The sequence below is a fragment of the Chenopodium quinoa genome, unplaced genomic scaffold (genome assembly GCF_001683475.1).
Source record: "Chenopodium quinoa cultivar QQ74 unplaced genomic scaffold, ASM168347v1, whole genome shotgun sequence".
Classification (NCBI taxonomy): Eukaryota; Viridiplantae; Streptophyta; class Magnoliopsida; order Caryophyllales; family Amaranthaceae; genus Chenopodium; species Chenopodium quinoa.
Genome location: NW_018743574.1, coordinates 4,649,726 through 4,789,475, shown reverse-complemented (window position 1 = coordinate 4,789,475; position 139,750 = coordinate 4,649,726). Strand labels below are relative to the sequence as shown.

General features: G+C 37.7%; 17 protein-coding genes and 1 non-coding gene across 20 annotated transcripts in view; 7 read left to right on the top strand and 11 right to left on the bottom strand.

The window, feature by feature from the left end:
- The window catches only part of LOC110682218 (ubiquitin carboxyl-terminal hydrolase 4-like), a 13,084-nt gene extending 6,014 nt beyond the window's left edge, over window positions 1-7,070 (top strand). The window contains exons 5-6 of the mRNA XM_021858489.1: window positions 4,605-4,786; window positions 6,372-7,070. Coding sequence (XP_021714181.1) covers window positions 4,605-4,786; window positions 6,372-6,777 — 588 coding nt within the window. The 3' untranslated portion in view covers window positions 6,778-7,070. The remainder of the gene's footprint in view (window positions 1-4,604; window positions 4,787-6,371) is intronic.
- Window positions 7,071-21,811: 14,741 nt separating this feature from the next.
- On the bottom strand, window positions 21,812-34,339 carry LOC110682217 (calmodulin-binding transcription activator 3-like). 2 transcript variants are annotated; one of them, XM_021858486.1, is made up of 12 exons: window positions 34,069-34,339; window positions 30,136-30,255; window positions 29,422-29,537; window positions 29,041-29,129; window positions 28,114-28,156; window positions 26,821-27,016; window positions 26,093-26,373; window positions 24,549-24,938; window positions 23,758-24,431; window positions 22,589-23,174; window positions 22,167-22,490; window positions 21,812-22,046 (listed from the first exon to the last, which is right to left on the bottom strand). In XM_021858486.1, the coding sequence occupies exons 1-12, from the start codon at window positions 34,106-34,108 to the stop codon at window positions 21,945-21,947; spliced, it is 2,961 nt and encodes a 986-aa protein (XP_021714178.1). In that variant the 5' UTR covers window positions 34,109-34,339; the 3' UTR covers window positions 21,812-21,944. The 2 variants fall into 2 exon arrangements, with proteins under 2 accessions (XP_021714178.1, XP_021714179.1); XM_021858487.1 differs by lacking the exon at window positions 34,069-34,339 and having other exon boundaries at window positions 29,393-29,537; window positions 30,136-30,152.
- A 1,699-nt stretch (window positions 34,340-36,038) lies between these two features.
- On the top strand, window positions 36,039-42,218 carry LOC110682214 (cyclin-dependent kinase C-1-like). Its single transcript, XM_021858484.1, has 12 exons — window positions 36,039-36,435; window positions 38,740-38,821; window positions 39,007-39,097; window positions 39,208-39,246; window positions 39,335-39,444; window positions 39,541-39,613; window positions 39,691-39,808; window positions 39,943-40,060; window positions 40,575-40,714; window positions 40,823-40,880; window positions 41,098-41,168; window positions 41,324-42,218. Exons 1-12 carry the CDS (start codon window positions 36,320-36,322, stop codon window positions 41,826-41,828), a joined length of 1,521 nt encoding a protein of 506 aa, XP_021714176.1. The 5' UTR covers window positions 36,039-36,319; the 3' UTR covers window positions 41,829-42,218.
- A 220-nt stretch (window positions 42,219-42,438) lies between these two features.
- Window positions 42,439-47,698, bottom strand: LOC110682216 (probable mitochondrial adenine nucleotide transporter BTL3). The gene is made up of 4 exons (XM_021858485.1): window positions 47,111-47,698; window positions 44,926-45,229; window positions 43,319-43,786; window positions 42,439-43,167 (listed from the first exon to the last, which is right to left on the bottom strand). Exons 1-4 carry the CDS (start codon window positions 47,542-47,544, stop codon window positions 43,096-43,098), a joined length of 1,278 nt encoding a protein of 425 aa, XP_021714177.1. The 5' UTR covers window positions 47,545-47,698; the 3' UTR covers window positions 42,439-43,095.
- A 5,648-nt stretch (window positions 47,699-53,346) lies between these two features.
- LOC110682213 lies at window positions 53,347-55,863 on the top strand. Its single transcript, XM_021858483.1, has 5 exons — window positions 53,347-53,558; window positions 54,254-54,502; window positions 54,610-54,706; window positions 55,047-55,155; window positions 55,604-55,863. Exons 1-5 carry the CDS (start codon window positions 53,535-53,537, stop codon window positions 55,680-55,682), a joined length of 558 nt encoding a protein of 185 aa, XP_021714175.1. The 5' UTR covers window positions 53,347-53,534; the 3' UTR covers window positions 55,683-55,863.
- Window positions 55,864-56,008: 145 nt separating this feature from the next.
- Window positions 56,009-59,957, bottom strand: LOC110682212 (ras-related protein RABH1e-like). Its single transcript, XM_021858482.1, has 6 exons — window positions 59,595-59,957; window positions 58,137-58,207; window positions 57,635-57,723; window positions 57,214-57,325; window positions 56,857-56,947; window positions 56,009-56,545 (listed from the first exon to the last, which is right to left on the bottom strand). Exons 1-6 carry the CDS (start codon window positions 59,709-59,711, stop codon window positions 56,402-56,404), a joined length of 624 nt encoding a protein of 207 aa, XP_021714174.1. The 5' UTR covers window positions 59,712-59,957; the 3' UTR covers window positions 56,009-56,401.
- A 1,569-nt stretch (window positions 59,958-61,526) lies between these two features.
- Window positions 61,527-67,010, top strand: LOC110682210 (BTB/POZ domain-containing protein DOT3-like). Its single transcript, XM_021858480.1, has 6 exons — window positions 61,527-62,858; window positions 63,051-63,120; window positions 63,646-64,535; window positions 64,943-65,213; window positions 65,294-65,422; window positions 65,808-67,010. The coding sequence occupies exons 1-6, from the start codon at window positions 62,731-62,733 to the stop codon at window positions 66,174-66,176; spliced, it is 1,857 nt and encodes a 618-aa protein (XP_021714172.1). The 5' UTR covers window positions 61,527-62,730; the 3' UTR covers window positions 66,177-67,010.
- Window positions 67,011-67,069: 59 nt separating this feature from the next.
- LOC110682211 lies at window positions 67,070-68,105 on the bottom strand. The gene is made up of 2 exons (XM_021858481.1): window positions 67,834-68,105; window positions 67,070-67,742 (listed from the first exon to the last, which is right to left on the bottom strand). The coding sequence occupies exons 1-2, from the start codon at window positions 67,954-67,956 to the stop codon at window positions 67,314-67,316; spliced, it is 552 nt and encodes a 183-aa protein (XP_021714173.1). The 5' UTR covers window positions 67,957-68,105; the 3' UTR covers window positions 67,070-67,313.
- Window positions 68,106-68,999: 894 nt separating this feature from the next.
- Window positions 69,000-73,917, bottom strand: LOC110682209 (CMP-sialic acid transporter 5-like). The gene is made up of 7 exons (XM_021858479.1): window positions 73,675-73,917; window positions 71,976-72,024; window positions 71,670-71,896; window positions 70,911-71,109; window positions 70,690-70,833; window positions 70,023-70,097; window positions 69,000-69,531 (listed from the first exon to the last, which is right to left on the bottom strand). The coding sequence occupies exons 1-7, from the start codon at window positions 73,815-73,817 to the stop codon at window positions 69,370-69,372; spliced, it is 999 nt and encodes a 332-aa protein (XP_021714171.1). The 5' UTR covers window positions 73,818-73,917; the 3' UTR covers window positions 69,000-69,369.
- Window positions 73,918-75,954: 2,037 nt separating this feature from the next.
- LOC110682208 (asparagine synthetase [glutamine-hydrolyzing] 2) lies at window positions 75,955-82,419 on the top strand. The gene is made up of 14 exons (XM_021858478.1): window positions 75,955-76,034; window positions 77,294-77,432; window positions 77,789-77,890; window positions 78,039-78,180; window positions 78,528-78,623; window positions 78,727-78,821; window positions 79,123-79,284; window positions 79,749-79,829; window positions 79,929-80,150; window positions 80,229-80,363; window positions 80,859-80,939; window positions 81,113-81,199; window positions 81,314-81,421; window positions 81,622-82,419. Exons 1-14 carry the CDS (start codon window positions 75,955-75,957, stop codon window positions 81,760-81,762), a joined length of 1,671 nt encoding a protein of 556 aa, XP_021714170.1. The 3' UTR covers window positions 81,763-82,419.
- Window positions 82,420-82,723: 304 nt separating this feature from the next.
- Window positions 82,724-86,089, bottom strand: LOC110682207. Of its 2 annotated transcripts, XM_021858476.1 has the most exons (9): window positions 85,810-86,089; window positions 85,060-85,482; window positions 84,902-84,972; window positions 84,718-84,790; window positions 84,099-84,179; window positions 83,947-84,010; window positions 83,573-83,660; window positions 83,233-83,317; window positions 82,724-83,101 (listed from the first exon to the last, which is right to left on the bottom strand). In XM_021858476.1, the coding sequence occupies exons 1-9, from the start codon at window positions 85,921-85,923 to the stop codon at window positions 83,018-83,020; spliced, it is 1,083 nt and encodes a 360-aa protein (XP_021714168.1). In that variant the 5' UTR covers window positions 85,924-86,089; the 3' UTR covers window positions 82,724-83,017. The 2 variants fall into 2 exon arrangements, with proteins under 2 accessions (XP_021714168.1, XP_021714167.1); XM_021858475.1 differs by having other exon boundaries at window positions 84,902-85,482; window positions 85,810-86,088.
- A 151-nt stretch (window positions 86,090-86,240) lies between these two features.
- Window positions 86,241-86,313, top strand: TRNAR-ACG. The gene has a single exon. It is a non-coding gene; the product is annotated as a tRNA-Arg (tRNA).
- Window positions 86,314-87,123: 810 nt separating this feature from the next.
- Window positions 87,124-89,395, top strand: LOC110682205 (annexin D2-like). The gene is made up of 5 exons (XM_021858473.1): window positions 87,124-87,413; window positions 87,603-87,748; window positions 88,114-88,332; window positions 88,648-88,860; window positions 88,944-89,395. Exons 1-5 carry the CDS (start codon window positions 87,338-87,340, stop codon window positions 89,238-89,240), a joined length of 951 nt encoding a protein of 316 aa, XP_021714165.1. The 5' UTR covers window positions 87,124-87,337; the 3' UTR covers window positions 89,241-89,395.
- Window positions 89,396-89,679: 284 nt separating this feature from the next.
- LOC110682206 lies at window positions 89,680-93,254 on the bottom strand. The gene is made up of 5 exons (XM_021858474.1): window positions 92,885-93,254; window positions 92,653-92,726; window positions 91,149-91,281; window positions 90,740-91,051; window positions 89,680-90,342 (listed from the first exon to the last, which is right to left on the bottom strand). Exons 1-5 carry the CDS (start codon window positions 93,002-93,004, stop codon window positions 90,067-90,069), a joined length of 915 nt encoding a protein of 304 aa, XP_021714166.1. The 5' UTR covers window positions 93,005-93,254; the 3' UTR covers window positions 89,680-90,066.
- A 766-nt stretch (window positions 93,255-94,020) lies between these two features.
- Window positions 94,021-94,659, bottom strand: LOC110682567. Its single transcript, XM_021858922.1, has one exon. It carries the CDS (start codon window positions 94,657-94,659, stop codon window positions 94,021-94,023), a length of 639 nt encoding a protein of 212 aa, XP_021714614.1.
- Window positions 94,660-112,833: 18,174 nt separating this feature from the next.
- LOC110682203 lies at window positions 112,834-114,706 on the bottom strand. Its single transcript, XM_021858472.1, has one exon. It carries the CDS (start codon window positions 114,439-114,441, stop codon window positions 113,161-113,163), a length of 1,281 nt encoding a protein of 426 aa, XP_021714164.1. The 5' UTR covers window positions 114,442-114,706; the 3' UTR covers window positions 112,834-113,160.
- A 1,283-nt stretch (window positions 114,707-115,989) lies between these two features.
- On the bottom strand, window positions 115,990-118,522 carry LOC110682202. The gene is made up of 4 exons (XM_021858471.1): window positions 118,020-118,522; window positions 116,921-117,669; window positions 116,398-116,833; window positions 115,990-116,273 (listed from the first exon to the last, which is right to left on the bottom strand). The coding sequence occupies exons 1-4, from the start codon at window positions 118,305-118,307 to the stop codon at window positions 116,256-116,258; spliced, it is 1,491 nt and encodes a 496-aa protein (XP_021714163.1). The 5' UTR covers window positions 118,308-118,522; the 3' UTR covers window positions 115,990-116,255.
- Window positions 118,523-119,337: 815 nt separating this feature from the next.
- Window positions 119,338-122,212, bottom strand: LOC110682201 (tetracycline resistance protein, class B-like). Its single transcript, XM_021858470.1, has 3 exons — window positions 121,246-122,212; window positions 120,032-120,783; window positions 119,338-119,921 (listed from the first exon to the last, which is right to left on the bottom strand). The coding sequence occupies exons 1-3, from the start codon at window positions 121,531-121,533 to the stop codon at window positions 119,450-119,452; spliced, it is 1,512 nt and encodes a 503-aa protein (XP_021714162.1). The 5' UTR covers window positions 121,534-122,212; the 3' UTR covers window positions 119,338-119,449.
- Window positions 122,213-139,750: the final 17,538 nt, after the last annotated feature.

Sequence of the window (139,750 nt, the reverse complement as noted above, 5' to 3'; positions counted from 1 at the left end):
AAATCGGAGCTGAGATTCCTCAACCGCCTAACCTTGAAAGAGCCATGGAAATGGCAGGAAGAATAGAAGAGAAGAATCGGGTTCGGAAAGAAGCCATTAAGTAATTGGAGAGGTGGGTCAACGGCTCTGGCCCAATACAAGGCAACCCAACCTTCAGTAAAGGAGGCCTCATAGCTTCCTACGGGCTGCCCAGCAGCAGTGGGCCGCCCAAACCCTGGCCCAAGGCTCCTGAGTCCCAAGGGTCCGTGAATTTGGGCCGGGCCACGTCGGGCCCAAGTCAAAGTGTTTCCGGGGTTACGAGGAGGTTGACCGAGAGTGAGTTAGCGGAAAGGAGGGCAAAAGGGTTGTGCTTTAAGTGTGATGAAAGGTGGGGTGTAGGGCATCGTTGTAAGAGAAAGGAGCTTAGTGTGTTGTTAGTCGCGGAGGGTGAAGTCGAGTTGGAGGATGAAGGGCCGGAGTTGGGAAGTGACACCCCGTCGGAAGAGGTTGGAGGCATGTCGTTGTGCTCGGTGATCGGGATACACAACCCAAAAACGATGAAGTTGAGGGGAGTAGTAAAAGGGCAAGAAGTAGTGGTGATGATTGATCCCGGGGCTACTCATAATTTTTTAGCTATTTCGGTAGTAGAGCAAGCGGCCATACCCATCTCACAAGGTGGGGAATTTGCGTTATCCTTAGGAAACGGGGATACAATTCGTGGTAGAGGAGTGTGTAAGGGAGTCAAGGTGGAATTGAGGGGAGGTATCACCGTTATTGAGGATTTTTTTCCTCTCACTTTAGGGAGTGCCGAGGTAATTTTAGGAGTTCAATGGCTCGAGAAGTTAGGTCCGGTGGTGACTAATTGGCGTACTCACATCATGAAGTTCAACATCGGAGGTGTGTCGGTGACCCTTACCGGAGATCCTACTCTCGAAAAGACCCAAGTTTCGTTAAAGGCCATGGTGAGGGTGCTTAAAAAAGAGAAGTTAGGCCTTTGGGTCGAATTCAATCAAGCTGAAACACAAGAGATGGGCCCAACTGAAGTTAGCCCACCTTCTTACTTGATGAATGTCTTTGGCCAATTTAAAGGGGTCTTCAATATGCCTAATGGGCTGCCACCAGAAAGGGGCCATGAGCATTCCATTGTTCTTAAAGATGGGGCCGACCCAATTAGTGTGAGGCCATATAGGTACCCACAAATTCAAAAGGATGAAGTTGAAAGGCTTATCCGGGAAATGCTCGAATCCGGGATTATCAAACCGTCTTCTAGCCCCTTCTCAAGTCCGGTTTTACTCGTGAAAAAAAAGGATGGCTCGTGGAGGTTTTGTGTAGATTACCGGGCCCTCAACAAGGAAACCGTTCCGGATAAATATCCAATCACGGTTATTGATGAGCTATTAGACGAGTTACATGGAGCAACGGTTTTCTCCAAGCTCGATTTGAAATCCGGTTATCATCAAATCCGGGTTCGACCGAGCGATACTCACAAGACGGCTTTTCGGACACACGAGGGGCATTATGAGTTCCTCGTGATGCCTTTCGGCCTCACAAATGCGCCGACGACGTTTCAATCACTTATGAACAACGTTTTTCGGCCATATTTAAGGAAGTTCGTTTTGGTCTTTTTCGATGATATTTTAATATACAGTAAGGCAGTGGAAGAGCACGTCCATCATTTGCAGTTGGTCCTTCAAAAGTTGGAAGAAAATCAATTATATGCAAATTATAAGAAATGCGAATTTGGGAAGGGTGAAATCGCATATCTTGGTCATGTCATATCAAAGCAGGGAGTTTCCATGGATGGAGATAAAATTCGATCCATTGTAGAGTGGAAAACCCCGAGGAATCTCCGTGAGCTTAGGGGATTTTTGGGATTAACGGGTTATTATCGCAAGTTTGTCAAACACTATGCTCAGATTGCCGGCCCCCTCACGGCTCAATTGAAGAAAGAAAATTACGGATGGACGGGGGAAGCCACGGCAGCGTTCCAGAACCTGAAGACCGCCATGACCACAACCCCGGTCCTGGCTGTTCCTGATTTCCGCGAAGGTTTCGTGGTGAAAACCGACGCCTCCGGATACGGATTGGGGGCAGTAATGATGCAGCGAGATCGCCCAATTGCTTTCTTTAGTAAACTACTGGGGGTGCGAGCTCGGGCCAAATCGATTTATGAGAAGGAGTTAATGGCTATCTCATTGGTGGTGGCAAAGTGGCGCCATTATCTATTGGGTCGATCATTCGTTGTGCGCACGGATCAGCAGAGCCTCAAGTACTTAATTGAGCAGCGAGAAGTGAGTAGTGAATATCAGAGGTGGCTTCGGAAACTCGTGGGGTTCGATTTCACCATTCAGTATAAACCGGGCACCGCCAACAGGGTGGCTAATGCGTTGTCACGCAAGGATGAAGCTCTGGTTATCAAACCAGTGAAGGGGACGAAGAAAGAAGATGAAGTGGTTGAGTTTGGGTCTTTAGTTCACTCTTGTTATGTGGACTGGCTGATCTTGAGAAGGAGTTGGAGAATGATAAAGGATTGGGCCAGATTATGTTGGGCTTGAAACAAGGAAAAGAAGGGCCTAAAGGGTTTCACATCGAAGGGGATAGACTCTTTTATAAAGATCGTATTGTATTGCCTAACCATTCAAAATATATCGCTTCACTTTTGCAGGAGTATCACAGTACCCCCATTGGTGGCCATGACGGTGAGCTCAAGACCTATCTTCGGCTCACCGCCGATTGGTTTTGGGCCGGGATGAGAAAAGATGTGGCTAAATTTGTTCGGGAATGCGATGTTTGTCAATGAAGCAAGACTATCACTAAGAGCCCGTTAAGATTGCTCCAACCGCTCCCTATTCCCGAGGCCGTTTGGGAGGAAATTTCATTGGACTTCGTGGAGGGTCTTCCCTTATCCCGAGGAAGCGACGCGGTGTTAGTAGTGGTGGATCGCTTGTCGAAGTACGCCCATTTCATTGGTCTCAAACACCCCTTTAACGCCCTCAAAGTAGCAGATTTCTTTGTCAAAGAAGTTGTCCGACTTCATGGATTTCCGGCATCCATTGTGTCGGATCGAGATCGAGTCTTCATGAGTATATTCTGGAAGGAGTTGTTTCGATTGCAAGGAACGCATCTCCGAAGAAGCACGTCCTACCATCCTCAAACCGATGGTCAAACGGAGATCGTGAACAAGAGCCTGGAGATGTATTCGCGATGTTTCATTGCGGAAAAACCAAAAGAGTTGGGCTCGATGGCTCCCGTGGGCGGAGTATTCTTATAACACCTCACCCCACACCTCTACTAAGATGACACCTTTTCGAGTGGTTTGCGGGAGAGATCCACCCAAGCTGTGGCGTTTAGGGGCTGGTCAAACCATGGTTAGCAGTCTTGAAGAAATGTTAATGGAGAGGGATGCGATATTGGACGAGCTGCGATTGAATTTGAACCGAGCACAGCAAGTAATGAAGGGTTACGCGGACAAACAGAGGAGAGATGAGGAATTTTCGATTGGGGAAAGAGTGTTCCTTAAATTGCAACCTTATCGACAGAAATCACTTGCTAAGAGACCATTTGAGAAGTTGGCTGCCAGATTCTATGGGCCTTTTGAAATTTTGGAGCGCATTGGCAGAGTAGCTTATAAACTACAACTACCACCACATTGCAAGATCCATCCTGTCTTTCACATCTCACAACTCAAGCGAGCATTAGGGGACTCTACCTGCCAGCCCACGATTCCACCCCAACTCTCCCCCGACTTGGAATTGTTGGTGGAACCAGAAGAATTGCTTGAGGTGCGCACCATTAAGAAAGGTCCTGTTTTCGTGCTTGAAGTGCTGCTCACTTGGAAGGGTTTACCAGCGCATGATGCTACTTGGGAAGAGTTCGATGCAGTCAATGAGCGCTTTCCCTCCTTCCACCTTGAGGACAAGGTGAAGCTCAAAGGGGGGAGTGATGTTATGGAACGGGTCAATAAGGTCAACATCTCTGCTAGATTACTTGCAAATTACACCAACTACATTCAACTAAAGGCATTATATTATTTCTAAGTTATTTCATATGGCTTTCCAAACTCTGTTTTTTTCTGCTTTCTTTCCTTCTTTCGTTGCTATACTGTTATGGAACGGGTCAATAAGGTCAACAGAGCTATCGGACCAATTCAACCACCACTTTTGGTGTACTCCAGGCGCGCAAAACAGGGGCAGCAGCAAGGGTCAATTGTGAGAAGGAACAATGAACAACAGGACAAGGCCAATTAAGGGGAAGTTGAGGAAAGAAGGCAGCCTCCTTTAATCATAACCTTTGTGGGTTTCTATTTTAGTTAATTAATGTCACATGTTCTAGTTAAGTCTTGAGTATATGTATTGTAGTTAGGGAGCAGTAGAGACCATCCAGAAATTAGTGAAAACACATGAGAGACTTGTGGCCTAAAGCTACTGTGAGATTCATAACCTCAAGTTATGCCTATCCCTTGTAATTCAATCATCAGTGAATCAAATACTCAAGTTTAAGCCTTGGTTCTTGCAAATTGTCTTAAATTATAATTGCAGTAAGTTAGTCTATTACATATACATCCTCTTTTCCTACAGGTAGCTTTGATATATACCTGAAAAATCGTCTCTGACTTATTGAATCAGGGAATTCTTACGAATGAGACAAGATGCTTACGATGTGAGACTGTCACAGCAAGGGATGAAACCTTTTTTGACCTGAGCCTTGATATTGAGCAGAATAGTTCAATTACAAGCTGTCTAAAAAATTTTAGTTCGATCGAAACTTTGAATGCCGAGGACAAATTTTTTTGTGACAAATGTTGCAGGTAATTATTTGTCGTCTTGTTGGTGTTTTTTTTTTAATTTATTATTTTTTTTCCCGAGTGCCACTTTCAAATCTTAGTTGGATTTAATTTGAAATATGTTTGCCTTTGATTTTTTAATGAAGTGACTGAATTGACTTTCAGATCTTGTATTTGAAAAACTGTTAAAGGATATGATAACATGATTTCAGATATGCATCCGTTTTTGGAAAGGTCTATTCCATCCTTGTGCCTGTGGCTGAGACCCCTTTTGACTATGCGACTATAAACCACCCTAAGAGGCTAAAATCTTTTCTTCTCTTGAGCAATGTCTGAATTATTGCTCCAGTGATGGGAATATTCTCTGATTGCAATTGGACCTGGTTATTAGATAGGGTAGCCCAATGGGTATAAGATTTGGTGTGTGTATATATATATATATATATATATATATATATATATATAGGGAAATAGATAACTTAAAAAAAATATTACATGTAAAGTTTCATATTTACATATACTTTGTCTCTGTCCATTTTTGTCATTGCTCGTTTATTGGCCCACCCATTATCAACCACTGATCTACTTTGGCCCAATAAAACACGACCTTCTTTTGCCTAGACCTGTTCCAACTCGCCCAGTAACAGAGCTTCTAAAGATATTGAGACTTCTTTTTCTTCTTTCATTTTTTCCCTCTTTTCTCACTCACCAATTTGTCTGGCTCCAATGTGAGGCTTGGGCTTGCCTGGAAGCAATGGAATGGGCTCGAGCTAAAGGTAAGCAGCGGATCCTTATCCTCTCTGATTCTATTTCTCTCCTTAACAACCTACAAGACAGCATAGGAAAGGATGTTTCGATCAGTTGGATGATAAAGGAAATAAGGGAAGTGGGTGCTTTGTTCCAAAGATGCACAATTTTAAAGGTTCAGAGAGATCAAGTGCAAAGGGCAAACGACATAGCAAGGAGATGTCGGTTTACCCTCTCTAATTATGTGTAGTTTTAATGGTTTGCTAATTCGCTATTGTCATAAAAAAAAAAATAATAATAAAAAATAAAAATAAAAAAGAATGTCTGGCTCAAATTCTTATGATTTAGTTTGATTTTCCTTCAGTGTAGCTTTTGCCTTTTGGAATAGTTCCCCCTTCCATTTGCTTACCTTCTCAGTAGAATACAAAGGATTGAATGAAGACAATTACCAATTATGATTGCTAGAGGTTAAGTGCTGTTCTTTTGTTAAGGAGGGAGGGGTTTTTTTGTTGGTGCTGAATATCAAACTAGAATTTATGATGGAATTATTGAAGACATGGTTGCTAAAGGAAATTAGATTGAATCAATAAAAAAAAAAAAAAATAGTGGAGCTTCCGACATTAAGAATCTTAGGAAGCACCCTCAAAGTAGAAGTGTTAGAGGTAATCCGTGAAATAACTATCATTTAATCGTGAAATTTATATTTAAAAATAGGTTCACATTTTATTCCTCTTTGAAGTTTGATGTGCATTAAAATGGTGTTCTATGACCTGTGTAATGAAGAAATTTTGTGTATTAAATGGTGCCTTTGAGCTTCTTTTTAGTTTTATTAGAAGCTAATCCTTGGTAAATGATGGGGCAGTTTGCAAGAAGCGCAAAAGAGGATGAAGATTAAAAGGCCACCCCACATCCTAGTTATCCATTTGAAGAGGTTCAAGTTCATTGAACAGTTGAGTCGCTACAAGAAACTATCCTACCGTGTGGTATTTCCTCTTGAGCTTAAACTGAGTGATACTGTGGAAGATTCAGATAGAGAGTACTCCTTGTTTGCTGTTATTGTCCATGTGGGTAGTGGCCCTAATCATGGACACTATGTTAGCCTCGTCAAAAGTCATAATCACTGGTTATTCTTCGACGATGAGAATGTGGAAATGATTGATGAGTCTGCTGTCCAGACATTCTTTGGGTCAGCACAGGAGTACTCTAGTAACACAGACCATGGGTACATTTTGTTTTACGAGTCCCTTGGTCAAAGTAACACTAGCTAGGCACAATTACCCATCTAATAGAACATTTTTGTTTACAATTTTTTGATATTTTTTCAAATCCTTTCATTCCTTTGTTTCTACTACTTGTCTTCTACCATTGGGATTAGGGTGTCATTGGTTAGGTTGTGGAAATGTATACTGCTTAGGTGGTTGGCTTTTACTGGGCTTGTACAGGTTGACGTTGGAATATTGAAGACCCTCTGTCGAGTGAAAAGAAAATAGCAGTGTATATCGATGGTGGGAAATTCTTCCACAATTTTTGTTTGCCCTAATTATTTGGATGATAAGGTGTATTAGACCTTTTGCTGACGTTTCCATAGCAATCTATCTTTTGTTTGCTCAAGAATACGGAGTATAAGAATAGGTTTGTCAGATACTTTGCATATAATTCTGATACTGCTAGATATAGCTGAAGTTTGGGGGCGCCCCAGTTGCTCTTCTTGAGAAACAAGAAGAGTTTCTCTAGTGGCAATTGTGTAATAAAAATGCTTTGGTTATTGTAAACAATTGGTATTTTAATCTGAATAATTGCTGACTGTAAGTTCCACTGAAACTTGTGAAGTGGACCATTGTAGACGGCATTAGATTGTGAAGTGGGCTTAATTGATTATCTAAGTAAACTTATATCCAATACAACACCATTGGAACTTCATCCTCCACCGACAATTACACCATCACCTTCCTCTTTCATCTTTCACCTCCACCTCCACCGACAACAAACACCAACACCTTCCTCTTTCGGCACCGACAACAACCACCGACACCATCTTCTTCCTCTATCGTCTAAATCGTCTCCACCTACGACAACCACCACTATCAGTGGCGAACACAGGCGGCTTCGTCGCCAATTCAAAATCAAATTAAAAACCCTATAAGAAAGGGTAAAATTTATGGCATGGTCAACCCAAAGGGTAAAGGTGCAGTGACCGTCCTCCATTGAAGCTTCGCCGCCAAAGGTCAAATTCCTCCATTCAAACTCGAATGCCTCCATTGAATGGCGGCTTCGCCGCTGGAGTTTAAAGAAAACCCCTAAAGAAAATATTGAAATTAAGGGTATGGTTAACCCCTAATGGATAGGTGTTTGACGCTTGTGAACCTCTCTCCTCCATTGAAGCTGCTATATACACCACAACCGCTGCAAACAGTACTGCTCTGGGTTGTCTTTGTTTTGGGAAAAACAAAACTGGATCTCTATTCTCTATTCCAAGTTAAAACAGTTAACTTTCCGTCATAACAACAGTTGCCAGGGATAATATGCAGTCATAAGAAAAAGTCACTTATACCCTCATATTCCTGCGAAAACAGACCAATTTACCCCCTTGAGAAACACTCCTTGTTTCTCAAGAAGAGAAACTGGGAATTACCCCTAAAGTTTTCCGTCACTTGTTTGAATAATGGTAATTTTTCAAGCTTTTTACAAGTTTATCCAAAAAAAGAAACGTTGCGTTTCATAGTTTTCAAGACATCTGACTAAAAATCTCAATATATATGAGTAATGAGTTTATCAAATACTATTTACTGAATAATTATAGATTAGAGTTGGACATTAGTAACTATAGCCTTGGAAACAAAACAAAAAAAAAATCATTACCCTTCCCTTAATCACAGTGGTGTTCTTAAACTTTATAGGATAGTTAATATTCGTATAGTACTTCGTATGAAGTGTGTTGCTCAGAATATTCGTTCTCATCTTGATTATTTTAATGACATTGTTCCCAAGACCCATTCTCCTCTTTACCATAAAACCATCCAAGTAGCTTGGTCCCCTCCTGCCCCTGGTGTTTTCAAAATTAATTTTGATGGTTCTGTTTGTAATAACTTTGGGTCAGTCGGAGTTGTTATTAGAGATTATATAGGAAATAATGTTGTTAGTCGTGCTTATAATCTTGGTACCTCGACTCCTATTATTGCAGAAGCTACAACTCTCCGTAACAGTCTTCTCTTAGCTATAGAACATAATATACGAAAACTTTTTATTGAAGGTGATAACCTTTTAATTATAAATATTTTGCAGGATAAAGCACGTTGTCCTTGGAAAATTCATTTCCTAATGAATGACATCAAGAAGTTGTTGGCTCACTTTGAGGTTGTTTCTTCTTGCCATGTGTATCGAGAATCTAATCGTGCAGCAGATTATGTTGCAGCTATAGCCCATCAAATTTCAGGCTATGTAAACATTGACCCTAATGTAGATGCTAATTTTTCTTATTTTATTTCTTTAGATAAGTTAGGGTACAGTCTTGAGAGAAGACTTACCTAACTTTTGTATTTTTCTTATAAAAAAAAAATAAATAAAAAATGAAGTGTGTTGCTCATACTATACTTCGTGGTGGTGCAAGTCTTGCAATAAATAATTATGTAATAAACGCTCTCAATCCAAGTGAAATGGTGCCACTAGAGTTGTCAAAAGTTGATCCGATCCGAAATACTGACTCAAATCCGATTATTAACCGACCAATCTGAACCCGAAAAAATGGTGTACCAAACCCGACCTGACGCGACCTGAAACCAACTCTAGACCCGAGTTGACCCTAGTATGTGAGACCTGAAACCGAACATGAACTGATCTAGAGATGACCTGACTTGAATGTAACCCGTAAATTATTGACCTGAACCGAACCTGACTTGAACCGAAATTGACCCAAACCCGTTTTAACCCGTCAAAACTCGAATTTAACTGACTTGTTACAAACCTGACTTGAATTCAATCCGACCCGTTCCTAACCCGACCTGAATTTAACCCAACCTATTACAAACCCGACCTTCAATCAACCTGACTTGTTATTGACCTGACCCAAATTCAACCCGACTTGTTATTGACCCGACCCGAATTTTACCAGACCTATTACTAACCCGACCCAAAAATTCAACCCGATCTGTTACTAACCCGACTCGAAATCTATACGACTTGCTATTGACTCGACCTAAATTCAACCCAAATTGTTCCTGACTCGATTTCAAATCACATTAAATGTAATTTAGACCACCTTATTATCGTTGATCAAAGCATTTTGTCTAGGGAGATCAAGTCGGTCCAGGTCAGCAAAAGAAAGGAGCATCGTCCTCAAATTTAAGAGTTAAATATAGTATATATTTGTTATATGGTAAAAGGAGATAATAATCTTCCTAAATTATAAATTATAGTTCCCTAATAAAATGCCATATATATTATAGTCAAAGGAGATAATTAGCTTGATAAAAATGATAATTATCAATTTATAATTAGTTGAATCAGAATATGACTTGACTTGGAAATAACCTGACCTGATTGTAACCTGCAAATTATTGACTTGGACATAACCCGACTTGACTCCGAGAATGACCCGACTTGGAAATGACCCAACCTGATTATACCCCGCAAATTATTGACATGAACCGGACCCGACTAGAACCCGAGAATGGCCCGACTTGAAAAGACCCAACCTGATTATAACCCGCATATTATTGACTTGAACCAAACCCGAGAATGACCCGACCTGATTCTAACCCGCAAATTATTGACTTGAAATCCGATTCCAACCCGAGAATTACCCTAACGCGTGAATACCCGAATTTAACCCGACCTATTGTTCACCCGACCCAAATGTAAGCCGACCTGTTATTAACACGACCTAAATCCGATAAGAAGTATGACCTGACGTGACCCGACTTAAGAATGACCCACCCAAACCCGACCCGCATAGGTTATGGAATTAATCTGAATTGACTCCAACCGAGTTGACCCGACCCACACTTAACGACCCTAACCCGACCCGTTCACCTGAATTGACAGCTCTACCCGAAACCTCCAAAATTTCTCAGAAAACGTGGATACTAGTCTTCAATTTTGAATTTTTTGACTTTTTTACGCCCGAAAATAAAAATTGCGGAAATGTTTATCATGGTCCCTAATACCGTCCGGGAGTCCCATTGAGTTGGTGGAATCCAATTTGCCTTTAAACGACCAATTTACCGGTTTACAACTTGTATCGATTTCATTAACTCAATCCTACCACGAACATTGATGACTACAAATTATGATCATATCAGGTTTCAAATAGCAAAATATAACCCCGAGATAAATCTCTTAAAATTTCAAGACTTTTCAACACCAGGCCCCGAAACCTCCAAAATTTCTTAAAAAACGTGGATAATAGTCTTCAATTTTGGAGTTTTTTTTAACTTTTTCGCCCAGGAAAAAAAATTTGTCGAAATGTTTACCATGGTTCCTAATACCCTCAGATAGTCCAATTGGGTGGGTAGAACCATCCAATTTGTCTTTAAACGACAAATTTACCGATTTACAACTTACACCGATTTCATTAATTCAAACCTACCACGAACATTTATGACAACATATATAATCATATATGGTTCCAAACGGCATTATATGACACCAAGATGTATTCCATATAATTTCAAGACTTTTCGGAACCGAGTCCCGAAACTTTCAAAATTTCGCGAATTGCGTGGATATTAGTCTTCAATTTTGGAATTTTTTTTACTTTTTTCGCCCGAAAATAAAAATTGCCGAAATGTTTACCATGGTCCCTAATACCGTCCGAGAGTCCCATTGAGTGGGTGGAACCATCCAATTTGCCTTTAAACGACCAATTTACCGGTTTACAACTTGCACCAATTTCAATAACTCAAGCCTACCACGAACATTGATGACTACAAATAATGATCATGTAAAGTTCCAAACATCATTATATGACCCCGAGATGTATCCCCTAACATGTCAATACTTTTCGACACCGGGCCTCGATACCTCCAAAATTTCTCAAAAAACGTGGATATTAGTCTTCAATTTTGGAGTTTTTTTGACTTTTTTCGCCCGGAAAAAAAAAAATTGCTGAAATTTTTACCATGGTTCCTAATACGACCAATTTATCGATTTACAACTTGCACCGATTTCATTCATCCAAACCTACCACGAACATTTATGACAACATATAATAATCATATATGGTTCCAAACGGCATTATATGACACCAAGATGTATTCCATAGAATTTCAAGACTTTTCGACATCGCGTCCCGAAACCTTCAAATTATCACGAAAAGCGTGGATATTAGTCTTCAATTTTGGAATTTTTTTGACTTTTTTTAGCCTGAAAAAAAAATTGCCGAAATGTTTACTATGGTCCCTAATATCGTCCTAGAGTCCCATTAAGTGGGTGGAACCATCCAATTTTCCTTTAAACGACCAATTTATCGGTTTACAACTTGCACCGATTTCATTGACTCAAGCTTACCTCGAACATTGATGACTACAAATAATGATCATATAAGGTTCCAAAAATCAGCATTATATGACCCCTAGATGTATCCCCCAACATTTCAGGACTTTTTGACACCGGGCCAGGAAACCTCCAAATTTTCTCAAAAAGCGTGGATATTAGTCTCCAATTTTTGAATTTTTTAACTTTTTTTCGCCCAGATATATAAAAATTGCCAAATGTATACCATGGTTCCTTATACCCTCTGAAAGTCCAATTGGGTGGGTGGTACCATCCAATTTTGCCTTTAAACGACCAATTTATCGGTTTAAAACTTGCACCGATTTCATTAAATCAGGCCTACAACGAACATTGATGACTACAAATAATGATCATATTAGGTTCCAAACAGTATTATAAAACCCCGAGAAGTATCCCCTAACATTTCAAAACTTTTCGACACCGGGCCACGAAAACTCCAAAATTTATCAAAAAGTGTGGATATTAGTCTCCAATTTTGGAATTTATTGACTTTTTTTCGCCTAGATATAAAAATTTCCGAAATATATACCATGGTTCCTAATACCCTCCGATAGTCCAATTGGGTGGGTGGAACCATCCAATTTTCCTTTAAACGACAAATGTATCGATTTACATCTTGCGCCGATTTCATTAACTTAAACCTACCACGAACATTTATGAAAAAATAAAATAATCATATATGGTTCCAATTGGCATTATATGACACCAAGATGTATTCCCTACAATTTAAAGACTTTTCGACACCGAGTCCTGAAACCTTCAAAATTTTGCGAAATGTTGATATTAATCTTTAATTTTGAATTTTTTTGACTTTTTTTCGCCCGAAAATAAAAATTGCCAAAATGTTTACCATGGTCCCTAATACCATCCAAGTGTCCCATTGAGTGGGTTGAACCATCCAATTTGCCTTTAAACGACCAATTTACCGGTTTACTACTTGTATCGATTTCATTAACTCAAGCCTACCGTGAACATTGATGACTACAAATAATGATCATATAAGGTTCCAAACAGAAAAATATAACCCCGATATGAATCACCTAAAATTTCAAGACTTTTCGACACCAGGCCCCGAAACCTCCAAAATTTCTCAAAAAAGTGGATAATAGTCTTCAATTTTGGAGTTTTTTTTAACTTTTTTCGCCTCAGAAAAAAAATTTGCCGAAATATTTACCATGGTTCCTAATACTCTCCGATAGTCCAATTGGGTGGGAAGAAACATCCAATTTGTCATTAAACGACAAATTTACCGATTTACAACTTGCACTGATTTCATTAATTCAAACCTACCACGAACATTTATGACAACATATAATAATCATATATGGTTCCAAACGGCATTATATGACACCAAGATATATTCCCTAGAATTTCAAGACTTTTCGAAACCGAGTCCCGAAACCTTCAAAATTTCGCGAAATGCATGGATATTAGTCTTCAATTTTGGAATTTTTTTTGAATTTTTTCGCCCGAAAATAAAAATTGCCGAAATTTTTACCATGGTCCCTAATACCGTCCAGGAGTCCCATTGAGTGGGTGGAACCATCCAATTTGCCTTTAAACGACCAATTTACCGGTTTACAACTTGCACCAATTTCAATAACTCAAGCCTACCACGAACATTGATGACTACAAATAATGATCATGTAAGGTTCGAAACAGCATTATATGACTCCGAGATGTATCCCCTAACATTTCAATATTTTTCGACACCGGGCCTCGAAACCTCCAAAATTTCTCAAAAAGCATGGATATTAGTCTTCAATTTTGGAGTTTTTTGACTTTTTTCGCCCGGAAAAAAAAATTGCCGAAATGTTTACCATGGTTCCTCATACTCTCCGATAGTCCAATTGGGTGGGTAGAACCTTTCAATTTGCCATTAAACGACCAATTTATTGATTTACAACTTGCACCGATTTCATTAATCCAAACCTACCACGAACATTTATGACAACATATAATACTCATATATGGTTCCAAACGGCATTATATGACACCAAGATGTATTTCCTAGAATTTCAAGACTTTTCGAAACGAATCCTGAAACCTTCAAAATTTCGCGAAATGCATGGATATTAGTCTTCAATTTTGGATTTTTTTTTGACTTTTTTCGCCCGAAAAATAAAAATTGCCGAAATTTTTACCATGGTCCCTAATACCGTCTGGGAGTCCCATTGAGTGGGTGGAACCATCCAATTTGCCTTAAACGACCAATTTACCGGTTTATAACTTGCACCAATTTCAATAACTCAAGCCTACCACGAACATTGATGACTACAAATAATGATCATGTAAGGTTCGAAACAGCATTATATGACCCCGAGATGTATCCCCTAACATTTCAATATTTTTCGACACCGGGCCTCGAAACTTCCAAAATTTCTCAAAAAGCATGGATATTAGTCTTCAATTTTGGAGTTTTTTTGACTTTTTTCGCCCGGAAAAAAAAATTGCCGAAATGTTTACCATGGTTCCTAATACTCTCCGATAGTCCAATTGGGTGGGTAGAACCTTCCAATTTGCCATTAAACGACCAATTTATTGATTTACAACTTGCACCGATTTCATTAATTCAAACCTACCACGAACATTTATGACAACATATAATAATCATATATGGTTCCAAACGGCATTATATGACACCAAGATGTATTCCCTAGAATTTCAAGACTTTTCGAAACGAGTCCCGAAACCTTCAAAATTTCGCGAAATGCATGGATATTAGTCTTCAATTTTGGAATTTTATTGACTTTTTTCGCCCGAAAATAAAAACTGCTGAAATGTTTACCATGGTCCCTAATACCGTCCAGGAGTCCCATTGAGTGGGTGGAACCATCCAATTTGCCTTTAAACGACCAATTTATCGGTTTACAACTTGCACCAATTTCATTAACTCAAGGCTACCACAAAAATTTATAACAAAAAATAATTATCATATATGGTTTCAAATGGCATTATATGACCCTGAGATATATCCCCTAGAATTACAAGACTTTTCGACACCGGGTCCTAAAACCTCCAAAATTTCTAAAAGAGTGTGGATATTAGCCTTCAATTTCGGAATTTTTTTTACTATTTTTGCCCGGAAATAAAAATTGCCGAAAAGTTTACCATGGTCCCTCATACCCTCTGGGAGTCTAATTGGTTGGTTTGAAACATCAAATTTTGCCTTTAAACAACCAATTTAGCGGGTTACAACTTGCACCGATTTCATATTTCAAGTCTACCACGAACATTTATTACAACAAATAATAATCATATATGGTTCCAAACGACATTATATGACCCCGAGATGTATTCCCTTGAATCTCAAGGCTTTTCGATACCGGGTGATATGTCCATTTTATATAGTGTTTTACCCCCGTCCCTTGGTCGTTATTAGTAGTGTTTTTGGCTCTTTCGGGCCACTTTTATTACTAATTTGTGTTTTCTAGTGTTTTCGTAGTTTTAGTTGTATTTTACAGGAAATTGCACTCTTGGAGCATTTTCCCAGGCTTTATGGGCCAACTACGGAAGCTAAAAGGACACAACCACTTTAGGAGCACAGGATCGGTGAGAGCCGATGATTAAGGACTCGGTAATCGGGAATCCCGAGGCATTTGGACCGAGTGATCGAGACCCTAAGTGGACATCCGGATTAGGCCGAAGAAATAAGCCCAATCGAAGTTCCAAGCCTCGAGGTGAAGCAAGGGCCCGATCGGGCAAGTTTAGCTCGATCGGGCAAGGCGCGCAAGAATATGCAGGTGCGTGGCCAAAGGCGCGCTCGATCAGGTGAGCTGCTAGCTCGATCGGGCGCGGCTGTTGAGAAGAGCAGTGCGAGAAAAAGGCACGCCCGATTGGGCGCGTGTTTCTGGAAGAGCTCTTTTGTTGAGCGATTAGTTTCTAATTAGGAAGTTGTTTTAGTTTTGTTTAAGTACGCCGGAGGACGATTAATTCCACTTATCTTCTTCCTTAGACTTTCTCTCTCTACTTAGGATCTTTTCTCTCTCTCAACTCTTGTTCTTGATTATTTCCATTAATACAGATTAGTTTGGTAACGATTTCTCTTCTCTTAATCTTATTTCCCTTCATCATGACTTATTTGATTGTTTTGATTAGTTTAGTTTTTAATATGTACGAGTAGTTTTATTTCTAGGGTTTATGGGGATCCATAAATAATATGAAGGGGTAATTTATTGTTGGTAATTATCAATGCTAGATTAATTTCCTATTGATTGATTTAATGCTATGTGACTAGATTAAGCCTATCTTTTATGCATGAGTTTGACATCATTGATTCGAGATTCGAGAGATGAGAGTTGATGTTTAGGTCTAGTTTCAATAGGCAGGCTAATTTATAAAGGGTTAAGTCAAGATTTGAGAGATGAGATTTAATACCGGTAGATTAATTCTGTGATTGTAATACGTAGCGAAAGCCCTTTACAATCTGGTTAATTGATGCATTGATGATTGACTATTATTGATTATTGGTATTGCATGATAATTTCTTATTGAATTGTTTTAACGCTTTACAATTGCGGCTTATAAAAGTACAACAATATTGAATTAATGAATCGAGCAGATGTTAATTTGATATTAAAGGCTATTTTCAATAGGAACTTAGATCTAGTAAATTGCGAGAGCCTGTTAGATCTATTTTCGTTAATAAATTGCGAGAGCCTGTTAATCATGTTATTTATGCAATGTCAATGATTGATTATTATGTTTTACCCTGGAGTATTACTTATTGGTGAACCTATGCCCTAGATCCTTTTACATATTGTTTTCTCCCTATTCTCAATCTTAGTTTTTAGTTTCTTACTCAAATATAAATATTGGTTACTTCATAATCTAGATTATTTTAGTTAATTAGGAATAGAAAGATCCGTTTCTCTGTGGATTCGATCCTACTTCCCTATCTACATTAGTTAGAGAATTTCAAGACTTTTCGAAACTGAGTCCCGAAACCTTCAAAATTTCGCGAAATGCATGGATATTAGTCTTCAATTTTGGAATTTTTTTGAATTTTTTCGCTCGAAAATAAAAATTTTCGAAATGTTTACCATGGTCCCTATTGCCGTCCAGGAGTCCCATTGAGTGGGTGGAACCATCCAATTTGCCTTTAAACGACCAATTTACCGGTTTACAACTTGCACCAATTTCAATAACTCAATCCTACCACGAACATTGATGACTACAAATAATGATCATGTAAGGTTCCAAACAGCATTATATGACCCCGATATGTATCCCCTAACATTCTAATACTTTTCGTCACCGGGCCTCGAAACCTCAAAAATTTCTCAAAAAACGTGGATATTAGTCTTCAATTTTGGAGTTTTTTTACTTTTTTCGCCCAGAAAAAAAAATTTGCTGAAATATTTAACATGGTTCCTAATACCCTCCGATAGTTCAATTGGGTGGGTAGAACCTTCCAATTTGCAATCAAACGATCAATTTATCGATTTACAACTTGCACCGATTTCATTAATTCAAACCTACCACGAACATTTATGACAACATATAATAATCATATATGGTTCCAAACGGCATTATATGACACCAAGATGTATTCCATAGAATTTCAAGACTTTTCGACACCAAGTCCCGAAACCTTCAAAATATAGCGAAAAGCATGGATATTAGTCTTCAATTTTGGAATTTTTTTGACTTTTTTTAGCCCGAAAATAAAAATTGCCGAAATGTTTACTATAGTCCCTAATACCTTACGAGAGTCCCATTGAGTGGGTGGAACCATCCAATTTGCCTTTAAACGACCAATTTACCGATTTACAACTTGCACCGATTTCATTAACTCAAGCCTACCTCGAACATTGATGACTACAAATAACGATCATATAAGGTTCCAAAAAACAGCATTATATGACCCCAAGATGTATCCCTCAACATTTCAAGACTTTTCGACACCAGGCCAGGAAACCTCCAAATTTTCTCAAAAAGCGTGGATATTAGTCTCCAATTTTTGAATTTTTTAACTTTGTTTTCGCCCAGATATAAAAATTTCCAAATGTATACCATGGTTCCTAATACCTCCTAAAAGTCCAATTGGGTTGGTGGTACCATCCAATTTTGCCTTTAAACGACAAATTTACCGATTTACAACTTGCACCGATTTCATAAAATCAGGCCTACCACGAACATTAATGACTACAAATAATGATCATATAAGGTTCCAAACCGCAGTATATGACCCCGAGATGTATCCCCCAACATTTCAAGACTTTTCGACAGCGGGCAGGAAACCTCCAAATTTTCTCAAAAAGCGTGGATATTAGTCTCCAATTTTTGAATTTTTTGACTTTTTTCGCCCAGATATATAAATTGCCGAAATATATATCATGGTTCCTAATACCCTCCAAAAGTCCAATTGGAATGGTGGTACCATCCAATTTTGCCTTTAAACGACAAATTTACCGATTTACAACTTGCACCGATTTCCTTAACTTAAGCCTACCACGAACATTGATGACTTCAAATCATGATCATATTAGGTTCAAAACTTCATCATAAAACCCCGAGATGTATCCCCTAACATTTTAACACTTTTCGACACCGGGCCACGAAACCTCCAAAATTTCTCAAAAAGCGTGGATATTAGTCTCCAGTTTTGGAATTTTTGGACTTTTTTTTCGCCCGGATATAAAGATTGCCGAAAGGTTTACCATGGTCCCTAATGCCGTCCGGGAGTCCCATTGAGTGGGGGAACCATCCAATTTGCCTTTGAGCTACCAATTTATCGGTTTACAATTTGTACAGATTTCATTAACTCATGCCTACCACGAACATTGATGACTACAAATAATGATCATGTAATGTTCCAAACAACATAATATGATCCCGAGATGTATCCCCTAAAATTTCTAGACTTTTCGACACCGGGGCCCGAAACCTCCAAAATTTCTCAAAAGCGTGGATATTAGTCTTAAATTTCGGAATTTTTTGATTTTTTTCACCGGAAATAAAATTTTCGAAATATTTACCATGGTTCCTAATAATCTCCGATAGTCCAATTGGGTCGGTGGAACCTTCCAATTTGCCTTTAAACGACAAATTTACCGATTTACAATTTGCAAAGATTTCATTTACTCAAACCTACCACGAACATTTATGACAAAATATAATAATCATTTATGGTTCCCAACTGCATTATATGATACAAAGATGTATTCCCTAGAATTTCAAGACTTTTCGACACCGAGTCCAGTAACCTTCAAAATTTCGCGAAATGTGTGGATATTAGTCTTCAATTTTGAATTTTTTTTAACTTTTTTTCGCCAAAAAATAAAAATTGCCGAAATGTTTACCATGGTCCCTAATACCGCCCGGTAGTCCCATTGAGTGGGTGGAATTATCCAATTTGCCTTTAAAAGACCAATTTACTGGTTTACAACTTGCACCGATTTCATTAAATCAAGCCTACCACGAACATTGATGACAACAACTAATGATCATGTAAGGTTCCAAACAGCATTATATGACCCTAAGATGTATCCCCTAACATTTCAAGACTTTTCAACACCGGGACTCGAAACCTCAAAAATTTCTCAAAAAGCGTGTATATTAGTGTTCAAATTTGGAATTTTTTGACTTTTTTCGTCCGGAAAAAAAATTGCCGAAATATTTACCATAGTTCCTAATACCCTCCGATATTCTAATTGGTTGGGTGGAACCATCTAATTTGCCTTTAAACGCCAAATTTATCGATTTACAACTTGTACAGATTTCATTAACTCAAACCTACAACCAACATTTATGACAACATATAACAATCATATATGGTTCCAAACGGCTTTATATGAAACCAAGATGTATTCCCTGGAACTTCAAGACTTTTCGACACCGAGTCCTGAAACCTTTAAATTTCGCGAAATGCTTGGATATTAGTCTTCCATTTTGAATTTTTTGACTTTTTTTCGCCCGAAAATAAAAATTTCCGAAATGTTTACCATGGTCCCTAATACCGTCCGGGAGTCCCATTGAGTGGGTGGAACCATCCAATTTTCCTTTAAACAACCAATTTACCGGCTTACAACTTGCACTGATTTCATTAACTCAAGCCTAGCTCGAACATTAATGTCTACAAATAATGATCATATAAGGTTCCAAACAACATTATATGACCCCGCGATGTATCCCCCAAAATTTCAAGACTTTTTGACACCGGACCCCGAAATTCCAAAATTTCTCAAAAAACGTGGATATTAGTCTTCAATTTTGGAATTTTTTGACTTTTTTCGCCGGGAAATAAAAATTGTCGAATTGTTTACCATGATTCCTAATATCATTCGATAGTCCAATTGGGTGGGTGGAACCATCCAATTTGCCTTTAAACGACAAATTTACCGATTTACAACTTGCACCGATTTCATTAATTCAAACCTACCACGAACATTTATGACAACATATAATAATCATATATGGTTCCAGACGGCATTATATGACACCAAGATGTATTCCATAGAATTTCAAGACTTTTCGACACCGAGTCTCGAAACCTTCAATATTTCGCGAAATGCGTGGATATTAGTCTTCAATTTTTTAATTTTTAACTTTTTTTCGCTTGAAAAAAAAATTGAGGAAATATTTACCATGGTCCCCAATACCGTCCGGGAGTCCCATTATGTGGGTGGAACCATCCAATTGTCCTTTAAACGACCAATTTACCGGTTTACAACTTGCACCAATTTCAATAACTCAAGCCTACCACGAACATTGATGACTACAAATAATGATCATGTAAGGTTCGAAACAACATTATATGACCCCGAGATGTATCCCCTAACATTTCAATATTTTTCGACACCGGGCCTCGAAACCTCCAAAATTTCTCAAAAAGCATGGATATTAGTCTTCAATTTTGGAGTTTTTTTGACTTTTTTCGCCCGGAAAAAAAAATTATCGAAATGTTTACCATGGTACCTAATACCCTCCGACAGTCCAATTTGGTGGGCGGAACCATCCAATTGTCCTTTAAACGCCAAATTTACCGATTTACAACTTGCACCGATTTCATTAACTCAAACCTACCACGAACATTTATGACAACATATAATAATCATATATGGTTCCAAACGGCATTATATGACACCAATATGTATTCCCTGGAATTTCAAGACTTTTCGCCACTGAGTCCCGAAACCTGATTATAACCCGCAAATTATTGACTTGGACCGAACCCGACTTGAACCCGAGAATGACCCGACTTGAAAATGACCCAACCTGATTATAATTTGCAAATTATTGACTTGAACCAAACTTGACTCAAACCCGAGTATGACCCGACTTGATTATAATCTGCATATTATTGACTTGAATCGAACCCGACTCAAACCCGAGAATGACCCGACTTGATTATAATCTGCATATTATTGACTTGAATCGAACCCGACTCAAACCCGAGAATGACCCGACCTGATTCTAACCCGCAAATTATTGACTTGAACCGAACCTGTCTCGAACCCGAGAATTACTCTAACCCGTTTGAACTCGTGAACACCCGAATTATACCCGCCTTTTGTTCACCCGACCCGAATGTAACCCGACCTGTTATTAACCTGACCCAAAATATGACCCGACGTGACCCAACTCAAGCATGACCCAACCCAAACCCGACCCGCATAGGTTATGGAATTAATTTGAATTGACCCAACCCGAGTTAACCCGTCCACTCTTACACGACCCAAACCTGACCCGTTTACTCAAATTGACAGCTCTAGGTGCCACATGAACGTTCTGTTACTAAATAATTGTATCATTTCTCTATTGAATGTCAAAACTTAACAAAAAAAAAAATTAAAGTAAAAAATTGTTGGAAACATCTTAATATGTACTTAAACAATATACATAATCCTACTCTCATAGTGAACATATATACAATTATTGGTGCTACTTAGTCAGCTAAGTTAGATACATCTCTTGGTGTTTCCTAAGGTGTGGTGCCATCATTCAGCAATCTATCAAGATCAACCAGGTCATCACCCATTGAGGTTGCAGCATATGCCCCATCAATAGCATTACTACATCCATCCTACAAAAAAAAAAAAAAAAAAAAAAAAAAAAAAAAAAAAAAAAACTGTATTTTTTTAGCACAAAAACACGAGTGATGGCGGATTATACACTTGCATGCTCTAGTTAAGTGCCTACGTACCTTCATGTCCTTGATCTCTGAGACAGCGGTAAGCAGCCTGCGGTATTGGTCTCTTGCTTCTGGATAACGAACCATTGACTTTACCCTGGATAAAGCTTTCTGCAGTCTTTGTTCAGTTTGTTTCCTACCTTCCTTGAAAAAATCGTAGTCATCCTCGAAAGATTTGCCCTCAGACTGTGGCTTTGTCACAGGCAATGACTCGGATTTAAACCCACGTAACCCACTTTTTTTTCTTCTCCAACGAAGGATTACCTTTTCCACAATACCAACCGACCATACAAATGCTTTGTAGTGTTTTCTTACCTGGTGTCCTCTAACATGGGCCTGTTTCCATAGAAATATAATATTAATTCAGGACTGATTAATTATTAAGAATTTCAGGCAGAACTACAAAGCCAAGTATTAATAAAGACAACACTCACCTGGATTTTAACAATCTTTTTCCTGAGTGTAATGAACTCTCTTCTCCCTTTCCAACTGCGGAACTTATTCTGTATTCTGACAGCAGCAGCATGCACCGGCTCATCATGTTGACCCCGCTTGGGGGAGTTCAAGGTAACTGCTGAGAGAGCATATTCATCTGGGGTTTCCTTTTTATCATTACCAAACTCCCTCCTTCGATTCCTCTTGAAAGAATGTGATCTAAAGACTTGATGAATTCGCGCAGCAGCTTGGGAGGCATTGCAAACAGCTGCTAAAGAGTCCTTTAATGAAAGTCCATCAAGATTGACTCCCTTGCTGATCGGGGTAGCAGTCCGTTCCGTCGCAGTTAATACAGAGGTCATTCCAAGTACCTCTACTGTACTGTCCTGTTTGAATTTATCCTTCAATGTCAGACATTCGAGATGGGCACTCAAGGCTGATTCTGCCAGAAATCCAGAAATCCCTTTATGACCATTTTCTGAGGCCAAGTCAGCAGGTGTTCTGCCCATTGGATATGTTGGGGAAGGATCTGTTAATGCCCCGGCAGATGCACCCAGAGAGATGAGATAAACAACTGTACGCTCCCTTGACCCAAAATTCAAATAAAAATGAACAGTGAGAGATAAAAATTATTCTTAACTAGCAAAGATAAAAATTATTCTTAACTAGCAAGCCAATACAGACTTACAGAGTGATCACATTATCTTTCAGAATTCAAAGGGGAGGAGGGGAAGGGGTGGAAAGAGGGCTGACAGCTGTAAGAGAATCACACAGTAGTATTAAAGTGCAATCTTCTATGTTTGTGGATTTTGATTGAGATTTTTTTTTTTTTTCCTATTCTTTGGTAGGGGGTAGGAATGGTGGTGAGATATTGTAAGCACGCAACCATGCAAAAAAAAAAAAAAAAAAAACTCTTCGCTACCACAGTTATTGAGGAGGACTACTAATCTCAATTTTAAAAATACAAGGACCCAATTTCCTTCTAAACCCTGCAAATTCAACTAGTTTGACTATCAAACCAGACAAATTGAAGAATTTTCTCAATCCCTAGTTAAAGCCAATCACTAAGGATATAGAACTATAATCTTAAAGAAGGTAACAAAAGAAAGAATAATACAATGCATACCACTGAGATTATAAAACATACAAAACTAGTAGTCGCTCTTACCTGCCATAATATGCTGCCCAATGCAGAGCAGTCCACCCACGCACATCACGGAAGTTGATACTTATACCAGCAGCTACAGTTAGGGAGATGGCCCAGTCATATCCAAGAGCAGCTGCAAAATGTAGCACACCCTGGCCATTCTCATCCAAAACACGGGGACCTTTTCCGCCTTCAGTTCTCTTACATAGAAGCCACTCACAAAACCTCTCTTTTATAATCTTTTCAGCAAGCCTATCCTTCAATTCACCCAGAGAAAACTCCTCCTTGGAAGAAAGTTCCAGTATGTGGAACCATTCATTGTCATTTCCCTTCTGCAATGACGTGATTTCATGATCCAAATCTGAGTTTCCATCCCCATTGCAAGGCACAATATTCTGACGATAGCTGGAACCCAATGAGAGTAATTTGCAAAATTTTATTTGAATCAAAGAGGTTGCATCAACAGCATGCATAAACTTATCCTGGTATTCAAACTCCCTCACTTCACTACATGCTAATCTATTAGAGCATGTTACATAAAACGGAACTCTACCCACACAATGTGGGGGTGCATGGCAACGTAGGGCACCATCAGCTATAACCTCAGCTGGTACTTCCACTTCACCAAACATACATGACCACTGACAATTTTCTGCACCTAGCCGAGTCTTCATAAATTTCCCAGTAATTAAAACCTATACAAAATGAAAATTATTATTGAACTATTCAGAAAGATATTAGCAATCATATGATACAAACCAAACTGTCCTACGAATATCATGGCATACATAAAAGGTTTCAAGCTATTATACCTTAGTTTCAGAGCCAGCATATCCCCAATTTGGTGCAAAATCAATAATCTTAAAATGCTGGTCCTGTGAAAGTGAGGGACCAATAGTGTAAGAGTCGAACTCGTCTTGAGGAGGAAGATTTGGACAATCACTTCTCTTGTCATCAGCATCCCAATATGCACCAGATGATGGTTTGACTGGTTCCACATCTTCAAGTTCTTTGCACATCCACTGGCTGAAGCTGTCAATCTTCGGTAGAGTTTCATCTTTAACAGGTCTATCTAATAAAGTTCTAGCAGAAGAAAAGTGGCTAGAATTTTTCACACCAGTCAGATTGCTCACTACATCTACTTGATCTTCTTTGCATGCTAAAGCAGAAGGCTCAGTTTGATAATCCATGGCATGCATAGCCTGTTCATCCATACACATAGTATCAATTACAAGGTAGTCATGTAGTATCGACATAATTGTGTTTCAGTGTATAAGCTGAGTACAGATGCATTGCACCTTGACAGCTACCCAAAATCATTGAAGACATATAAAATACCTTAATTATAACAACACTGCAGGAGAGAAAATGGGGGAACATCAATACGTCATGCCATAATAAAACTTTCTGCTTACTTTAAAATTGGACCTAAAGAGAATAATAAACTATCGAGACAGCACCACTAATGGTGGAAGCTTCTCCATCCTACTTGATGATTACAAGAAAAATAGCCAGTGAGATTTGGGGAGGGCTTAGATACACTACTCACTACTGTATAATACAGAGATGTAAACATAAAATTATCTATTTTTATTTTTTAAAAAAATTACCTTGATATAGGGAGATTCTTAAAAAAATAAAAAAAATAAAAAAAACACCCTTCATAAATAATTGTTTTAGAATTTACCACTTTCAGCAACCTAAAATGGTCATATCCTTAGATATATAAGTAAAAAAAAATTATTCTAACTTATACAAGGTGGTTTCTTAAAATGCAAATACTTAGAATGAGGTTTTTGTAGACATGGTAGCTATTTGATTATAAATAAAGGATTTATCTCACTTGAGGGGATGCTTGAGTTCCCCGAATTTTTTCAGTTATAATGCTTGCTGTTAATCATCTTATACTCATTTAGACATATCGCCCATATGCATGGCTGTCCACTTGGCCACCTAATTGTCATTTATTTGGCTACAAAGTTTAAAATAAAACCAAAAAACTCACCCCATTCCCAACACAGCATGATGAAACCCAAAGGAAAGGGATAAATAATAATAATGATTAAGTTTTTTTTTTTTTTTTTTGGACAAATAATAATGATAAAGCTATAGAAGAGGTATGGGAGTCGAATGGTCAGAACTCTCAGGAAGGTAACAATACAATACATTCAAAAAGTATAGGTAACAAAATCAAAGGTTGCAGAATCAGATTAGGTAGTAAAGTTGTTGTGCTAAATTCTGAAAGGCCATAAATTTTACAAAAAAAGGACCACTACAGACATTTGCTGCTAATTAATTAAAGGACAACCTATCTGAGGCAAGAAGAAACCATAACATAACCATATAGAAGTATCACCTGCCACTCTTCTGAGCCTTGAGCAAGATCCCTTGATGCCTGGGTTTCACAACAGGGATCTGTCAACAAAAGTTTTGTGATCACATTTTCTTGTTTAGAGTTGGTGTGCACAGAATCTGATTGTACATTTAAGATGGAGGATTCTAATGATGCAAATTGCACTCTGACATTATGATTTTCCAAAACATTCTCCCATCCCCATGGCTCATTCTGATGCTTTTGTACTGGTCTATCTACATCAATCTCCAGAGAAGAAACAGTGGTTGACTTTGCTTGATTCCCTGTTAATCAGTGCAAATTCCACAGCTCAGATGATGTATATCCTTAATGACTTGGCTATAATTTGAGAATTAAAACAAAAGAAAATGAGAAACTATTTGAGCAATAAGAAACAAAAAACAAGGCAGTTCCAGAAAGAAAATGAACAGGCAGGGTCTCATTTATCAAACTAAATGACAGCGACTCCAACAAAGAGAGATGTCTTGAACTTGCTAGTAAAGTAGTAAGTGTTGTGAAACATGTCAGTTTATATCAAATTTAGGTCAATGGACATTTTTTTTTTTATTACATACTCACCCCATAGAGGAATACCAAAAAAAAAAAAGAAAAAAAAGAAAAAAAGGTGTGCTTTAAGCTGTAAGTGAAAATATTACAGAAGTTGATTTTTCATAGAAGCTTTTTAGGCAGAGTGTAAGATTTACAGAACATGTAATGGACAGAAAGCATACCTGACTCAGCATCTTCATAATTTGATGCTTGAGGGCTTCTGCTATCATTGTTTTGAGAAAGCATTGGACAACAATTTTGCTGCAGGCCTGAATTTAAGGAACTTTCTGCCTCAGAATTGCATATAATTTGTTTATTTTGGGTATTTGCAATATCCTCTTCAGTCTCTTTAAAGCGGTTAAAGGCTGTCCTGTATCCCTAATAAATGACAGACAACACAGAAACGCTTATGGTTTACTATAGATGTTAGAAATGGATTGGGAAAGACTTAATTAATAATCTTCTCCTTCCCACAATAGAACCAGAAACAGGAGTTGTGAAGAGAGTTAAGAGCAGCTACTGCACAAGAGGCGAAAACACTATTTCTCGTATTATCCATCTACCACCCGAGCTAATGCAGTGGATCCGGGTCCAGCAGTCCTTTTACAAGATAACTTTGAAATTTGAGAAAAGCTTATAATTGGACAGGAAAACCCATATATGCTACTAATCAAAGCAAAAGTCATTGCTCTCTCATGTTAGCTTTTCCTTTGATTTTGCCTTCACATAGAGAACAGAGACCCAAATGCACATTCATATAGAGCTAATTACCTTCTTCAACAAATATATATGGTAACGCCAAAAACTTCCATATGTTAAAAGTTTACTACCAAGCTATGCTACTTGGACTCGGATGAACTGTCAAATTAGACACGGGTGTCCAAGCATCGGGCTCGCCCATTTTCTTGGAAAAAGTTGTGTTTTTAGTTAAAAATCAAGTGTCCAAGTGTCGGTGTCGGTGTCTGACTGTCATGTCGACACGGACACATGAGATAAATGAAAGAGTCATAGCTACCAAGTGATACAACTTTAAAGGAATAACACATTCATTGCAAAAGTCATTTATACTAGAAGCTCTTATTTACATGATGAAGATCAATTTATCATTTAAAAACTCTAAATTAAATAAATAGTTGTTGCAAGTATGAAACTATTACCTCTTTCTCAAATAGCCCTACCACGAAATTACACCTTTTTCACACATGATACCCCAGATTTAAGATTTACAAGGAGCATTAATACAAAAGTTAAGAGAAATAGGAAAATTCTCGGTGGTTGCACGCATTTATTAGCCCTTTTATTTTATTTTCATTTTTGTAAGAATTATGGTGTTTTTTGGTATCTTTGAATAGAGAGAGTATTTACAGAAGTGCAATCCATATCTATTCAACTTGTATTTAACATCTGACACGGTGGCATCATGCAAGCATTATTGTAGTAACTTGTGAATATAACAACAAAGTTTGGGGGCTAACCTTCACTTCCCTATAGTGAACAAGTACAATGTGCGAGAGCTCCCTGCAGAAAAAAGAAGGTTAAGAAAACTGAGACGCATCAAACACAGCACACAATAAAAGCAAAGAGACCACGAATCTCTGACATAATTTTAAGTTTACGAATGACTCAGCATGAGAATCTCGTTGCCTAGTCAACAAGCTGGAACTCAGGAGTCCTACTGTTTCGATTTCCATCAAATAATAATGTTGCAAATTGTAATCATCCACTCTCAAAAAGACTAACCTGGTAGCACTGCCACAAACCCACCACTACCACCACATCATGGCTGAACAACTATCACCATTCCCTTGTCTGAAAAACTTCCAACATTATGGCTGAATGACGTGGGTGCAAGGAGATAAACAATGAAAGGAAAGGAGAGAAGAGAGTGTGAAGACAGTGAGAAGAAGACGATGATGAGAAGAAAGGAGTAGAACCAAGAGATGAAAAGAGTTTTTAGGGTTAATAACTGCAATGGTTAGGAATCCATTCTATTCTTCTACCTAACTTAAAACCATTTAATTTCTTCTTTAAAATTTGAGCCAAACGAGCTCTTAGAGTGAGGAAAAAGCGAGTTTAAAGCATGACTACCATTTGTGATAGATGAAATGCATTCTGCACAAATTAGCAAATGTAAAAGCTGACAGGCAAAATAAATGCTTCATCAGGGCCAACATAACCCAATGGCATGTAAAGAGCCTGAAGAACATAGATGGATAGGAAGGAGGAAAAAAAAAACAAAAACTACTACTTTTCTCCTTTATGTATACTATTGAGTGTGTAAATGCGTTATGGACATTAAGGTAGTACAAAAATTAAAGCGAGGATGCCCAGATGGCCATATGTGCAAGCCAGAAATCAAATATGACTAGCAGTTCAATAATTCAAGAGCTTATTATACTCACTCTTTTAACATCCAATAGCTTCTTCTCTGAAAATTTTCATTGTCTTCTCCATGTGCATAGTAGCAGTGCAACACATCAATACTCCCTGCCTACACATTGACATTAATAATAACCACAAAGTAGGATTTAACATGAAAGAAAAAGGCATTTTAAGGAATTTCTGGCAGATAAGATGACAGCATATCAAGACGACAAGTTTTTCTTGCCAAATAAAAAAGTGCTCCTACAACCTAGCCCTCCCCTACCCCACCCCCACCCCCACCCCCCCACCCCCCCAAAAAAAACCTCCAAATTCATACTTAGAAAATAATATCAAAATGAAACATAATAAGTTAACACAGAGTCGAATGACCTAAAAGTAACTAGTCATCTGCCTCTTGCCTTCAGCCTCTCGTGAGCCTCTTTAACCGTCTTTCCGTCTTTTTTCTTTTTCCAACTATGACCATCTTTCCTAAAGTATCTTAGCACTTTTTTGTCAAACAAAAAGAGTGCACCACCTGTAATGAAATTGCGTATCAGCAATGAGTCAATGACATTCCTAAATAAAAATTCAAAATTGATGCACCAGTTGAAAAGCAATTCAACCTAAGAAAAGCATATTAGATAATAATACAATAATAACAAAATTATATGACTAGAATCAATAAGTAATGAGTGGATTAAGAATGCACAAAGAGAAGAAAAAAACTATAGCAGCAGAATCAGATATATACTGGAGACCTGGATAGAGAGATTCAAAGAAGAGTAGTAATGACAAATATGAAAATATACAGACACATGAAACACATTTATGTAGAATTGATTGCAAATTAAAGTGCTAGAATATTATCTGGTAAAGGGAGAAAAAAAAAATTGTAGTTTAATCATCACAAACAGAAGTTTTGCAATCAAACAGAAGAACATAATATATGGGGGCAGTTGGGCACATAACAGCACAAAATTCAAACCTCCAGATGTTTTAATTTTCTCTGATCATGGATATTGCAAGCTACAGAAACAATAGACTTTACCATGACATGTAAAAAATTCATTAGATACTAAACCACAAATAAAAATAAGACAAGGAGTCAAGGACAGGAGAGCAAACAGTCATACTTGGAGGCAAGTTGGGAGGTTCTGGTGCAATATTAAATCTCTTATAATTCTGAAGAATCTCGCAAATTTCAGGTGTCCGCAACCACCGATGTTGAGCTTCAAAGAGAATTTGTTCAATGTCTGCATTCCACACAAAGTACAAATTTAAGAAAACGGGTAAATTAGATGCTTAAAGGCGAATTGGATGGTTCCACCCACCCAATTGGACTAACAGAGGATACTGAAGTCTATAGGAAGCATCTCATCAATTTTTTTTCCCGAGTAAAAAATAGTCAAAATTTTCCAAAACTGAAGGCTATAATTCACGCTTTTGGGGCAATTTCGGAGGTTTCAGGGCCCGATGTCGAAAAGTCTCGAAATACTAGGGAATATATCCTGGGGTCATTTAATGTCATTTGAAACCATATATGATCATTATATGTTGTCATAAATGTCCGAGGTAGCCTTGAGTTTATGAAATCGGTGCAAGTTGTAAATAGGTAAATTGACAGTTCAAAGGCATATTGGATGGTTTTACCCATCCAAATGGACTCTCAGAGTATATTAGGGTCCGTGGGAAGTATATCGGGGAAAAAAATTCCGGGTCCAAAAAAGTGAAAAAATGTCCAAAATTGAAGGCTATAATTCACACTTTTGGGTCAATTTTTGACATTTTTTCAAAAAATGAAGTGAATGTTTGGGGTGAGTCCTGGGGTCATATAAGGTGGTTTGAAACCATAAGACACCTATAAAGATGTCTATAAAGTACCAAGAATAAATTTTGTTTCTATTTTGAAATTCATGAAATTTTAAAATATAATGATGTCATATAAGTATAATGATGTGATGTGTGTGATTTGACTATAATGATGTCATATAAATATAATGATGTCACATACAGACTAGGCACGATCAATGAGACCATGAGAATAAGGGGAACCGGAGAATCTACACACTTCAATACAATGTCAATGCCAAAATATTCAAAATGATAGATAAGATAAAAGCAAAGGAGTTGATTCGAACCATGGACATGTACACACACCCACAAATTCACTGCACACAAGAAACAATGGGCAGAAGGGATAGGCAACAGGCCAACAACAAATTAAACCGAAGAAATCACCTTTAGCAAGAGGAAAAACATGCAAGCACCCATATTTTAATCCCTTTTCTTCTTCAAAAAAAATAAAGACAAAAAACACTGCAATTATCTTTCTTTGTTTCTTACAAAAGGAACAACACTTTTTCTGTTGAAAAAAAAGAAAATCACCTATGCAAATTCTCGTTACAGAAAGCCCCATTTAAAGTCAAAAGCGGCTTTCCATTTGCTAAGCACTTTTTTCACCACGATATCACCTTCTCTTCAACAACTAAAAATTGAGCAATCTAGATAATAGCCCTTTTTTAAAAAATTACATTTTATTTTAGGATACAATTTCTGTAATATATGCTCATGAATTGTGCTACACCCACTGCTTTTGGTTCTTGAGATGATACTATTACTATAACCTCCTATGAGTAGATATTGTTTTGTTTTTATAATAGCTTGGATTATATCCTTTTAAAGCAATCTCTCTCCTATATACCTTAACGCTTTGTTTGGATAGCAAAGAAGGAAGGAAAAGAAGGGGAGGGAAAATAGAGGAAGGGAAGGGAAAAGAAAGGGAGGGGGAGGTGAGCTCCATTTTCCCTCCAAATCTCTCCAATTTTGGAGAGATTATGGTTATTATAGAGAAAGGGAAAATGGATCCCTCCCTCTCCTTCCCCTTCCTTCCCCCACTCTTTTACCCAAACAAGAGATTTTGTCCCCCTCCATTTCTCTTCTCTTCTTTTCCTTCCATTTCTTCCAATCCAAACAAAGTGTAAATGTCTTCCACTACAAAAGAAGTTGTAAGTATACGGAGTTGGTTCTATAATAACTAGTGACAGATTAGCCAAAAAAAAAAAACATTTTTCTTCATGTAACCTTCTTTGGTTTGTTATTATCATTATTGATCCTTAATTTTTGACTTCAATCAAGCTCTTGCTTGGTGCTAAATTATAGGAGTTAGACTTGGACTTGTCGTTCAATTTGTGTTTTGTTTCATAATTAGATGTCATATCTATGAACTTAAACATCATTACCCATTTTCCCATAGTTTTTGCACAAAGAATCTCAAAAAAATATCCTTGAGTTGTCAAGAATGTTTTCTGATATTCACTCAAAATCAAAGACACAACAACTCATGCCTCATCATCAATCTTAATTGTTTCTCTTGAATACAATACATCAAAGAATAAATTATTTATTAATGCAAAAAAAGGTAACCATTAAGCAAAATAACTAATAATAACAGGAATGATATAAACAATCTTATACTAAATAATAAGCTAAAAGTGGATATATTGACCGCTTAAATAAAAAATTGATCAATGCATGGTTTGTCATCAGTTCAAAAATTAATACTCGTTAGTCGTTACTGTGAGATACTGTAAACTCCTTGATTAGAATGATTTACATTGATCAATATTTATAGGGTTACAATGAGAAACCTAATCATATTAGGTAACTATAAGATATGTACAGCTATCAAAGATAATCTTATACAAAATATATCCTAAACCTAGGATGAGAATATTCTATGGATATTCTCTATCACACCCCCGCAGTCAGAGCGGGAGAAAATCGGATGATCAGACTGGATCTGAATCACGCATCGAACGGTAAGGATAATATAGTAACCCATGATCAAAAGAGAAGTAGTAGACGTGTGATGGTGATGACGATGAGAAGCAACAACCACGACCTACGTATAGTAGAGATATGCGCTTTTAGGCCGAAGGAGAAGAGTCACGCATATACTTGGGCCAAGTTTGCAGATCCAGAGAAGAATAAGTTAACGGATCAAACCATCATCGAGGAGAAGACACTACACTACTACGTGAAATCACAGTTGATGAAAAACAAAAAAAATTGCGCAAGAAAAGATTAAATCCCACCGCTTGAAATTAATCAATTCTCAAAAGAGAAACCAGGTACCAAGAATTAATACTCCACAAAGATTCCAAGTGCTGCAACAATAAAAGGAGCTAGCTTGATAGCAAAAGAGATGTGCAAAAGTTGACCTTATTGTGATATACCACCACCAAAACAAAATCTATGTGATTATGTGTAAAAAAAAAAACCAATGAGGCAATGTAAGAATCATTGTTGGTCATGGGGAGGTGGAAATAGAGTGTGGCACATGGAGTAGGTTGGCAGATGTGGTTACTACCAGTAGTGGGAGGCGGTAGTGTATGCGATTGCCAACAACGATGGAGGAGGCTTTTGCAATTGCTACTGTTGGTAGGAGGCGCAAGGTTATATAAAGATTCTAAAAAAAACTTTGAGAAAAGAAAAAAAATCTATATGTGTGTTTGGAGAAGCATAAAAAACTTTGTATATCCCGCCGGTGGGTTTAATTTTCTAACCCACCGGCAGGGTGAGAATTTTTGTATATGATCCCAAAATCTAACCTAAGGTGTGATACCATGTGAAGATACTGTAAACTCCTTGATTAGAGTGATTTCCATTGATCAATATTTATAGGGTTACAATGAGAAACCTAATCATATTAGGTAACTATAAGATATGTACAGATATCAAAGATAATCTTATACAAAATATATCCTAAACCTAGGATGAGAATATTCTATGGATATTCTCTATCAGTTACCAATTTACACATGCAACCCTTTCTAATAAAAATCAAATGAAATCAACAATATTGCATCTCTTTAGAAATTCATGCATCGCATATACAAGCAATCAATTAATTAAGAAATCACTCTTACAATTTTCCAGAAAAAAATGAATATAATACAATTCTACGTCATTATACAATGCAAAATTGCAATTAAATTAATTTACAATAACATTAATTGATTCGGGTGAAGAGCTGAAGAGAGAGAAAGAGATGAAAGATATCTCACCTAATTGATTGCCGAATTCCAAATGATTCGATTGAGCCATAAGAAACCCTAATAATAATCAGCGAAAATGAAGAAAGGGTTTTGAAATTTTAAGGCGTTTGATTTGGGGAAGAAATGAGAAGATGATGGAATTCAAACAAAATGATGCAGTGACCACCGCGGAAGAAACAAAGAAGATTTTTTGGAGGGGAAAAACAAACAAAAGACCGCGGAGCCGCGTTTTGAGTACAGAGTTAGCGACTACACCACACCGTATGATATTTTCTCGTTATTTAGACACCATGTGGAACAGCTTGATGTATCTAAAGATGGTCCTAGCCTCCTAGGCCGTATCGGGTTGTGCCTCATGTCAGGCCCGATTCACGAGTTTCGTGTCGTACCATGTTGAAGAATGGTCTCGAGATCAGGTTTATATTTATGGTCCCTCATTTAAAAATGAACATTTACTATAACAAAAATGAACATTTTTTCACTGAACGTTTTTTACAATAATTTTGTATTTTTCAATAATTAAATGTTTATCTTTATGCAGTATGATGTTTATTTTTAATATAAAATATATGTTCATTTCCATGTCGTATGATATTCATTCTAAAATTATTCTGTGAAGCCTTTATTGCTTGCCCAATTGAATAGCCATTGTCATTGCCTTACCTTTTGCAATTTCAATAGACCACCACGCCTTAACTCTTCTTGTATCATCAAACAAAACATTTCCCTCATAATCATGAGAAATGACTCACAATCCCACACAACCATCATTAGACAAAGTAGCATATGTGTTCAATTTGATGACCCCATCAGGCGGTGGAGTCCATCTTTTCGGACTTGACTGATGGGGTTTATGAGAGAGCCCATAAACGAGCTTGCTATAATTTCCATGCTCTTCAATGAGCCTATAAACTCGCTTGTCTATGATGCAATCTGGAGTATTCTTGTTCTGAAAAGGCGGGTTGCCCCCCCCCCACACCCTCCAAGCTAGAAAATGTTCATTTTTTAATAGTAAATGTTCAATTACTAAAATGTTCATTTTTTTTTAGTAAATGTTCAATTTTGTAGCACAGAACCAGCTAGCTATGGGCTATGGCTGATCTACAAGACCAGCTATAAATTTGTGTCGTGCTAGATCGAAGTTTTTAAAAGGTTGGCCTGTGCACGGCCTAGTCTCACGTGTCATCGTGCCAGGTTTGCGTATTTAAGCAAAATTGCATTGATTTTAGTATGATATGTCGTGTCAGGCCCGGGAGAGCCGTGCTTCTCCCAAATAAAGACAACCCTCAACCCACACACAGTACTGTGCTGTGTCGTGCCCGTGTCACGTTGTGCTTTTTCGTGTCGGGCTTTGAGCCGGCTTGGCCCAGTGTCATCTTTAGATGTACTTTTGATCTACTGATGACTTTGCATTAATTTACAATTATAATTTTATTATTATTCACCTTATTTGTTACATTATTGTTAAGGTGATGAACGACAAGACTCATGACTCGTAATGAGAAGTCTTGGTTATTAGGCGGGTTGGGGGAAAGCATCGGGTGGTGTGTGGAACAATGAACATATATAGTAGTGCCAAAACTACCAATAGCCTGTTAAATAATTAAACATAGTTAGAATTTAGAAAGGCCTAAATTGGATCAAGTTCACAAATAAGTGATTGAAAAGCAATTACTTCTCGACCATTAATACTTTTACTTTTATATTGTTAATAATTTTGAAAAGTTGATACATTTTAAGAAAATTCAAATATATCTAACTTGCAAATAGATAAATTTCTACAATTCTATAAATACATAGAATAAATACCATTTTTTTCCATAAAAAAGTTTCCTATCATCTTAGAACTTTTTATAAGCCAACTCAATCCGAATTTGCAGACAAGACGTCTTAAACACAAGGATAAAAAAAGAATCGCTTCAATTTCCATATAACCCAAGTATAATGTACTTATAATAGATGGATTAAGCTTAAAACGTATGTCTAAGATAAAACAAAATACTCGTACTCCGTAACTCCGTATGGGATTATCACGAGTTTGGATCGTATGATCGATCCATTCAACCGCAAAGTTAGTCAAGAAAATATTCGTGGGTTTCAAGGAGACCCTTTTCTTTTTACCTTTTTCTTTTCCCCCCTAATACAAAGCGTACACAGGCACACAGCCCCATTTTATAACAACAGGAGTTACGGGTTCTGAAAAAATTCTGAAAAACCTGAGAAATTAGAGCAAACAAGACAATTGAGACTTGAGAGAGAGATGACTGTTGCACAACTTGGGCAGTTAAATCTCGATGAACTTCCGCCATTGCGGGGATCTTCTCGCAATCTTGATTGCTTCCAAAAATTGGAGCAAATTGGTGAAGGAACTTATGGGTAACTTCAATTTCCTCTTCTTTGTTTTGTCTCCATTTTCATTGTTTATTTACTGGACATCCTCTTTGATTTATGTTTTTATATGAATTTTAGCGATTTGGGGTTCTGGGTATGTTCTTGAATCATTTTAGATCTTTTGTGGAATTGGGTTTTTGATGATTTGTTTTATAAAAATGGTTTAGTTTTTTTATCTGCAATTCTGCATCATTTAAGGTCTTGTTATAAGATTTTGGGTGTTTGAATGTCTTGGTGAATAAGTTGTTGAAAGAATTATAAGTGAAAACAAGAATTCATTTTTTAAAGATCAAAAAAGTTTCAGAATCAGTATAAAAATGAGGAAGAAAGTAAACAAACTCACTTCATTACCATTTTTTCACGTTTTGGTTGGTTGGTTGGCTGTTGGGTTTGTGTGTGGCAGGGGGGGGGGGGGAGAGTTGTCATTTTTTCAAGTTTTGATTTTGCTGTATTGATAAACAATTTAGCTAAAGATAATATGATAAAAAGGTGTGAATGGTAAACTTTCATGTTGTGCATTGTCAAGGTATACATATAAGATAATGTTGTAAAAGAGAGACTTTTTTTTTTTTGGCTAATTTGTTCTTGCGTAATCTAGTCTGATGCATCATGCATGTTTGTGTTGAAGTAAAAAAATAACCCTATAAAGTGATAAAATTGACCTTAAAAAGGAAGGGAGGAAATTTAAGGAAATAGAATTTAGGTTTATGATGGTATATGTATCAGATTGGGGTGTAATTAAGATTCAGAGATTCTGTGGTAAAAACATTGACTGAAGGATTACTCAAGTGACCCTGAAATGGTGCAGATCACTGCTAAAGTGTGGACAATTTAAGCACTGATTAGCTTGTATTCTGTTTAGAGGGCTATGGAACATTAATGTAAAGGTTGATTAAAAGTAGTCTTCTGTTTTATATCATAATGGAAAATGGAGACTGTAATGGTGATCGACTTGTAGGTTGAAGTGTAACAACAATAGCTATAACAGAAAGTACAGGAACAATGATGGCAAAAACTGATTAGACCTGTTCAAGGCTGGAAAAGTGTGTTATGGAAAAAGGGTTTGAAATAAACTTCAAGACTAATGCAGCATTTTTTAGTGGTTACCTGTAGTTACAGTTGGCCAGCATAAGGTAAATCAGAACTGGGTGCATATAAGGATAATGTTATTTTTAGCGTGTTCTGAAGGCCCTACTACTCCTACTAGCATGATCATCGTCTTCCAGCATGTCATTTAACGCTTAGATTCGTTATTTTAAGTGTCCAGTTTAGACAGGTTTCTTTAAAATAAAGTTTGCTATTGCATGCCAATGGATGAGAGGAGCACTTTATATTTATTTAGCTTTCAGTGGAAGGTGATTTGAAGTGCCACTAACAATGCAATCGGAGTGAAGAGACAAATAGGCGATGCATGTGAACACCCACAGCCCCCCTTTTATTGGCTTGCCTCTAGGCTATTGTTCTTTTTTTTTTTTCCTGTACAGACTTGTTACTTTTGTTAGGGTGTCTTTAATCTCTCTAGATATGACAATTTGAAAAGAATCAGCAGGGATTATGATATTGAAATCTGCATTCCTAAAATTATGGAAGTCTTTTAGCTCTTAGAATTCTGATGTCTTATCACTGACAAGGGGAGATGAGTATGAAGAAATCAGGTCAAGGGGTGAAAGAGTGATTATCTTTATAATCTCTATATATAATCCTATCTTTTTGAATCCTAACAGAGTAACAAGTATAGCTAAGATTTTGTGGTGATTTTTAGTCCAAAGATCGTCAATCTTATACTTATCAAGCTGTTGATATACCCATAAGCAATAATATTAAGATCCTCTCCTTTATTTTAACTTCCTTTATCAACAATAATAGCCACTTTCTTATCTGGGATTCTGGGATCAAGGAGATTACTTTCCCAGAACTTAAAGTTTACGAGTGATTGTTAGATTTTCTTAACCTTTTTAGTGTATTATTTGTTTCTCACCTCTGTCAGTTTAGATACAAAATATTTTAGTTTGAATTGGCCAAGAGTCTAGGTAGTGTTTGAGTGTCCATAACGTCTCTTGCATTTCATGAGCATTGCAAATCCGCTTCCAAGTGTCAGGAATAAGCTTTTCATATGTTGAAAATTTGCAACGTGCAAGTAATTGGCTTGTTTTCAACTGTAGAAGGCTATGATTGACCTTCAGTACTGTAATTATGCATTTTCAGCTAATCTGTCCATTGTTGGTGCTGTAAAGACAACAATGTGGAATAGAGAGGAGCTATCTTATTTGCATTTGGTTTGATTGGCAGACAGGTGTACATGGGCAAAGAAGTCATGACTGGGGAAATTGTTGCTTTGAAGAAAATAAGAACAGAAAATGAAAAGGAGGGGGTATATTCTTGTCTATTTATATCATTTCCTGTAATGAGCACTTTCACTAACAAAATGCTTTAAGTCTTTTTTACATTAAATGAAGAGAGGATGATCAATTTACTTACACTTGTTTTCAGAAAGACTAATTGTGGGCATGTATGAGTCATTTTACGTTTCTAATTCCGAGGTTATTTTTAATGCAGTTTCCTATTAGTGCAATTAGGGAGATCAAAGTTTTGACCAGGTTGCATCATAAAAACATTGTAAAATTAAAAGAGGTTGTGATTTCTCAAGGTATATAATCTTTGGCTTAACATATCTTAGTTAGTTGAACAGTATCTAATGATTTGATGTTTTTTGTTTATGGTAGCTTAACTCGTATATTTATTTCGAATTTTATTCAGATGGAAATAACCAACTAGCTGCAACTAAGGAGAGTTCAGGTAAAATATCTCTCTGGTTATTTTTTGAGCGATTGCATTAACATGTGTAATTTGACGTGCCTATGAATTTGATTTCCCTCTTAAACAGACAATAACAAGTACAATGGTGGCGTCTACTTGGTGTTCGAGTACATGGACCATGACTTGACAGGCCTCTCAGATCGTCCTGGCCTGAGATTTACTGTTCCTCAGATTAAGGTATGTGTACACTCATAGTATCTTAAATTTGTGACTTTTTGGATTGTTCTTGTGCCTACTAAAACTGTGTCCCCCCCCCTATGTTGTTTATCTCAGTGTTATATGAAGCAGTTGCTCACTGGGCTCCGTTATTGTCATGCCAATGAAGTGCTGCATCGGGATATTAAAGGTAAGTATCATATGAGTCTGATTATCCCCTTCTCTAAAACTTTTAATTTAGATTTTTAAAAAAAAAAATTCCTGCAGGGGCCAATGTTCTACTAAATAATAATGGAAGCTTGAAGCTTGCTGATTTTGGGCTTTCATGCTCTTCTTATCTCCGCAAAGAAAATTTTACTAATCGTGTAGTCACTTTACCTTATAGGTAATTCTTTACATCTAAATTCTAAAGGATAGAAGGTCTTGTTGTCGATGACACTCCTGTATTAATACTGTGCCATTCTCCCAAATGTACTCCATGTCTCATTTAGTTGATTCTAGTTGATATGGTTTGAACAGGCCTCCCGAGTTGCTGCTTGGAGCCACAAATTATGGTCCAGCTGTTGACATATGGTCTGCTGGTTGTATCTTTGCCGAGCTTTTGCAAGGAAAACCCATCATGTCAGGAAGAAATGAGGTCAGACTTGCTGCATACATTCTTTTCAGTATTATTTGTATAGAGCTTGACATTCGGAGATTGGTTAAAACTTAAAACTTTTTTGGTAATGTCCACACGTTTTCCTCTTTGTTGAATATTTGATGGAAAGATGCATGAGACTAGTAGTGATCTTCATTCTGTTGTCATGTATGAGACGATGAGTCTACAATTAAAGTAGGACTCACTTTGTTTCAGAAAAGTTGGATAATTGAGGTGAATAATTGTGATTGCACTTTTGAATGTTATTGTAGAAGCTATGTATTTTAGGAGCTGTTTGGACCAAAATTTATGCATCATAGATTCATAGGCTCTATTTCAATGAGACCTTGCTTTAAGAAAATGAACTTTAATGAAATTTTGGTCCTATGCAGAATGCATTAGGTGGAGCGCATCATATATCTTTGCATATAGTTCATGATGTTACTTTTTCCTATTTGGATGCACCTTTATCAATCTCATTTCTTACATGGATTTCCTGTGTTCCATTATATAGCCAGAGCAACTGCACAAAATTTTTGAACTTTGTGGAAGTCCTGATGAAGTAAATTGGCCTGGTGTTTCCAAGATTCGTTGGTATAATAACTTCAAGCCTGCAAGGCCCATGCGTCGACGTTTGAGAGAGGTTTTGAGACAGTACGTTAGTCTATATCTGATGCTATCTTTCCATTACCTACACTAACCCATTATGTATTTTGCTACAGTGTCCTAAACTTAATTACTTTTTTTTGCTGCCTTTAACAGTTTCGACTCACATGCACTTGATTTACTGGACAAAATGCTGATCCTTGATCCATCTAAGGTATATTACTATATTCAGATTTCAAAAACCTTTTTGTTGTGTGCTGTCTTGTCTTTAGGATGACAGTGAGGGTTAGACTCCTCCTGAATTTTTTTGTTTGAAACTTCTATATCTGCAGGCCCCTTGATAGTTTCTGGTTTTTTGAATGGCGATATAAACTATTTCCCACTTTCCTTTAAATGCTTTGTCATGAGGATTAAGTTTCTTTTGTATACAGAGGATATCTGCCAAAGATGCACTTGCTGCTGAATATTTCCAGATGGAGCCGTTACCTTGCGACCCAAAGAGGTGTCTTACTTTGTTTTTCTTATCTTTTATAACTGTATTTGTATACTGCAAATGAATGTCATAGTTTCTAAGTCATGTAGACATTATACTGGTTTCTAATTAGGTGATTGAACTATTGCTGTGATGAGTTTTGTGAATAGTTGTTGATGGTGCAGCTTACCCAAATATGAAGCATCGCATGAGTTCCAAATAAAGAGAAAGAGACAACAGCAGCAGTTGAATGAGGAAACTGCAAAAAGACAGAATTTGTGTTGCCCACCACCACATGCTCGTCTTCCTCCTATTCAACACAGTGGGCAGGTCCAACAAGAGCATCAGCCTGAGCGCAACCTTTCCATGAACCAGTTGCAACGACCCTTACCTACCTTACCTAGCAACCCGTATTGTGAACCTCTTGTTGATGCTGGATTATCAAATAGGTATCCCCCCAATATAAATCTGACTGCTGGATACAACCAGAACCATGGGGTCCAGGCTCAAGCTGGCGGTACTTCTATAGGGGCATATCCTCCTCACGGGCGGGTTGGTCCATATGCTGCAAGTAATATGATTAACCGATCGACCACTCCTTGTTATGCAGCTGGACCGCCAGGATTTTCACATAGAGGTCCAAACCCAATAACTAATATTCGAAATCAGCAATATGGATGGCAACAGTGAAAGGTGTATGTAGTTTTGCACCTTTGCTTGGTATAAGATACTATGATATATATCATAATGTGAAGCAATGAGGGTAGAAATTTCTTTATAACTTGACTTTGTGAGCTAGACCACAAAGTGTGGTTTCTCACTTGTATAGATGGGAGTCTCAAAGTACAATCATTTTTTTTCTGTTCTTTAATGAGTTGAGTATTACTCAAACTAGATCTTATCTGTAAGGCTTTCCCTGTAATTGTAGCTTCAGAAATTGGTGTGTTAGTTGATGTAGTGCACTGATAAATATATTACTTTAGAGGACATGGTGAGCAAGACTCCAAACTTCTTTAATAGTCAAGGTAACAAAAAATGCAAATTTGGCTTGGATGCATTTCTATGTAAATGTGTACATAATTGTTGACTCACTTTCCATTTTCGGGTATATAAATGTTCAATTCATAAATTTTACCTGATTTTCACATTTCTACTCCCATATCTAATATCTTTTACATGATTCTACTTTATTTTGACACACCTTTTACCCTATCTACATTCTTCTTAGACACACCTTTTTCAATATTTCTTGACACATAATTCTATAATCCAACTTGAAAATGATGTAATAGAGCGAACAAGTAACAACCAATGATACGATTCTATTCTTAAGTGATGATGACAAGTTACATTTCTTTGGTTCGATGATAGAGCTATATCAAATAATGTCAGCTATGACATTGCACAAGATTAGTACCAAGGCTCTACATCTAATGTCAGCGGAGGAGTTGACTGTAAACTTCAAATTAAGAACCCAATTGTAGAATGCTCACATATACTTCTTTCTGTGAGCAAAGTACACCATCAAAACTTCTGTTAAGCTCTGTATCAGTTGTCTTTGGAGACAACAATGCATCCAACACATCTAAAATTTGACACCAGTGAGCTGCATCCACATCTGATTTGTAAAATATATGTGGCCATGTGGTTCATGTCCAACAGCTACAATATAATCTTATAAGGACAACTACTTGAGAATCATTCCAAACTTCTGAACTCCTAAGCAATAAGGGAAGATAATCATGACACGATGTTATCCTCATTCTCCAGCAAATCATCAACGTTAGCTCTGACAAAGAACTGTCGGTGAGAAGATACTATAGACTAAGCATGGTGAAATTATACTGGCTTTCTTCATGTTTACACGTCCATATTCATCAGCTGAGCCGAAAGTAATAACTGCAACTTCCAAGCAACTAAGAAAGACTTGCTGCTCTATTGTTGCAAAATAGCAGAACTATGAATCCACTTTGAGAACTACCTTCATAAACTCGTAGACAAAGTAGCTAATGGCAGCAGATGGTAAAACCTGTAAAAGTTACAGCATATAGTCAGATAGCTTCATTGATTGCCACAAGTGATGTATGATACTTCACTTTTTATATTAATTTTTACAGTATATAAATAATAACACAATTCTTCTTTTTACATTCTACTTCCCAGCTCAAGTAATGAGTTACCTGTAATAAGCTTGGTATTAATCCAGCATACAGTGCTGGAACACCTCCTTGCTCTACTATCTTGACACAAGTTGCCACAGCATTCAACTTTCTTTCCCGCACCTGCAATTGAAGCTGTCTTCTAACAACCTCAAACGGATAAGTAGCAGCTTCAGAACAAGCCCCAGCAATTGCCCCATAAAGCAGTGTTTTAACAGGACCCAATTCCAGCTGATCCAGAGCATTAAGGTCTCCTACTTGCTGTTTCATGTTTTCTATTCTTTTCATCCCTTCAGGTGAATGCAAATAAGATGCTTTCAATATATCATAAACACCATAAAATACTGCACCAGAAGGAGCCATTGCTACAAGTGACGGGACTAAGCCCTTATACAGAGAAAAGAATCCTTCAGTTTGGATCATATGGCGGCAAGTACCAATGACACCACCCAGAGCTTCACCGCCTGGAGCTACCATAACAGTCCTGATCTGAAACAATGAGAAAGTTATACGTAGTAAAAAAAAAAAACAAAAACATGTGATTTATATTTTTACAAGTGATGAGAGATGTTATGAAGATTTATGTTTCAGGAAACAGTCCAGATCTGAAACACAGACTTATCCCCCATAGCAGAGGACTTTTCCCACAAACTTTGATCTGAACCGTAACAAGCATACAGATTATTTTAATTAACAAAATTGAAGTGCAGGGCTTAATCAGCCATCTGAGTAAAATCCAGAGCCAGCAAATAATATGTTTCAAGATTCATTGAAACTGAAAGCTACGCTAACGAAAATGCGTAGATTTGAAATTAAAGAAACAGAGGACGAAAAAAAAGTACTCCGTATATTTGACTCTCGATGCTTCAATTCTTTTAATTACAAACAATTCTTCTCCTTTATGGCCAGGTTGGTTTAATAGGGGGTTCTGGAATAGCCTACATTTGCAGAGAGTCAATTTAAGACAAAAGTGAAAATTTTTATAATGTGCACCTACAGTTAGGTACCCAAGGGTATTCTTCTGCTCTTTTCAAATTCTTAAAATGAGCAAAATTTATCATTGGGTCACCTAGGTGCACAAAAGAATTTCTGAAGACAATAGTAAAATCTTCCACTATCTGTGACACAGATAATCCCCATAAGTTTGGGCTTAATACATAACAATAGGATTCTGTCCTTGCCCATTTCATACTGGAAAGAATGACTTATATGCTATAATCATACAGGATATCTCTAATCCAGATACCAAACAATCCTAATTGATAATCAAAAGGATCATATGCAATGCTGCTTTACTGTACGAGATTTCCTTTTTCACATTACTTCTGTACGAGGTTTCCTTTTTCACGTTACTTAATTACTTCTAAAGGGATCCTCATTCACTGGTTGATGATGCAGTTTTGTCAGACACAGACATATTCAAGTTGTGAACCAGAATGATTCAACATTTAACAGTTAAAAGACATTTCTTTACTTTTGAGCAGAGTAAAATTTCAAGTAATGAGGAGAAGAAGTTAAGGAAGGTTTTGTCAAATAACAACATTTTGGCAAAACCAGAAACAAAATGCACAAAACTTTCAGACAATGAAGTAATTAAAGCAAGTGAAATTTCTGTTTTTACCACATACAGTGTCCATGGGTAGGCAGAGTAAGGTAGCAGTAATACCAGCAGCAGCACCAGCAACAAATCTCTCAAAATTTGCAGCCTCCTCATTTCCAGATAACTTGCAAAAGTAATTCCTATACGTATCATAAGCATAAAAATTAATCGCCTTAAAAGGAGCAGTTCGAAGGATATTGACAAAATTTCCTTTCCAAAAGCCTTTGATTCCTTGTGTAGTTGCTATTGTTTGGATGAGCTCAAACAAATTCTTCTGCTCATGGCGAACTATATACTCCAATTTTAATCGTTCGAGAGGGGCAACAAAGGTCCTGGAACAAAATAAGAGGTTATTCACAAGCTTAATCCATTCACAAAACAAGTGTCACTTAAGGATTACAACACTATGATTACTTAAATAGCTCCAATGACTTTTCCTTATATGTATTGTAAGTCATTCATTGTAGGTATAAGAGAACAAAAAAAAACTTTCATCATATAAATACATTTTTGTAATTAAACTTCCCATTTTCCCCTTTTGGAATTCTTCTCCTTGGTGGCCAGTTTATAATGAGAAATTGCTTTGGGACAAAAGGGACCAACCTTATTCAACCTTCAGATGGTAGATGAAGAACTAGGTTGCACGGAAACGGAAAATGGAAACGGAAACGAGGAAACAGGGAATCGGGGAAACGAAAAATTATTAAATTATAAGAAACGGGGAAACGAAAAAATTAAAATAAATAAAGATATTTACTTCATATCAGAATATAATATCAATTGATTAAAGACCAAACTATTTCTTTTTTCTAATTCAATGTCCCCACCTTCATTCATCTTCCTCTTCTTCTCAAGCAATAAGAATATATATGCAGAGTTGCAGACAATTCAAGATCATCACTTGCGAATAAAAACTAAAATTGTTCATCATAACAAGACAAAGTAGTTTAGGCTTTTCCTCTAACTCTTAATCTTCTACATACGGACATACAAGAGTCACACAGATGAACGATGACGGTAATTTGTAAGATTATTTCCTTTCTTTCTCAAATTAAAACAAAAATAAACCCCAAATCACCAAGGTTTAATTGCTTTTTTAAAGGGGAAACGCTTTTATATACCCCTGATTAAGTTTCCCCAAGGTTTCCAAACTTTCAAATGGTGTGAGACGTTTTGCAAAGCCAGGAAACTTTCAAATGCGTTTCGAAACGCGTTTCGAAACGTAAAACGTTTCCGAAACGTTTCGGAAACGATACGTCAATGAATTTTGAAGTTTCCGTGCATCAGAGATGAAGAATAAACATTAAAAGCATCAAACCTAAATAAGATAAAATAGATATGCTTCCTATGGTTAGACAATATATGAGCAGTCTCCCTGTTACAATTATTGGTGAAAACCTTACTGAATTGTTCTAATAGAGAGTTTTCATGATATCAGCAATCTTCCATTGAACTTTCCCAAATTCCAAAGGCTCACAACACAAAAAATCTCTCTACTATCCAAATTTCTTATTCCTCAAAACCTAATTACCCTAACACCTCTTTGCAAAACTAGAGCTTCAGCACCAATTTTACTTTTAATGGCTTCGGCAAAAATAATTGAACATTGGAAGCTATCTCAAATATTTAAAACTACACAATCTTTGCCATTCATTCAAAATAACCCAAAAGAGGGTTTTTTTTCCCAGAGAATCACTATACACTTAATCTAAGAGCAAGATGACTATTGCCGGAATTATCTAGAACCCAAATCCCAATACTTACTCCCTTTGTCTCAGATAATAGATTATAAAATACAAATGGCAAGGAGTTCCAAATTCCAATATTGATATCATAAAAGCTACTCCCTTTGTCTCAGATAATAGATTATAACACCGAAATATTCATCAATCTATCAATATTATCAGCTTTTACTAACCATATATATCTAGATTTTAACTTTAATTGCAAGTTTGATATCTTTATAAACAGCAAGATTCAATTTTTTTTTTCAAGGCATAAATAATAATAGAGCTATACAATTACACATTTCGGATCATGCAACAACATTTTGCTGAAAAAAGGTGGACTACACAAACTTGTTCGACCACACAGCCTTAACCGCGGAGTTCTGATGGGATCGGGTGCATTAGTGCTAAACTACTAATATGATTGCAAATTAAAACCCATAAAAAATTACAGATATTAAAAAGAAAGAAGAAAAGGAAATAAACCTTGAAACCATGGCAGCAACAGCACCAGCCCACAAATGTTTAGTGGTATTGAATGCACCAGAACATTTGACCTTTACTTCCTCCTCTTTCGTTTCTTCAATTAACTCAGAAACCCTAATAAATTCAGAATTACGATCCCCATTTTGCCCCAATGATTGAGACGAATCCCCAGAAAACCCATCATCAGTATCTTTGACCGACAAGCTCACAGACAAGAAATCGGAGAAACGGCGACGAATTCCCGAATCCACTACATGTTTTCGCCGGTGGTTAATTCGCAAGGCGGAAGAAGAGGAAGAGAGAGAATTTGAATGGAATGTCGACGAATCGTTCGATGAAATGTGTAAGAGAAAAGAAGTGGGTGATTTGATGAAAAAGGCCGAATTTGTGATTCTGAAGAAATCCAGTTCATTATAGAGTTCTAATTCAAGCATTGCATAAAAATTGTGAAAGATGAGAGAGAAATGTTGGGTGAAAAAGTTTGGGGAAGAAGAGGGTAGTGACACAACAGTGCAGTCGTACTTAGGTGGGAAGCAATATAAAATGGTGTGAATTTGAGAGCATATTACATGTTTGATACTTTGATCATGACATGTAACGGAATATTTTTCAAGTGTTCGATGTGATTTTTCACCTGGCTAAAGCAAAAGGAAGAGCAGGTGTCAAATCGGGTACCCAGATGGAGAATGGGTTGATCCACAATGGGTCGGGGTGTTTAAATCGGGTAATGACAGGTCATTTCTATTAACTATTACTAAAACTAAACATGCTGCATCAATAAGACATCAATAAATGACACTTGTCAATTTCTTATGAATTTTTTTCCCGCCAAAACTAGGGGTGTCCGTTCGGTTTTCGGTTTGGATTTAGTCCAAATCCGATCCAATCCGAAATATAATTCGGTTTTCAATTTTCCAATCCGATCCGATCCGAATTTCTCTCTTGGTCCAATCCGAACCAATTCGAATTAAAATTCGGTTATTTGGATCCGATCCGAAAATCCGAATTATAATACATTATTTTTTTAAGCGCCTAATACAATTATAAAAATAAAGCCTTACTATAAATAAAAGTCTTCAAAATCATGATTAAAATACGTAGTTCAACGTCAAGTCATTAATTAATTAATACAAAGTCTCTCTAATTTATTTTATGTAGTATTAAGTATTTGAGTTAAACTTCAAAATATATAGAAATCCATATTTATACAAGCTTAATTTTACAATTCGGTTTTCGGTTTGGATTGGATCCAATTAGGGTCAACCGATCCAATCCGAAAATCTGAATTTCCAAAAAATCTCAATCCGATCCGATCCGATTTAAAGTTCGGATCCGATCCGAATTGATAATTCGGTTTGGATTGGATTGGATTTCGGTTTTTATCCGAATTATGGACACCCCTAGCCAAAACTATTTTTTACATCATCATTTTTTTCCCTATTTTTTTTTCCTAATTTTTAAAACCAAACAATTACAATATTTCTTTCAAAATTAATAAATAAGATTATGATTACACTTTTTCGAATAAAGAATATTGACAACAATTTTAAACAAATAAAATCTATTTAAACCATGCAACGCATGGGATTAATCTAGTTATCATAATAAATCAAATCGGGTCAAGTTTAATTATATTTGAGTCAAAGGTGAGTCCAAGTATGATCAAATACAAATCGAATTCGAGTCAAGTCAAATTCGAATTCGGGTCAAGTCAAATTCAAATCGTGTCATATCAAGTTTAGGTGAGCTCGGAGCCTGATTTAACTGGGTTTATTTGGGTCAAAATGGATTTAATAGACTTTGAATCAGGTAATTTTAGATTTAGTCAGGACTCAGTTTAAATGAATTCAATTTTGATTAGTACTTAGTTTTGAATCAATCATGTAATTTTAAACTATAATTGAGCTATTTTCTATTAAAGTATATAAATTATTTTTCACTCCTATACATCAACCCTATTTAACAAATGTTTTAGAATTTCTCTATTCTACTAGCAATTAAATATAACCCTCATTAACTACACTTTATATTTAAAATCCCCTTTTGGTCTCCACTATAATCAATAAGTCGATAACTAATTAAATAATAAGTTTTGGGTTGGGTTTAATGGGGTCGTGGATAGTTTTGGATCGGGTTGAATAAGAGTTGGGTAAAATGAGGTATTCTCGGGTATAATTGGTTTCGAGTAGTTTTCGTTTCGGGTTAAATTAAATCTAGGTCTTGAATCATTGGGTTTTATTGGTTTCAAATAAACAATGAGTCAATACCAAGTTGGGTTTGGATCGTAAATTACCGGGTAAAATCGATTTCGAGTTAACTTCGGGTTGATTCCTTATCGGATATGGATTGAATTTTTTTGGATCCAACCAGTTCGAAAACAGTTCGGTTTCAAGTAAACCTTTCGGGTCGGGTAAGTTTTTGACACCCTTAAAAACTGATCCGATTGACTTAATTCAAAATAGACTTGAATAAAATTCGATTTAGATTTCAACTTGTATAAACCATTGAACAGTTGAACATAATAATTAAGTGACTTAAATTTAAAATAGATCTTATCTGATTTAATTCAACCTCACCAAACTCGACCTATACGTCTGAATTGACACCTCTAAAGAAATGTTGTAAGCCTATGTAGGCTGTAACGCAATTATACCCATGGTCCATGGATTGTAGGCTGCGGGCCTTAAGACCAATGAAATTTATTTATTTGGGCTGGCTTTCTAGTCCAAGAAGATTACCAATTCTCAAAGCCCATAAAAACATTAAACATGTAGTAATTCAGCCTATTCAAGAGTCATAGGCCCATAAGTTAAAAAAAAAAAAAAAAAAAAAGTACAATTAGTGTACTGAGTTATTAATTAGCAATAAATAGCAAGGGCTTTTCTGATTTAGAAAGTGTTCCCACCTCTCAGTGTGTGTCTATCCAACAGGCCATAAACATTGATTAGTAGTGCTTCTTTACCAGATTTTTGAAATATAGGTGCGACTATGAGCACATATTTTCAAGTTGATAGACCCATATTTCCCCATTATTATTATAGCTCAGAATTTCTATTTAGTTGTTTTGCTTTTAATTTTAAGATGTATTAGTGTATTTATTATTAATACTAATTATGAGTAGTAGCAACAAGCCAACAAATGTGTATAGTTGTAAAGTAATTATACTCACAAAAGAAGTTGATGATTTGGAATCTCTACTACTCAATACTTATTCACTTTGTTATTTAATCCTTCTAGTTAGTAGAGCACGATCAAATAACGGAAATAATTCAATACTTATTCACTTTGTAATTTTAATATTATCTTTTTATAAGATAAAGGAGAAGAACACCATCAAAATAATATTTTTCATCTACTAATATATGCTAATTCAGCTTAGTTAAGCAACATAAATCAAGCTAGCTAATTGAGAGTGAGGAAAAAAGATGAAATAATCTCCCCAAACTAGCTTCTAGTGAAATTTAATCTCGACCTTTAAGTCATAAACAGTGACACACATTCATATATTACCGATAGATTAAACTTTGCTTGGTATTCCGTACAAAATTAAAGTCGATAATATAAGTTGACCACAACACCGTGCAACATCAACCATACATGAATAAACTTGACAGTAATGGTGAGATGAGAAGTGGAAAATTCGTGGCAGAAGCATATAGCACAAATAGGTCTGAGCTTAAGTATGGGATAGAACTTTCACTGTCTCCATTTTCCACCAACCAACCAATATATGGATAATGGATCCGAATAAACACATGTTTTATTACAAATATTTAAAAGATCATCTTCAGTATGGCAAGGAAGGAGGGTACGGTGTACGAGTATTAAAAATATATTTGGAGTCCTATTTATTTATCACAAATTTATTTCGATCACCATTAGTGCATTATCACCGCATTTTATAAATGGACCAAATAACTAGCCAACCAAAATGGACACACTAAAAGGAAAATTAAAATATAGAAAAAGTATGCATGATCACTAAGGACATACACTAAATAAAAAGAGGTGTATTGTTTTCTCAATATATACTTTTAACATGTATGTATGGTATTAAAATCCTTTTTGATCACTCATCATATATTTTAGTTTTTAATTAATCATATCATTTGAATTTGGCCTATTTTATGATGTATGGGTTCTAGTATAATTTTAGATTCTATTTATCTTTAGTTTGCACAGTTTCAATCATATTACACGTAGATGTAAAGTAATAAAATGTTGAGTATCGTATTATCAGTGAATTCATATAAGTTAGTTGTCTTATATTGGAGAAAATGGGAAATTTTGAGACGTAAAAAAACATAATTTAAATGTATAACCCGTAAATGATTCAACTTTTGTAAGCTCGATTACCACTTTTGTTTTCCCGTACGAATAAATTTTGAGATAGTATAGATATACAAAATGAAAAATGATCAGTTCCTTCCCTTATACAAACTATATATACACAAAAGTAAGAGAAAGACACATTTTAAAAACGTATGAACCTCGACTATAACAACCATAAACAAAGCTAATTAAACCAACACTGTCATGCACCCTTAACTTGTTAATAATACTCCATAACAATGAAACTGGAGACTGGACAAAGACAGACAATTGGTAATTTGATCGGTAGATTCTTAGTAGAAGAATCAACGGATTTAGGCGTTGGTAATCACACGACTGAAAGAAGGTGACAAAAGATATTCTCGAATAGAAACAACTCACGGATTAAATGTAAGACAATAAACAGGTAATTGGGTTGGTGTTTTGTGCGTCTTGGAGGACAAAAAACAGTAGGCAACCCGTGAGTGTTGTTAATACTGCTAATTTACACATTTTAAAAACCCTTAATGTCATATTCTATGATTCAAATGCAGCCCAAATATTTGTTGTTCTAGTTTAGCGTTCACATGGATTTAATAAAGCTTGAATGCAACATCTTATCAAAATGACAATTTTTATGTACTAGATTACCCCAATCTCAACAATGACTCTTGTTCGTTTTATAATGCATTAGCCATCAAGCTAGGTAAGTTGATGTGGTTATTACTTAGTAGGTCGGGACCAATCGCTCAAGTAAGTGCAAATAAAATACGTAGTAATATACTTCATAATAATTAATAAGTTAGATATATTTAGAAAATAAAATATGGTTCGTTTACTATGGGCCTGTTCTATTCAGTTCAGCTCCAATCAGTTCAATTTAGTTCAATTCAGCTCCAATCAGTTCAGTTTTGTTCAATTCAGCTCCAATCAACTCTATTCACAGTTCAGCTCCAATCAGTTCAGTTTAGTTCAATTCAGCTCCAATCAGTTCAGTTTTGTTCAATTCAGCTCCAATCAACTCTATTCACGGTTCAGCTCCAATCAGTTCAGTTTAGTTCAATTCAGCTCCAATCAACTCTATTCAGTTCATTTCAATTCAGTTGTTTTCAGTAAATCGAAACATGCCCTAAGTCTGTATAAAAGTTTATAAGTCTAGATTACATAAAATAAAATGGGATAAGAATTAATATGCACTTTAGAACTTCCAATAATAATTATGCATAATTTATGATTTAATGATATTTCGTACTAAAAATTGTTAACAATGTTGTCCAAATTTATATAATTTGCAATAAAGAATAGTACGGAGTAGAATACTTCTTTGTTCATACTTACATATTTTTATACTTTCTATTTCGTTCGTTTTATAATATAATTGACACATTTTGACTTTAATAAATTTGACTATTAATATCTTATGATATATTACTAAGAATTATAAAATTATACTCCGTATAAAATTCCAATTACATCCTACTTACCTAATTATTAACATATTAACAAAGTAATAAAAGTATGTGAATTATCAATGTACAACACTTACAAAGGCTACAACTACATGCCTTCAGTAGAGGGAGTAGAAAAGTATTACAGTAAGCAAGTAATTAAAATTGAAGCATCAAATCTAAAATGGAAGAAGACAAGAAGCAGTTGAAGTTTGTACATTAACCAAGTAATTAATATTTGTAATTTCACAAATGATTTGCTAATTACAGTCTTGGTCATACAACACACCCACTTGATAATAAAAACTATTAAATAAATAATAATATTCTAATCATATATACTACCTCTGTTAGTCTGTTACAGATTATGTACAACGATTTGACATAAAGCAGACAGAAAAAATGTCTAATCGTTGCACATAAATCAGAGTAATATGTTTGTCGTGATCATCAACATCGTGATCAGGAGCCTTTCTGCTACTCTTATTATAAGCTGCACTTCACTTCATTTTTTCAGAGTAGTAGTTGCTCTTCTAAGAATCCCAACGTAACGTTCACTTCATTTTTTTCCACCACTCCATTTTCTCTCTCCTCCATTTCCTTCTTTCTTTCTCAATTTCCTTCTTTCTTTCTCAATTTCACTTTTTCTCTCTCCTCTCCCTTCAATGGCGACTGCTTCCGCCGACCAGGTCACATTTCTCTAACCATTTTCTTTTTTTATATCAATTTTAATTACAACATTATAGGAGTTGATTTGATTTGATTTTATTTTTCATTTGAGAGAGGTTCAATTGGAAAAATAGAAGGCTTAATTTGGGTCTGTATCAATGTATTTGTGCATGGTACATTCGGGTGTATAATAATGCACATCAATATTGTATGATCATATCATGTTTGAATTTTGTTCTGTAAAGTTGAATTTTAGCTTTTTTAAAAATTACTCAGTAAATTTCCTGTTAAATTTGAATGTTTCAGATTAATGAATATGATTAAAAATGCATTTTCCGGGATAATTATAAAGAATTAAGTGTATTTTAAACAATTCATTGGTTTATGGAGGCGGAGTGCTCGATGATTGTGACTTTGAATTGTGTTGTGATTTTCAACTTGTGTTAACAGCTTTTTTTGAGTTGGATGGTTGGTGTTACAAATTGCTAAAAATGTCAACGCTGAATTTCTGACAACTAGCAATCAATTTTTCTTTTTACTTTTTGAAAAATTTATTATTGATTCATTTAATAAAGTTGTAGTCGATAGGATGAAATTGAGCTGTTAGAATTCATCCTTCTTGATTGGGGAGTAAGAATTCAAGTATAATTTAGAGTCGGAAATTTAATATTATATTGAGTTTGTGAGATTGATTGAGTATTGGATTGAATCACAGGATTTTTGTCGAATTTTGGTGCGGAGTGATAATGAGCAAGGCAGCATTGCAAACACAAAATGTGGGTTGCAATCAGATAGTCAGGCATGTGTGGATGCTTCAGTGATATGCCACAAAACTGTTGATGATAAGAATTCAGGCTCGTTTCCTTCTTGCTTAGTTACAGTTGATATCGAAAAGGGTGTTAACGATGCTTCGAAAATTGACCAAGACACTTGTGGGAGCATCAAAACTGAGATTTCATTGACTGTAAGTAATCCACAGTCCCACAGACCACAGTGTGTGTAGATGGATATTGGCACTGTTATCCGCCTTTCGTAAAGGCTAACTATCCTGTATTTTGTCTTGTTTTTCAGAAACCGCTAAGGAGACAGAACAGCATACAGACAGGAGGAGAATCCATACCACCTTTAATGAACCACATCCTCATGTTGCTCAAGTTTAATGCCAAAGGTAAAACCCACATTTTGACTCCCCACTATTTGTGCTCTGTTGATGATTGCTAAATGCCAATGCTTCGAAAAAAGTTTGATGATCCCATTAATTATGAGTTTTAGAAATAGAAAACTGTAATTTAGTGGTTTTTTGTACTTCTCTTGTACGGAGCATATGAGTTTTGTAAAGGTTGATAAAGCTTAGGTACCACTATTCAGGAACTTGTTTACTTTTACATAGCTTTGGTGTTTTAGTTTACGATTGAGGTTTTGGTGCATTCGTGTACAAATTCTTTAGCATATCTATCTAGGGGTCAACTAAACATGAGCTAACTCTTCTTCTTGCTTATTTTCTATAGACAGGCAACCAATGGAGAAGGCATACAATGCTACTCATAACCGATGGAGAAAGTATAAACGTACAGGTTTATTTGATTCACGACGTATTGTCCTCCTGTTCTCCATTCTGTAAGCTCCAAGATCTTGCTCTTCCCTTGATACATCACTTCTAATTACAGTCTTAAATTTGAGTGAGGTTACTTCACATGTTTCTGCTGGCTGTCTGGCACCAACATACAGTATATGATATGATAATGAAGCCTAAAGTATTATGTTCTATTGACAAGCACCTCCCATTAAAAAAATAAAAATAAAGAGAGAAAAAAAGGGAAAAGGAAGAATATAAATAGATAAATGAGCATCTTGATCTGCTATCTTTACACTTTTGGAACAATTATATATTCTGCAAGAATGGAATAATATCTACTATTTGATCTGATCTAACTATAAAAAGTATATCTCATACAAGTATAATTTATAATTATGTTTACCATTAAAACCTTAAACTATATCTTACACTTGATCAAATACCATATATCTAATGATTTACTGAAGTGGGTTTCCATGTTTTTTCCAGGTCGAGTATGGGTACAATAGTCTTGATTTTTCTAACACTCCGAGTTAGACAAGTCAGTGAAGGCTATATTCATGGCTAAGCGACTGCAGATTTGTTTCTTTATCTTATTTTATATTAAAAAATCTCCTGTTCCTAGTTTTATTTGGAGATTTTTGCTCTATGGCATTTGTATCTACTCTTGCTTGGGCATTATCTCATTTTTTTTCCGGTGTACATATACCGAGTTTAGTGTTTGCTGCACCTGCAGTTTCCTTTCGTTATTTTAGTTCCAATGTTCCACAAAATGATGGTATAAATCATACTTGTATGTATTAAATTTCCGATATCTAATCAATTTGACAGTCTGTATAGACTATAGAGCACAGAAATACAATCCTATAGATCTTTAGGAGCATACAAATATGGATTCAAAGTGAAATTATGTAGTATCATTTCTATAACTGATATGGTAACTTAACAATCTCAAAGACTACATTACAAGAAATCCTCAAAACAAAACAGCAAAATATATAGTTCAATAATGAATCGGTGTAAGTGAAACAATGGGAAAAAAGGAAGCTATAATGTTTACAAAAAGTGGGCAAAATGAATGGCTGCCCTCGAAAAGTCAAAGCCAAACCTTTTACAAGATGTACCTTTTAAGTGTAGAACAAGTTGATTAGTATATAGGACATGAAATGGGGCCTGGTGCAACGAACTCAGACCCTTAATTGTCGAGCTTGGCCCTTTATGTTCACCTCCTCTTTTCCTTTTATGAACAGCTTCTTTTACCTCACAAAATCCTTAATCTGTTACAAATTAACAAGCGCAACCACCTCCCTGTTGTTCTGATTGGGATGAACTACTGTTAGGTTTCAAATTCACATCAACCATATCCTCTTGTTTGGTGGATGACAGGGTTTCCATCCCTGGCAAGGATGAGGCGATCTTACGGAATAAAGGCTGTGACATATATAGTCAATGCATTAGTTACGTGAAATTTCCATGCTCATCATAGCTGCAGATTTCTACTGTAATACGGAGTAAATAAAAATGGAAACATTTCCTCTGACCTTATAATTGAGAATATAACATGAACGTACTAACTTAACTTTGTGATAGCTGAACCAATTCTGTTCTCTTCCAATTACTTACATTTAAGTTGTGCATATTTGCTAATTTAGTCATAAATAAATTATTTTACATAAGAAAAGATAACCCCTTATCTGGACATCCTAGAATATAAAGAGACTCTGACTGAGTAATAAACATACCTTTATATTGAATCCTGCTTTTGCACTGGTCTCCAGGAAAATTACCCCAGCATCACGAGCCTTGTTATCTCCTTCCTCTATAGAGACTTGCCTGTTCAAATCTTCAATGTCAAAACATTCTAGCATAAACACTTTAAAATGCTATGCAACCAAATCCTGGCCTTATCTTGTTATTAGTAAAAAGAGATCCTATCATTCATGAAAACCAGGAAAATATTCTGGTTCTCCCCTTTGCCTGATAGCAAGTAGAACTTTTGTGTGATAGCATTTCTCAAATAATCAATGGTGGATTAACATATGAAAGAGAGAACATAGACCATAGCAAATAATATACACAGAAGTGAACAAAATCCCCACCTTTTCTCAACCAAATCAGTTTTATTTCCAACTAAAACAATAATCACATCGCTGCCACGTTCTGTCCGTACTTCATCAATCCACTTTGTAGTGCTGAGAAATGATTGCCTATCTGCATGAAGAAATTGGCTACAGGTTTATTATCAACAAAAAAACCAAAGAGAAAAACTTTGGTTCAAGAACAAGCAAGTTTCAGCAGAAAGTCAGAAACATTCCTTAAACAATCATCATAGAACTGATAGAAGTACATTACTAGTACATAGTTTCACAATTTCACCCATGTACGTGTGCATTAAGGAAATGTAGACATGTACGAATTTCAGTCAGACAATTACATCATACGCAAATCTTTCATGCGTCCTTAAAGCATTAACATGTAAAAATGATCAAGTTTGAAGTCATTAGCATACAAAGCACTTACTAGAAACATCATAGACAATAACAGCAACTGAAGAGTCTCTGATGTAACTGGGAATAAGACTCCGAAATCTTTCCTGTCCAGCAGTATCCCTGGAATTGGCAGTTAAAGGTTCAGAATATGGGATAGAATCATACAAATCATGTGTACAAGACACCAAATTATATTGGTAAATCAATACGTCATTATGACTTATGAGATGGGAAATCTGGATATGTATTTTTCTGCAGTGTAAGCAATGAGCTCAGGGTGCTTAAGAAATTTGTTTGTTAATGCTTTAACATGAATATACATTATCAATATTAATTTGTTTGTTACTGTGTAAACATGAATATACATTCTCAGAATAAATTTATTGGTTACTATTTTAACACATGAATACAAATTTGTTTGTTACTGTTTTAACATGTATACATTCTCAGAATAAAAATTTGTTTGTTATTGCTTTAACATGAATACACATTATTAGTATAAACAATGAAATTTGTATGTTAAAGTATCATACCAGAGCTGCAAGCGCACTGTTCGGTCTTCAAGATACATGGTTTTCGACAAGAAGTCAATCCCAATAGTAGCCTGCCATTACATTGACAATATTTTAAAAAATGTTAACAAGTCAAAACACATGTATTTCCTAGATTTCAATATAAATCAAATACACATTAAAGTATTAAACAATACCAAAGCATAAGAGTTGCACATACGGCTATACCAGCATGATTTCATAATGATGTAACCTGAAGTTTGAATGGCCAAAATTCTTTTGAAGTATTACTTTATAGTTTATACTCGTAGGATATTAAGATCTCACTAATTTCCAATTCCAAACTTGTCCATTAAATATTAAGAAATCTGCACTATATATTCTATATATTAATCGGTCCAACTCTAGGATGAGAAACATATACTGCATAAGTAAAGCATACAAATTTGACAAGGAACTGCAAATTTTATTACAGGAAGTTGAACTCGTCTCCTATGACAATGTAGCTGATATCATCATAAAAAATCATGGCAACCTATAACTATATTGTTGCCAATGAAGTGCAAACTATCATTTAGTACAAGTCATGCCTCCCACAGAAATTTTTTGAAAAACAGAACTCGGTATCATGCATCTTGGTTTCATCAAAGACGTCCTTCATTGACTTTAAACCTTCAAGTTTCTTGATGGTGCAATATACCAAATTACTTATTACTAGTAATATATATAATTATGGAAAAAAAAATCAATTTTGATGACCAGTATCTGTATCATACCCGAAACTAGATGATCCGTACCAAATTTATCCTGCCTAAAACTAAGGTTGGGAATCTTGGGATTGATCCAATTTAGCACCTGAAATTAAAGTCACCAGACCAAAACAGAAAAAAATGACCCCATTGTCACCTTTAAAAGCCCCTACTTGGAGTCATGCCTCTGATTCTATGATCAGTCAACAAATTACAGAACCATGCACTTGATGAGGAAAGACAATTCTCTTCATAAATTATAATTCTGCTCCATATTATAATAAAATTACAATTGTATCTTAAATTAATGAAAATTCTCTTTAAAAATTTGTAATCCTAGCGTGAAACAGGGTAAGTTAGACACAAATACACAATTCAATTAAAAAAAACAGGAAAATTAGGCATGTAACATATCATATTATCTATGTCAAAAAAAAAAAAAAAAAAAGAAATATTATCATTTAAGGACAATTAGACAAACTATTATCAATTTCAAAAACCTCAAAACTGAAATTCAGCAACAATTCCAGCATGCATCAATCTCAATTTGAACCGATCAAAAAGAAACAAAAAAATCAATGACGAAAAACCTAAAACCGACGTAAAATAAATGATCAACCGCAATTTACAATCCAACACATTTCAGTCAAAATGCAATAGAAATTGGAAGGATTTGCAACAAAATAAAATTATGATAATCACCATAAAATGATAATAAAAAGAGGGAAACCTGGTAAGTGGTATCGAATTTATCGTACATAAAACGAGTAATGATGCTGGTTTTTCCAACAGATTGATCGCCTAAGAAGACGAGTTTGTATTTGGCTAATGGTGAGACGACCGCCATTAATGAGTCCTTGAAGCTAGAAATTCAATTTCAATTTCAAATATTTTTTTCTCTCTCCTCCTCTCTCTCTCTGAGAGGTAGATGGTAGATCTGAATCTGCCAAAAATGGTTGAGAGAGAGGGAAAAAGGATGGACGCGGTGTGCAAACAAGGTTGGTTTAAACGGGGGAATTTATACAGCGTGGGAGAAGAAACCGCCAACGGACGGCATTAACTTCTATTTTTTTCAACTTGGAGCCCATTCATCTTAATGATAAACAAAATTTGTTTAATTAATGGCAATTTTGTAAATATATCAACAATTCATCCCAATCACCATGATATTTTTGTAAATAAGTGAACAATTTTTATTAATATGCGGGTCCCATAAATATTGACTTATTTACGAAAATGCCATGCTGACTGAGATTTTTTTATTGATTTATTTACGAAAATGTCATTTGATAAACAAATTTTGTTTATCATCAAAATAAACTTGTATTTTCTCCTTTTATCATCCTTCCTTGAGTAATACGGGGTAGGAAAAATAACGTGTTATATGTGCGGCTTATTACACCATGTGATCACTTATAAAAGAATAAAAACCGATTAGCCTAGCATAAATATTTTCATCTACTTCTAAGTTCTAACTATGACAGCGTGGTAATTTGTTGGTGGTGGTGCATGTAAAATTATAGAAATTAGGGTGATTAAAAGTGACTCTTGTGTGATAAAGATGAAGATCATTTTTCATATCAAATAACATAGGACACTTAAAAATAGTATAACATTTTTTCTTATACTAGGTTTAAATCGGATTTTACAACTCATAAGAGCATTATTCTTTATCATTCATACGAAGTGTATTACTTAAAAAAAATAACATAAGTATAACAAAAATAAATTAATTTGACCAATTTTTTTATAAGAAAAATCAATTTTTTAAGCGAAAGTCAAATAAGCTTAGAGCAAGTTTAGCCCCAAGTCTTAAGATTTAAATATGACATCATTTTTTGTGGTCCCCATTGAAAAAGATGTCATCAAATTCGTGTTAAGACTCACTAAGACTTACACAAATTTATCCCTTTAGCCCTAAGACTTAATTATTTGACATATTATATGTAAAAAAGTATATAAAAAAAGGGGTAATAAAAATAAAAGTGAAGTGGGTAAAGTGGGTCCCAATCTCAAGTCTTGAGATTTTTGAAGAAAAATAGGAAAAGTCAAGTATAAATCTTAAGACTCAATTTAATAATGTCACCCCAAGTATAAAGATTTATGTAAGTATCCTGTTATTATTTTTTTGGGTGTTTAAAGAGCCACAAGGGCGGGGGTGAAAATCGATCCCAAGATCTCCTAGAATAGGGAGGGAAGCTCTAACCACTTGAGCTATCCCCCACTCTCTCCTATCCTGTTATTATACATCAAGTGTATGATTACATAGTTCATTGTCATCTTTAAAATGAAGAACGAATTGATACACTTGTACAAGTCTTTTCACCTTGCTTTAGGTTGTGATTCCTCTTTATTTTAAAGTCATACTAAGTATTCGGGAGCAATGCCAAATCTTTGTTGAGGCTAATAGAGATCATAACTTATCATTATAAGTCATATGATAGAATGCGAGATCATTGAAGTTAAATCAACTATTCCATTTTGATCAGTTAAGAAAGTTAAGCGTCAACTTGGGAAAAAGCTTCTCTAACATGACGAAAGCAGCTCAAACAAGAGAAACTTGGAACAGTTCGGAAATTATATGGATCATTTGGTACAAAATCTTAAATACGAAGTAACAAAATTAGCTTATGAATAATTGTAATAATCAATTAGGAATGCATATATCATTTGGTACAAGATCTTGATGTGAAGTAACATAATTACTTAATTAGCTTATGAATAATTGTAAGATTACAAGTTAGGAGTATTTAAGAAGGAACGTCCTAAGCAATGCAACCACGCACACAATCATAGCAGAGTACTTGGCAATTAGCATACTATTGCATTATAATTAGACATTAGATTAAACAAGCCTAAATGTTTTTTAAGTTCCTTCTTTGTTCTTTTGTTTTCTGCTGTTGTAAAAATAATAAAATAAAAAAATTTAAATTTAAAAATAATAATAAAAAAAAAAGGAAAATCAGATCCAGTGATATCTACACAAAGGGAATGCAAAAGCAGCTCCTTATTATATGCGTTCTTGCACATGCACACACCTTCAAGACATCTACCTACTTATGCGCAGTAAAATTAACCAAAACTATACAGCAGTAATCTCCTACATGCCCCCTAAGCCCTAATATAATTACAATCTACCCCAACTGGTAACCATAACCTGCAAAAAACACTCGGCTCAATACCATGCTTCATTTAAGTTACATTCACGGCATTAGAAATGGCCCTATACCAATAACGTTAGAAAACTTCTTCTGGCGTCTCTGAAGACACCAAACTCAAAAAGAACAACAATCCATCTTACCAAAAGTCTAAGCTGGTTTTTTGCTCAATCAGGCAATGTATGACTGTATGAGTCACTATGGACCATATTAATCAATAAACGCAAAGTTTATGACAAAAATGAAAGTTGAACCTTTGAAAGCAAATTTAGTAGAGACAGCATTATCCTATTGTCGACCAACAACCCCATGCAACATTCTCTAATATTAATGCAGCTTCTATGTGACTTTTGAACCACAGCATAATCTTCTGTTGGAACTGTAAATTGTGTGGTGTGCAGCAACAGATGTTCTAAGCAACAATCTGAGTTGTAAGTATCAAGTTGATTGTTGTATAACCTCAAAGCCAATACTGACTATACCTCAACCCAAAGAATATTTCAAGTTTTCTGTCACTGTCTGATCGTGATCCGATATCTGTGACAGATACAAGTCATTCAACTACCCTCAAGTTGTCTTCTCATCAAAAAACCACAAACTCATCAATCATACATTTACTACAGCCCTATCCCACCCCTGAATTTCGTTCAATAAGACCAGCAAAAAAAATTCCTCATAGTTATAAACCTTCACTGTGAAAAGGTAACCATGAAGAGCCCAGTACCTGCAGTTGAAGCAAAAAGCCAGGAGAGTGACAGCAATAACGCAGATCAAATCATACTTCCCACCAGAATCAACAATGTAGATTACACATTTGAGAAGAACGGTAATTCATGGTAAAGACAATAATTTGTTTACGTAACTTGTAGCAGCTGGTGAATTCCAACAATGGCTACAAGAGCATTTTTTCTCACATTTCACAGAGCACCACACACACCCCCACCCCCCAATTTTCTTCTACATACCATTGTTTTTCTATTGCATTGACTCCCTCCAACAAGTGCTTTTTTCTTTTTTGTTATATGCAGGTTCGTGACTTCTGATATCCAGACTGATCTATCAATTCAAATCGAAGAAAACACCTTTCACATGCATAAGGTAAACTAAACATATTGAATGTTGTTTAAAGAAACCAAAAAAATTTATACTAACCAAAAAAAAAATGATTCACAAAAGCTATTAAATCCCAAAATTTTCTTATATCCATAATTAAATGCTCCGTATAATTATCTCCAATTCCCAATTTGAGCTTTAGGAGTGCACCTATAAAATTGTTGGCAACGTCGTATAAAGCTGAGAGTATTAAACCTTCTACATTTTGGGTATCTTTGGGGAAAAGGAGGGGGGAGGGGGGGATCTCAGCCAGTAATACTATACATCTCCACAAAGGGTCCACAAATTAAGGGTACAACTGTGATTTGGTATGACACTTAGATTAGGGATGCTAGGGAGCAGGGTAGAAAAGGTTAAACAATGGTGTATGTTCAGATTAGATTTTCAATCAAGAAAAATAGCAGCACTTTCCCAATCCCAGAGGTTCCATTAGATATACATAATCTCCTAATCCACCTCTGGTTTTGATATCAATTTATCACTTACCTTAACAGTTTTATATTGATACAGTATGCACTACTTACAAAGAGTGGTTACATAAGCCGGGTAGCATTTCAGCCCACAAGTTCAAGTTTAGAGCACAACATCAAACTTGACAACTTTCCAGGAGGACCGGCAGCTTTTGAAGAAGTAGCGAAATTCTGTTATGGCCTTCCCATAGATCTAGGCCCCAACAATGTAGCCCCTTTGAGATGTGCATCAGAATATCTAGAAATGACAGAGGAATTTGAAGATGGAAATCTAATATCCAAAACAGAAGCTTTTCTGACATTTATAGTACTAGCTTCATGGAGAGACTCAGTTATAGTTCTCAAAGCTTGTGAGAAACTATCTCCCTGGGCAGAGAACCTCCAGATTGTAAGAAGATGTTGTGATTCAATTTCGTGGAAAGCTTTTCAAGACAAGAATGAGTTAGTTGATGATGAGGCTTGGTGGTTTGATGACATAACAACCTTGCGGATTGACCACTTTGGCAGAATAATAGCAGCATTGAAATCCAAAGGTACTAAACCAGATATCATAGGTTCATGTATCAAGCATTATGCAGAAAAATGGTTGCCAAGCATGGATGGGAATGTAGAAGGGAAAGGACGGCATTGTTATGCAAAAAGTGAGCGGCATTTCAGTATTATAAGTGGGATGAACCAAGAAGGTGACATCAGCCAAAATAAGGAGCAAAAGATGATTATAGAAAGCATCATCAGCATACTGCCACCTCAGAAAGAAGCTGTTTCCTGTAAGTTCCTGTTATGGATGCTAAATATGGCTATGATATACTCTGCAACACCAGCTTTAATCTCAGAGCTTGAAAAGAGAGTAGGGTCAGTCTTGCAAGATGCCGATGTCCAAGACCTCCTAATTCCAAGATATCATAACAAAGATCGAGGGAAGCTGATAAAGTAAGTTCAAGGTTATACTTTATCTTAGAATCACCTTCTCTCAAGATTAGAAAATTTTAATCTATTGGGAATAACTTAAGATCTTAGACACTTAGCAAAAAACTCACCTAGTTTAATCTTCATTTAGGCACCTTGATTACTCTTAGATGTCAAGTCATAGCTCAAATCATAATTGATAGAATTAAGACTTGAAATGCCCATATGGCCATATTATGACTTGAAAAGCCAAAAATACTCAATTGTCAGATTGAATTATGAGTTTATGATTTGATCTAAGAAATCTTATTTTCGTCAATAACACAGACTTAAGATTATAAGTCATAATATTGCCAAACTAGGTTATATGGAGAAGTAATTTGGTGGTTCAACAATTTACATTAAACTAACCATACCAGTGTTCGGCACAGTTCACCAGAGGAAAAGACAATACACAACACAGACACTGTGCAGCGAATAGTGGAATACTTTCTGATGCACGAACAGCAACAACAGCAACAGCAGCAGCAGCAGAGGACTGAAGAACTAGAAGTCAGTAAGCTTCTAGACAACTATTTAGCTGAAATTGCAACAGACCCCAATCTCACTATCTCGAAGTTCCAAGTTCTGGCAGAAGCATTGCCAGCAAATACTAGACTATGTCATGACGGTCTATATAGATCAATTGACACCTATCTAAAGGTAAGCATTCCAGCCCAGCTTCTATGCCAACTTCAATGAGAAGCAATTTATACAGTCTACTTATAAATTCACTGGATCAGAGCCACCCTTCACTAATGGAGCAAGAGCGTAGAAGGCTGTGCAGGATAATGAATTGTCAGAGGCTGTCACTTGATGCTTGCATGCATGTGGCACAGAATGATCGACTGCCCTTGAAAACTGTTATACAGGTACTACCTTCAGCTTTAGAAGCAGCTAATCCTATCTTTCACACATCACAAGTCATAGGCAGAGAGAGAGAGAGAGAGAAGAGGGGGGGGGGGAATCCACTTAAGTCTTTGCATAAAACAAAGCCTTGCAATATAGAATGAAAATCAGATAAACATGAGCACAAGCTCTATGTTCCATCAGTCATTCAATTCAAGCTTCCAAAAGGAGGGAAAAGAAGCAACAGCTTCCAATTTCAATGCCTTGGCAATTGTATGAGGAAAATTTTAAAATCTAGTGCTCCATACATATTTTTAATTTAAAAACTATATAAAGATATAGGAAGCTCAAGACAATAGCCACGAAGAATCTCAAACATAATTAAATTTCTATCCAAATCTTCAACAGGTTCTGTTCTCAGAGCAAGTGAAGATGAGGGCGGCTATGCAAAGCAAGGAACAAACAACTGATGGCAATGATCGTGAAAATGATGAAAGCTGGTCAACTACAAAGAAAGAGATGACGACTCTTAGAACTGAGCTTGAGATAGTAAAAGATAGGATGTCAGAACTGCAGAGAGACTACTCTGAGCTCCAACAAGAATATATAAAGCAAATCAACAAGCAACGGAGCAACTCAGGCTGGATTTTTCGATGGAAGAAAATAAAGAATCTATCTTTTTTTACAGAAAAGGCCATGGAAGATATTGGAGATCAACAAATATCCAACCAAGAGAGAAGCACACCTAATACTGGGAGAAGACAATCCATTCACTGAGCAATTATCTACGTGAAGTCAGGAGATAAAAAATGTCACTAGAAAAATTATGTTCTCGTCATCATAGTAATCACCAAAAAGTCTTCTCCACATCCGTTACAGCCCAGCCCATGCTGTCATACTACAAAAGTATTTTATCTCCAAGAAGGGAAAGTACAATTTATGTATGATCTTGTAAGTGAACCAAAACAATAAGACAATGAAGAAGTTGAGCACAAGATTTTAGTACCAAGCAGATAATGGAGCACTCAAGATATCTTGAATACAAATTTTTTTTAAAAAAATATATATATAAAAATGGTGAACAATAGCGTAATGTCTAGCATGCCTATTACATTAGTTTCAGAGATAGGTTTCACAATAAACATCTCAACTCCATGTCAATGACGAGATTGGGGTTTTTTTTTCCTTTAAAATATAAAGAAATTCACAACACTCATTGCCTTTTACAGATTAAGCTTACTACTAAATTTTTCTAAAATATGAAAATGGGTTTGGATATTAGTCCCTTTTTCTATACCGAACGGTTCCTTATGACCATTCATATTAGCCAACCCCAAATCATTTTGGGACTAAGGCTTTGTTGTTGTTGTTGTTTGGATAGCCCATCAGACCATGAAGAAAGAGGAGAGTGAACCCACTATATGCCCAAGTAAGCTTCTACCCCAAAACCATTTGATAAATTGCAAGATAAAGGGAGAATTAAGTATGTAACTCCCTAAGAGTAGAAGGTGGTAAGCTTCTTACCTTCTATCCAATGAGGATAATCTCACACGTACAACTAGCACACTTAAATGGGATTCGACACTTACAAACTATGTCATAACTATGTACATACTATTACTGATTCATAACATAGATAGCATCAACAATTGAGATTTGAGAACAGATTGTCAAAGAGAATCACATAGCTGTGAGAACATTATTACTGAACACCAACAATTCGGCACTTTTTCAACAACCAATATAAGTCGCCACGATCCCAGTAATCCAAAACATCAATGGCAGCATTACCACTAAAACAGCAGCAAAAAAAATCTCAAATAACTCTAATAGATAATATCATGATAAACAACAACCTTATCAAGTTCCTCATGCTTAAAACTAATGAGCAACAAAATACCAAAAGTAAAGCATCTACCTAGAAGCAGCAGGGGTCCTCTTCATACTAGTCCACGGGAATTTCGCCGTCTCAGGAGCACCACCAGCAGTACGACGAGGGCGTGGAGGAGCAAATCCCCCAACACCACGGCGGTATCGTGGAGTGGCCTTATCGGGTCGGTTTCCATCGCCTTCAAGCCAATGAGACCTCTTCTGACCCTCAGCCTCAACAATGCTAGTCTTAGACTGTTTATTCAATTCCTTTTTATCATCCTCAATCACCTTAATAGGGAAAAGATCAGGCGAAATTGATAAAGGGGTTTTTAGGGTTACGAATGCTTTCTTGTAATCGGGTTTAGCAAGAAGAATACCACCTCTTTGCTTCTTCTTTCCTTCCATATTTAGGGTTTGAACTTTTTCGACTTCGAATCCATACAATGATTCCAAAACCCTCTTGATTTCGATCTGCAAAAATTGAAATTGATCAAATTAAAATCGATAAAATTGGGAAGAAATTAAGAGGAAAATGAAGATGAAGATTAATTTGTGAAAATACCTTGGAAGCAGAAGGGATTGTTTTGAGAGAGATTTCGGTGATGTTGGTGAAGGAAGAAGGCATAAGGAGCTTGATTGGGAGGTTGGCGAAGTGTACTACTCGTCTTCCTAATCTTCCCGCCATTGCTGCTGCTTCTTCTTCTTCGATGTTTTTGTGACGAGAGTTGATTTTAGAGAGAGTTGCAGATGAAGCTGCCAAAAACCCAGCTTAAACCCCAGAAAAATGAGTCTAGTCAGGAGAAATTGGGAATTTGGGAGAGTTTCAATTTTCATTTATTTATTTATTCTTTTTTTTTTTTTAAAAAAAAAAATCTTTAGAAGAAAAAGGAAATAATACGGAGTAATTAATTATCAATTGGAAATTCCAAAGGGTTCGTTTGGCATCATTGTAGTTTTTGTTTTTTGGTTTTTTGTTTTTTTTAAATCATATGATATATATCATGTAATGAATAAAAAATTAGTCAAATTTATTAAAATTATCATAATTTTGAAAACTGACAACCAAAAAATGGAAACATCTTTTTCTTGTTTCTTGTTTTTGGTTTTTAGTTTTCAAAAAAACAGAAAACGGAAAACTGAAAACAAAAAACAATGTCAAACAAGCCCAAACTATTTGATTGAAATTTTGAATTGGGGTTTCATATGATTCAATTCATATTTGTTATAGAGGCCGTCCAAATTTTGCATTTGATATTTGTCTAATGACAATCTTGTAATTAATTAATCGTATTGGTTTTCGCACTAAGGGAGAGTGATTAAATGTCATTACAAACAACAACAAAAGAATAAATCCTTATTTATTCCCTTTCTCTTTTGTAATTACCCCATACCAAACCCCACCTAAAAGAGGGGAAATGATTTTGGCACACCAAAATTGATTTTGACGTACCTCTATGTGAGAGCACAATTTTTTTTTCTCTTCTCACACAGGGATGTGCTAAAATCAATTAAGGGTGTGTCAAAATCAATTTCCCTAAAAGAGTAAATGTATATATTATATACCCTATACCACAAGATCCACGACTTTATTTAAAGAAAGTGAACAAAAACTTTATGATAATTACTTGATTACGCTTTAGGCTAGCACTCCTTTGGTAACTTGGTAAGCTTGGCCTGACTTTCTTACCTCTCCTCAATAGTCCCCATATACAGAGTAAATTGTTAGAGTGAAGACTTGAAACACAGACATACTTCATTCAGTCATATAGATTAGTTACAATTTCCAGTTCTGACAACCAAATGAAGCCTGGATATCCAAAAAAAAGTCATTCGGATGTCAGGTAAAAGACATTCAGCTATACATTCTAGTGAATGAATATTCATCATATAACGGTTTAGGCATGTCCGACAGACTTTAATACAAATTCTAATGAATAGAGAAAAAGAAACAGAATGCTTGCATATTAGTTTTTTGCCTACAGCATTGACATCACGTGTCTGCCAGAGGAATTATAATCTGAACAGATCACCATACAAGACATACAGTTGAGGCAAGAAAAATAAAAAATGATCCTCCCCAACTTAGAACGATTTAGGTCTAAGCTTCCTTCTTTTTGGCACGGTAAGGGTACTTTTGATACATTGAGATGCTTGTAATCACTAGGGGAAGAGCCACAAGGCAGTATGGTGAAGGTGGTATACCATCAAAAATGAATTGCAGCAAGGCTGTCACAAGAAGCGCAGAAACAATGACAAAACCCTGCAAAAACATAAAATGAAGTGAGATGTTAAATCTTTTCAGTGGCAAGAGTCTGATACAAATTAGGCAACGAGGACCAGTTGACATAAAACCAGGAAGCTAATATAAAGCTGGAATAGTGAAAAATAGTGCGGTCTATATGCAAATAAACTCGTTCCGACCCAACAAAATAACGTTCTCCTTATTCATTATATTTTTAAGTTTTTTAATATGCAAATCTTACTAAAAACAAACTTCAAAATGGTTCACATGAAGCCGATGAAGGTATTCTTTCCATTTACAAGCCTATGGGAAGGTGGTAATTTAGAGCCTAAAGCTAAACAAAAGTCTTCCCAATTACCCATCAAATTTTTGCTCCAATGGGTCTCAGTAACTTCACAAACACAATAATATTTACTATCATGTAAATGACAATACATTATTATTTAAAAAAATAATAAAAAAAAAAATACTGATTAAAAATAAGTTTTCTTCAATCTAAGCAAACTTGCCTTCCTGACACCACCAGCATAAGTTGTGACAAGCCCAACAAGAATTCCACCCAGGGCATTTGCTACTACAGGGACCTGAAAGAATAAAAAGAGTAAAATTTCATGTCACAAATGTTCATGTTCATAATGATACTGTGCCATTGAGCTTTGCACTAAAACAAATTAATAATAATAATAATTTTGCCATTGAACTCTTAGCTCACACAACATCAAGGCCACCTTATGCAGCGCACCAGGATTCATATCCTGGCTGGCTAGCCTTACTTGTGATAAGAAAAAGAGAATGTAATGGCCAACAGGGAATGGCCAAGTCTGCTCAGCCCAAGCCCTGGCCAGCAGGAAACAGGTAAATGAGGGGGGACGTAAATTAAAGTATAACAGGTGAATACAGAAGGCGGAACCTTTTCATCTAAACATCAACATGTGGTTACATCCATCCCAACATTGTAAACATAATAATTTGATGGACTTCAATCAAGTACATCTTAAGAGATGGGAAGTGTTATTTTGGATTTAGTGAAGATTCAGGGCCAATGTTCTAAAAATAGATAACGTTGGTGAATTGAACTATCATTTTACTTATTGCTACGATTTCAGAATGTAATTCCTAGGCAAAGAAGAAGCGTAACTGATAATACATTAAGTAGCCGAGGACAAAAGAAGATACCAGAGTTAAAGGAGTCCATCCGTAAAAGAAGCCATGCTTTCTCATAGCATATCCATCAGGGGACTGGGACAAGCTGGCCAACAGGCACAGGCTTCCGAAAATTGACATCTCTATGGTCATCAAATATGAGGAGTGTTTCTTGACCTGAAAAGATTAAACAAATATAAATCAAGATCAAAAAGAAGTTCAAGATACCTGAGTGACAGAGAAGCTAAAGATACCTGAGAAGCCCATTGACACAAAGAAGAAGCTAGACCTGAAAGCACAGAGGCTATCAAGACAGGAACAATTCCGTAAAATAGCACTTCTTCGGGATTCCCGCTTTTAGAAGCTTTGCTTGTGCCTTCACCAATGCTTAAAAGTACAGCAGCAAAGATCAAAAGGAATAGAGCTCCAATTTGTTGAATTGATTGTTTTTGCCTGTAAATGATTGCAATCAGGAATTTGAGCTATCCAAAATAATCAAAGGTCCACGACACAAGGACTGCAATATATAATTTTAAGAGGTAGTATTATTCTATCTATCTCAACAAAATCTAAGCCTTTGTTACAAAGAACCTTTTGTGTAATAAGAGTACTTGTGCCTGATTTTCTTACACCAAACAAAGTGACATTAAGAAGTTCAAAATTGACCAAAAAGAATCAAATGCCCTTACAATAGCAAAGTCCAAGGATCAAACCCTTGGATCAACACCCCATTGCTCCCAAGCAATGGAAATCAAACATCTAAGGGACTCCACAAATGATTGAAGGACTCAAAGAACAAGTGAGGGTGTTGTGGGCATACCAGAAATGGCAAAAACACACAACTAGACCACTCTAATAGTCCAATATAACCAAAATCCTTTAGCTTGAAAAGTAAGCTGCCCCATAAATTACCACCACTCCAACTACAAGCCACAAAGTACCCATTGTACCCTTTTTTGACTCGAAAAAATCAGAAATAAGATAGGCACTAACATTGCTTACTGAAATCTTACCTTAATATCATATACCCAAAGAAGGCTGTGAAAAATAATTTTGTCTGGTTTAGCATTGAAAATGTAAGGGAGTCAAGATTTTTGTAAGAAATCTGAAGTAAACTATTCTGCAGTGCATAGATCGCAGCTGGGAGTCCAGAAAAGGTCAATGCCCTGAGTAAAGACCAATCTTTGCATAATTTATTCAAGCTACCATTGAATATGAGGACCGTGAAAGCACATATAACCTGAAGGATAAAAAGAATTCAGGATCATAAAATAATACAATGTCATGGTGGAAAGCTAAAAATACAGTAATTGGATCACCTTTGCAACTTCACATGCCAAAACTGATGAAGTCACGATTACATCTCGCCTACAAGAAAAACCAACATTCAACAAGTTGATACAAGTGAAGAAAAATTATGGAGACTGGTGAAACAACGATAGCTTTGTAGAGTGTTTAGACAGAACTTTGTTAGCTGCATAATTTAAATTGCATACTAAACAGCACCAAGTGCTATGGTCATGACATGATACAGAGTCTGACTTGGAAATGGGATGCGATGTTTCCATCAAAATTTGGGATTTGCTGTTTTGGCTAGAATTTTTGAAAAATATGTGGGAAAATGACCAAACCAAACATAGACATCGATACATGACAATTACTAAAACTCATAAACTATAAACTGATGAGATTGTATAAGTTAAGCCCCCCCCCCCCCCTTTTTTTTTTTGACAGAAGACCTTGTTTTGTTCATTTAGCTTTTGAACCTCAAGTATGAATTTGGGAACATGATGAACCAATTTAGTCTTTTGAGTTTTGATTAGTTAAACTTCTATGGTCTATGATAATTTTATATAAATAAACGAAAAATGAAAATTAAGGTTTGGTGCTATTTGACAAAATGCCAGGCCGTAATATTATCTATAGGCTTATGTTTAACTCTGTCGTTAACACTAAATCAGTCCCAACCACCCCCAACTTCAAAGTTTTTTCCTCCTTATTTGAAACATGCAAGTAAAAGCACATTTTGCACCAAACTTACATAGATTTGATTTAAGAGCATCATGTATATGAGCTAAATTGACCTATATCACACTGACAAAAGTACAATATAAGACAGCACCCCAATTATGTAGTAATGGTGCCATCCATTACCCTACATGAAAATTAGTCAAGATGAGTTAGCCTAGCGGCTAAATTTTATCCCTATCAATGTTAAGGTTTAGTATGGGCTATAGATAAAATTCACTGCCGAGCACAAGCCCACATAGTAGGAAAGTCTGACCACATACAAGCTCAACCAAGTTCCATCCTTGAACAAATAAGTGGCTAACTGATAAGTGGAGAACCCTGCCAATCTTATATGTTAGTGAATCTTTCTCTCCTTTTTCAACAGTCTCAACTCACATTTGAATTATTTTCCTAACATAGATTGCACAATTCAAAATCATGTGGGTTATTTCAAGTAGCTATATAACACATTTAAAATTTACATTAATTACCATATATGTCTCACTGTGAATGCCAAAAAATGCCCATTAATGGCATGCGTTGCACCCCAATCGGTATTTGATGGGGGTGCACCCAAGCTCTAGTTTAGGGTTTCGAAGCCAACTTTGCCTTTAAAATTCATGGTAGTATGGTACGTTGAACCAGATAGGACAGTATAATTGGATTGAGGAAGAACATTGTCTGACATTCAACAAAGAGCCTGCCGACCCAGTACTTTTCATATGTTTATATATATTCTCCAATGGATAATTCAACCAAGTATGTTCTAATTGAACCAACATTATATCAGCAGGTAAAATCATACAAACAATTTTTAAAAAACTGTAAAATTACCCATCAACTAATTCTAAAATGTGACACAAAATAAAATTCCAAATTAAGAATTCAGCCCCAAATTCCAATTACCATCTACTATGGCATATAATTCCTAGATAAAAGACAGTATGTAATCAAAACAAATACCACTAACAAAATTATAAATAAAAATTCAAAGGAGGAGAGAGAAACCCGGTAAAGCGCTTGGAGATCAAAGGCTGAGAACCATATTGGAGAGTGAGCAAAGCAGAGAAAATCCATATTTTTTTCTCAGAGCTTTCTCTCTCTTCTCTAGCGGTTGACGTGTTGGAGGTGTTTTCTTTGGTGGAATCCATCTGAGGGCCACCCGCGCCAAGTCCTGGAAATTTAGAATTGATGCGATTGGGTGCCGATGTACGCTTTTGCCTTCTATAGTTAGAGACCTTGAGTAAAGTAAAGGCACTCTAGATTTGAAATAACATGTTTTTGGAGGTCTTAATCTTTGAATGAGGAAAAGATCATTCCACTTTTCGAAAGTGTCACCAATACAAATGACATTTATTACACAGTATTAATTTAGAAAAGCATGACAAAATTACATGTAGATTGTTGTAATTAATGTTCATTTTCATTTAATCTTTCAACTTTTAGTCATCTTATCCAACGCTCTTAGGCGTACGTTAGCTTTTGCCTAATTATAAGTATGTTATTTGACTTTTATTTTTTGTTTATCTTGGATTTATGAAGTTTTAGTTTCTCTTATGATATGATGAAATGAAAGAATGAATTGTTACAAAATTAAACATGATCTTATCGTAATAAAGAAGACGATTATTCATTTCTAAATAGTTTTGGGTCTATCTAAAAATTCTTCATTTGTGGTATCAACCAGATCAATATGTTATTCGATGAGACCAAATGTGATTTTACTAATGCCTCAATGCGATATACAAAAGTTGAGTGCATTGTGGACTCGTGATTTGTAAATACAGTTATCACGAAATTCAACTTGAATCATTATGACAACCCATTTACCGAGCAAAACTTGATCTAGTGGTAAGGTTTGTATCTCCCAACCTTGATGTGATGATTCCCTTACCCCCCCAACTCCCAAAGTATCTAGCCTAATAACCTGAATTCGATGACCTGTCAGAAGTTTTGGCTCGATAGGGTCAATAATCATCCATCCAAGAAATATAAAGCTAATCTAATATAAGGTAAGTTGAGTGATCATTCAAAATTGGTTCGATTTGACTCACTTTGATAACTCTCTTTCTATTAATGAGTACATTTTTTTATTTATATTTTCTAAACAACCAAACACAAAAAGCTAAAATGAGATGAAACCAGCACAGGCTTGAGCCTGATCTCGTAAACGAATAGATATCACCAATGATTTATTAAGACTATGTTAAAATTTTACCAACTCGAGAATGCTTTTTAGTAATTAAAGTCCATTGATTTTCTAAAATCTCTATTACTCAATATAATTCACCTATTTGCAAACTCACTTTATTTACATCAAATATTAATAAATAGATAGATAACTTATTTAAACCATACATGAAACAAAATTAACAAGAAACTCATGCATAATTTGGCGTATTAAACAAACTATCTAAATGTCTACAACTTACAATCTCAACCAATACAACCATTGGTACGATGCATTTGTTTGAAAATAAAACAGATTATGTGTAAGAAAAGATTTCTCGAAACAAGTAAGGCTTGACTCACTTGATAAGACTTATTATCTCATATCTTAAAGAAATTTAAAGTTCAAATCTTTCAATATATTTCCTCCGTTTCTATTTAGTTGACGTGTTTGATTTAGGGACATATATTAAGGAGTGGAGAGAGAGTGATAGAAAATGAAAAAACAAGTGGAGTAGCTTGTAAATCCAAAATAAATAAATTACCCCAAAAGAAAACGTATCAATAAAAAAAATTTCCTAAAGAAACACATGTCAACTAAAAAAAAAAGGTAGTAAAAGTATTTGAGGACAGGTTTCCTTACCTATCCCTCCTCCCTCCTACCAAACACCCCGATAAACTAGAGTGACTAGGTAATATTTTCCATAAAGCTATAACCACTAGCAATGGTCAAGGTTAAGGGGCGCTGAGCCGCTCACTAAAAGACAATTTCACACTTGAGAGTGGAGACAGAATCTAAACCCTCTCCTCATCCCAATTGCCTTATTTTAACGAAAAAAGGTCCCACAAAAAAAATTAGAGTTGCCAAAAAGGCAAAACCCTAGTTTTAGACCAAAAATAAAAAAATGAAATGAAAAAATAAAAAAAAATAGAATCTTTGTGATTCCAGTAATCATCAACGGCTCCGATTGGCAGGGTTATATATCCTGCACCATTTTAGCATCAGAGTACCTTCATTTTTTCTGACTTGGTAATAAATTAAATAACAGAGTAATAAGAGAGAGAAAGTTAGAGAGAGAAAGTAAGTGAGAGAAAGAAGCCGCCATCATCATCATCATCATGTGTGGCATACTTGCCGTCTTCGGTTGTCTCGATACTTCTCACATTAAGAGGTCTAGAATCATCGAACTTTCTCGGAGGTATTGCATTGTTATTTTCACCGTTTTTTTTAGAGAATAATTTGTTTATTGTGATTGGGAATTTATTGGTTTGATGATATGAAATTAGGCATTTTCTGTTAATAATGTTGCCAGTAATAGACAATTAGTTTTTTATTAATTATATGACCTTTTTTATTTTTAATGGATTTATAATTGCAATGTAATGCACTAAGGATGATTTTGTTATTTTTTACGTGGTAATAATGTTGAATGTATGTGACATTTTGTTAAATTGTTTCTGGGAGATTATTAAGAATTAGGATGTTCATGAATCATGAATTATGGGTGAGATTGGATTGTTTTAAATTGGCATATCTCTATTCCGAATTGTGAGAAGTCGGATAAGGAAGAAGTGTTTGGCAGTGAAGTTGATGAGGTGAGATAGAAGTCATGTCAATGAAAATGACTATGAGAATCTTGATTCGTTGAATTATAAAAACTTCACTCGTGAGACTGATTGAGAGTGTCTGCGGCTGGTTTTGATTCTTTTTAGCTTATTTCAGATAGTTCAGATAAGATAAGTTCAGTTTGTTGATTGAAATACACCTCTAGGGTGTGTTTGGTATGGTTAAAGGAAGAAGGATGGAATGGAATCCACTGAAGGAGGGAAAGGGTAATGATAACCATTACTTTTATACATCGTTTGTTATTGCAATAGAATATAATGGATTCAATTCATTCAAATGAGTTATAGAGAAGGGAGATTGAGGAAAGTAACACAATTTGTCACTGGTGGGTTGGAGAGGGTAATAAGTGAGCCGACAAAATTATCTTTGGTCGGGAAATTGATACCATACCCCTCAAATCAATCAACCTATGCTAGAATTACTTGAATGATCATGTTTCCAGCTCTTAAAATCTACATGCTACACATGATCAAATATGCAGGGGTTAGAGGGCTTTGTTGATTCAAAATGATTAAAAACAGATATTAGTGGATGATGAATTCCACCTAAATTGAGAAATGGGGCTTTTAAGTGGGACAAGAGTTTTAGTTGAAATGAGGTTGTCTAAGGGAGGGAATAGTACTTCTGCCCGTATCTGTTTTTTCACACCAATGCCTGTTCTGTTTTATCCCTATTTTGTGTGAGATGCGATGGTTTACTCAAGAAAGTTTGTTGTTAGTACATAGTATATCATGAACTTGTTTACCTATTCATCATGTCTTTCTTTGTGTGACAAGGACACTATAATCAGTGTATAAATTTGCCTGATTGTTAGTCTTCTGTTAATGATAGGTTACGTCACAGAGGCCCTGACTGGAGTGGCATACACTGCTTTGAGAATTGTTACCTTGCTCATCAGCGGTTAGCTATTGTTGATCCCACTTCGGGAGATCAGCCTCTTTATAACGAGGACAAGACCATTGTTGTCACAGTAATTTAACTTTCCATCTGATTTTTTTTTTTATTTATAAATAAATTAATATAGAAATGTGTATCAGTGATTATTTCACATATCATTGCCTTTTTGGAATGATGTGAAGTTTATTACTAAGGAACAATATTTCTGTTTCATCATCTTCATCTTCAATCTGTAATATGTTGTAGCTTGTATATATTATTTATTGTTAGATGCAAAGTATGCACCCAAGCATATATATCTCCTTTGTTGTTAGTTTTCTGAAATCCAGCATCAGGATGCATGGATTATCAACTATTAGATTCAAATTACACACTTAAGCATAATTAACTCAGCCTTTATATGATACATAGAGTATTTATCATTGTCAGGTCAATGGAGAGATATACAACCACAAACAGTTACGAGAGGAGCTGAAGCTGAAGTCACATCAGTTTCGCACTGGTAGTGATTGTGAAGTAATTGCTCACCTTGTAAGTACCTTAATGTTATGTACTCTTTCTTGTTGTTTACCATCCTAACACTCACCAAATTTAATTTGAAAATACTTGGTTATGGGACATTGGATCCTTGAATGTGAGCTCCTTTTTTTTTTCTTTTTTTTCTTTTTTTCTTTGGCAGTATGAAGAATATGGGGAAGAGTTTGTGGATATGCTCGATGGGATGTTCTCCTTTGTACTTCTTGATACACGCGATAAAAGCTTCATTGCTGCTCGTGATGGTATTGGAATTACCCCACTGTACATGGGTTGGGGTCCTGATGGTACGCCAAATTATAGTATATGTTTCATTGATTCATTATGGTGGTGATGCAATCTTATGATGCTTTGCTGATTGCTTTGATGTCTTTAAATTTAAAGCTTTAACCTCCACTTTGTTATGATGTTTTAATTGTGTGATACTAGCTGTCATTCATATACATTATGGGCATGCTATCCTATAATTGCTTTTCCTCTCAAGAATATTGACTATTACGACTCTTTTGGGTTGACCTTTGTGTTCTTTTGTCCTCCCTCCTCTCTCCCAATTACAAAAATGTAGCAGTAGCTACAGATACTTTTATCTTTCACAGTCATGAGTTTATTTACAATAAAAATGTTTTCTTTGCAGGGTCCATTTGGTTTGCTTCTGAGATGAAGGCCTTAAGTGATGATTGTGAGCGATTTATCTCTTTTCCCCCAGGACATATATATTCAAGCAAACAGGGTATGCTATTATCTAGTTCGTAGACTATCTTGGCTAAGATGTGATTCAAATTTAAAGATTAAGGATTAACGAATTTAATACTGTTTCATTTAACGCGTTGCAGGCGAGTTAAGAAGGTGGTACAACCCACCATGGTTCTCAGAACAGATACCTTCAGCTCCATATGATCCAATAGTTTTACGTGAAGCTTTTGAAAAGGTATATTATAAATAATAATCAACTTTCTCTATCTATCAGTACTTAATATCTCGACGTTTTTCCTTTGTCCCTCACTTTACTACACAGCCTTTTTTTCCTTGCTCCTGACTTCGTTTTTTTTTTTTTTTTTTTTTTTTTTTTCATATTTAAAAGAGAAGAAATCTTTTCTCTTGTTGCAGAATGCAAAATTATAACTGTTGTATTTGTTAGATTTCTTTTTCCTGTCTGGTTTGTGATTTACTTAGATCTTGTAATAAATTTACGTTCTGATTTGCTAACCTCCTCTTATAATTTTATACAGTCTGTTCTTAAGAGATTAATGACAGATGTCCCATTTGGTGTACTTCTGTCGGGTGGACTAGATTCATCTCTTGTTGCTGCTGTAGCATCACGTCACTTGGAAGAAATGGAAGGAGCATACCAATGGGGTTCACAGTTGCATTCCTTTTGCATTGGTTTGAAGGTAGATATGCCTTTGTATTTCAGAGTTCAGATATCAACAGTTCATCTCTTTCAGTAGTGCTTGTTACAATCACTTGTATCGTAGCAATGTAGCATAAATTGCATAACTATTCATCTTGGGTCTGGTGAAATTGGCTTCCATGGGGGAATCCAGATAATTGGTTCTCATAAAACTTGTTCTTCTGGATCGGAAAGAAGAAAGTTGACTGGTAACAATATTTCACGTATCTATGACGTTATGCTCCTATATTACTATATGTACCTAGGTTTTTTTAGATAAATTGATTTAAATCCAATTTTATTATGGGGATATTAAAATATTGAAGTAGTGACATTTGGTAGCATTGCATTTTAAATTTGGATATGCACGACTGTGTCTATGCGTAGACCAGATGTGTAAATAAAGCTGATCTTTGCTTTAGTCAGTCTGAAATCTTGGAACTAGACTCATCTTTTGCTACTCAGGGTTCTCCGGATCTCGCAGCTGCAAGAGAGGTTGCTGATTATCTTAAAACTCGTCATCATGAGCTTACTTTCACTGTTCAGGTACTTTCTTTTTACGAATTCACCTGATTTAGATATAAGATTAACTCAAGTTTCACTCTATATACACTAGACAACTAAAGTTTTCCTTCTCAAATTTAGGAAGGCATAGATGCACTTGAAGAGGTTATATATCATATAGAAACCTATGACGTTACAACTATCAGAGCCAGCACCCCTATGTTTTTGATGTCTCGCAAAATCAAATCCCTTGGAGTAAAGATGGTTCTCTCTGGTGAAGGATCTGATGAAATTTTTGGTGGTTACTTGTACTTCCACAAGGCACCTAACAAGAAGGAACTCCATGAGGAAACATGCAGAAAGGTATTCCTTGGCTGTGTATATTTTCTTTTCATTACAATATTTTGATTGTGTCTTTGATCTGGTGTTTGTATTGTTCAGATTAAAGCTCTCCATCTGTATGATTGCCTGAGGGCCAATAAGTCAACATCAGCCTGGGGTGTTGAAGCACGTGTTCCCTTTCTGGATAAAGAATTTATTAATGTTGCAATGAGTATTGATCCAGAGTGGAAAATGGTAACTGAAAATTCCTTATACATATTTTTTAATGTTCTATGGAAACATCAACTAATGTCAATTTCTGTTGCCAATATACTTTACTACTAGTTTACTACTGCTCAAGTAAGCTTCCTTGAGATTGATAATGAATTGCTCACTGTTGATGCACCTGTTGCATATTTGTTATTTTCCCTTTCTAACTTTTGGGGGTGGTTTATAGGAAGAGGAAATGGATAATAGTGTTGAAACTATTTGCTCTTACTTCATACATATTGCTTTAGTAAAAAAAAAAAAAAATTCCCCACTGACTGTTTTATACTTTTATCTGGCTTAAATCTTCCTGTATGAACCAATTATAAGAGCAATGCATGTGCTTTTTAACATATATTGCACAATGAAACCTTGTACTGTATGGATATTTAGGAATAAAAGGTTTCATTGTGATATGATTGATGAAAATCCGTAAGGATGGAATTTAGTATGCATTTTCATATATGTTAACAAAATTTGCAGATAAAACGTGATCAAGGGAGGATTGAGAAGTGGATTTTAAGGAATGCTTTTGATGATGAAAAGAAACCGTACCTGCCCAAGGTGTGTTGCTACTTTGGCTATATTTATTGTACCTTTAGAGTCAATGGGTGGTAGGACATTCGTTCCAACTTCCAAGATTTTTATAGGGGTCTTTTCTTGATAATTTTGTGATCTTACTGATTTATGAGGCACCAAAGAGACTGATGATTATATTCTTGCAATTTTGGCTTTAGCACATATTGTACCGGCAGAAGGAACAGTTCAGTGATGGAGTGGGATACAGTTGGATTGATGGCTTGAAAGATCATGCTAGCAAACATGTATGAGTCTTGATTATGGTGATTAAAGCCTTCAATTTCATCAATTTGGGCCTCTGCCCACTCTATTCGATATCTCACTTGTTAATAATAAACTTTGACAACATACCTTTTCAGGTTACAGATTCAACGTTGGCAAATGCGAATTTTATTTACCCTGAAAATACTCCAACAACTAAAGAAGGGTATTATTACAGGGCGATTTTTGAAAAATTATTTCCCAAGGTAAGGATAATTAACCTCTTTTGGCCTTCTCTTAATCGTGGATATGGGCACGTTTGTAATGTAATTACTATCTAGTGTTGATTGACTCCTCACTTCTATTTTCCCGTGTTCTCATCCATGTTTAGCCCTGGTCTCTGTTATAATTATATATGTATATATATGATCATTTTAAATGTCTTTTAATGGTTCTGTTTGAGCAGAATGCTGCTAGACAAACTGTTCCAGGTGGTCCAAGTGTTGCCTGCAGTACTGCTAAAGCAGTGGAGTGGGATGCTGCATGGTCGAAAAACCTTGATCCATCTGGTCGTGCTGCTCTTGGGGTTCATGAATCTGCTTACTAGCAAGAAGCTGTATACAAATGTTATTCCAGTCTTTACGTCAACCGTTGAGATCAAGACGGAGTCATTAACAAAGACTGCCAAAGCTGTCAAATTGAGGACTCTGGTCGCTGGTGCATTTTCTCTTGAGAAGCAATCTCATGGCGCCTTGTTTCCAGAGGGATACTTTGCATGGACTTTGGGTTGTCGTGAAGAAAGGGTGGAGCATTCCTTGTTTCTTTTAACTTTAAATGGCGCAAAAGATTAATTCTGATTTGAGAATGATTTTCTTTGATAATTTGTTCTGCACTTTTGTTATAGTGGCCCTTTTATTTTGGCTGAAATCGGTCTTTTAGAATCCTCTTCCCCTCAGATCTCTAAGTTATAACATTTTAAGCTGCTTGTAACCTTGAATACAGATCCTTGGAATTTGTTGTTGCCCTTCTACCAATTTTAGAAATAAGCCTCAGTAATTAAAACTTAAAGCACTTGCTTAAGATTTCTAAATGTGTTTAGATCATAGGTGCTTTCGTGTGTAGTGTTAACATTGTAAGTTCAAGTTTATTATCGAGTTAGACAAAGCAAGCAAGAAGTATATCACACTTCTTGATGGTACCAACTGTAGTTGAAATTTTGTATATGTTCACTCGAAAGTAGTGTTGTATATTTTTCTACGAACAATTTCTTTCCCCATTTGTACTATATGATTACATGGTTTCGTTGCAATATATCCGTACAATCTGGATGTGATGCGAAAATGAAGTCCATCACAATGATAAACTAGGCTATTAGGCATCCATTCCTTTAATGAATGTCTATAGGAGGGAGAGAATAGGGAGAAAAGAAAAGCAGTTGGTGTTGAAGATATGAAATGAGTAACATAAATTAAAATTGTAGGCCAACAGAGTTTGTGCTAAATTAGAGGGAAAAGTAAGTGCATTGCAAACTTTTCACATCAAGTAATAGCTAGCTTAATTCATTTGGAAATTGGAATCCTCGAGAAATGAGGACATTGGCTATAATTTTACTAAACTAAATCAGTAAGAAGTAATCCCACAGCAGTAAATGTAGTTGGTACTCTATACATACAACTTTATATTTATGTACAAAAGCAGTAGCTTTAAAGTTTCTTCCCATTGTCATGATAAAACAGTAGATGATACAGTTGAATATATACATTGTTGGGCATTAACGCGTTAGTTAACAAACAACACCTACAACCTGGCAAAATCGTGATTCCAGAAGCTTAATCAATCCGGCATTATTAACTGTTTACAAGTCACCATCTACAAATACCAGGTAGCTCATTCTGACTTAAAGCAAGAATTTCCTCGTATCTCGAAGCATTTACAAAGCCCCATAACTGTAGAAGGTAGAAGCAGTTAGTTAAAGGTTTGGTTTCATTCCAAAACTCAAACTTCACTATGAAACTTGAACATATAACAGAGACATGAATGGTACAAGTAAGAGTATCCAGGATAAGTCAAATAATACCTCAACTTCTTTCACCACAAAGTCTTCGGAAAGAGCAAGGCAAGAATTCCCATAGGTGTCAGATGCTGCACTTGATCCATTTAATCTGTTTAAGTATATAGCAAGAAATAGGAGTTATAATATATTTGGCATTCAATGGAATAATATCTTTTGACTAATATCAAGACAATTTTTTTCCCCTCATGTTCGAAGGCCCTTGGCCGCTAGGTCCTCTACATTACTTCTATACAAATACATCTTAACCATCTTTACCACCTCAAAATAAATAAAATGAAGTTTAATAAAATAAGAAATCTTGCAAGCTAAGAAGAGATGGCTCTCAACATGAGATGTAACTTACAGATCACTGTCAAGGTAGAGTGCAAAGTGACAACCACCGCCCATTGCAAGGAAATCAGGAGAACACACTGTATAATATCGATTTACACCTGCAGACACATGAAATATTTCATCTGAATCCAGTAAAAAGAAGATTGCATAAAAGGACATGTTGAGAACCAGACAGATTTTTATGCACAAGAACAGTGCTCCAAATCATAGCTACAACCTCACTTAAGTTTATAAGCTAAAGCAAGATGGCAGTGAACTTATTCTAAACGTGACTTAAACATAAGCCACCTCTCATGGTAACTTAGTACTGACTTTCTAATACATACTGATAGACCATAGTCTAATGAAGTACTTTAAATAGCAGCACAGCTTCAATATTGGTACCTGTGGATCGATATATAATCGGCTGGCCAGGTACATCGGTAAAAAGAAATGTGCTATTTGACCCCTGAGTATGCATCAAGGAATTAGACTAGCGTTGCAGAAATCAAAACTTTTAAACCAAGAGCTTAAGAAAGCCTACGGGTCAAACTCACCTGATACCTCCTGCTTTTAGAAGGTTTAAGAGGTGCCTCAACCAATCCGCCAAAAACTGCACCACCTCGATCACCAACCACCTGTCCAATGCCACCAGATCACGATGAAAACTAAGTTTTCCAAGAGCAAGATGATAAAAAAACATTCCTAAAGTTACATAAGATGCAACTGGCCAATGAAAAAGTGTTTGTGAAGATGAGTTATGTCCTAATGTTCAATTGTTCACCAGAATCAGTCACTAAAATATAGTGAATCCAAATTCAGGAGCTAAAAGGCTGAAAACCACAATCAGAAACACATTAAATTTCAATTGTCCAATCAATCTTTCACACAGATGAATCTTTCTTCCGATTGGACTGTTCAAAAGCAAAACTATTTCAATTAAAAGGGCACGGCACAGATGTGAAACAAAGCCAAACCTTTTTACACCAATACACACAATGCAAATTGTAAGATGAATATCTTTGGTGAACAATCAACTTTCTGAGGCATTGGAATGAGTGGAAGAGTTTTAGGCTTGTATTATAAAAAAAGGGGTATAAAGGTCCTTCAGTTCTTGTTCACTAATAGTATTTCTTAAAATAGAGATAGGTAAAAAATACGTGGAAAAGAAGATACCAGCAGACTCAAGCCAGTGCAGAGCATGCTTTTCCGGTACAGGGTTGAGAGTGATATGCCATGCTTCCATGTGCTGCAGGACTCAATAGAACAGTAAAAAAACATATCATCAAACACTAGACAGAGAACCAAACAAAGATTTCAGAAACTGAAATCTAAATGCATTAGGACAATGATCCTACACCTGTAGAGCAACACCCATTTCCTCCCTTTGACAAGTGATGGAAGGGAAGCATATAGTATGATCCGGTTTTTCTGCGAAAGAAGCAATGACTTATCAGACATGTCTGGGAGTTCAGCTACACTCTCCATCGGCCTTATATTTCCTCCATCCCGACTTACATCATTACCATCAGTAATAGCTTCAGACTTGGGCATTCTCTCCGATGCTTGATTTCGAAACCATGCTAATCTGGCAGCATAATTCATAGCTTTACCAATAGACTGTCTCCCCTTAGAAATCAACCCTCTCTTTCCACCACTCTCTCTAACAACACTCACATTTTCGGGTTCTGCCTTTACATGTTCAGGTTTAATTTCAGCTCTAATATCACTTTCAGGTTCAGATGCAGATTCATCTTTTACAGGTGCATTAATATTATTCTGCTGCCCGTCATCTCTTTCGGCACTAAAGTAATCATCTTTTAAAAGAGAATAAAGGAATGCAGTGAACGATGAGGTATCAGGTCCATCAACTGAAGTTACAGAACCCTCTTCACAAATTGATACAAGCTGACTTTCCTCTGAGTCAATATCATTATTCTCCTAAGAATATAAACAAAATGGATTAATTAATGCACATTTAAACAAAAACCCACAATCCTAATTTCCATTAAGATAAACCCTAAAGCATAAAAAATAACAAAAATACAAGAATTTATGAAATGGGTAAATAGAAATTGCTTCAACTTCAGCTCAAGTACCATCAAACCAATTAAATTAAACTCAAATCAAACAATAAGACCCATGAAATTGCTTCAAATAAAGCTCAATTAACAACAAAACCCATGAAATGAAATTGCAGAAAAATTTCAAAAAATCATAAAAAACCAAGAAATTGCAACAGAAAACAAGAGAGAGAAAAAGACATACAGGAGGAGAAGGGGGATTCTTGGAGATTTTATCAGAAATGGGGTTAAGAAGGACAGTGGTGAGGTCAGAGACGAGATTTACTGCTTTACTACGAAAAGATCGTTGCTTTCCCATTTCATTAGTTCAACCCAGAAATTACCAATCATCAAATACCCAAAACAAACATCTCACAGGATCATCTAACAGCAAAGTGATGAGAAAAAAACAATGGATAAATTGTTCCCAAAATTGGAAAATTTGTCTATTATCTAATTGTCAAATGAGATTATCTGATCTTTCTATTTATTTAACTCGAATTTAAATGAGAAGCCCAAACCCTGATTAGGTAGCTAGTCTTCATCAGATTTTCTGTATTGGCTTCATTACAAAGTTACCGAATACTCCGTAATAAGAAATACATTTAAGTTAAATTGAGACTCTTTTAACAATATGACTCCATGGCCCAATGGATAAGGCGCTGGTCTACGAAACCAGAGATTCTGGGTTCGATCCCCAGTGGAGTCGTCTTTATTTTTCTTGGCTCATTCAAATTTTTTAATAGTTAATTTTATTTTTTTTAATGTACCAACAACTATTTTGGTTCATAAGCGTATGGAAGGACAAGGGATTTAGGGGGCGTTTGGTATAAATTCCATAAATGGAATGGAAAGGATTTATATAAGTAAGGGAAAAGGTAATGATACACGTTACCTTTGATACATGTTTGGTATCTTTATAAAATGGAAACAAATTGAGGAGTTTATGATTGAAGAGGGAAACACATTTTTTTTTCCACTAGTTGGATAAGGGTAACAATTTGGGGGATTTTGTTACCCTTTGGAAATGGTATTTGTTACTTATAGCTCATACCAAACTAATAGAAACGAAAACACTTATTTGTTTACGTTTCTTATGTTACAAATTTTCATACCAAACACCCCCTCAATTCTTAATTTGGGATTCATTTATTCATTCAAATACAATTATACAAGCTTATTGTCAGGATGTTTTCCGTGTTGATATGAAAAAACATTTTAATATACAATTACTATATTATTACACTCATTAAAGTCGTAAACATGATCTTTCTTTTCATGGTAACATCATAATGTACAATTGTTTAGTAAAGCGAAAGTATATTATTGCGACTTATTAGTAATTAATACATTTATAAAAAGAAAAAAGAAAAAAAAGAGGTGCCTAAAAAAGGTGAATGATCTGTTAGCAGCTAGCACCACGTCAAGCAGTGTAATAAAAATGTAAAGACTTTAAGATGACAATTAGATAAACCCAAACCGAGTAAAGCAATCCCTGAGAAATTGCGGAGGTGTCTGATCGTTACAATTTTGTAATATCAATCGCATCATTCATTTTTTTTTTGTAATAAAAAATTGATTGAATATCCCTACATTCATCCCCTTTAGTTTCCCTATATATATCCCATATCAATAACAGTCAACATCTCAGGAGATCCACATTATTCCATCATTCAAATCACAAAAAAAAAAAAAAAAAAAAAAAAAAAAAAAAAACTAAGATCTCAACAAAAATGGCTACCCTCTCTGTTCCTGCTGCTCTCCCTGATGTTGCTGAGGATGTTGAGCAACTCCACAAAGCCTTTTCTGGTCTATATTCTTAATCTTTATTATTGATTATTATTTTCTATTCAACGTTTGAAAATTTGTCGTCGTTATTAATTAGCTTAGTTGGTTAAAGTTTTGGTGGTAATGTCTTAGATGAAATTCCGTCTACGATCTTGTAGATGGATTATTCATTGATGTGAAATGTGAAATGAATTTATTATGTTGTTGTAGGATGGGGAACGAATGAGGAATTGATCATAACAATATTGGCTCATAGGAATGCGTACCAACGCAAGTTGATCCGTGAGTTTTACCAGGAAACTTATGGTGAAGATCTCCTTAAAACGCTCGACAAAGAGCTTACTAGTGACTTTGAGGTGATTTATTTATTTGAATTCTTTTATTATATGACATTGATTGAATGATGATGAATAAATATGGGTTTTGCATAAAAATTAATGGTGTAATGTATAATATATGATCAATTGTTGTTTTGATCTCCTGTATTAGAGGATAGAATTATAAAATTCGATTTTGATCACGAAGAAATTGTTTAAATTCTTAGGGTTGGCCTAGTCTGAGGTACTGATCAAATCTCGTTTACATCATTGTCTTGCATGTCAACCAAGAATTGTGAATAGTTGGTGATATTAGAATCTCTTGTATGAGTTGGGTGACTAGGGTCTAAAAAACAATATGTCAGAAGAAAGTATGAAGTAAAATGTTTGTTTGAATGATACAGAGGGCAGTTCATTTGTTTACCCTGGATCCTCCTGAGCGCGATGCATTTTTGGCTAATGAAGCTACTAAGAAGTTCACTTCCAGCAATTGGGTTCTCATTGAAGTTGCTTGTACTCGATCTTCAGAGGATCTCTTCAATGCTAGGCGAGCCTACCATGCTCGTTACAAGAAATCGATTGAAGAGGATGTGGCTCAACACACCACTGGTGACTTCCGCAAGGTGCAGTTGATTACTATTTTCCCTATATACTGCATTTGATCGAGTCAGTTTTAAGGAATTGAACAAAATGTCATACTTAGCTTATTAAGTTTTATATCATAGTCATTACATATTTACATGTTGTCTTTCTTAAACTTAAATCTCATGAACTACATTTGATGCTTGTATGTTGTAACTAGAAGTTATACAGTTGTCTAGGATGAAGTGTTTCACATTTGGATAGCAAATTATACAAATTGATGGAATATTTGGCTGTAATAATGTTCTTATGACTAAAGGTCTATTAAATTGAAGCATTTCAATTATCTTTTGCAGCTTCTGGTTGCTCTGCTGACCTCGTTCAGATACGAAGGGCCTGAGGTTAACAATCATCTGGCAAAATCAGAGGCTAAGATACTTCATGAGAAGATCTCAGACAAGGCTTATGCTGATGACGATCTCATCAGAATCATCGCTACAAGGAGCACAGCACAGCTAAGCGCCACACTCAACACCTACAACAATGAGTATGGTCATGCTATTACCAAGGTATATTGTCTTTCAGTGTTGCTACTATTATGTTATAATTACTGTTCTTATATCTGAGATCGTTTTATGTCAACTATCTGCAGGATCTTAAGGAGGATCCTAAGGATGATTACTTGAAGTTGCTAAGGGCAACTGTCAAGTGCCTGACATGTCCTGAGAAATACTTTGAGAAGCTTCTTCGTCTTGCTATAAACAAGACGGGAACAGATGAATCAGCTCTAACTAGAGTTGTGACCACCCGGGCTGAAGTTGATATGCAGCGCATCAAGGAAGAGTATTATCGCAGAAACAGCGTTCCTCTTGATCGTGCTATTGCTAAGGACACTCACGGAGATTACGAGAAAATGCTGATTGAGCTGGTTGGTTCTGAGAATGCTTAAACACCTACCTGAGGATGGTCCTTGCTCTGGTTGATGCTTTATGTTTTGTACTAGCCGCTGCTATGGTTGGATTTTGCTGTTTTATTGTACTTCCAAAAATCCAAAATCCGGTTGAATAAAGTTTTGAATATATGGGTTTTATACTTCTAGTCCAATGGAAAATTTGAGAGTAATTGAGACTAATGTACATCAGGCAAGAGAGGTAAAGTTTGAGCTTACCTGCCTCTATGCTTCGGCCCAAATCTAACAGTAATATTTTTAAGAGTATAATCATCACAAAAATACTAAAAGTCTATAAAATAGTACTAAGCTACTATATTTTACCATAAAATTCTTTTAATGGAACTCACAAGAAATTCTAATGAAACATAACACACTTATTTTCTGGTTGAAATGACCATAAAATGCTTGTGATATTCAAAGCTAATTTACTTTAAGATGACCGAAAATCAACTTGTATAACTGCATAGGTTATCACAGCCTCACAGGGTTAGATGGTGAGCAACCATTTGGTAATCAGAATACAGCACTCAAACAGCAAGAACTCAAGGTAAACGCATATAGTCCTACATTAAATGATCTGATGAAGTCCTAAAATAACTGCAAAACATGCAGAAATCCTAATAATTAACATAATGCCATTACATGGCAAGTCTGAAGCTAATTTATTCAGGGTACAAAGTCAAAACCTGCTACCGTGTTGGTTAGCTAGCTAGCTAACAAACCCCTCAAGGGGCGCTGCACAAAAGGCAGGAAGAGCTCTTGCCAGTCCTATCAGATAACAGTTGGTCAATATATAGCCATGATTACTGATTAACACAGGATCTTAAACTAAACTAATGCTGCTTTCTCCACCAGGAGGCTTGCGCACACCACCAAAATAATCTCGGGGTTCTACTTTCTCTCCCTCAGCAAATATATTGCTCCCACTCATCTCTCTCAGCTTAGCCTTGCTGAGATGCTTCTCTGCTGACTCTGCAGGAGCATCCCCCTTAAAGATGTCGTTACCTGTCAGCTCTTGGAACTTCTGGTTATGAAGCTTCCTTGTTGACTTGACAGCAGGATCATCACCAAACATAATATTACTCTGTCCTCCAGCAGGCTACAAAAAGAGAAAATGTTAATGATCTACTTTGCAAGAAAACTTCTCAAATACTAAAATGGATGACAATACTTGAGACTTACAGCTATAAACTTTTATCCTTTGACAAAACTGTCAAGTTTATCAGTACAGTAGCCACTAATCAGGCAATTCAATTAACACGCATATAAATTTCATATTCAAATGTATTCTGTTACGGTCCTCTAGAGCCTACCTTCCTACAATCATTGTCCTCCAAACACAGATAGCAAACTCAAGGCAATGCACAATAAAGGTTATATTTAAACAAGTGATCCCGAATTGCTGACCACACAAACAGAACATACGGGGAAACCAACTTAGTACAGCCAGAGCATAGAAAAGATTGAATCACGCTCTTAAAACTAATTATACTCACATTGGAAACTCTAACAGATGTCCGGACAGTTCGTGGTGCTGGCTCACCCATGTCCTTTTCTTTTGACTCCAATGAACGTGCAACAGCCAATGATCGAGGAAGATTTTCCGGAGGTGGGCCAAAAATGTCATTTCCACTGAGTTCCTTGCACTTGGCATCTGACAGTCCCTTTTTGATCTTTGAGTCTGCCTCAGCTTCCAGAGTGCCACTCAATTCACGTTGCTTTGCAACCTCTGGCAGAGACGTAGGCTTCTTGGGGATCACACTTTCATCGACACTAAAAGAAATCTGGCTAATTCCATTGACAGCTTGCTGCAATTGGCAGTTACAAGAGAAAGGGTCAAGAGTTGATCCGGTGTGTCATTACAAGAATATATACTTTGTATGAAGTATATTAATGAAAATAAACCTGATAAACTCTCAATCCAGTTTTATTTGAATTGGGATTAGCACTCCCAGATTCTGCTGTAGTATCATCTTCAGAACCCGCAAATATTCCACTTCCAGTCATCTCCTTCATTTTATATCCAGAACAAGGCTTCCTGAAGTAGCAAATGAATAGGTCAGTTATGCAGAGAACTAAATGATGCAGAGGTCTCAAGAACCTAATGTCTAATAAAAACAATTAGTCCAGCACTAATATGAAAAGGGCAAGGCTGATTTTGTAAAAATATGAAAAAGAAAAGAGCTGCTGAATTCGGATCATACAAGATATTGAACACAACCAGAATGTAGCTGGGTCAGCATATAGTCCATGTGATGAACTAATAAGGTTTGGGCTGGGCATCCTCTAATGTGAAGTCAATGTCTTTATTGACATATAGTTATTCAGCAAAACAAGATTGATGTAGGTCATGTAGCTAGATCTACATAGCCAAAATGATGAACAGCTAAAATTACAATTCACGGATTATCACCTAGCTTCACTTACTAACCAATGAGTAATTTTGTAACACCTATCAATTAGCTTTTGGATGCAATTTGAGCGCCAATATCAACATTGCAGTTAGTCCTCTTTGGAAGACATATTGGGTCAACCAAAAACGGAGCTAGAAAAGGTATCAAGAAACTTAGATACATGCATGGCAGGGTTTTGTCTATACGAACAGAAAGACCTGGTATGGAATGTAACTTACACACATTATAGATTTATAGCCAGCTGGGAGCAATGTAATCGAGTCTTGAATCATTCATACTATTTAGCACCATTATATAGAAAGTAGGAGTTTCCACAGGTTAATGAACTAGTGCATAGGTTCTATCATACATGCAGGAGGCTTATAGAAGATGGACTTCTATGCTAACAGCAACGACCATGGTCATGAAGCTTCTTAATGAAAGCAACTTTAAATCTATGGATTTCTATGCTTCCATTCCATGTATTAATAAAGCGTGTTCTAGAATTTCAAGTTGTAAATTGAACTTAGGTAGCCCTTATCGGCCAACTTAACTTATCAAAACTTATTAGCCCTCATTAGAACTTGATTTTCACAACATTGACATCTTTTACTTGGGTATCCATCAAAAAGTACAGATGAATCATGCCTTATGCTTTACATAGTTAGCTTATAATAAAATAAATAAATAACTCAAACATCAACTAAGCCATTTTTCAAATCCATTAATTTATATAATTTGGTAGGGTTTATGGAGGCATTGCTACATCTAAACAAAATCAAATTTAAAATCCGATTTAAGAATTAATAATCCGTCACAACAAAATGTAATGTCTACAAATAAATCCACATTTGTACTGGTTAGAACCTTTTTTTATTTTATTTGTAAATGTATTTTTCAACAATAGTTTTGTTTAAGATTAAACTAATATTAAAAGGAATCTAAGCAAAGAATATAGCAAATAAAAGGAAAAAAAAAAGGTAATAAATCTGGAGAAAAACAAGCAGATCGTATACCTCTTAGCAAGACTCTCAGCTTCCTCCTCACTGATCTGACCACCAAACAACACCTTACTCACCGCATCCGACGGCTGAAATTAAACATTCAAACAACACATTCAATCAATTAATCAACAAAACCCTAAATCAGGTGCAAATTAGATCTTACACTCGAGAGCATGATACGAAAAAACATAAAGTTGAAATTAAATGAACAAAAAATTAAAAATATAATTAAAAAAAATAGTACCTGGTGAGAACGAGGAGCAGAGGAAGGAGCAGGAGAATGAGGAAGAGGAGTTTCAGTCCAAGTAAGGAGATCAGCTGTTGAAGTGTGAGATTTTTTACCAGCTGTTGCTCTTTCCGCCATTTTTTTCTATCTTCTTCTACTTTCTCTCTCCTCTGTTTTTTTTTTTTTTTTTTTTTTTTTTGAGCTAGGACTGAATGAGTGAAGAAGGTGAGATCATATGAGTTTTATTGGGTTTTATTATGATTTGATTTTTCAAATGAATTTGAAATTTGTAATGTACTCTAAGTAGCTGCTACTGTATTTTTAAATATTTAAATTATGGATTGCTTTATTAATCAACTTCAAATTTTATTCTGTAAAGATTTTCTTAGTCAATCAGTCACAAGCTTTTGGTGAATGAAGGAGCTAGTGTACTCTATCTACTTGTTCAGAGTCATTAATGTCATGGTTGGTATTCTTAGGATTTTTACAAAATTACCTTCCCAAATAAAAAAAAATTTATTTTACACAGTATTTTTTACGAGTACAAATTTACAACGGAGTAATACAATTAGAGGTTGCCCCGGTCAATCTCCATGATAAACAATCACGGAGTAAAATTGCTACCTCAAGCAATGATTTCAAGGCAAAACCGTAGCAGTTTTACCCATTTTCATAACAAAAATTACACTTTTGTCCCCGTAATAAACAAGAGATAAACTTGTCTTTTCTCGTACACTAACACTTCTTCTATTTTTTTTTAAAGCTCACTTCGTCAAAGAGCTAGGAAGTACGGAGTACTAGACTACTAATTAGTAATTACTTTACATTATAACAGGCTTTGGTCTCCATTTCTAGAATCATAAAGTGGCCCAACATGGTCTTGCTAGCTAGCGCAATGGCCCAACTTCTTACTAAGGTACATGCTAAATGGGCAATCCTAAAATCTAAACAATCTTGTAGTTGAAGAATATTGAATAGTAATATTGCAAAAGAATTGAAGTATATGCAAATCAGAGCAATGATACATATATGAGCATAATAGCAGAATTGCATTGATTGATTGTTACCAAATCAACATCTAAATTAGTGCACTAAGTAATTCTATACATGTACTCACTAATCACCTAAACCAAAAATAACAGTGTAAACAATAGCTAAAAGCCATCTAAAGTTGCACCAATCAAAATCAGCTCATTATCAACACAAGAAGAGCAACACCCTTCATTAGAGTTGCACCCACACTCTTTCCATCCATTCATACGCTCTCTTCTTCTCATCTTCCTCATCTCTTCCTTGGACGCCACGCTCACCACCGGAACTTCTACCTTCATTGCTATCTGCAACGCCGGTGGCTTAACTCCGTCTTCAAAAGTTTTAAGCAACTTATTACCATCATGATTGACAGTCATAACAGCCCACCTCTGAAATTCCATTTTCGGCGCATTAAAGACATTCTTCCAAGGCATCTCAGCTGTTGCTAGGAGCTGAGACCCGCCAATCTTCCCTAGAAAAGCCTTGGTGTTTCGCCACCTAAGCTCGAATAACACACTTGCTTCCTTGAGATTATTGATTGAATCCTCTGAACCATTGCACTCTATTGAAAAAGTGTCATCCCAAAAGATGTAATCATCTTTTTGATGAGCAGAACTTATTTCTTTTGTGTTAACCTGAATTTTTCTGTTGTTGCTTCCTACTGAAAGGTAGCATCTAATGAATAGATTACCTTTGTGTTTTACTTGTATGTTTTTCGCTCCAATGATCTTTAACTCGAATTTTAGGGAGGAGGAATCCATTAAACAAGACGAAGATGTAGAACGATAATAATACTCGAAATAATAATATGAGAAATAATGAAATAGGGTTGGATTGGTATGTTTTTGTGTTTAGTTTGAGTTGAGGCTAAAATAATGCAAAACTGTGTATATATATATGGGAGAATAAAGGTGTTTTTAAAGTGATGAGAAGGCAACCAACTTTGAAGTGGAAGGGAGATACACTTGACAAAAAACTAGTGGCAAAGTATACTTCTTTGAATCTTCCACCTTTAATATGATTGAAATAGAGTGGATTTGTGATTTAGGAGATTTTTAGGAGGGATTATATAATCATATAGTTTATAACAGTAATTCACCCCTTCTATTACATGAAGGGATCCGATTTTTATATTGACCCTTGCATTTTGTTGTTAGCTTTTTCATCATACTCCGTATTTGAGTTGTTGAAAGTATGACGGTTTCTTTGTTAGTGGTGGTGGTGGTTTGTGTTAGTTGAGTTAAATCCACCATTCAGTTAAAGGACCGACAGACAAAAAATATCGAACCCACATGTGAGTTGGTACCACTTGTTTCACATTGAAAAAATAGATAGAAAATTAATGATACATACAACTAAAACCCAATATAAAATTGAATTTTATTGATTTTATATGTGGTCATACTCTCTTCTAAATAGATATGTATATATATGTATATGAATATATATTACTTAACTCATTATTTTGAAGGAAATACATAACATGAAATTAACTCTTATATACACATCATGGATCACCTTTTGTATCTCTCTTTACACCAAAAAAAAATATACTTGTTGTTTGGGTCCAATTTAGTCCAATTGGGCCTAGGCATTAAATGATCCAATTAAAAGCCCAAGGTCAAGGTTCAACTCTCCAATTGTGCTAAAGTCAAAGGTCAGCCCTCAAAGCAAGCCAATTGGGCTAAGGCCCAACCTCTCCATGAATGAAGAGGTATAAAAGCCATCAATATTCATACATTCATGGAGGATTCATAGATTCATATATTCTCATATATTCAAGAAAAACCTCAAGCAACTAATTCTCTTGCATAGTGCTCTCTTTCTACACATTGTACTGACTTTAGCATCGGAGGGGCCTTCCTCGGCAACACCCCCGAGGCTAGTTTACGTGTGTTTACTGTGAGGAAACCTTCGGCCCAGCATAACTTGGACCGAATCCAGTCTTCTCCGTTTCAACGGACCTTCGGCAAGGTCCCATTGTTTTCACCCGAAACAATTTGGCGCCGTCTGTGGGGAAGACTTTCAAAAATCTTTAAGCCAAATTTCTAACCAAGATCATCTTGCAATTATCTTAGTAGCAATGGCTAAGAACCGCAAGAGCAAAAGCCTCCGTCAAGGAGCGGGCGAAAAGCCTAAAACCCGTACACCATCACCCTCGCCGGACCGGAACTCTCCCAAGGGTGCCAGCTCGGGGGGAGGATCATACAAGGAGGATTCCCTTTCTCCCGTAATTCATGACTCTCATTATAGGCCGAGTCACTCTCGGTCTAGCAGGGGTGAGTCCGATCATAGGACACATTCAGTGCCCCAAAGCCAACCATCGGCTGCGCGCCCTCATTCCCATACTCGGCCGAGGACCCCTTTGACGGGGCCCAGCTCGGAAGAGGTGGCGAGAGCGCTGGCAGTGCTCATGGAGGCGATGAGGGCACAAAATATGCCACCACCTCGTGATCGAACTCCTCCGCATACCCGGCATCAGCGGAGGAAGTTAGACCATGATGGTGGGAAGCTTCCTTCCTTCCGGAAACTGGAAGAGTGGGAAGAGGATTCCTGGAAAAATGAAAAAGAGAGGAAAAAGAACCCTCAATTTTTAAAAGGATCCTCATCCTCAAGACCAGAAGCGCATAAGAGCAGCAGCTCAGCTTCTCGGCCAGAATCTACTCACCGAGAACCTGAGACTGTTCGCCGAAGCGTCCTTGACCGACTCGGCGGCAAGGAACCAAGCGTGCGCAGTCACCTCTCGTTCCCTGCAGCCGAGGCCCAGACTTCCCAGCCAGGGACGAAAACCACTCCTACCTCTCTAAGAGGGCGGAGCGCGGTCCCTTCGGCCAGGAACAAGGGCAAGGCCGTTATGCTACCCGCCAGTTCACCATTCGAGCAATGGATACTGGAAGAGCGCGTACCCACGGTTAAAATACCGTCGCACATCACATATGACGGGACCTTGGATCCGAAGGATCACGTGGCCTCGTATGAGACTCATATGCATTTTTGCCCCAGATCCGAGGCGACTTGGTGCAAATATTTCCCAACCACTCTCAAGGGGGTCGCGCAAGCGTGGATCTCCAAGGGAGTAAGGCAAGGCTCCATAACAGGGTGGGATGATCTGTCCTCCAAGTTCAGGAGCAAGTTTTCCACGGCAAACCGCCGAGAGAAGACTACTGCAGAGCTCATGAGTCTACAACAGGGGGAAACCGAAAGCCTCCGAGACTATCTGACCCGTTTCAGTAACGAGTCATCCAGCGTCTCTCAGCTGGACCAGGGGCTAGCCGTTTTTGCAATGCAGAATGGCCTTCAGCCCGGAAAGTTCCTAGACTTCATGGTCATGCATACCCCGCAGACCTTGGAGGAAGCTCTGAATGCCTCGGATAAGTTCATCCGAGCCGAAGAATGGAACAAAGAGAAAACCCAACCTCAATTTGGGGGAGGGAAACAAAGGCAAATACCCTTGTCTGAAGGCCAAGGCCATAAGGCAAAAGGAAAGTCAAAGGCCTCGGAGCAATCTTTGGCCAGCGACCCAAAGAAGGAAAGATCTGCCTCATACACAGGCAGATACGAGTCCTACACTCCGCTCTCTCTTCCCCGCGCCAAAATTTACAGCGTGACGAAGGAGGAGCAGAGTTACCGAAAGCCGAGACCACTCCCAGAGTGGTATCAGCGAAAAAATAAAAATCAGTGGTGCGAGTTCCACGAGTCTTCGGGACACAACACTGAGGAGTGTATCCAACTGAAGGACCAGATAGAGGACATGGTCCGGAAGGGATACTTGAAAAAATACATCGCGGATCACCGCGAGAAAAAAGAATCCGAGAAGTCAGCAAAGGACTCTCGGCAAGACCTCGACTTCCCCCGGAAAAACAGTAAAAAGACGGAGGGGAAATTCCCTCCGATCAATGTTATCTCGGGAGGAATATACTCTCGGAGGGAGCACAAGCGACACCTTAGAGCTTTGACTCACCAGGTGAACAACGCTGACATTCAATCTCCCCAGTCGCCGGTGCCGAACATGACGTTCACAGCCGCCGACTGCCGGGGGATTACGTTCCCTCACGAGGATCCGTTGGTGATCATCGCCACGGTGGCCAACCACGACGTCAGTAAGGTCCTTGTTGACGGTGGCAGTGGAGCAAACATTCTGTTCCGAAAGGCCTACAATCAAATCAAGCTGAAGCCCAAGCACCTTACGCCGGTACCCTACCCGGTATCCGGGTTCAATGGGGCTTGAACTTATCCAGATGGGAAGGTGACACTTCCTGTCACCATCGGTTGCGATGAGGCAGCCAGGAATGTCATGATTGAATTTTTGGTCATCGACGCTCCTTCAGTGTACAACGTGATTTTGGGGAGACCCATAATTCATGAGATCCAAGGGGTCGTCTCAACTTATCATCAGCTGATGATTTACGTCTCAGACGCCGGCTTCCCCGAAAGGATACAGGGCAACCAAAAGGACGCCCGAAGGTGCAACTACCTCAAACCATCCAATAGTCGCCCAGATGACAAGGATGAGGAGGAGAAAGAAAAAGAAAGAGAGCCGAGCACAAAAAAGCCGAAAGGCCTAAGTGCTTCGGCCCAAGGATCTGTACCCAGAGGTAAAGGGCCCGAAAGGGAAAAGGCTAGCTCTTCAGCTGAGCCGCAAGACTCAGAGAGCCAGCCGAAGAACAAAAAGACTAGGACACCTGCCGACATTGGCAGCAGGCCAGATTATGAAGAGTCCAGTCCATCAGCAATGGACATGGACCAACAGACTGAAACAGTTGAGTTGGCCGAAGGAGACGTTGAGAAATGTGTAACAATCGGGATGGACCTTGATCCGAACACCCGTTGTGAACTTATTCAGCTCCTTCGGGACAACAGAGATGTGTTTGCTTTCTCAGCAGCTGATATGCCCGGGATAAGTTCAGACCTCATCTCCCATAAGCTTAATGTTGACCCGACGTGTCGACCAGTTAAGCAAAAGAAGCGGAATTACTCCGCCAATAAGAACCGAGACATCGCAGCCGAGGTCAAAAAATTGTTGGAGGCAGGATTCATCGAACCTTGCCAATATCCAGAATGGCTAGCAAATGTGGTGATGGTTCAGAAGCCCAATGGTACCTGGAGGATGTGCGTTGACTTCACGGACCTAAATAAGGCTTGTCCAAAGGATTTATATCCCTTGCCGAGGATCGATCAGCTAGTCGATTCGACAAGTGGCCATGCCTTGCTTAGTTTCATGGACGCATTCTCGGGGTATCATCAGATCTTTATGCACCCCGACGATCGAGCAAAGACAGCATTCGTCACGAACGCTGGGGTGTACAATTACAAAATGATGCCCTTCGGATTGAAAAATGCGGGGGCAACCTATCAAAGGCTGGTGGATCAAGTTTTCGCCGATCTAAAGGGCCAAAACATGGAAGTCTATGTTGACGATTCGATCGTCAAAAGCAAAAAACCAGAGGACCATGTAAAGGACCTGGCTGAAACTTTCGCCACCTTGAGAAAGCATCAAATGAAGCTGAATCCGAAAAAGTGTGTCTTCGGCGTGAAGTCAGGGAAATTTCTTGGGTTCATAGTCAGCAAAAGGAGGATTGATGCCAATCCCTCTAAAGTCAAAGCGGCGCTCGACCTTCCTGAGCCGAAAACGAAGCGGGATGTTCAGCGGCTCACCGGAAGAATGGCAGCCCTCTCGAGGTTCATTTCCAGAGCTTCGGATAAGGGGTTACCTTTCTTCAAAGCCCTGAAACTCCCGAAAACAAAAGAGCTCGTTTGGGAGGAAGAGCTAAAAGACGCCTTTAAACAGCTTCGGGAGCATCTGGCTCAACTCCCAACGCTGGCTAGCCCAGCTGAAGGAGAAACTTTGTACCTATATGTGGCCGTTAGCCCAGCCACCATCAGCGCAGTATTGCTGAAGGAAGAAAGTAAAAGTCAGCAACCAATCTACTTCGTCAGTCATACACTGACAGATGCCGAGACTCGCTATCCTCTACTCGAGAAAGTTGCTTTCGCGGTAGTAGTAGCTGCTCGGAAGCTGAGGCCCTATTTTGATTGCCATCAGATAGTGGTCTTAACTGATCAGCCGTTGGAAAAAGTTCTCGGCAAGGTTGAAAAATCTGGTAGGCTAGCCAAGTGGGCTTTTGAGCTCACTGAATTCAGCATCAGCTACCGTCCGAGGGCTGCCATTAAGGCTCAAGCTCTAGCGGATTTCTTGGCCGAATGCTCATACCAAGAAGCGCTAGACAGTGAAAAGAAAGTCTGGACCGTGTTTACGAATGGATCTTCCACCGAAAACGGTTCAGGGGCAGGAGTAGTGATAACTTCTCCCGAAGGCAAATCCTTGAGTATGCACTAAAGTTTTCTTTTAAGGCCTCGAACAATGAAGCCGAGTATGAGGCAGCAATCGCCGGCCTAGAATTGTGCATCTCCCTGGAAGCCGATCATGTCTGCCTAAAAACAGACTCTCAGCTAGTTGCATATCAGATCAGTGGCAGCTACGAGGCCAAAGAGGCCTCCATGATAGCTTATCTTGCCAAGATCAAATCAGTCATTGCAGAGCTGAAAACTTTTGAGGTTCAGCTGATCCCAAGGGGTCAGAATACTCAAGCCGATGCACTCTCCAAACTTGCCAGTTCATCTCTTACCGAGCTGAACAGATCTGTATATGTAGAAGTGCGTCAAGAGAGAAGTGTCGACGAAGCACCTGAAGTGTGCTGCGCTGACCCAGAGCCTAGCTGGATGGACCCCATCCTAGCTTTCAAGCTTCGGGGAGAAACTCCCGAAGATAAAGCTTTGGCCTCCAAGATGAAGAGAACCAGCTCTAGGTTCATTGTCTTCAGGGGGGAACTTCTGAAAAAGTCCTTCTCAGCCCCATTGCTGAAATGCGTGGGACCAACAGATGCAGATTATATCCTACGGGAGATTCACCTCGGCATCTGTGGGAACCACATTGGGGGAAGAACCTTAGCCCACAAGGCAATGAGGGCTGGATATTACTGGCCCACCATGATCGCAGATGCTAAGGAGCTGGTCCGGAAATGCGAAAAATGTCAAAAATACGCTCCAGTTATCCATCAGCCAGCAAGGGATCTTCAGCCGATCCTTAATCCACTCCCGTTTTCCCAATGGGGACTGGATATACTGGGACCATTTCCAGAGGCTGTGTACCAGAAAAAATGGCTGATAGTTGGAGTTGACTACTTCAGTAAATGGATCGAGGCCGAAGCAGCCTCGAACATTACAGAGCAAACTGTCAGAAAATTTATCTGGCAGAATATCATCACTCGCTTTGGCATCCCGAGAGTATTTGTCTTTGATCATGGGAGGCAATTTGATAACTTACCGCTGAAGCGGTATACAGATCAGTTCGGCATCAAACTTGCATATTCAGCGGTATGCCACCCGCAAAGTAACGGACAAGCCGAAGCTGCAAATAAACAGATCTTAAATGCCCTCAAGAAGAGGGTGGAAGATCAAAAGTCCAAATGGCTGGAGGAGCTCCCTGGAACCCTTTGGTCCCTTCGGACAACTGAAAAAGAGGCAACGGGCCACTCATCTTTTGAACTGGTGTATGGTGCCGAAGCCGTCCTTCCAGTGGAAATTGGCTCTGAGAGCCTTCGAGTGCACCACTTCTCGGCTGAGAATGAGCGACTGATGAGGGAATCTCTCGATTTCCTCGACGAAGTAAGAGACTCAGCCCGAGACAGAATGGCCGCCTATAAGCAGAGAATCAACAAATTTTATAACCGAAGGGTCCATGCAAGGCCTCTCAAAATTGGAGACCTTGTCCTTCGGAATGCTGCTGCAGTTTAGAAAGGCCGAATCCATGGGAAACTCTCAGCTGCATGGGAAGGACCTTATGAAATCTATGATGAGCTTCAGCCAGGGACATACCGACTTCGGCAGTTGGATGGAACTGAGTTGAAAAATCACTGGAACGCTGATGTACTGAAAAAATATCATGTGTAAACCCTTCGGGGCAGAACAATCTTTGTAAGTACATTTTGAACTAATGAAAGGCCTTGGAGCCGCCATTTATATAAATGTTTACAACTTTTTATCCTTTCAAAATTTTCTTTGTTCTATCTACTCTTTAAGGGTTTTTTATTCAGCCTCGTCTGAAACCTTCGCCTTCGGGTAACTGGGTTTCAGATTGCTGACAAAACTCGTCTTTTTAAAGAACACTGGTCTTTCAGCTGAAGTCAAACTTCAGTAAGACTTGTTCTCCAAAGACATGAGTCCATGGACAATTCTGGGATATTGCCTTAACTGAGCCTTGTATCCCAGAGAGCCATTATCCGAAACATTGCCTTAAGTTGGCCCTGTGTTTCGGGTATCCATTTTTCAAAGATAGACAGAAAATCAAGGAAAACAGCAACAGTTGAAATTTTTTTAATCAGCCTCGTCTGAAACCTTCGCCTTCGGGTAACTGGGTTTCAGATTGCTGAAAAAACTCGTCTTTTTAAAGAACACTGGTCTTTCAGCTGAAGTCAAACTTCAGTAAGACTTGTTCTCCAAAGACATGAGTCCATGGACAATTCTGGGATATTGCCTTAACTGAGCCTTGTATCCCAGAGAGCCATTATCCGAAACATTGCCTTAAGTTGGCCCTGTGTTTCGGGTATCCATTTTTCAAAGATAGACAGAAAATCAAGGATAACAGCAACAGTTGAAAATTTTTTAATCAGCCTCGTCTGAAACCTTCGCCTTCGGGTAACTGGGTTTCAGATTGCTGACAAAACTCGTCTTTTTAAAGAACACTGGTCTTTCAGCTGAAGTCAAACTTCAGTAAGACTTGTTCTCCAAAGACATGAGTCCATGGACAATTCTGGGATATTGCCTTAACTGAGCCTTGTATCCCAGAAATCCATTATCCGAAACATTGCCTTCAGTTGGCCCTGTGTTTCGGATATGCATCTTTTTAAAGAACACAGGCCTTTCAGCTGAAGTCCAACTTCAGTAAGATTTGTTCTCCAAAGTCATGAGTCCATGGACAATTCTGGGATATTGCCTTAACTGAGCCTTGTATCCCAGAAAGCTAATATCCGAAGCATTGCCTTCAGTTGGCCCTGTGTTTCGGATATCCAATTTTCAGCTGAAGACAATCTTCAGTAAGACTTGTATTCCAGAAGCACTGCCTTCAGTTGGCCCTGTGTTTCGGATACCCATTTTAAAGAAGTGAAGAAATTGTTTATTCAGCTGAAGCCATACTTCAATTTCTGGGGGGGCAAGAAGCACTATCAGTGCAAGTTTATGTTCGGCAGAATGAAAGAAACAGTAAAGCATTCAAAAACAAAGCAGTTGAAGAAAAGAGCATCAAATTAATAATTTATGCTCAGAAATTGAGCTACAAGTTCAATTAAGCTGTATCGGCAGCCGCCCACAAGCGGAAAATAACAGCTGCCGAAATACGTACATAAGCAAAAAAATAAACTGTTGTACGACAAGGCAAGCTGAAGCAAAAAACAAGGCAAAAAATTCAGAAAGCGGCAAGTCTAAAGTTAAGCGCATGATGAACCGCAAGATTCTGAAGACGACTGCCCGAGTTCCTATGCTTCAGCCCGAGGATCAGACTGATCAGCGTTGTTGAGCCCCATGGTGGCCTCAGCCCCAGCAGCAGAAGAAGCAGGCTTTGCACTCTGCCGAGCCTCCCTTTCCCTCTGTTCAGCCTCCAACTCCATTATCTCAGCTTCCTCTTCGGCTTCCTCAGCCTTAAGAATTTCAGCTTCGACTGGAGTTGCATACTTCATATGAGGGTCTTCGGGATTCTGGACCCATTCAGCACATTTGGACCAGTCCAGCTTCGGCTCAGCATGAAGGCAGACTCTTCGGCATACTCTGAACCCGTTTCTGAAACCCATTTCATATTCTTCCTGGGTATAGACACGGACTTTGAGTAGAGCCTCAGCATCAGCCAGCTTCTTCTTGGTCTCCTCCAAGTCTTCCTTGGATTTCTTCAGCTCATCGGCGAGCTTGGAGGAGGAACCTTTCAGCTCATTCAGCTCCTGCTGAACTTGGGAAGCCTTTGTCTGAGCCTGGGCCACTTCAACTTTTTTGGCCATCAGTTGATCCTCAGCCTCATGGAGTTTAGCTCTCTGAGCTTCAGCAGCAGCAGCAGCCTCTGAGAGTTGGACATCCCTGGCCTGGAGCAGCCATTCGGCTGGCTTCAAGAGCTTCTAGTCGTTGCTGCACTTCAGCTTGTGCAGCAGCTCCTTCCTGAATACGGCTCTCAACGGCAACCTTGAATTTGGAGACGTCCACTCCCATGTGCTCCTGGAGGAATTTTTCCCCTTCCATCAGTGGGGGAAAAACTTCCTTCTCCATAGCGTCGCAGAAGGTTTTGAGGGCTTCAGCAGCTTTTTTCTCGTACTCCTCACCCTTCTGCTGCTTCTCTTCAGCTGCTGCTTGCTTCAGCTTAGCAAGCTTTAATTCCTCCTCAGCTACCTTCTTGTCGTGCTCGGCAGCATCTACCCTATCTTGTAGGGTATCTATCAGCTCTACAGTGAGAGTCTGATTGTGCACGAACTGAAAACAGGAGCACAAAATTAAAAAAAATAAAGGTAAATAAAAATAGAGCTGAATTTTAGAGGAAATAAAGACAAGGAAAATTACCTGCATCATCAGCAGTTGGTTAGACCTGGCTGGGTCAGGAACTGATCTGCTGGATTCGCCCATCTCAGCAGTGGCCTTCAGCGACCAGATTCTTGCCCTATCTACTTCGGACATGCCAGCAAAATCGCCGAAGTAGGCTGCAGCACCTTCACGGTTCTGACCCCATATGAGGTCCCAGATGTGATCTGGGATTGGAATTCGGGGGGCCGAGAAACCCATTTCTCCAGATTGCAGAGTCTGGAAAGAAGGAAAGGATGACGAGGGAGCTTCTTTAGCTTTGGATGGCTCAGCATCATCCTTCTCAGAAGAGTCAATTACTATGACCTCTTCTTCTTCAGGGGTGAGGACGAAAGCCTCAACCTCTCTTGCAATGTATGCCGTGAAACCCTCAGCACTGGGCATCACGACATCCTTATTATTGTGCTCAGCAGCACTTTCCTGAATTGCTTCTTGGACCCCTCCCTTAGATTCGGGAGTTCTCTGATCCACCTCCATCTCAGGAGGTGGCGGAGGGGTCTTTTGAGGTGATTGGGGTGGTGGCCGGGGAACCCTCGACGATCCATTGCCTTCCTCGGGCTCCCTTATTTCAACGCCGATGGTCATCGGCCTCCGCTGAAAGTCATGAGGGCCGATGATGGCTATCCTTCGGCGCCTTTTCTGAAGAGGCTGCTCGTCCATGTCTGAGTCTGAAGACTCTTCTTGTATTTGGTCTTCGGGACGAACAGGGGCTTTCCCTTCTCTGTGTCTGTTACTCTCTTCAGACTGTAACAGACAGGGGGGAGGAAGAATGTGAGTACAAAAAAAAAAAAAAAAAAAAAAAAGAAAAAAAAAAAAGAAAGACAAAGTTAAGTCTGAAAGCTCACCGAGGTCTTCAGCAAAGCCTCGTCTTCTTCAGCTGCCCTAGCTGCAGCTTCTTCTTCAGCAGCTCTGGAGGACCCTTCTCCTCCTTCGCAAGCTTCGAGAACCCGTGCAACCTCTTCGGCTGTACGGGCAGCTTCAGCTTCTTCGTCCAGCAACTGAAACCAGGGGTCTCTCTTCTTCCACCAAGGCTTCTGCCTCTGATACAGAGCAACAACCTCAATTTGGAAGTGGGAAGAGTCTAGATGGACTTCCCTATGCCTCGGTTCAGTGATAGACGGGGCCCGATCAGTTACAACTCGTTCTCGGTTGACACCAAGACGAGCGTAGTTAATGCCAACGTTGGTCTCGTCCCGCTCTGAAAAAGAAAAGGGGAAATGTCAGTTCAGATAGGTTGGCACAGCATAAAAAAGCGAAGTGAGAGAAGAAAAAGAGATAATTAAAAAGCCTCGGCCCCAGCCGAAGAAGCTTACCATCCTTAAACTTTCGGCTGAGGCCAACAGTTGCTAGCATGTTCTCTTGGAAAACATAATGCGTATCGGGGAGCCAAGTCTCTGGGATATGCTGCATTCGGCCGCTGCCCCCCCGGTTCGGCAGCTTGCCGAAGATATGTTGTTGATCAAGGTTCGGATCCGGCCCGTTATCTGCGGGGGGACCTAGACTTCCCATGTCGGGATCAGGCTCAGCAAGGTACCGGGGAGCGCTGAAGACGCAAGGGTGGCCCGGATCTGTGGGTGCCCTAACCCAAATCCATTGACCTCTCCAGTCCTTGTCTGAAGAATCGTTCGGCCACATGGTTAGGTACTGGGGCCGGGACTCAATCCGGTACCACCCAGAACCATGGCTTCCGTGCCCACTTTGAATATTTGGCACTAGCCGATGAAGCTTTTTGAAGCAGTGCAGGTTCGGCACATACTTGAAGAACTTGCAGACCCATAAGTATGTCATCACCCTTCGGATGCTGGTGGGAGTTAACTGACATAGGGAGATATTGTAATGGATCAGCAAGTCTCGGACGAATACGTCCAAAGGGAACCTCAGCCCGTACTGAAGCTGTCTTGTGTACACCCCCACATACCCTGGGGGTGGACGATGGATTCTATCGGATGCCGCGGGCATTCGGCACCAATACCCATCAGCTTCAAAAATGCCGTAATGCAACTCAATTTGCTCGGCAAACCGATATTGTTCGGCATTCTCCACCCACCATGAGTAGGGGCGGTTCTTTATCATGGCCGAAGCTACTTCGGCATTCTCCCACTCTGAAAACCCGGGGAGGATATCCCAAAGGACAGCGGGAACTTCATCGTCCCGTCCAGAAGCGCTCGGCCCCTCCGTTCTCTGAGGAGGAGCCGAGGAAATTGGAGTCGCCCTAATCCCTTCAGCAGGGTCAGACTCTGGCCTTTGTCCATTCCAGGTCCCAATCCTGTTCCTAGGATCGGGAATTGGCCTTGCTCTTCTTGGAGCACGGGCTCTACCTCTAACTCCTCTTGCCATTGATTATTTCGAAGAAAAAAGTCGAAAAAAGAAAAGGGAAGGAGTTCGAATTCGAAGAAAAATAAACTGAAATCAAAGGAATTTACCTTAATCTGAAGCGAAAGTTGCCGATTTACGAGTTCGTAGTGGCAAGTCTCAGTTTCTAAGCTTAATGCTCGGGGAATTTGCGAAGTTTTGATGCGGGTTCTTGGTTTCTCTCGAGAATTCTGGGTTTGTGTTGGTGAATAAGTGAGGAGAGATGACACACCTCTGTTTATATCTCCAGGAATGGGATACGGGGAGTCCGCGTTTCAATTTCTCTTAAATACCCTACTAAGTAACCGTTAAACACACGACCTTGCGATTAAACTGCCCATTATCCGTCCAACTTCCACCATCATCCGCCTTAACCGTTGTTATCTCATTAATTACGGTTTAAATTCAAATTTTTGGATTAATTAAATCATTTACTTCCCTCCTTTTCTGAATTAAATCAAACCCGACCCGTCATCCTTCCAAATCGGGTCTGGGGGGCAAGTTGTTTGGGTCCAATTTAGTCCAATTGGGCCTAGGTATTAAATGATCCAATTAAAAGCCCAAGGTCAAGGTTCAACTCTCCAATTGTGCTAAAGTCAAAGGTCAGCCCTCAAAGCAAGCCAATTGGGCTAAGGCCCAACCTCTCCATGAATGAAGAGGTATAAAAGCCATCAATATTCATACATTCATGGAGGATTCATAGATTCATATATTCTCATATATTCAAGAAAAGCCTCAAGCAACTAATTCTCTTGCATAGTGCTCTCTTTCTACACATTGTACTGATTTTAGCATCGGAGGGGCCTTCCTCGGCAACACCCCCGAGGCTAGTTTACGTGTGTTTACTGTGCAGGAAACCTTCGGCCCAGCATAACTTGGACCGAATCCAGTCTTCTCCGTTTCAGCGGACCTTCGGCAAGGTCCCATTGTTTTCACCCGAAACACTTGTATGTGTCAAAGGAGTAATAACTCAAAAATAATGATATTGATACTCCAAATTTGTACTTGATCACGAAAAAATGTGTTATTATTAACGATGAAAGTATCAAATTTAGTAGCTAGAAATAGAAGGTTTTTGAAATCGAAAAATCTATTTCCATGCAACTATGTCCCTACATAATGAAGCACAAACTGGTTTTGTGTTTAGCAGAGCACAAACCTCTCCACCAAATTAGAATATCAACATATGCACATGTTGGGTTCAATTCTATATTGATAATTGACTACTTAAGGGGACCAATTTTGAAAACTTTTTCTTAGCAATATCATTAGTGATTGGTGAGTATACACTATACTGGGCGGCGAGGGCAATTGAGGCCAATTCTACTTTCTTCATGACTTAAATTTTCAAATTATACGTGTAAACAATTAACATCCTCCCTTTAATAGGTTTTTTTTCCCTACATAAAGAGAATAATTGATCCCAAATAATAGATATAGTATAAATTTATCACGTGAAATTTTGTTAAATTAAACTTATTTTAATGTGTGGTATCTGTATTATATAACAAATTTTTACAATCACACAAATTAAATACAAGTGAAAAGAACAAAAAAGAACGGAGAGTATACTTGTATAAAATCCAATTAGGTCAATTATTATAGGTCATATGTATTTAAATGCAAACTATTAATAAAAATAAAAATATAATATTTAATATCATATAACATTCAAAGTATTACATACATTTATGATACTGTATAAAAAATATGAATGCACCCAAATGATGACTTGTATGTCACTCTAAACAAGGCTCTTGACTCACTTATAAGTTAGGTGCTAAGGTCTTATCGTATATCTTAGAGGTATAGGTATGAAACTCGTATCTTGTTTAGTGATGTGAGCGTGTATAATTTGGTACTGTATGTAGTAAGGATTCCTTTATTCTTTTACCCTCAAGTGCCTAGCTTAGATCACACATGCTAGATCACAAAGTTGTAAAAGCAAATTAAAGGTCTAGCTTAGTTAGGGTTCTCCTTAATCCTTAGCTTATCATCACTAAAATAAAAATAAATAAATAAATAAAATTAGCTTGTCATATTTGCACCTTGCTGCGTAGATCAGATGAATTATGAGTACATAGTCCACGAATCTGAAAACAGGCATATAAAAATTTAGTAATATATTCCTATGTACTGTATGTAACTTCACAATTTGCTCGATCTTATCAAATCATGCTCAACAGTCACTAGTCATAAACTAACTTACTAGTCCCCTTTTAAAACACCTGGTTAACCAATGAGCTTAAAACAAACATAATATAAAATCACAACCACTTTACTTTTTGAAATAAGAATATACGCTTTATGTCTCATATGAAGAATGTCCATCTGCTATAGGAATGTAAAAATCCGCCTTGATTACACACTATATCATAAAATCGTTGGGATAACAAAGAATTATACTCCACTATATAGTTTAGTAATATACAAGTACAAATTATACCATTAATTAAAATGCATGATAATGGAGACCAAGTTGGATCAGACAAGGCTAAGCTAAGGACGGGGCGGCTGCAAGAAATGCTGAAATTCAAACATACTACACGTAGTAGAATCAGATATGCGAATATTGTATGCAATTAAACATACTTCTCGGTTTTAGATTAAATAGTTAAATGCAACAGTTTGATTGACATATAATTACTTATGCAAAATTTTAATATATTTATTTATAAAAAGTTGATATATTGAGATAAATCTATATAGAGGGGCGGAGCTAGGGGGCTGGGGTGGGCCATGGCCTCCCCCTTGACTCAAGATAAATATTAAATTTAGCTTAAACTTGTTATAAGTTGTAGTGTAGAAGAGTTGGTTTTTGCCCTGTGATTGTGGACAAGAGATTAAGAGTTAAAACCTAACAACATTTTGTAGGTTTTATTTTTATTTTTTTTATTATTATTTTATATTTTTATAGTAAATGTAATCAACAAACTCAATAATAATTGCGATTTGGGAAATTACACATACATAGATATGATCTTGGCCCCCCTCACTTAAAGATTTTGGTTCCCCCACTGAATTTGTCGTTGCATATTACTAAAAATGCACGGTTAAATATAGAAGGTTATCTGAAATAAAAGAGAGTATATTATATGGTCATTAATTTGGTATTGGTTAACCATGCAAGTTAAAACTAAGGCGGCAAACCCTTTATTACGATTAGATTAGAGGCATATTAAAGTAATTAAACAAGAATTTAGATAACTACAATGACGAAGAACACATCACTTTAGTACATACTCAGCCATATATTTATAGTTGTTATTTACAGTATTAACATGTATTATATCATTATTTACTACTAAAATGCATACTTTTAGGGGGGTCAAATGGATTAGGCTCCCTTTCTACAGGCAGCCGTAACTTTCCCATTTTCTTTTAGCTCTTCAACTTTTCTTATCCATGTTGGAGTATTATTATATAATGCTCATTAAAAGCTACACCAAGTAAACTATTTTTCATTATTTATTATGTTGTTGAGGTACTCTATAATTTTATAGCTTTGATCCTTAAGCTGGTCACACTCTAACACAGTACATCCAATTACTTAAGAATTGAGATAGAAGGATTATATAGGAGCCATACAAAGTTTAAAATTTCCTTGAGATAGGAATAAGGATGCATGTAATGCAGTATCTTGTTATTATATATGTCTTTCAAAGATAAATAGGATTGAGTTACCAAATTATTATAATAATTATATACTTGTATATTATTCTGTGTATCTTACAACAAATACAGTATTATATACTTGTATAAATAAGATTAAGTGATCATTTAATTTTATAAACCATAAACTTTTTTGCATTAAATCGTAAAAATGTTATTTCAAAAAAAAAAAAAAAAATCGCGTAAAAATGTTGTGATGGAATTGCGTGATTGGACACTTCCACCACATCTAAATCAAGATTTGCATGCGGTTTCATCTTCAAATTATATTAAAAAAGTCATCACTTGTATGGATTCGACACTCTCCTTCCCCGTGACAACATCAAGGGATGACAGAAAGAGTGATGGTGGGAATTAGTTTAATTTGCGGACTTCATTTAATCTATTTATATCTATACTAAAATAATATCCGCTTAACTCATCTTTTCCCTCCGTAACTTCTTATTATCTCGCCCAAATTATTTATTTTTTCTTGTAAATTTCCACCAACTATAATTTAGGGATTTTAGTTTATTTATTTATTTTTTCATTTTTTCCTTTCTCCTTCCCTATATCCAAGTAATTTTTTTGAACTTTTTTTTTTTTTTTTTTGAAGGGAGGAAATTTTTCGAGTTGTTCTACCTTAAATTTGGTGGATACGAATGGTTTGTTCAATTTTCTACTTTTTGCATTCAAAATAAAATTTTCTCAATATCCATACCAAATTTATATTAAAAATTACTCCTTCAAATTCAATTATTATTATATCTTTTTTTTAAAAAAAAATTATTATTTCTTTTTTTAAGGAATATATTGATCCAGAAACATCGCTTGGATATTAACTAGTTTCTCACTACACTATTCCGTATAATTAAACCTTGAAAAAAAAGGTCCAAAAAAGATTGTGTAAAGACATAAATTCTTTTGGTAGTATGCATAACTGGGCTAAGCCCAAAGAATAGAAAAAGGGACCAAAGGCCCAAAGCTTATTAATATTGGATTTTTACACTACTCGTAGTACATAATTTAATAATTACATATGCACATACTGTACCGCTGTACGCCACTGGATTCACTACATCAAGAGACCAGCATTCGCGGATCGGTGAGGCGGTACTCAAAACAAACCAATCTTGAAGTATGTAAGCCATGATTATAAATTTATAAGCAAGAAGAATTGAGCCGTTAATTTTGGACTAAATTGTTATAATACACTACAAAAATGATCTAATTGATTTTTTTTTTTGAAAAGACAGGAAAAAAAAAACACACACACACATCTATCTAATTGATTTTTTTTTTTGAAAAGTTTATGTCTAGCCAACTTTATGTTCAATCAAAAATACTTCCTATGTTCTATGATTATTGCACCATTTACAAATTTATGATCCTTTTCAATCACATAGTGTGAGTTGTACATACTGTAAAATACAGTTATATAAAGTCTTATTATATTTGTTTTAGTATATACTTGTATTAGTTGTATTTTCATTATATTATAATTCCCCTCATGATGCAATAGTAATAGAACATGGGAAGTAAAAGAATTCGAAAGTTACATCCAACTTTCTTCTAAAATGATATAATTGTGTTGTTCACAATTATTTAGAACTAATAATATTTTTGAGTGTTTTAAAAAACAGTTAGAATTAATTATTAATTTTGCAAGTAACTTATCACATGTGGACAAGTTCCAAAAAAGAAAAAAATGCACATAAAACAAATAATTAGGTGCTCTTAATAAATCAATCAAATGTATCCAAATTCCAAAATGGACAAGATGAAAGTGATGGATCTAAGCAGCACTTTTAAACTACTTAATAGGTTCTTAAGGGCTTTTATGATTTATTAAAGCGGGTTGAACTGAACTGAACTGATTGGAGTTGAACTGAATTGAAGTGAATAGAACTGAAATGAATTGTTTATAAGAGAAGGAAATTAGAAACAAAATTATCTGAACTGAACTAATAGGAGCTGAGCTAAGCTAAGCTAAACTAAAATAAAATTAAGCTGAAGAAAACAAGCCATAAAAGCTACTTGTATTAATTGTTTTTTGCATAAATATAAAGAACTTGTATAAAGAATATAAAGATTAAAGAGTACTTCATATTTATGAAGCCGTAGAATCACGACTATATTTTTTTAGTTACAACACTTACAACACTTAAATATACTTTTTTTTTTTTTAGTAAATTAAATATACTTTCTTTAAGGCTTCGTCCTTTTTATTCATTGATTAAGTTGGTGGATCAAATATAATAAATGTAGACTATAGCGGTGGTCTCTTATACACGTTCATTAATTTTTGTAAAAACTTAAACAATCGAAAGAGCCAATAAAGGAATTGAAGAAAGTAAAATCATTTATGCATAACATTTATTAAAAATACTATACAATACAGTTGGCAAAGGTATGATCTAAGTACAATTGTAAGATCTTAAAGCTAAGAAGCTACAATAATAATTTATAATATTACTCAATAGACCATAATAGTAAATTATTAAAAATTAAAATCCTAACAAAGAAAGCAAGGAAAGCGAATTTTTTCCCTCACTTTATAAGACCGAATTAAAAAAATCACTATTTGACTTTATAAATTATGAGTAATAAAAAGAAAAAAAAAAAAAAAAGAATGTAATAGTAAATTTCTAATTAATTTTGCCTTCTTCAACACCCTCTTCATCAAGGTAAGCTTTCTTCGTGCGATCAGCACGTGCAAACAGACAAATAACAAGAAAACACGTGGCATAGATCCCATGAACTTTCCAACTAGTCTTAGGGGGTTGATGCAACACCGCACGATGAAACACCGTCATATAATAATGAAATCCAATAGCAAAGCCCACAAAAGTCTGGGCCAAGCCCAAGAACTTCTGGCCCAACCCAGATTCAGTAGAAAACACTAGAATCAAATACATCATCAACATCAACAAATACATTACATATCCAAGAGTCTGCAACACTTGCAACCAAACATAGGTTGATTGCGAAGTAACGTAAAAAAACCGCAACGGCTCTAACCCAGTAATTAAACTAGAGAAGCATAGAATTGAGAAGTAAATTGAGAGGTAAATTTGGATAAAAATGATGAGTTTTTGGAGGGAGAAATAGGCAGTAATGCGGTTAAAAAGTAGAGATACCAGTAAAAATGGTAGGATGATAAAAGCGAATGAAATAACGGTTGATGCTGAAGAATGGTATTGTTTACCTACATATGGTTTGATGTAATTGTTTGTGATCTCATTGTTTGCTTTTGCTAAGTAGATTTTGGAAGTCGTTGAGAATTTGTGTAAATCTGGGATGAATGTTTTATGGAATTTGTTTGTGAAATCTCGGAATTCTGCCATGAAATCGTAGTCTTCTTCATCGTTGTTGTTGTTTAACATTGAAGGAGGTTTCTGGGTTGTTTTTTGTTTTTGGGTTTTTTTGGAAGGATCGGATGAGGGTGTTTTGGTAATTTGGGTTGATGATGATGATTTAGGTTTGGGCAGATCTGCGGTTTTGGGTTTTGGTTTGGGTTTGGATTTGGTGGAGTTAAGGTTGAGTTTAGTGAGAGTAGGTGAAGCACCGACATTTTTGGAGGAGGTTTTATTTTTGGAAGAAGACGAGGTTTTTTGTGTTGTAGTTAAAATGGGTTTAGTTTGGTTTTTTTTGGAAGAATTATTAGTGACCAAGTTTTTAGAGGAAGAAGGAGGAGATTTGATGATGGGTTTAGTTTGGTTTTTAGTAGAAGAAGAAGGGGAAGATTTCTTGATTTTGATTTTGGGAATTTCATCTTCATCATCTTGGATTAGTGTTTTTACTAGCAAAGCTCTTCGAGGTAGAAGTTGATTTTGAGAAGTGGCAAAAACTAGAAATGAAGATGAAATAAATAGTAAGTAACAGAAGAAGACATTTTTGAAGAAATGAGGAAGTGGAGCCATAATCATAGAATTATGATTATGGATCAAATGGTGAAGAATAGTAGTGGAGTGTACTAGGAAATAAAGAGTGATAGTTTAGAACTAGATCTTAAGTGAGAGAGAGAGAGAGAGAGGAAGAGGAAGGAATAAGTGAAGAAAGATGGGTGGATTTAAGCTAAGTAGGGAATGAGGAGAGAGAAAGAAGGGAGTGACGGCAAAGATTTTAATGCAGAGAGAGTGGCAGAGGAGAAGGAGAAAGTGAGATGGGGTCACACATGGCATAAGAGCTAAAGATACGCGGTTTTATGGGAAGTGTGGGCTAATCTTTAGCTAAAGTGCTTGTGTAAAGTCCATTATTATGTGATTTATGTCACTCAATTACTTAATTTTAGGGTTGTAAAGTTGGGATGAACCTAAGTACGCTTTATCTATTACCTCCGTTAAATATTACTCATAGTTGCAACTTAGGGTCTGTTCTCATACGTTTATTTTCAGTTCAGTTCAGCTCTTAATTTCCTTCTCTTATAAAATATTCAATTTATTAGCTCAGTTCAGTTCAACTCAGCTCAATTCAATTCAACTGAGTTTAGTCTATAAGAACAGACTCTTAGAATTATTTTATATCTCATAAATAATATTTCAAAATTGTAACTGATATTCAACGAAGGTAGTATATATTTAATTTATTTGAACTTATATTAATTTCATTTGTCATTTATACGGAGTAATATCTTAGCTTCTTATATTTTGATTCTTTTTATCAAATAATGAAATTTTTGACTCCATATACGGAGTATATCTTTGGGTTTCACAATACATCATTTTTCATTTTTACACTTTGTTTATCAACTGTGGAGTACTGTTTTTTGTAGAAAAAAAAAACTATGAAGTACTCTATATGCTTTAGTTGTGTAGTAAACTAGAAGAAATATATTTTGATAAGTCAAAGCTCTTAGTTTTATAACTTCGTATTACACAATGATAGTTTTATACTTTTATGAGATTAGATATGCAAGCTAAGTAACCAAGAACACTAGTAAGTTATGCAGATTAGTCAAAAGTCAATTTACTCCTTAATATTCCATACTCATTACAAGGGAGTGAGAGCTTAGTTTGATTTAACTTATTAAACTCCACGGTTGCATGCTGCGTCTGGTGGTGACAGTAAAGGGTAGACATTAGACAGTCAAGTAGTAATGACGGTGTTGACCGATGAGTGTGGACAAACACTAATAATAGTCCAATCTATTGACTTTTTATTCACTTATTAGACCCAATAAGTGCTTAGCCAGATCTTTCTTAGTATCTTCTGCTCTATTGATCTTCAGTTAATCAATTCCATAATCTTTGTTATTAACACTAATCACTTAACCTTCTTTTTTTATTCTCTTAATCCAAACTTTACTCATACTCCAAATCATCTACTGTATATAATTAAGCTAACCTAGATTTGTTTGTTAAATTAATTAAAATAAATAATTCAGTAGTGTTTCCCATTACAAGTAGATGCATGTTATAATAACAGAAAGAATCAGTAGTACATTAAATGAAAACACATGTGAGTATGTGATATGATGACAGCAAGTGAAGGGAGCTACTCAAAGATATGCTTAGCTACCACATGATCAATAAAGAAAGAAAGGTTGAAGACCGTTTTCACATTTCTTTTTCTTCATATATGATTGTCTTTACACACGGCATCTATTATATGACGAAGCCAGGCTTATTTAATTTACTCGATTAATTACGATAGTTATGTTGCAAGGGCTTATTTATTACCGCTTATCAAATAAGTCGTGATTGTACCCTTATGTGTAACGGAATAGCTTAGTAATAGATATTTACACTTGGCCTGAAACCTGTGATAAAAAAACAATCAGATGCCTAGAATTAGAACTCTAATGAGTTAGCTTACTTAGCTTAATAAACAGTGACAGTATTTGCACTTTACATTGCCTGATATATTGATTTTCATACATGTACCTGTGTTGCTAGAAGGGTCTTTTCATCCTTTGAATCATCATCATAATCTTGCTTTTCTAGTTTTGAAAATTGAAGCTTGTTAGAATGACTGCCATCTATTAGTTGTGTTTCGGATTCTATTAAACTCTGCATCCTTGCTCGTTCTCTGTCTCTAGGATAAGTGCAGTAAAGGAAGGAATAGATAGCACAGCAAACAGTCATTGTGATTGTGAAATTGATGTTCAGAGCTTTTGCAAGCGCGGTAGCATTCTCCCTGTCAGTTTCTTTCACTGCAGACTCTGATGATCCTTCTGGGACAGGCTTGTAGCCGTATACATGCTGAGCTAGTACACCAACTAGAGGTGGAGCAAACGAGTTGAGTACCGACTCAAAGGAACAATCCAATGCATAAATGCTCGTTCGATGTTTCTCAGGTACTATTTCTGCAAAAATTGGACTGACAATAGGCAATAAACATTCAGTTTTTTTATGTTCAAATTTTATATTAATTACTCAAAATATGAAATTCGTAACAAAAACATACTTGTTTGTGGCTGGCGCGTTCCATGAAGTGGTGAGTCCCATGATGAACAATACCAAACTATGCTTAAAAGAGCTTGCAGGATCATCTGGTAGTCCTAAGAACAAAATTGCTGCCAAAGGAATTGCAGACCCTGAACTTATCTGAGACAGAATAATTCTCCCAGAGTTTGGCAGTCTGTTAGATAAGATATCTCCCATTTTGCCACCAAATAAACCTCCAAGAGAATTACCAATCACATACATTGTTATGAGGAACGCGGTTGTTTCATGGGAGAAGCCAATGAGTTCTAACCACATGGGAGCGAATGAGAATAGCCCTGACCAAGGAAACGTTCCAGCAACACCCTGAGCTACAATTATCTGAAAAGATGGAATTCGGATAACAGATTTTGCTTCCAACAGTACCTTCTTAAGTTCTGAGGAGAAGGACATGTCTGAAGTACTGTCACTTCTAGTTTTATTTGCAAAGCGCGGATCAGTGGCAAAAACTTGGACTAATATGCCAACTGCAACGCTTATGATCCCGACTAAATGGAAGGCTAACCTCCACCCCGGAATTCCCATGTAAGATGTAGAGGCTATTATGACAGAGAAAACACTTCCTAGGATGGCTCCCATGTTTCCTGTTAGCTGCAACCATCCAAATGCCATACCACGGCTGCTCTCTTCTGTAGAGTCTGCAACAAGTGACTGAATTGCAGGTATTACAATGGCTAGTCCTATACCATTTAGTGCTCTTGATACCGCCACCTATGTAATTAGCAAATCTTAATTAATACTTTCTGTAGGCTGCTATATCAGTTATGTGGGGCTAATTATGATTATGAATGGCAAAAGTGCAGCTTATTAAAGATTTTTCTATTGATCATTTGAAGGCTAATGGATAGATCACATTTGACATTGAATTAATGATACTATAAAAACAGTAACAAAATTTGTGCTCCCTATTTCATTTCAATTCAATTTTAGCAAATTATTTCTACTACTAACCAACAGCATCAGTCAGATTTCAGAGATAATTGCAAAAGAAAAAGTCAACGCAAGCAACATAACCACAAAACTTGAAAATTGACACCAAGAAGGAAGAAAAGGAGGTAGACCTGGAAGAAGGTGGAGGAGAAGGCGACAAGAAAGGTGGCAGCAGCCCAAAGATATGCACCGAGAGCAATGACAAAGGTTCGATCATGGCGTGTAGCAAGGTAAGCAGCAAGAGGATAACAAGAAGACTGAACTATGCATCTGAAGAGTGTGAGGGAGCCAAGACCGGTAGGATCAATATTCAGGGCAGCTCCGACTTCTTTGTATACACCTGGGAGTAATGACTCATCTGCTCTCTCTAGTATACCTGCTATATTTGCCAGCAGCAGTGTTACTGCCTCAGGACTCATTTTTGTAACACTTTTTCTTTTGCCTCTCTTATGACTTATGGGATTAATATAATTTCTTGTTTAGTGTTAGCAACAAGTTGTACTTACACGAGGTTTGCCAATCGCGGGGTAATTTAGGAATCTTTAGGACTTTAAGGTAGTGATTTGGCCCATTTTTGGGATTAATACCATTATTTTTACATGAAAAAACACTATAATAACTTTGCGTTCCAGGCTTTTCACTGTCTTCTAAGTTTTAAACTCTGATGAGAGCCTAAAATAGTTTCTTCCAGAGCTGAAGCAACAGGTCAACAGACAGAAAATTCGCGCCTTTTGACATTTAATAAACCAAGAATTGAAATATCATTCAGATGAAGCCATTTACTCTAAGTTGTCTAGTAAAAAGACCAAGTTTAAGCACTAATTTAAGGAACCAGTTGCACATATAATATGTTAATATTGAAAAAATAAACTCTTTGCTTGTTTCATGCGTGGACTATACTCCAGTATTTAACTGGAAGATCATATAAGCATGTGAAAATATTCCACATAGCTTGTCTAAGAGGTTAATGTTAATTATTTCTTAAGAGTAGATTAAGCTTTCTTATATATTTGCTCAATTATACTATCTAACAAGTTAAAAGTTGCAGATCTTACATGAATTTGGCAGACAAGTTTCATCTTTCAAGGCTTTGCTACACATAAACGACAAAAAAATAAAAAGAAAACCAAAAGATATCACAAGTAGATAAGTCCCATTGTATAAATCACGTCTTAATTAAGCATTAACCGCTGCCTTTAGATAATAAAAATATGCTAGTAACAAAGGATACAGTAGATCATCCTTAGATTATCACGGAATTTATCGGAGTTTGAATTACATCCTAGCTATATAATATTGCTGCTAATGGAATGACAGAACTGATGGCTTTAATTTTAAGACACAATGTTTCTGGTATTACAAAAATGATAGTAGTCAAGTAGAGAAGCATGTAATATGAGTAATGAATATTCTCAAACTCAAAGTAAGACATGTATATACATTTTTGAGTAGTAAATTTGAAAAAGTTATTTTATAAAAAAAAAGATGACCTTACAATCACATTGGTTTTCTAGAATCTGACAGAGGTACTTGGGGTGGAAGCAGGGTCTTTTGATCATTTTCATTCAAATTCAAGACCATCATCACCCCCATATCCAGTACTTTTTGATTTTCTACCATTAAAACTTTGATAATCTGATTCTGAAAATTGAAGTGGGGAGTCTTCTGATAGAGTAGGAGAAACGCCATCTTCCATTAACTGCATCTCTGATTCTATCAAAGCTTGCATCTTCGCTCGCTCTCTATCTCTGGGGTATGTGCAGTAAAGGAAGGAGTAAATAAAGCAGCAAATTGTAAATGGGATTCCAATCGCGGTGTAAAGTGCCTTAGCAAGTGATGCACCATTTTCTCTGTCAGTTTCAATAACTGCAGCATCTGATGACCCTACTTCAGCTGGCTTATATCCATAAACATGTTGAGCTAGGATACCAACTACCGGAGGAGCAAATGAGGCTAGTGTAGTCTCAAAAGAGCGATCCAATGCATATATGCTTGTTCGATGTTTCTCAGGTACTATTTCTGCAAAGATTGGGCTGATAAACCATAACCATCAGTGAATGTACAAGCCAAAAGGTAAGTTCAGATAATGGTTTTGCAATTAAAAGAAAAAAAAAAAAGGGCCTAAGTGAGGAACAGGACATACTTGTTTGTGGCTGCTGCATTCCAAGTTATGATAAGTCCCATAATACAGAAAACTAAACCGTGCCAAAAGGCAGTGGAAGGTTCATCCGGCAATCCTAACAACAATATTGCTGCCAATGGAATGGCAGAACCAGAGCTTATCTGAGACAGAATGATTCGTCCAGAGTTGGGCAAACGTCTTGAAAGGATATCCCCCATTCTACCTCCAAAAAACCCCCCTATAGCACCGGCAATAGCAAATATAGTCATAAGGAGCGCGGTAGTCTTATGGGAAAACCCAATAAGCTCCAACCACATTGGTACAAATGACAATGCTGACCATGGAAATGAACCAGCAACACCCTGAGAAACAAATATTTGAAAGGATGGTATTCGCACTACTGATTTTGCTACTTCTAACACCTCCTTCATTTCTTCCCAAAAAGACACTCGCGGATTCCCCTCTTTTGCCTTCTCACTCTCATCTACAAAGCGGGGATCACTGGCAAACAGCCGTACTAGAATGCCAACTATTACACTAACTATTCCGACTAAATGAAAAGCAACCCTCCAGCCAGGGATTCCCATGAAGGTCGTTGAGGCTATCAAGACTGAGCAGATGTTTCCAAGGATTGAGCCAAGGCCACTTGTGAGATGTAACCATCCAAACGCCGTGCCACGATTACTGTCATCAGTGGAGTCTGCAACCAGGGACTGTACTGAAGGTATAACAATAGCAAGTCCAATACCATTCAATGCCCTTGACACTGCCACCTGATTATACAATCAGAACTCAGAATTGAAGATTCATAATAGTGATCCAGCAATTGAGTTATGGATGGGAGCTGTCCATAAATAACAAAACTTCAGGTCATTAAATTTTCAGAACTTTACTACTAGTACAATGTCCCCAATTGATACAATTAAATTTTTCATCAAAACAATTCCTATAGAAATATTTTTCATCACTATTTAAATCACTTATTATAAAATGTAACCATCCAAATCCAATCCAACACCTTTTTAGAAGATACCTTATGTCCTAAGAATCCCTGAATCAAACAAACTACTAACATTATGCATTACTTTACTTATATACTTGGTAGTAAATAAATTGGTCTCTGATTAGAACAAAATTCGTGAATTAGGCTCTAAACATGAAATGTTGGTTTAAAAAAGTCAACGTAAGGTAGATCAATCAAAAGCAGAAAAGTCAATGAAAAAAAAAACAGAGACCTGGAAAAAAGTTGAGGAGAAAGCGACGAGAAAAGTAGCAGCAGACCAAAGAAAAGCGCCGAGAGCAATAACATGGGCTCGATTATGGCGAATAGCAAGATAACCAGCAAGTGGATAACATGAGGTTTGAACAATGGATCTGAATAGTGTTAGTGAGCCCAACCCAGTTGGGTCTGTATGAAGTGCTGCTCCAACTTCTTTGTAAACACCTGGTAGTAATGATTCGTCTGCTTTCTCCATTATTCCTGCTAAGTTTACTAGCACTAGTGTTATTGTCTCTGCTCTCATTTTTCTGGCTTTTGGGTATTAGTTCACTTTGTTAAGTTTCTCCAGTTTTAGAGTTGATTTCTGTTTGTTGACTTGGAGTTGAATCAGAGTTTTTTAATTGGTCATTGATTCTTCCTTGATTGCCGTATTGGTAATGCTTCCAGTGAATGGGGTCCTTCTTTTTGGTCTTTAATTTCACAAATTTATATATGCGGGGCGTTGTATCGTAGGGTAGGGATTATTTGAGTTTCTCGGTTAGGGATTACTTGAGTTTTTTGGGATTACTTGAGTTTCTCAGTCTGGGGTTACTTGAGTTTCTTGGTGTAAAATGACACCTTTTGTTACTTGAGAAACTCAAGTTTTCGGGGCTACTTGAGTTTCTTGGTCAAGGATTACTTGAATTTCTCGGTCATGGATTACTCGAGTCACAATTTTTTGTATAAGGCATGATTGAGAAACTCGAGTAATCCCTTAACTCTTAGTTAAGTGAACCCCTCGAGTAACCCCTGTCCGAATCCCTCAAGTAACCCCTGACTGAAAAATTTAAGTAACCCCTGACTGAAAAACTCAAGTAATCTCTAGAAAAAAAAAAAACTTGGGTAACTCCTGCCGCATGGTGTGACTTGCTGCACCAAATAGATGTTACTTTAGTTTTTAGGTGACATAAAAAAAATAAAAATTAAAAAATAAAAATAAAAAATTGTTAGGGGAGAAAAAGTTGTATCAGTAGACATCTATCCCAAATGCAAGAATTATTAAGTACTGAGTAATTTATAACTAATCATAAACTAATAGGCAATAAATTTGTATGAAATTGTTTAAATTAGTAAAAGCTAAAATTAATTGTATTAGCTGTTGTAATAAAGTGTTTGATAAATAAGTAGTTATTTGTTTGTTTATAGCAAATGGGACTACAATAACAGCAAACTCATGTAGGAAACGATCTTAAAGTCACATTAACTAACTCACATAAATAAAACTTGCTACTCCATTATAATTACACATACATCTCGTAACTGTATAGAAACTTTAATATTGCTTAAAACTTGAGTTGAGTGAAGCTCTTGAAAGTTAGAGATTCAGGTCTGCTACAAGCCGCTTGAGTTATCTTCAGCAAAGGTCTCTTTGATTTTAGCTGATAAATCCAGTCCAATTGGGCTTTGCATTGGATCATAATCAATGTGGGCCTTGGTCTAATGAAAAAACAGAATATGGGCCTTTTTTCTTCTACATGGGCCAGTTGCACTGCAATTCTAAATTCTCCAATGTGCTACGTAGTTGGTACTCCAGAAGACAAAAGCTTTACCAACAACAACGTAATTGTAACTTATTAGAACAACAAATTGTAATTATCAAAATGATGAAAAAAATATCACCTAATGTAATTGACAATGACTTCAAATTGATCAAATATTACCTCATAACTCTCTCTTGATAAAATTCCTATCTTCAATTCATGAAAGTATTGATTCAAGTATTGGAATAATGATGATATTAGTTCCATTCTACTCTCTTTGTTCATTGATCAACAAGATTACAAGAGTATCCAAATTGATATTATCTTTTAAAGTGACAACGTTAGTCAAATATTGAATTAGAATGTGCTAGGATTTAGTTGTTAATTGAATTTATATGTTACAAATCAAAATTGTTAGGGTTAAATAAAAGATGTGTGAGAGGTTAATTCATAGATGCAATTAATTATAATTAATTGCACTTGCAATCTTGCAGATAATACTAATTTGTTATGGAAATAAAAATAAAAACAATTTCTGTATTGTCCCACCTTAGCAATACAAGCTAGATTTCACAAAGTTTTATGACTATTAAAGTGTTCAATTAGATACACAAAGATTTCTTAATTAGGATGAAAATGGGGCCATCAAAGAGACAGATTAAGAAGAAGATCCCAATATTGCTTGCTGTAAGGATGGCGTAGTGGCAGGCAATGTTGGTTCGTGAAATTCACTTCTGACCCACCATGCTACTATGCTATATTGCTAATTGATATATATGGGTTATCATGTACGGAATACATTTGTTTTTCATAAAAAGCAAATGTTCTACATGTGTAGATTAATTTAAATGTGTGTATAAAGTTTTTAGAATTATAACCGGCTTATATAATATGAAGCAATGGTTGTGCCTTGTGTTGAGCCACAACGTAGTAAAGGTTAACTAATGAAGGTACATCTGTGCACATGCCCATCATGTCCAGCATATGTGTTTAAGTGTTCATGTCTAGACGTGTCATGATTATCCAACGAAAAACTCAATGAAGATTTATCGTAACATGGCTTGTCGAGCAGGCATGTCGCATGTGCGGCCATATCTTATCCGTACTATAACTAGAGCCATGTTTAGGGAAGACTGGAATAGTAGTACCAATATTAATTTAGCAACATCTCTTTCAAACTGTACTCCCATAATAAAGCCACTTTGGGGGGGAGGTCAAAAGGTGATGAGAACCTTCTTCATAACGGCTGAAATACTGTACTCGTATAATATAAATCAAATTAAAGTTGGTTCTCACTATACTACTATGGAGTATAATTTAAATACTTCCTGTTTATACTTTATTATATTGACCTTGTGCTAATTTTTGATTATTAATGAAATTAATATATTTTAAATACTTCAAAGATTTCAGTGGGGATTGTGCTATCATTACTGTTTGGGTCCAATTTAGTCCAATTGGGCCTGGTCACTGAATGATCCAATTAAAAGCCCAAGGCAAAGGTTCAACTCTCCAAACATGCTAAAGTCAAAAATCAACATCCTCAAAGCCATGTCAAGGTCAGTCAACGGCCCAATCAGCTTGGCCCAGCCCAACTGATTTCCGGGCCCAATCCGCCTCCTTCATTAGCCAAGGTATAAAAGCCAACAATTTGGTCAATTCTTGGCAAGGAGGGTAAGTGGAAAGACAAAGACAATAAGCCTCAAGCAACTAAACTCTTGCACAGCTTTCTCTCTCTAATATACTGACTTAAGCATCGGAGGGGCCTTCCTCGGCGTCCCCCCCGAGGCTAGTTTACGTGTATTTGTTGTGCAGGAAACCCTCGGCTCCGGCGTCGTTCGGACCGAGACCAAGTTCCCTCAAGATAAAAGGATCTTCCGAGATTCGATTGTTTTCATCCGAAACAATTTGGCGCCGTCTGTGGGGAACGCTACTAAATTTCGCGTCAGTCATCAAACACTCCGGCAGTCGCCATGACTAAGAGTGGAAAGAGTTCCAAGAAGGCTAAGAAGGGAGGAGGCCGGATTACGGTGAGGGAACGCCAGCCGGTTTATCCCTCCCCGGAGCAAGCCTCTTCCGAATCGGAGGCCCCCATTTCTCCGGAAAGGGAAGCCTCAAGAGGTCCTAGCCTCCAGGAGGAGAACACCTCGCACCACACTCGGCAGCCGGGGCCATCCCCGAGACCGAGTGGCTCAGGTGCGAGGAACTCCCCGCCGCGCCATAGCGTGCAATCCAGGTCACATCCGCAGGAGACTCCTCCCTCCGGACCCTCCACCGAGGAAGTGGCCAGAGCAGTGGCCATCTGCATGGAGTTCCTTAAAGCTCAAGGGGCTCCAATCCAGATGCCTGATGATCACCAGCCGAGAAACCTGAAAAGGAGGATCGGTCAGGATGATGGTGGACAAGTTCCACCACATAGACAGCTCGGCCAGAGGTGGCGAGGGGACACCCGAAACTCCAGTAAGGAGAGGAGGAGGAACCCTCAACCCTCTGACCACTCCGAAGCTCAGAATTCCATGGGGCCCTCCAAGGACCCGGAATTCGCCCGCCGAAGCGTTCACGAACGCTTGGGTTCGAGGGAGGTGAGTGTGCATAGCCGCCTCACCTTCCCAGAGGATACCGGACCCCACCCAACCTTGTCTCAGCCGGGGACGAAAACCACTTCCACCTCTGAGAGAGGAGGGAGCGAGGTCCCTAAGGCCGGGTACAAGGGGAAGGCGGTCATGGTTCCATCGAACTCGCCCTTCCAGAAGTGGATTCTGGAAGAGCATGTGCCAACGGTCAAAATCCCGGCACATATTACTTACGATGGTACCTCAGATCCTAAGGATCACATTGCCTCTTACGAGGGGCACATGTATCTGAACCCGAGGTCTGAGGCTACCTGGTGTAAGTACTTTCCTACGACCCTCAAAGGTGTTGCCCAATCCTGGATCACCAAAGGGCTCGAGGAAGGCTCCATAACCGGTTGGAACGACCTCTCCAACAAGTTCAAGAGCAAATTCTCTACGGCCAACCGCCGAGAGAAGACCACTGCAGAGCTAATGAGTCTGCAGCAGGCGGAGGACGAGAGCCTCCGCGACTATCTGACTCGCTTCAGCAACGAGTCATCCGGAATCACAAGCCTGGATCAAGGCCTGGCCGTGTTCGCGCTACGGAACGGCCTCCAAGCTGGAAAGTTCCTGGACTTCATGGTCATGCATCCCCCGCAGACCCTGGAGGAAGCCTTGGAAGCATCGGATAGGTTCATCCGAGCCGAGGAGTGGAACAGATCCAGGTCTCAGTCTCGTCCGAGAATTGACAAGCCGAAAGGGCAGCAGCCCGAAGTCTCGGCGCAGAGGAAAGGGAAGGCTAAGGCCTCAGAACCGTCCTCTGCTGCCGAGCCGAAGAAGGAAAGACACTTTCCCTACACGGGAAGGTACGATTCATACACTCCACTCTCCCTTCCCCGTGCTAAGATTTTCAGCACGACGAAGGACGAGGGGAGATTCAAAAAACCTCGTCCGTTGCCTCCCTGGCATCAGACGAGGGGAAAGGACCAGTGGTGCGAGTTCCATGACTCACCCGGACATCGCACCGAGGACTGCGTCCAGCTGAAGGACCAGATTGAGGATCTGGTCCGCAAGGGGTACCTGAGCCAATACCTCGCGGACAGGCGCGAGGAGAAAAAAGCTGAAAAAGATTCTCGGCAAGACCTCAACTTCGCTCGGAAGAAGGATAAGGGACCTCAGGGCAAGGAGTCCCTCGACATCCTGGTTATTTCCGGGGGAATCTCGCGAGGCACAGCCAAACGCCAACTGAGGGGTCTAACCCATCAGATTCATCAGGCTGAGCTTCGGCAGTCCCAGTCACCGGCGCCGAACATCCTGTTCACAGCCGAAGACTGTGAGGGGGTGGTATACCCCCACGATGACCCACTAGTAATCATTCTGGGCATCGCCAACCGCAACGTCTGGCGGACCCTCGTCGACGGCGGTAGCGGGGCGAACATCCTCTTCCGAGGAGCGTTCGACCAGCTGAGGATGGGAGCCGAGCACCTGGACCCCGCACCCTACCCGGTGTCTGGATTCAACGGCTCTTCATCGTATCCTGACGGGAAGATTACACTTCCTGTCACCATCGGCGAAGGCCGAGCAGCTAGGAATATCATGGCCGAATTTTTGGTCGTAGATGCTCCATCTGCATACAACGTGATCATGGGGAGACCCCTCATTCACGGCATTCAAGGAGTCGTCTCCACGTATCATCAAATCATGATATACGTTTCAGACGAGGGACGCTCCGAGAAAATAAAGGGCAGTCAAAAAGAAGCCCGCCGATGCAATCACCTCAAGCCATCCACGTCTCGCCGAGGCGACCGTGGCGATGGGGAGGAAAAGCACCGGGACCGAAACGCCAAAAAGCCGAGAGGCTCAGACGTTTCGGCTAATGAAGCCCCAGACAACGAGAAATCTGATGGGGGCCAAAAGGCTGACTCCGCCTCAGAGCCGAACGACTCTGATGGCCAGCCGCGGTCAGGAAAGTCTGCTAATATTGATAGCAGGCCGGAATTCGAGGAATCCAACTCTAAGAGCATGGAGACGGATGACCTGACCGAGTCAATAGAACTGACCGTAGGAGATCCGAACAGATGTGTTAGCATCGGGTCGTCACTGGAGCCAAACACCCGTGCGGCACTCGTCCAACTCCTACGGGCCAGTGGAGACGTGTTCGCCTTCTCAGCCGCAGAAATGCCCGGGATTGATCCGGACTTCGTCTCCCATAGGCTTAATGTCGACCCCTCCAGTCGACCCATTAAGCAGAAAAAGCGGAACTACTCCGCCGAAAAGAACCAGAACATCGCAGCTGAGGTCGATAAGCTCCTAGATGCTGGGTTCATTGAACCCTGTCAGTATCCGGAGTGGCTGGCCAATGTTGTAATGGTTCAGAAGGCAAATGGTAACTGGAGGATGTGCGTTGACTTCACGGACCTGAATAGGGCATGTCCCAAGGACTCCTATCCGCTGCCGAGGATCGACCAACTGGTCGACTCGACAAGCGGGCATGCTCTGCTCAGTTTCATGGACGCATTCTCGGGATATCATCAGATCTTCATGCACCCCGAGGACCGAGCTAAAACAGCGTTCATAACAAGTTCCGGGTTGTACAATTACAGAATGATGCCCTTCGGATTGAAAAATGCGGGGGCAACATATCAGAGGTTGGTTGATCAGGTTTTCGCCGAGCAAAAAGGCCGAAACATGGAGGTTTATGTTGACGACTCAATCGTCAAAAGCATAAAAGAAAAAGATCATGTCACGGACCTAGCCGAAACCTTCGCCACCCTCAGAAAATACAAAATGAAGCTGAATCCGAAGAAATGTGTCTTCGGCGTGAAGTCAGGCAAGTTCCTCGGCTTCATGGTCAGCAAGAGGGGGATTGATGCAAACCCCGCCAAAGTACAAGCTGCTTTAGACCTCCCCGAGCCGAAGACAAAAAGGGATATTCAGCGTCTAGCCGGGAGAATGGCTGCCTTGTCCAGGTTCATCTCACGAGCCTCAGACAAAGGGCTCCCTTTCTTCAAGGCGCTGAAGCTCCAAAATTCAAAAGGCATTGAATGGGGAGACGAACAAAAGTCAGCCTTTCAGCAGCTCCGTGAACACCTGGCTCAACTCCCAACACTGGCAAGGCCAGTTGTAGGAGACATCCTATACTTATACGTGGCGGTCAGTCCAGCCACGGTAAGCGCGGTGCTGCTAAGGGAAGAAGAAAAAGTTCAACAGCCGATCTATTTCGTCAGCCACACCCTGACGGATGCCGAGACGCGCTACCCATTGTTAGAAAAAGTGGCTTATGCAGTGGTGGTGGCTGCTCGGAAGTTGCGACCCTATTTTGATTCTCATCAAATAGCGGTTCTAACTGATCAGCCGTTAGAGAAAGTCCTCGGCAAGGTTGAAAAATCCGGTAGACTAGCAAAGTGGGCTTTCGAGCTCACCGAGTTCAGTATCGGTTATCAGCCGAGAACAGCCATCAAGGCGCAAGCCTTGGCAGACTTCTTGGCCGAGTGCTCCTATCAGGAGACTCTGGATGCAAGGAGGAAAATCTGGACCGTCTTCACGGATGGGTCCTCCACCGTGAACGGTTCGGGGGCAGGGGTCGTCATTACCTCTCCCGAAGGCAAAACCTTCGAGTATGCACTAAAATTTTCATTCAAAGCCTCTAACAACGAGGCCGAATATGAAGCAGCCATTGCTGGCTTAGACCTGTGCATATCGTTGGAAGCCGAGCATGTCTACCTCAAGACAGATTCTCAGCTGGTCGCCAATCAGATCCGGGGGGAGTATGAGGCTAAAGAGCCTTCAATGGCAGCTTACCTCACAAGGATCAAATCGACAATTGCGAAGCTGAGATCTTTCGAAGTAGAGCTGATCCCAAGGGGTCAAAATGCTCAAGCGGACGCACTCTCCAAACTTGCAAGCTCAACTCTGACTGAGTTAAGCCGTTCTGTCTATGTGGAGGTGCGCCGAGAAAAGAGTGTAGCCGAAGCAATATCAATCTGCTGCGCTGCACTCGAGCCGAGCTGGATGGATGACATCCTGGCTTATAAACTCAGGGACGAGCTCCCCGAGGATAGGAATTCGGCCTCCAAGATAAAGCGGATCAGTTCACGATTCCTCGTCTTCGGCGGCCAACTCCTCAGAAAATCCTTCTCCGCTCCATTGTTGAAATGCGTGGGTCCAACGGATGCCGACTATATTCTCCGAGAGATTCACCTCGGCATCTGCGGAAACCACATAGGAGGGAGAACCTTAGCCCACAAAGCTCTCAGGGCAGGGTATTTTTGGCCTACAATGATCTCGGATGCAAAGAACATGGTCAGAAAATGCGAGAAATGCCAAAAATTTGCACCGGTGATCCATCGGCCATGCCAAGATCTCCAGCCAATTCTTAATCCTCTTCCATTTGCACAATGGGGGTTGGATATTCTGGGACCCTTTCCCGAGGCCCCATACAAAAGAAAGTGGCTGATAGTCGGAATCGACTATTTCAGCAAATGGATTGAAGCGGAAGCTGCTTCAAGCATATCTGAGCAAACTGTCAGACAGTTCATCTGGCAGAACATAATAACTCGGTTCGGCATCCCAAAAGTTTTTGTGTTCGACCACGGCAGACAGTTTGACAACCTGCCCTTGCGCCGATACACTGATCAATTCGGGATAAAATTGGCTTACTCCGCGGTTTGCCACCCTCAGAGTAATGGCCAAGCCGAAGCCGCAAATAAACAGATCCTTAACGCTCTCAGAAAAAGAGTAGAGGATCAAAAGTCCAAGTGGGTAGAGGAACTTCCGGGAACCCTCTGGTCACTCCGGACAACCGAGAAGGAGGCAACGGGGCATTCACCTTTTCAGCTGGTGTATGGATCCGAAGCAGTGCTTCCAGTGGAAGTGGGCTCAGAAAGCCTACGAGTGAATCTCTTCTCAGCCGAGGAAAATGAGCAGCTCATGAAAGAGTCCCTCGACTTCCTTGACGAGATTAGAGATCTAGCCCGAGAAAGGATGGCTGCACACAAGCTCAGAATGAGCAAATCCTACAACCGAAGAGTCTATCAACGACCTCTCAGAGTTGGGGATTTAGTTCTGAGGAATGCTGCAGCTGTTCAAAAAAGTCGCATTCATGGCAAACTCTCAGCATCTTGGGAGGGACCTTATGAAATTTATCAAGAGCTTCAGCCCGGTACCTTCAGACTCAAACAAATGGATGGCACCGAGCTGAAAAACCATTGGAATGCCGATGTGCTCAAAAAATACTATGTGTATTCTATGTAAGTACACTGATTTTGTTTACAAAAAGGCCATCGAGCCAGTATTCATTCAGATTGCGTGTATTCTTTAAGTCTTTATGCTTTCTACGGTTTTTCAAAAATTCAAGGTTTCATTCGGCGCTGTCCGGGGTATTGCATAATGATGCCTTGTACCTCGGCAAGCCGTAAAACCTGCCAAAAAAGGATACAAGCCCGAAGTATTGCATAGTGATGCCTTGTACTTCGGAGAATCTGTTCCTTTGGGCAAAAAGGCCATAGACTTATCCGAAACATAGCCTAAAAAATAGGAACTGATAAAGCCCCGAAGTATTGCATAGTGATGCCTTGTACTTCGGATGAATCAGTTCCGGGTGGTAGTTGCAACTCTGAAGTATTGCATGATGATGCCTCGCACTTCAGATAAACTGCTGCCCCGGCATGGTGTTTCGGATAGTTGTTCCCTTGGATGAATTGAAGAAAGTGTCACAAGAGTACCATCTCTAGAGTGAAAACTCTCAGGTGGGAAATCAGTACTTTAAAAACAGATGTAGAAAATAAAGCAAAGTGTTCAAAGATCCTCGGCTTAGCCGAGAAAAATTATCAGCCATTCCAGAATTCAGAAGACCTCATCTTCAGATTTCTGGGGGGCAGAGGGAAATAGAGAAATGGCACAACTGATCTAATACCCTTCAGCTCAGCCGAAGTTTGATACTTATGTCAGTTTTTTCACAAGTTGAAAACATCCGAGTACAAACGGCAAAAAGAAGTCTCAGCAGAAATGATTCTCGCTAGCCGAAGTTCTGCACTTAGCAAATATTTGAAAGATCATTCAAAGAAAGCAATAAAGTGCGAAGACTGGTAAAGCGAAGAAAAAAAATACACAAGAAAGCTGAGAAAGTGAACTTCTTTGAAATAAAAGTGTTGAATTACAAAAATAGTCGGCAGCCGCCCACAAGCGGAAAATAACAGCTGCCGAAATACGTACATAAGCAAAAAGTAAAACTGCTGTACGACAAGGCAAGCTGAAGCAAAAAACAAGGCAAAAAACTCAGAAAGCGGCGAGTCTAAAGTTGAGCGCATGATGAACCGCAAGATTCTGAAGACGACTGCCCGAGTTCCTATGCTTCAGCCTGAGGATCAGACTGATCAGCTTCATTGGGCCCAATGGTGGTCTCAGCTCCAGCAGCAGAAGAAGCAGGCTTTGCACTCTGCCGAGCCTCCCTTTCCCTCTGCTCAGCCTCCAACTCCATCCTCTCAGCTTCTTCCTCGGCTTCCTCAGCCTTAAGGATTTCAGCTTCGATTGGAGTGGCATACTTCATGTGAGGGTCTTCGGGATCTTGGACCCATTCAGCACATTTGGACCAGTCCAGCTTCGGCTCAGCATGAAGGCAGACCCTTCGGCACACTCTGAACCCGTTTCTAAAACCCATTTCATACTCTTCTTGGGTATAGATACGGACTTTGAGTAGAGCCTCAGCATCGGCCAACTTCTTCTTCGTCTCCTCCAAGTCTTCCTCGGATCTCTTCAGCTCATCGACGAGCTTGGAGGAGGAGCCTTTCAGCTCGGTAAACTCTTGCTGAACCTGGGAAGCCTCGGCCTGAACTTGGACCATTTCTTCCTTCTTGGCAGTGAGCTGATCCTCAGCCTCTTGTAGCTTAGCTCTTTGAGCTTCAGCAGCAGCAGCAGCCCTTGAGAGTTGGACATCCCTAGCTTGGAGCATCTCTTCAGCAGCCATTCTGCTGGCTTCAAGAGATTCTAGCTGATGCTGCACCTCAGCCTGTGCAGCAGCTCCTTGGATTCGGCTCTCGATAGCAGCCTTGAACTTGGAGATGTCCACCCCCAGGTGCTCTTGGAGGAATTTTTCCCCTTCCATCAGTGGGGGAAAAACCTCCATCTCCATAGCATCACAGAAGGTTTTCAGAGCTTCGGCAGCTTTTTTACCGTACTCCTCAACCTCCTGCTGCTTCTCTTCAGCTGCTGCCTGCTTCAGCTTAGCAAGCTTTAGCTCTTCCTCGGCTACCCTTTGATCGTGCTTGGCAGCGTCCACCCTATCTTGTAGGGAATCTATCAGCTCTACAGTGAGAGTCTGATTGTGCACGAACTGAAAACAGGGGCACAAGTTAAAAAAGTAAAAAATAATAGCTGAAAGGTTGAGTTCAGAAAGAAATCAAGGCAAGGAAAATTACCTGCATCATCAGCAGTTGGTTAGACCTGGCTGGGTCAGGAACTGATCTACTGGATTCGCCCATCCCAGCAGTGGCCTTCAGCGACCAGATCCTTGCCCTGTCTACTTCGGACATGCCAGCAAAATTGCCGAAGTAGGCTGCAGCTCCTTCTCGGTTTTGACCCCATATGAGGTCCCAGATGTGATCTGGGATTGGAATTCGGGGGGCCGAGAAACCCATTTCTCCAGAATGCAGAGTCTGGAAAGAAGGGAAGGACGACGATGGAGCTTGATTAGCTTTGGTTGTCTCAGCATCGTCCTTCTCAGAGGAGTCAAGTACTATGACCTCCTCTTCTTCAGGGGTGAGGACGAAAGCCTCAACCTCTCTTGCGATATCTGCCGTGAAGCCTTCAGCACTTGACATCACGGCATCTTTATTTCCGTGCTCAGCAGCACTCTCCTTGATTTCTTCTTGGACCCCTCCCTTAGGTCCGGGAGTTCTCTGATCCACCTCCATCTCAGGAGGTGGTGGAGGGGTCTTTTGAGGAGATTGGGGTGTTGGCTGGGGAACCCTCGGCGATCCATTGCCTTCCTCAGGTTCCCTTATTGCGACGCCGATGGTCATCGGCCTCTGCTGAAAATCATGAGGGCCGATGATAGCCATCCTTCGGCGCCTTTTCAGAAGGGGCTGCTCGTCCATATCTGAGTCTGAAGACTCTTGTATTTGATCTTCGGGACGAACAGGAGCTTTGCCTTCTCTGTGTCTGTTACTCTCTTCAGACTGTAACAGACAGGGGGGAAGAAGAGTGTGAGTAAAAAAAAAAAAAAAAAAAAAAGAAAGAAAAAAGTTGTCTAAAAACTCACCGAGGTCTTCAGCAAAGCCTCGTCTTCTTCAGCTGCTCTAGCTGCAGCTTCGGCTTCAGCAGCTCTGGAGGACCCTTCTCCTCCTTCACAAGCTTCAATAACCCGTGCAACCTCTTCGGCTGTACGGGCAGCTTCAGCTTCTTCTTCCAGCAGCTGAAACAAGGGATCCCTCTTCTTCCACCAAGGCTTCTGCCTCTGATACAGAGCAACAGCCTCAATTTGGAAGTGGGAAGAGTCTAGGTGAACCTCTCGGCGCCTTGGTTCAGTGATAGGGGGAGCCCGATCAGTTACGACTCGTTCTCGGTTGACGCCAAGGCGAGCGTAATCAATGCCGATGTTGGTCTCGTCCCGTTCTGAAAAAGAAAAGGGGAGAAGTCCATTCAGTTAGTTCGGCACATCACAAGAAAGCAAAATGAAAGAAGAAAAGAGATAATTAAAAGGCCTCGGCCCCAGCCGAAGAAGATTACCATCCCTAAACTTTCGGCTGAGGCCGACAGCTGCCAGCATATTCTCTTGGAAAACATAGTGCGTATCGGGGAGCCAAGTCTCCGGGATATGCTGCATTCGGCCGCTGCCTCCCCGGTTCGGCAGCTTGCCGAAGATGTTCTGCTGATTAAGGTTCGGGTCTGGCCCGCTATCTTCGGGAGGACCTAAACTTCCCATATCAGGATCCGGCTCGGCAAGATACCGGGGAGCGCTGAAAACATAAGGATGGCTCGGCTCCGTGGGCGCCCTAACCCAAATCCATTGACCTCTCCAGTCCTTGTCTGAAGAGTCGTTCGGCCACATGGTTAGGAACGGGGGCCGAGACTCAATCCGATACCACCCAGAACCATGGCTTCCGTGCCCACTCTGAATATTTGGCACTAGCCGATGGAGCTTTCTGAAGCAGTGCAGGTTCGGCACGTATCTGAAGAATTTGCAGACCCATAAGTACGTCATTACCCTTCGGATGCTGATGGGGGTCAGCTGGCACAGGGAAATGTTGTAATGGATCAGCAAGTCTCGGACGAATACGTCCAAAGGGAACCTCAGCCCATACTGAAGCTGTCTCGTGTACACCCCCACATACCCCGGGGGTGGACGATGGATTCTATCGGATGCTGAGGGCATTCGGCACCAATATCCATCAGCTTCAAAAATGCCGTAGTGCAACTCAATTTGCTCAGCAAATCGATATTGATCGGCGTTCTCTACCCACCATGAGTAGGGACGGTTCTTTATCATGGCCGAAGCTACTTCGGCATCCTCCCACTCTGAAAACCCTGGGAGGATATCCCAAAGGACAGCGGGAACTTCATCATCCCGTCCTGAAGCTCTCACCCCCTCAGCCCTCTGAGGAGGAGCCGAAGAAATGGGAGTCGCCCTAACCCCTTCAGCAGGGTCAGACTCTGTCCTTCGTCCATTCCAGGTCCCAATCCTGTCCCTGGGATCGGGGATTAGCCTTGCTCTTCTTGGAGCACGGGCTCCACCTCTAACTCCCCTCACCATCGACGAATTTCGAAGGAAAAAGTCGAAAAAGGGGAAAGAGTGCAAAGTCGAGGAAAAATGAAATAAAATCAAAGGAATTTACCTTGATCTGAAGCAAAAGCCGCCGATTTACGAATTGGTAGTGACAAGTCTCAGCTTCTAAGCTTAATGCTCGGGGAATTTGCGAAGTTTTGATGCGGGCTCTTGAGCGTTCTTGAGAATTCTGGGTTTGTGTTGATGAGTGAGTGGGGAGAGAAGACGCGCCTCTATTTATATCTCCAGAAATGGGAATTCAAGGAGTCTGCGTTTCAATTTCTCTCAAGCACCCCACTAAGTAACCGTTAAACACACAACCTTGCAGTTAAATCGCCCACTACCCGTCCAACTTCCGCAATCATCCACATTAACTGTTGTTATCTCATTAATCATGGGTTAATTACGGTTTAAATTCACATTTTTGGATCAGCAAATCATTCACTTCCCTCCTTTTCTGGTTAAATCAAACCCGACCCGTCATCCTTCCAAATCGGGTCTGGGGGGCAAGTTGTTTGGGTCCAATTTAGTCCAATTGGGCCTGGTCACTGAATGATCCAATTAAAAGCCCAAGGCAAAGGTTCAACTCTCCAAACATGCTAAAGTCAAAAATCAACATCCTCAAAGCCATGTCAAGGTCAGTCAACGGCCCAATCAGCTTGGCCCAGCCCAACTGATTTCCGGGCCCAATCCGCCTCCTTCATTAGCCAAGGTATAAAAGCCAACAATTTGGTCAATTCTTGGCAAGGAGGGTAAGTGGAAAGACAAAGACAATAAGCCTCAAGCAACTAAACTCTTGCACAGCTTTCTCTCTCTAATATACTGACTTAAGCATCGGAGGGGCCTTCCTCGGCGTCCCCCCCGAGGCTAGTTTACGTGTATTTGTTGTGCAGGAAACCCTCGGCTCCGGCGTCGTTCGGACCGAGACCAAGTTCCCTCAAGATAAAAGGATCTTCCGAGATTCGATTGTTTTCATCCGAAACAATTACTATACAATATTATTCAGAAATGAGGCTTTTTAAGATCTCACTACCTTGAATAAAGGTAATGTGTAAATGTGTAATCATAGCATATATTTTTCCTAACTATTGCCATTGTCTCCCGGGCCCTATCAAAACAAGGGGAATATAAATTATCTAAAATGTAAATTTTCATCAAATTATAACTTTGCTTTTTGGCAATAAATGAAATATTATGATGCTAATATATAAATGAATTAATCCTAAAATTAGACCGAAGATATAATTAAGCATATGACCATAGTACCTTTTTTTTAAAAAAAAAAAATAATATAACCATATATTGTTCCCTTAGTAGAGAAATAATAGGCTAATAAATTCATGGATTAGCTATGACCGTTGTTTTTACAAATGGAATTAAAAAAAAAAGGTTTAGAAAAGTAGAGAAAACACATAAAAAGTTTAGTGCAATTGAAAAATATGTCAAAGAATTTTTTTTTAAATAAAAAAAAAATATCTTAAAGAAAACAAACTCTTAAAAGATATCGAAAATGAATATGACATATGTTAAGTAAGAGTACTACTCAATCAACTTTTCTTTTCCTCCCTATCTGTATAACATTAAAACTTTAAAAGACCACACACTATAAGAGAAGCTGTTTAACCTAAAGAATATTTTAATTTTATTTTAAAAGAATTAAAACTAGTTATTAGTTATATGCATGCTCCATACTTATACGAGTACATATTTTTATAACAAGCAAAAAGAAGTAACATACTTTCCTTGAGGGAGAAAAAAAAATGAAGAAAAGAAGATTAAGAAGTAGGTCATAGATTTCCATTTTTTTCACTGTTATATTAAATCCATGTGACCATGTCAATTATGAGTTATCTGTTTACAAAAAAAAATTATTGTAAGCTCTCTTTTAACTCAACTATTCAAATCTTTGCTTTCTCTTACTTGTTCTCAATCTCTCTCTATCCATTATACTAAATCTTTATGTCAACTATCAATAAATTAATAGACGAGCATGAAAAATAATGAGGCAAAAAGAGTAGTCATTATAAATGACAAAAAACAAAAAATAACATTATATTGTACGTAATATACGTAGTATTTTATTTCTCCGCCTATACTTTTTGAAAACGGTCCATTTTATATCATTCTTTGTCATCTAATGTTGAGAATTTGAATATATGCATCCAGCTTCACCCTGATGAACAATGATGCCATTCGTTTCAACTTTCAAGCAAGAGAAAATATTTTCTGCCAGCCTTTTTGATGCGAATCGTTGATGCCTAAAGCCAAAAGGCTCCTTCTTCTCCTTGTTATTGCTCTACACTACTCATTTGTTGCCTATATAGTAGTAATATTTATTGGGTTGTAAACTTGTAATGTTATAAAAGAGGGATAGATATAATTGCACTTTTGCCAGTTAACCATACTATTCCAGCTTTTTACAGATTTTGCAAATTGGAATTACACAACCTCTTGGTAAAAGTAAAAATGTAATATCAAATAAGCTAAAAATAAACAGCGTGTGTTCTTCTTTTCTCTGAGTAGAGAGATGGATTTAGAATATTAGCCATCATTGCTACCAACAATAGCTTGGCCCAATTCTTCTAGCATCTAGATATTAATCATATAATGTCAAGTTTTTTTTTTTTTTTTTAAAAAAAAAAAAAAAAAAAAAAACTTTCAAAAAAATACACTTTATATATACTTAAGGTCAAAGGCTAATTCTTGTATGTGGCAGAGTGAGAAATTTAAAATTTACAATGATGTATTATGAGACCAAGAGTTGTAATGTATTGTAACAAAATTTCACCATAAGTCTTGTTAATTTTTGTAGTTTAGCATTAGAGGCTTTTAAATGCTTAAGGAGTTAAGGGTGTGTTTGTCCGCTTTAACTTGTTTCACTTTATTTGAATTTATGTAAACTTATTTGTTATTTTTTTCAACATATATTACTTGACTTTATTGAAACTTATGTTGCATTTTGAACTAACTTATCCAAATATATATTAGTTGCACAAACTTATTATTATGTACAGAGTATTACCCATTTAAAAAATAAAATAAGCTAAACATAACATCAATCACAACACTTGGCCAATCAATAATAATCATTTGTAAGGGGGACAAATAATTCTGAGGTAGCCTGGTGATTTAACAGGGATGATCATTAAAAGGGAAGAAAAGCAAATTAAAGGAAAAAAGAATAACTTACTATTTTACTACTATGCAAATTTTTACTACAGTTAGAACTTAGAAGTCTGCTGAGTATAATTTGTTTTCACTAGCATAGCTATAATTAATACCCAAATTTAAATGAAAGGTGCCGGGAAGATCTATAATTGGGGTATAAATAAAAATAGATCATCATCTTTTAATCGATGATACAAAAAGGAAAACAACTTTTCTATGCCTTGGGTTGGACCACATCACTATTTCATGTAGAAATGGACACTTCTTGCTGTATAAATTAAAATTAGTTAATTACTCATGCAACGGGTATACAATTCGGCAACGAGTTTCATATTTTAGTTTTTGGATTATAAACAATGAATCTCGATCACATATAACATTAAAAGTCTCGGATTATAAATCTGTCACCCCAAATACAGAGTACCTAACGAGTCCGTCACACTCAATACTTTATGTTCATAATTAATTTTATTTTCAAGACTATATACATCACAAAATTAGCAAATTAATTAGTTGAGCTGAGTACCAATATTAAACAAGTATCTACAGATACCCTGTAATGCAACAAACCACTAATTAACAAGTAACATGATTGTCAATTACTATAATAATTGTAGTATTAATAACAATAGCAACAACTAAATTATACGCTAATGTGTCTAATTGTACCTAACCTTATCCAGAAAAAAAGATGGTTAGTTTGATAAGAGAGGTAAATCTGAGCATAAGATTGTGGCGACCAATAATTTCCCCAATTTTCGCCACCATTCACTCCGTGACAACGCCGTATCTTTGCTTGATTTGCTTCTTACCATTGCTCTAAACCACCCCTTTAATTTAATTTATTTTTTTATTTTTTTGAGGGGAATTTAATTTAATTTTATGTATTGTTATTTTATTTTATTTTTTGTTTGAGGAAGTTAAATACTAATTCAAATTTACTAAAAGAAAAATTAAAATCATAGGACACAAATACGGGTACGAGGAAGAAATCATGGGTTCGTTATTGGTTGCTGCACAATCTCCTAGCAGTAAGGGCCAGTTACTCCTCCTAGAACCCAACAATAACTACTTCACTTCACTACCTTAAATACAAGGAAGTTTCTGTGATTTTGTCAAAATTTTACTACGTAGTACTCTATCAATTAATTAATCTCAAAGGACGAAAATAAAGTGACAACCACAAAGTACTCTATCAATTAATTAATTTGATGTTTCCGTTTTAGATTGCATTATTTGCTATTTTAATCCATTTTTCAATTATTTTCTCATATCTACATACAAAAAATATTATTCCATCAATAATTTCTTAAAAAAAAAAAAAAAAAAAAGTAAGATAAGAGTAGAATTTACAAACAATTGAGGTAATATTAGAATATCTATTTCTGAAAGTTTTACTAGTAACATTTACTGTTTGGAAACAAATACAAAGTAAGAAAAAATGAAATGGTAGACAAAGTGATAAGAGTATAAGAAAATGAGTAAAAAAAAAAAAAAAGTTACTAGTTAAAATATAAAGTG

What these genes read in the sequence shown, in the direction of transcription:
- LOC110682208 (XM_021858478.1), top strand. Translation starts at nt 75,955, where the DNA reads ATGTGTGGCATACTTGCCGTCTTCGGTTGTCTCGATACTTCTCACATT. An exon ending in AGCTTACTTTCACTGTTCAG is followed by an intron (nt 79,830 to 79,928) that starts GTACTTTCTTTT and finishes TCTCAAATTTAG; the next exon opens with GAAGGCATAGATGCACTTGA. An exon ending in AAGATCATGCTAGCAAACAT is followed by an intron (nt 81,200 to 81,313) that starts GTATGAGTCTTG and finishes ATACCTTTTCAG; the next exon opens with GTTACAGATTCAACGTTGGC.
- LOC110682201 (XM_021858470.1), bottom strand. Translation starts at nt 121,533, where the DNA reads ATGAGAGCAGAGACAATAACACTAGTGCTAGTAAACTTAGCAGGAATA. An exon ending in TCTCCTCAACTTTTTTCCAG is followed by an intron (nt 120,784 to 121,245) that starts GTCTCTGTTTTT and finishes TTGTATAATCAG; the next exon opens with GTGGCAGTGTCAAGGGCATT. An exon ending in AATGCAGCAGCCACAAACAA is followed by an intron (nt 119,922 to 120,031) that starts GTATGTCCTGTT and finishes ATGGTTTATCAG; the next exon opens with CCCAATCTTTGCAGAAATAG.
- LOC110682207 (XM_021858475.1), bottom strand. Translation starts at nt 85,923, where the DNA reads ATGGGAAAGCAACGATCTTTTCGTAGTAAAGCAGTAAATCTCGTCTCT. An exon ending in AGAATCCCCCTTCTCCTCCT is followed by an intron (nt 85,483 to 85,809) that starts GTATGTCTTTTT and finishes TTATATTCTTAG; the next exon opens with GAGAATAATGATATTGACTC. An exon ending in CTCTACCTTGACAGTGATCT is followed by an intron (nt 83,318 to 83,572) that starts GTAAGTTACATC and finishes ATACTTAAACAG; the next exon opens with ATTAAATGGATCAAGTGCAG.
- LOC110682214 (XM_021858484.1), top strand. Translation starts at nt 36,320, where the DNA reads ATGACTGTTGCACAACTTGGGCAGTTAAATCTCGATGAACTTCCGCCA. An exon ending in AGAGGTTGTGATTTCTCAAG is followed by an intron (nt 39,098 to 39,207) that starts GTATATAATCTT and finishes AATTTTATTCAG; the next exon opens with ATGGAAATAACCAACTAGCT. An exon ending in TGCAACTAAGGAGAGTTCAG is followed by an intron (nt 39,247 to 39,334) that starts GTAAAATATCTC and finishes CCTCTTAAACAG; the next exon opens with ACAATAACAAGTACAATGGT.
- LOC110682567 (XM_021858922.1), bottom strand. Translation starts at nt 94,659, where the DNA reads ATGGATTCCTCCTCCCTAAAATTCGAGTTAAAGATCATTGGAGCGAAA.
- LOC110682206 (XM_021858474.1), bottom strand. Translation starts at nt 93,004, where the DNA reads ATGGCGGAAAGAGCAACAGCTGGTAAAAAATCTCACACTTCAACAGCT. An exon ending in GCTGAGAGTCTTGCTAAGAG is followed by an intron (nt 91,282 to 92,652) that starts GTATACGATCTG and finishes TTGCTACTTCAG; the next exon opens with GAAGCCTTGTTCTGGATATA. An exon ending in CATCTGTTAGAGTTTCCAAT is followed by an intron (nt 90,343 to 90,739) that starts GTGAGTATAATT and finishes CTCTTTTTGTAG; the next exon opens with CCTGCTGGAGGACAGAGTAA.
- LOC110682202 (XM_021858471.1), bottom strand. Translation starts at nt 118,307, where the DNA reads ATGAGTCCTGAGGCAGTAACACTGCTGCTGGCAAATATAGCAGGTATA. An exon ending in TCTCCTCCACCTTCTTCCAG is followed by an intron (nt 117,670 to 118,019) that starts GTCTACCTCCTT and finishes CTAATTACATAG; the next exon opens with GTGGCGGTATCAAGAGCACT. An exon ending in AACGCGCCAGCCACAAACAA is followed by an intron (nt 116,834 to 116,920) that starts GTATGTTTTTGT and finishes GCCTATTGTCAG; the next exon opens with TCCAATTTTTGCAGAAATAG.
- LOC110682212 (XM_021858482.1), bottom strand. Translation starts at nt 59,711, where the DNA reads ATGGCGGTCGTCTCACCATTAGCCAAATACAAACTCGTCTTCTTAGGC. An exon ending in AATTCGATACCACTTACCAG is followed by an intron (nt 58,208 to 59,594) that starts GTTTCCCTCTTT and finishes ATGTAATGGCAG; the next exon opens with GCTACTATTGGGATTGACTT. An exon ending in ACTGATTTGGTTGAGAAAAG is followed by an intron (nt 56,948 to 57,213) that starts GTGGGGATTTTG and finishes AGATTTGAACAG; the next exon opens with GCAAGTCTCTATAGAGGAAG.
- LOC110682217 (XM_021858486.1), bottom strand. Translation starts at nt 34,108, where the DNA reads ATGGCTCAATCGAATCATTTGGAATTCGGCAATCAATTAG. An exon ending in AGGCTCACGAGAGGCTGAAG is followed by an intron (nt 29,130 to 29,421) that starts GCAAGAGGCAGA and finishes GTCAATGTGTAG; the next exon opens with GCAGGGAGTATTGATGTGTT. An exon ending in CAGAGATCAAGGACATGAAG is followed by an intron (nt 22,047 to 22,166) that starts GTACGTAGGCAC and finishes TTTTTTTTGTAG; the next exon opens with GATGGATGTAGTAATGCTAT.
- LOC110682209 (XM_021858479.1), bottom strand. Translation starts at nt 73,817, where the DNA reads ATGGATTCCACCAAAGAAAACACCTCCAACACGTCAACCGCTAGAGAA. An exon ending in TGGCATGTGAAGTTGCAAAG is followed by an intron (nt 71,897 to 71,975) that starts GTGATCCAATTA and finishes TTTATCCTTCAG; the next exon opens with GTTATATGTGCTTTCACGGT. An exon ending in TGTGTCAATGGGCTTCTCAG is followed by an intron (nt 70,834 to 70,910) that starts GTATCTTTAGCT and finishes TAATCTTTTCAG; the next exon opens with GTCAAGAAACACTCCTCATA.
- LOC110682205 (XM_021858473.1), top strand. Translation starts at nt 87,338, where the DNA reads ATGGCTACCCTCTCTGTTCCTGCTGCTCTCCCTGATGTTGCTGAGGAT. An exon ending in AGCTTACTAGTGACTTTGAG is followed by an intron (nt 87,749 to 88,113) that starts GTGATTTATTTA and finishes TGAATGATACAG; the next exon opens with AGGGCAGTTCATTTGTTTAC. An exon ending in CCACTGGTGACTTCCGCAAG is followed by an intron (nt 88,333 to 88,647) that starts GTGCAGTTGATT and finishes TATCTTTTGCAG; the next exon opens with CTTCTGGTTGCTCTGCTGAC.
- LOC110682211 (XM_021858481.1), bottom strand. Translation starts at nt 67,956, where the DNA reads ATGGCGGGAAGATTAGGAAGACGAGTAGTACACTTCGCCAACCTCCCA. An exon ending in CAATCCCTTCTGCTTCCAAG is followed by an intron (nt 67,743 to 67,833) that starts GTATTTTCACAA and finishes CAATTTTTGCAG; the next exon opens with ATCGAAATCAAGAGGGTTTT.
- LOC110682203 (XM_021858472.1), bottom strand. Translation starts at nt 114,441, where the DNA reads ATGATTATGGCTCCACTTCCTCATTTCTTCAAAAATGTCTTCTTCTGT.
- LOC110682216 (XM_021858485.1), bottom strand. Translation starts at nt 47,544, where the DNA reads ATGCTTGAATTAGAACTCTATAATGAACTGGATTTCTTCAGAATCACA. An exon ending in GTTGCTGCCATGGTTTCAAG is followed by an intron (nt 45,230 to 47,110) that starts GTTTATTTCCTT and finishes ATTTTGTTCCAG; the next exon opens with GACCTTTGTTGCCCCTCTCG. An exon ending in TAATACCAAGCTTATTACAG is followed by an intron (nt 43,168 to 43,318) that starts GTAACTCATTAC and finishes TAACTTTTACAG; the next exon opens with GTTTTACCATCTGCTGCCAT.
- LOC110682210 (XM_021858480.1), top strand. Translation starts at nt 62,731, where the DNA reads ATGAAGAGCCCAGTACCTGCAGTTGAAGCAAAAAGCCAGGAGAGTGAC. An exon ending in ACACCTTTCACATGCATAAG is followed by an intron (nt 63,121 to 63,645) that starts GTAAACTAAACA and finishes ATATTGATACAG; the next exon opens with TATGCACTACTTACAAAGAG. An exon ending in CAATTGACACCTATCTAAAG is followed by an intron (nt 65,214 to 65,293) that starts GTAAGCATTCCA and finishes TCACTGGATCAG; the next exon opens with AGCCACCCTTCACTAATGGA.
- LOC110682213 (XM_021858483.1), top strand. Translation starts at nt 53,535, where the DNA reads ATGGCGACTGCTTCCGCCGACCAG. An exon ending in CGACTGCTTCCGCCGACCAG is followed by an intron (nt 53,559 to 54,253) that starts GTCACATTTCTC and finishes ATTGAATCACAG; the next exon opens with GATTTTTGTCGAATTTTGGT. An exon ending in AAACTGAGATTTCATTGACT is followed by an intron (nt 54,503 to 54,609) that starts GTAAGTAATCCA and finishes CTTGTTTTTCAG; the next exon opens with AAACCGCTAAGGAGACAGAA.